This window comes from Vicia villosa, linkage group LG4, assembly GCF_029867415.1.
Source record: "Vicia villosa cultivar HV-30 ecotype Madison, WI linkage group LG4, Vvil1.0, whole genome shotgun sequence".
Classification (NCBI taxonomy): Eukaryota; Viridiplantae; Streptophyta; class Magnoliopsida; order Fabales; family Fabaceae; genus Vicia; species Vicia villosa.
The window spans coordinates 188,828,323-188,972,501 of record NC_081183.1 but is presented as its reverse complement, the minus strand read 5'-3'; the positions used below and the strand labels follow the sequence as shown (position 1 = coordinate 188,972,501).

General features: G+C 33.6%; 4 protein-coding genes and 2 long non-coding RNA genes across 11 annotated transcripts; 3 read left to right on the top strand and 3 right to left on the bottom strand.

Annotated features, from left to right (window-relative positions):
* The first annotated feature begins 20,734 nt into the window (after positions 1-20,734).
* LOC131600581 (homeobox-leucine zipper protein HAT14-like) lies at positions 20,735-23,088 on the top strand. Its single transcript, XM_058872720.1, has 3 exons — positions 20,735-21,262; positions 21,418-21,497; positions 22,641-23,088. The coding sequence occupies exons 1-3, from the start codon at positions 20,894-20,896 to the stop codon at positions 22,852-22,854; spliced, it is 663 nt and encodes a 220-aa protein (XP_058728703.1). The 5' UTR covers positions 20,735-20,893; the 3' UTR covers positions 22,855-23,088.
* Positions 23,089-26,669: 3,581 nt separating this feature from the next.
* LOC131600580 (uncharacterized) lies at positions 26,670-29,327 on the bottom strand. The gene is made up of 2 exons (XR_009283206.1): positions 29,161-29,327; positions 26,670-26,943 (listed from the first exon to the last, which is right to left on the bottom strand). It is a non-coding gene; the product is annotated as an uncharacterized LOC131600580 (long non-coding RNA).
* Positions 29,328-33,748: 4,421 nt separating this feature from the next.
* On the bottom strand, positions 33,749-38,627 carry LOC131596448 (homeotic protein knotted-1-like). The gene is made up of 5 exons (XM_058869097.1): positions 37,876-38,627; positions 37,601-37,723; positions 37,381-37,513; positions 34,414-34,670; positions 33,749-34,238 (listed from the first exon to the last, which is right to left on the bottom strand). Exons 1-5 carry the CDS (start codon positions 38,287-38,289, stop codon positions 34,035-34,037), a joined length of 1,131 nt encoding a protein of 376 aa, XP_058725080.1. The 5' UTR covers positions 38,290-38,627; the 3' UTR covers positions 33,749-34,034.
* A 9,571-nt stretch (positions 38,628-48,198) lies between these two features.
* On the top strand, positions 48,199-51,496 carry LOC131596447 (uncharacterized). Of its 6 annotated transcripts, none has more exons than XR_009282310.1 (4): positions 48,199-48,590; positions 48,700-50,324; positions 51,082-51,136; positions 51,275-51,496. It is a non-coding gene; the product is annotated as an uncharacterized LOC131596447 (long non-coding RNA). The 6 variants fall into 6 exon arrangements; XR_009282306.1 differs by having other exon boundaries at positions 48,199-48,596; XR_009282309.1 differs by having other exon boundaries at positions 48,199-49,587; positions 49,731-50,324.
* Positions 51,497-83,636: 32,140 nt separating this feature from the next.
* LOC131596446 (endo-1,4-beta-xylanase 1-like) lies at positions 83,637-88,540 on the bottom strand. Its single transcript, XM_058869096.1, has 7 exons — positions 88,088-88,540; positions 87,366-87,739; positions 87,118-87,274; positions 86,631-86,986; positions 86,176-86,353; positions 85,141-85,677; positions 83,637-85,064 (listed from the first exon to the last, which is right to left on the bottom strand). The coding sequence occupies exons 1-7, from the start codon at positions 88,157-88,159 to the stop codon at positions 83,949-83,951; spliced, it is 2,790 nt and encodes a 929-aa protein (XP_058725079.1). The 5' UTR covers positions 88,160-88,540; the 3' UTR covers positions 83,637-83,948.
* A 22,350-nt stretch (positions 88,541-110,890) lies between these two features.
* On the top strand, positions 110,891-112,953 carry LOC131600579 (transcription factor MYB36-like). The gene is made up of 3 exons (XM_058872718.1): positions 110,891-111,148; positions 111,285-111,414; positions 112,370-112,953. Exons 1-3 carry the CDS (start codon positions 111,013-111,015, stop codon positions 112,920-112,922), a joined length of 819 nt encoding a protein of 272 aa, XP_058728701.1. The 5' UTR covers positions 110,891-111,012; the 3' UTR covers positions 112,923-112,953.
* Positions 112,954-144,179: the final 31,226 nt, after the last annotated feature.

The window sequence follows — 144,179 nt, the reverse complement described above, 5'->3', positions numbered from 1 at the left end:
CTCTCCACATAGAGTTGCGCGCCACTCCCTCTCTCTCTCTTTCCGGATTTCGTTCGAGTTCGTGTCGCGTTCGTGTCGTGTTCGCGTTCGTATCGTGTTCGTGTTCGCGCTTCGGTTAGATCTTCATTCGGTAAGCTTTCGGATCTTGAATTAAGTGCTTAATTGTTGATTATTATGTGAATTCGAATCCCGATCCACCTCTTGTTCTTGATTAATGGATGATTGATGATGATTGATCGGTGAATTTGCTCATCTTTTGCTCGAATTAGTCGTGTTCATGTGAATCGCGTTTGAATTTGATGTTTGATTGCATGTAATTGATATCCGTTGATGATGAATTGTGATATTTGTGTATGGATCCATGATTCGTTGTTGATTTTGTGTGCATAATTGTTAATATTCATGTGTTACTTGTGTCGCACTCAAAGTGTTTGTATAAATGCATGTGGTGCACTTTTGCTTGGCTCGATGCGTCGCACTTTGCATAATTAAGATAATTTTACTTGTGGACTCGTGCTTAATTCATAGTTTGATGTTTGCTTGTGATAATTGCCTATGGAATGATTTTGGATTGAGTGCGAATGGCTCCGAGATCTTAAAAATACATAAAAACATGTTTTGCTATGCCAGGAACCGGGTTGTCCCAGGCGGGAACCGGTTCCCACTCAATCCAAAATTTTGGTCCCTGCGTTTTAGTACCAGGAACCGGGTTGTCCCTAGATGGGAACCGGTTCCTGCTTTGTTTTTGCCCTCTGGTTTGTGTGCCAGGAACCGGGTTGTCCCTAGGTGGGAACCGGTTCCCAGTTTTTCTGTTTCTGTGATTTAGTACCAGGAACCGGGTTGTCCCTAGGTGGGAACCGGTTCCCAGTTTTCTGTCTCTGGTTTTTAGTACTAGGAACCGGGTTGTCCTATGCAGGAACCGGTTCCTGTGTGTAATTTTTGTGTTTCCCTTTTCTAAATTCTATCTTGCATAACTTTTTACTCGTAACTCCGATTTGCACGTTCTTTATATCGACGGAAAGCTCATGAGACGTACTATCTTGCTAGATGCTTAATTTTCATTAATTTGTAGGTCATTCATGTTTGATTTCTCTTTGATGTTTCATTATCCATTTCATGTTTATGTTACTTACCCGTTTCTTTTGGTTTATAGTAATAACGCAATTCCGATTGCGATGTTTGTTATCTCTAACTTGTGTGCTAGTGTGCAAGGCCTTTGGATAGTCACCGATCGACGACTATTACCCGAGTGTTCCGCTTCACTCGCGGACACAATCCTATCCATCTGTATCGTGTTCTCATCCGGGAGACACGATCCTTTTACTTTATACTTGTTTGTTTGGTTTGCTTGTCCATCTTGCAGGTGTATTGTGATTGTGCTCGACGTGCGTGTCGATCTTTGCGTGCTTTCATGGCTAATCGGTGTGCTGACCATTTGCTTTTGCTTTGCTAGCTCGCTCGCGGGATTCTTAGTTTCTTCGCTTTGCTTCGCTGTAGTTTACGGATCATCATCCGTTTGGTATTGATCCCGTTTCATTTTATTTCTATTGCACTTTATCGCTTTCTCGCATCATTCTTTAACATGAGAAGTAGGACCTAGACATGCATCTGGCCAAGTCCTCGAAAGAGACTCTGTTTTTGTTGGTGTGTTTATATTTGTGCTTTGCGGCAGGGAGTCACGGTGTAATAAGTCCTATATGGCACTCCGTTAAGTCCTCATGGAAGGCATGCGGAAAGGGTTAGCAATCAACCCCCGCCTAGTCTCATCGAGTCTGTTCAGTATGCGCACGCTACGCGTTGCTCGCTTCTGAACCTGCACAAGATCTTGTTATCGAGTATGTCAGGAAAAGGGTTCATGCAGCCGGACCCCCGCCTTTCTTATAGCTCGCGTCGCTCGACGTTGATGCTCGGTGTACGCGCGCACTGTTTTCCTTTCCGATCCGTGACGGCTTGGTTGCTGAGAGGGATCCGCTCCTCTTGTCTATGGCCCGATCATTTTCGCGAGGTCTAATGCTTGGTTGACTCGGGTGATTCGCTCCCCTTGGCTATGGAGGGACCGCTTTTCTACCACTCGGTCAGTACCGTTGGTTTGTTTGCTTTACGAGCGGACGCTCGTTTGTGTGATATTATTGTTTGGTTCCCTTATCCCTCGTAGGTTGCTAGTTCAGTTTAGACTTGTACCCTTTGTATGATAACATTAGGTAGCAAGCTTTCCCTTTTAGCTTAGGTCTTCCTCATGCATTCTTTAAAACACAAACCACACTCTTTGATTTTCTTTTCTTAAGAGCTTGTTATTTCCGCTCCATTCCCAAGCATAAGTCTCCAAAGGTCGAGCAGCGGAGTGTGAATGTAACTTGTTCACCTAAAAAACACAAAACAAACAGAAATTAGTTAGCCGAGCTACGGTAGCTTTGATTCTACAAAACAGATACGTAGGCAGCGGGGTAGGGCCCGTGCGAGCATAATCCTTTCTTTTCCCTACATTCTGCATTCATTTTAGTCTAGATTAGCGTAGATTTGTTACACACCCATAGATTTAGACACAAGCGTGGATACCATCGAGTACGATGGGCGCGAGGGGTGCTAATACCTTCCCCTCGCGCAACCGACTCCCTTACCCTTTTTCGCTGGTCGTGAGACCGTTGTTTTGTTTTGTGGTTTGCTGGCATTCCCTTCCTTTTCAGGATAAATATGTTAGTGGCGACTCTATTAATTTTTGCGGTAGCGACAATAAACAAACAAGTCTGATAGTCCATGGGCTTCTAAACTTCTACCCAAATATTACTTGATGCATATGTTGAGAATTGCAACAAGTCTTTAGAGAATTCTCTTCTAATCTTGGAACAAATCTTCAAGTTTTCTAGATTGTCCACTCAACCAATTTTAGAAACTTAAATTCTAACTTAATTTGATTCTCTAGTTCCAAATTGAATCTTCTTTACCTGCAAATATTAGTGAGATATATCTGAAATAAATATCACAAAATGAAATCAAATCTATCAAGATTTAAAATAGCATGTACTGATGTTCTGGTTCAGAATGTCATGACATATGTTATAACATATGTCTTCAATATAAGCTCAAACTTTGTTGTATCATTTTAATCAAGATGTTGCGACATCTTACTCAGCATCTGTCAAGAACCATGTTTTAGAAAAAATTGAAAAACCCTAAAACCATGGAACTAACAATCTCTCCTTTTGGCAACTTTTGGCTAAAACAACCAAAGCACAATTAAACCTGGAGATAGGAATAAAACCACAATCAAACCAACACAAGATTTCATGAAAATATGTGAACTTTGCAAATTAGCACCAAGAACCTCCATTTCCAAATATCTCCTTGTTGGTGACCCTCTACACATCTTGCATTTTATTTACTTTATCTTTTGTGTGTCCTTTATTGCAATATTTTTTTTTATGTTTTTGTACACTTAGAATATGGTGTTGTTGTTGTTTGTGTTAGTTGTTTATATTAAGTTCTTAAGCATACCACATCTACATGTTTAAGTTTAGAACTGATGGCATTGGATAACCCTAACATCTAGGGTTCACTCGATTTTTTATAGTATTCTTTTGGCTTAAACTTAAAAAATGTTTATTCGTCAGCATACACCACTTTTGAACCGCGTTTGGTTTTAGTTTTTTTCTTTAATCATTCATCGTATTTATACTTAAGGTCACCCAAACACTTAAAGAAGAATAAATTATCAAGATCAAAACCTGTCACAATCAATATTATAGGATTCCTATATTATTGAAGGCTAAATACCCTTTTTGGTCCCTTAAGTTTACCTCGGGGTACATTCTGGTCCCTTATCTTTAAAAAGTTCCAAAGTGGTCCTTTAATTGTTCAAAAAGGTCCACGTTAGTCCTTTCCGTCCAATTTTTACTAACGGCGTCAAGTTTTGCTTGTGTGGCATCTGATGTGGCGCTGATGTGGCGTATGATAATTATACTATTAATTAAAACTCAATAAAAACTCAAAAAAATTGTCTTAAACCTGGATTCAAACCTAGTACATTGTGGTCACCATAGATATTACTTTACCATTGAGGCAATTTTCTTTTTGTGATCAAATTTACTAACAAAATTTATTAATTCTTTTTTTTTTTGGGTTTCTTCAAAGTTCTTCATCCTGTTCCTAAATCTTGCTTTCAAGATCAACTCAGTTTCCAGTTTCTTGTATTTTAAGATTTTCCAATTAGTGAGTATTGTACCATTTTCTGTTATTGCACCATTCTGGTAATCGTTTGCTACATTTTCATAGTAAATCTTGATTGAAATAAATTTACACAGACTGTTATTAGCATCTTCACCATTAGTTTTATAACATAAGCTTCCTCAATAGATTTAGATTCTCTCAATAAACATTCATTACAATAATCCAAATTGACATTATAATAAGGCAAATCTAAATTATAACCAAGAGTAGAAGACATACAAGAATTAAGGAACCAAAATAATAAGGCAAAATCATGGTGAACATGACGGAATGGAGGCAGTGGCTTTAAATTTAGGGTTTGTGATTTTTAATTGAAGAAACCCAGTAAATTTGAAGAAATCCAAGAACGAGACTGTTTCCTTAAATCTTTGTCTTCTTCAACTGAATCATCTTCATCATCATTCCCTAATTAACGAAACCTTCAAAATAATGGAGAAACTGAAACCCAGAAACTAAAACCGACATTAAATCTGAAATCGAAAAACGAAACTGAAATCAAAATTGAAAAACTATAATAAAAAATCGAAATTATTTTGGATCTGAAATCAAAATCAAAAAACTAAAATAAAAAATAGTACACGTATTATTTTGGATCTGGAAACCCTTAACCCTTTGCATCCATATTCATCCTCCATGAAGCTTTCATCTTTCTACTTCAAACCAATGTGAACGAATTATCCACTTTCATCTTTCTGTATATCCATAATACTTTTTACCCAATTAAAGAAAACTTAGATGCAGGTTTCTGCAGATTTATGGACTGAATAAAAAAAGAGAAGAAAAAATAGATCTAGAAATAAAATTGGGAATTTTATTTCTTATTTGAGAATCAGAATTAAATTTAATCCAACTTAATAAAATATTTGAGAATCTGAAATTAAAGCATTAATGAATACCATAAAGAAGGTGAAGATGGTGATGGGTCTTTGAGAAAGAAGAAGACGATAAGTAAAAAGATTTTTTCATATTTTCTAACTTTTATTATTTTGTATTCTTTTTTAATTATTTTTTTTTAAAAAACGAATTTATATTAAATGAGTAATGAAAAATATAAATGTGCCACGTCAATGCCAATGTGCTAACTAAGTGACACATATATGCCATCTGGACCATAATTTTGACTTTGACTAACGGATGTGACGGAAAGGACTAACGTGGACCTTTTTGAATAATTAAAGGACCACTTTGGAACTTTTTAAAGATAAGGGACCAAAATGGACCCCGAGGTAAACTTAAGGGACCAAAAAGGGTATTTAGCCATTATTGAATTACGACCATAATATTGTTTCAAGATATTACGGGCGTACTAATTTATTATGGCTGTAAGATTATTTTGAGATGATATCATTACCTTAATATTATACTAGGATGATATTACGCCCCCAATTCTCCTAGAATCCCAAAATCTTCATTTTTGCTCATTTTTCATCCATGGGCAGTTGATATTACAACCAACCCGTAATTTCGTCCTAATTTTGGTGATTTTCACCCACACGTTCCTCAATTTAACCAAACATCATTCATGTTCAATCCAACACATTCCATGTTTCTTATGCAAAACATTTGGACACCAAAACTCAATAGAATCGATTTATTTTTCTTTTCAATCAAAAGTGAAAATAAAACCACTTTGAAAAATTGGTTTAATAGATGCACATCTATCTTAATTGTCGAGCTTTTAAGACGCAAGTTGTACAACTTTGATTTTTTTGAATCTCATCTTTCATAAACAAAATTGGATTAAAAAGTGAGTAATCAAATGTAAATACTTTTTCTCTTACAATTTTCTTCCATTAAAGATTACAACTTGATCGTTTTTGAATTTCACCAACTTATTGAATTAAAAAGGGAATAAACGGGTGAGCATTATTTTTATCCTCGAGTGTTCGGACACAAGTTGTACAACTTGTTTGTTCTTACACTTGCCTTCACTTAAAGATTGCAACTAGAATTGTTTTATGTCTTTTATTTTATAAGCAAGATTGAATTAAAAAGAGGATTAATTGGATGAACGTACTTTTGATCATCGAGTGTTCAGACACAGGTTGCATGACTTGCTTGTTCTTACACTTATCTTCCTTTAATGATTAAAACTTGGTCGTTTTTGAGTTTCATCCTTTTATGAGATTAAAATGGATTAACAGAATGAACGTCCTTTTTATCCTCAAGTGTTTGGATACAAATTGCACAATTTATTTTCTATAACACTTGTCTTCATTTAAATAATTACAATTTGATTCGTTTCAAGCTTTCTATTTAATAAATAAATTTAGAATAAAAATTAATTAATCGGATGAACATCCTTTTTATCCTCAAGTGTTCAGATACAACTTGTTTTTTCTCACACTTATACTCCTTCCCAAAATGGCTATAATCAATCAACATACAACATTTCTGCTTCAACACGATCAGATCCTTTTCTTTTAAAATCAACCAACACACAAACATTTTCATTACCGTAAAACACCACCAAAACGGGTTTCTCACAACCATCAGCAAAGCCTAACCCGCAGAAAAATATTAAAGCCTCTAGAAACCCCTACCAGCATAGGGGTGTCACACATTATGTTCTTTTTTCAAGTACAAAGACAAAAATGGTTGGGCTCGAATGTGAATTGTAGTCTTACATAAATTATATACGGGGACTAAATATTGAATATATAAGTGGGATAAATCATATATTTTATGCGTTAAAATTTGAGTAAAGACATGATGTCCAACTCACTAGTAAGGTTGCTCTTAGCCCAATGTTATGATCTCTCATCCTCACCGTGTGATCTAATAGGTGTATCAAATAATAATGCAACTCGCGTACATGTTAAGAGTTGTCATCTTTGAATAGAACGAAAACCTCTAATTCCATTTGTTGGGGAGTCTAGGAGAGCACTAGGAGTAATAATTAATAGTGTCATCGATTTTAATTTAATCAAGACATATAAATTATTAGGATGCATCGATACTACTTTTAAGTCATAAAAAGTGTACGAGATATCATTACGTTGAATTAAGAGAAACCCTAAGTGACTTGGACATCATGTATTCTAGTGAAACTGCACAACTATAGTCATTAAATAATTGTTAAACTAATATAGTATTTAATAATACAAATTATTTTTCTCTATTCAGAATTTTCTAATGATTATTCCTCCTCTTCAGCTTGAAGAGCTTTAGTCTTTTCAGACTTTCTGGCACACTTAAGAGCAACAGATTTCCCTCTTTTGTAAGGTTTATCTTGTTCTAGCTCTATCTCATAACTTCTTAAAGAACTAACAAGTTCTTCAAGAGACGTGATGTGAAGTAGAATACCCTTTTTTTAGACCCTTAAGTCCTGCACCAAGGGTTTGAAACCTTGAGAACATGTTTTCAACAGTTTCATCATCTTCCATCTTGAAATCATATTTTTGAATCAAGGAAAGAGCCTGGGTATCCTTTACTTGAGCATTGCCTTTGTGCGACATTCTCAAAGAATCAAATATAGACTTAGCAGAGTCTCTATTTTTTATCTTTTCATACTCCGCATAAGAAATCACATTCAACATAATGGTTCTAGTTTTGTGATGATTCTTATACTCTTTCTTTTCTTAGTCATTCATACTTCTTCTTTAGACCTTGTTTCCACTTGCATAAACAGGATATTCGTAGCCATTAACTACCATATCCCATTGATCAACATCATATCCAAGAAAGAAACTTTATATTATATCCCTCCAGTAATTAAATTTTTCTCCATCAAAGATTGGAGGTTTAACGTTGTAGTATTCTCTTTCATTGACGACTGGTCATGCAGGCGGTGGTTGAATGGCCATAGTGTTTTACAGAAAAATTCTCGATCTTTATCTGACACGGTTAAGTGTTTAATAACAATCAATACCATAACTGAAGCTCTGATGCTAATTAAAGGTGCGTGAAACACAACAAAATTGAGGGTTTGAATTGGGTTTCAAGGTTTAAAATCAATTTCTTCCCCAATCAAAATGCAAGAGCACAAGAACAAAAATAAATAACACAATTATTTTTATCTTGGTTCACTACTAATGAAGTTAATCCAGTCCACCCACCAGGTGGTTTCACCTAATCAACAAGAACTTAGACCACTATAATTAAACTAATTACGGAACCAAAATAAAGACTACCTGTCAATAATGCAAACTACAACAAAGACTAACTATCACTTATTGCAAACCACAAAGACTAACTTTCAACGTCTTCTTGATAATTCTAACTAAAGCCCTAGTCTCTCATGGAACTTTGAACTTCACTTGTTGAATACAAAGATTTGTGTCTACAGAGTTGCTTCTTAAAAGCATATTACACAGATTTGAAATACAATCAAATAATGAACAAAATATCACTTGTTGCAAGTTAACAAACAAAAGTTCACTTGCTTACAAAACTTATACAAAGAAATGATCAGAGCGATTTTAGCAGCGTTTCAACATAAATTTTGTAATGCATATAAATGTTCTACTTCGTCAGCTTATTCAAGCTTACAAGTCTTCATTTTATAGCTTAAGAAAAGACGTCTGTTGAAGGGTAGAATTGGAATACTTAATTCCAGCTGTATTGTTCCAACGGTCAGTGAGAGAGTGGTAGACGATAACGCACAGTAATACTGACCTAGCGCCACCCTATCTGGGTAGTGGAAGAGTAGATACCACTTATTGTTTCCTCACGTGAATCCAAATTTGAACTTTATCTTCTAATCTTCAAAGGCTTTAGATAATAGATGTTGAAGCATTTTTAGAAGGATCAAAATATTGAGTTACCAGAACCTAAGTCTTCAGAGTCTTTGAAACTTGTTCAAACAAAACCTTGTGCTCAGAGTCTTCAACACTTGGTCTTTTGAGACACTTTAGAACCTAAGTCTTCAGAGTTTTCAGAACTTGTTCATCCAGAACCTTGTCTTCAAAACTTTCGCATTTGGTCTTCAAATCTTCATAGTCTAAGTCTTTAGAGTCTTCAGAACTTTTTCATCTAGAACCTTGTCTTCAGAACTTCAGCACTAGGTCTTTAGAAGCTGTGTATTCAGAATCTTCAGAACTTGTTCTTCCAGAACCTTGTCTTTCAAACTTGGACTATAGAATCTCAGAGCTAGAGGAGGCCCCAAAAGCTATTTCATGAGAGTCTCGTTCAAAATCTCGATCAATAACTTTCATCAGAATCATTATTGTAGAAGCATTTTAGAACTTGACTAAATCTGTGAACACACTGATTTCTTCCAGTGTCAGAGTGTGTTGAGTTCATAGCCTGATGACGCCACACACATTTTCTTCAGAGTTTAAACCCGTTAGCAAAAGCTACACACTATACATAAACTGTTACATTACTAAACTTGTTTCTACAATATCATGTTATGTTATCATCAAAATATAAGGCCAGATGCAGAATCAAATCTTGTTCTTACATATTTTGGTTTTGATGACTTGTATGTAAAAAAATCGATCTAATTATTTTAGACATTTAAATTTAAATTATATAAATATATTAATAGGGTTTAATACGTTTGTGGTACTCCTAAATGTCTCATATTTTACTGAGTCCTTCAAAAAATTTCCTTCAAAGAATGATTCTCCAAAAAAATTTCATCCACATATTTAGTCTCTCCTGCAACTTAGTGACAATTTTTACAACATAGCGACATAATTAGTAACAATTTTAGCCACGAATTTTACTTTGCGACTAAATTAGCGATGATTTTAACCGGAAGGACCAAAAATGTGGATGAAAATTTTTAAAAGAGGACCATTATTTGAAGAAAATATTTATAGAGATTAAAACCGAATTTAAAATATTTATGAGGATAAAAAATATATTTAACCCATATTAATAGTATAAAATGATAGTTTTTATATAAAATAAGACATATAATCTACTCATCATTTTTACAAAATGAGAATGATCTATTATATTTAAAATATATTAAGTAATATATTAACTTAAACTAATAAGTATCATTAAAATTAAATGATAATAAATTCATAATATATATATATATATATATATATATATATATATATATATATATATATATATATAATTGAAGATGAAGAAAAATATATAATTAAAATTCGTATTCACATATTATTTTTATTTTTTTATTAACTTGTGCGTTGTTGTAGTAAGTTTTAGAAAATTTCTTTTTAATAATCAAGTTTTAAAAAATATATATATAACTAACCTATATTTTAAGAAAATTACCTATTACACAATGCTTTGAGTCATTGTGCAGAGTGAAAAACGGCGGAAAAGAAAAAAGACGAAGATCAAAATTGAATTGTATATTATGTGTATATTACATACTGGGCTATATTCCTTAGATAGGATATATAGGGTATGGACCTAAGAAGGTTGGGCCCATGAACTGAATGCTGAATATATGAGGCCCAATACAGTGTAACACGGTTAAAAGCCCCCCATAAGCTAGGTGTAAATACAATGTAAGCCTAGCTTAGTGATATTTTCTACAAAAGGATAGTTGTCCAACGGTTTTGTGAGTATGTCGGCAAGTTGTTGCTTAGACGGAACGGGTAGGAGATGGAATAAGTTTTGCTGCAGTTTCTCGCGAACTAAATGACAGTCGAGTTCAATATGTTTGGTTCTTTCGTGGAATGACGAATTGCTAGCAATGTGGATAGCTGAGGCATTGTCACAGTATAAATTGGCCGGTGTTTGGAAGGATATATTGATGTCGTTGAGTAGATTTGTAATCCATTGAATTTCGCATACGGTTGTCGCCATGGCACGGTATTCAGCTTCTGTTGAGCTTCGAGAAACAGTTGGCTGTTTCTTTGATTTCCATGAAACGAGGGAATTGCCTAGAAATATGCAGTAGCCGGTAATAGATCTTCGAGTGTCAGGGCACGTGGCCCAGTCAGAATCCGAAAAAGCCTTAATTTGCAGTTGTTGGTTGCTTGGGAAGAAGAGTCCTTGGGCAGGTGCAGATTTCAGATAACGCAGGACACGTAGAGCAGCTTCATAATGAGTGTCTGTTGGAGCCTGCATATGTTGGCTCAACTGTTGGACGGCATATGCAATGTCTGGACGAGTGTTGAGGAGGTAAATGAGCTGTCCTACTAGTCTTCTGTTCTTTGTTGGATCTGCCATTGGAATTCCTGTGTTTTCAGTCAAGCGTGTATCTCTTGCCATTGGAGTTTTTGCTGGTTTGCAAGCAAGGAGTCCTGTTGTGGAGAGAAGATCTAAGGTGTATTTTCTCTGATTGATGTTGATGCCCTTGCTGTTTCTTGCTATCTCCAGTCCTAGAAAATATTTTAGAGGTCCAAGATCCTTTAGATTGAAGTGTGTATGCAGGAGCTGTTTGGTTTGAGTAATAATCTCAAGATTATTTCCTGCAAGCAGCAAATCGTCAACATAAATTAGGATCATAGTATAGGAATTGGCAGATTTGTGTATGAACAAGGAATGGTCACATGAACATTGTCTGTAATTGTTTGTGAGAAGCACTTGAGATAGCTTGTCAAACCATTGCCTGCTGAACTGTTTTAAGCCATACAATGATTTGAGAAGTCTGCATACTTGATTTGGAGCTGAAGCATGCATACCCTTGGGTAGTGACATGTAAACTTCTTCATCCAAATCACCATGTAAGAAGGCATTATGCACATCTAATTGAAACAGATAAAAATTAAAAGTAGCAGCTAGGGCAAGGAGAATTCTTACTGTGGTTAGTTTTGCAACAGGTGAAAAAGTATTAAAGAAATCAATACCTTCTATTTGCTTGAATCCTTGTGCAACAAGTCTTGCTTTATGTCTTTCTAAGGTGCCATCTGAGTTGTATTTTGTTTTATATACCCATTTAGAACCAATAGTTTTCTTACCTGGAGGAAGAGTTGTGATGATCCATGTTTTGTTCAAAGTGAGGGCTTCAATCTCATTGTTCATGGCTTGAATCCAATGATTGTGAGCACTGGCCTCTTTGTATGTTAATGGATCAGATGTGGTTGTTATAGCTGTTATGTATGCATGATGTGCAGGTGAAATGCCGTTGTATGATATGTATTTGGATATGTCATATATGGGAGATGAAAGGGAAGTAGTGCATATAAAATCTTTCAAGTAGGCAGGGGTGGATTTAATCCTAGCAGAATGTCTAATGGTATTGTCCTGATTATTAACAATTTGTACTTCATTGGAGTTATCAGTAGGCTGATGCTGATTTGTTTCAGTGTTATCCTCAGTATTGTGTATAGAATCTTGGGGCATAGGTGATTGGTTAGGAGTTTGCTGAGTGTTGGTATGGGTAGGTTGATCATCAAGGTCAAATATAAAGGGTATAGTGTTGCTGTCCAATTGGTTTGGTGATTGGTTTTCAGGATTGCTGGTAGTGTCAATAGGAGTTGGGTATGGGAATTGGTTTTCATAGAACATTGTGTTTCTAGATGTGAATAAAGCTCTAGTTTTGAGGTCATATAACAGATAGCCTTTGATACCTAAAGTAAATCCTAAGAAAATACAGGGAGTGGCTCTAGAATCTAGTTTATCCCTGTTTCTAGTGAGTGTAGAAGCATAAGCCAAACAGCCAAAGACTTTAAGTTTGTCAAATGAAGGTGGTGAATTAAATAACAATTCATGTGGTGTTTTATTTTGTATGGTGTGGCTGCTAAGTCTATTTATGAGGTATGTGGTGTGGCATAGTGCAAATGACCAGAAAATTTTGGGCAGATTAGAGTGGAAGAGTAATGATCTAGTGACTTGTAATAAATGCCTATGTTTTCTTTCAACAACAGAATTCTGTTGGGGTGTTTCTACACAGCTCTTTTGATGTAAAATGCCATGTGATGCATAAAAAGAGGGCATAATGAATTCAGGTCCATTGTCAGACCTTATGGTTTTAATTGTGCATGAAAATTGTGTTTTGCAATATGCTATGAAGTTTTGAACAAGAAGTCGAGTTTCAGATTTACTATGCATAAGAAAAGTCCAAGTATATCTTGAATAGTCATCTACAATAGTTAAAAAATATTTGTAGCCATCTAAAGAAGTAATAGCAATGGGACCCCAAATGTCCATATGTATTAAGTCAAAACACTTAGTAGTGATACTATTACTAGTAGGAAATGTAAGTTTACATTGTTTGCTTAAATGACAAGTATGGCATGGTTGTATTTTCTTAACAGATATAATAGGGAAATCTTTAGACATTTGAGAGAGAACATCATGGGATGGATGTCCCAATCTATGATGCCAAAGGGAATTCTTATTGTTAACAGAATCTGAAATGATGTTATTACATGTTGTATTTGTGTTATCAACAGAAATAGGTATCCTATGTAAGATGTAAAGACTATTGAGAGGGGTGACTTGGCCAATCTTCTGCTTGGTAGACACATCCTGTATATAACAGGAGTTGTGTAAGAATGTTACACTATAAGCAGAGTTGTGACATAATTTGGAAATGGATATGAGGCTAAATTTGAAATTAGGGATGTAAAAAACATTTTGTAAGCTAAGTGACTCAGTGATATGCACTGTTCTAGAGAAATGTGCAATGAGATGTGTGCCATTAGGTAAATTGATGATAACTAGATTTATGTACTGAATATCAGCAAAACAGGATATATGAGGGCAAACACGGTGAGATGCACCTGAGTCTAAAATCCAGATTGAAGGGTTAGAGAGTGTACTACCTGTATGATTCATACCTGATATTGCAGTTTTGTCATCCTTAGGAGTGTCTTTTCGTGTTTGTTGAAGAAATTGCAATAGATGTTGGTAATCTTCCTTAGAGATGCTTGGGAGTGCTTCAGGTGTGGCCTGTGGTTTGTGTTCAGATTTGTCCTTTGGATTCTTGTTGCGATACCCAGGTGGGAAGCCATGTTTGAAGTAGCACGTTTCAATAGTGTGGTTTGTCTTGCTGCAATTGGTGCACACCATTGTAGGTTTTCCGGTACCGCGCCCTTTGCCTTTGTTAGCATAAAGAATGGTTGAGTTAGGCGTGTTTTGAATTTGTTGCTGGGCAAGAAGCGAGTACACGCGGCTGATGGATGGAAGGGGATCTTGGAGCAAGATTTGCGTGCGAATGTTGTGGTATGAGTCGTTCAATCCTTTCAGGAAGCAAGTCACATACTCCATGTGTTTGTAATGGCGAACAGCTTTAGATAGGCCACAAGAACAAGGTGTAGGGCAAGAGCAAGATGGTGTTGGTCGCAGATCTTCTAACTCGTCCCATAAAATCTTCAAATCAGTGAAATAGGTTGATAAGGATCTTTCACCTTGTTGTATTGAATGGATTTCTCGAAGGAGATCAGAGAACCTGAAGTGATTGCCTTTGGTGAACCTCTCACGCAGATCTTCCCAAAGATCGAATGCAGAATCAAAACAGATTGTGCTTTGTGCTATATGCGGTGAAAGTGTGCGATTTAGCCAAGATAACACCATGCTGTTTGCGCGATCCCATAGCTCACAATTCTTGTCTGAATCTGGTGGTCTGGGAAGAGATCCATTGATGAAAGAAACCTTGTTCTTGGATGTTAAAGCGCGTTTCATTGATTTGCTCCAGTTGTGGTAGTTGTTGTCATCTAGGGGAGGTGCAACGATGGTAGCTCCTGGGTTTTCCCCAGGATGAAGGTAGTAAGGGTTTCTGGGATTCATAGATGGATCTTGGGGTGGTATAACAGTTTCAGTGGTGGGGATGGATTCGGCGTCGCTTTCGTCCGATGCCATGAAAAGTAAGAGAGAAAAAGAACTAGATGCAAGAATGAAGGGATGGGGATGAGGATGAAGATGAGTATGAAATGTTGTTGTATTCTTCTGATACCATGGAAGGTGGCCCACCGGATCTTAAACGAGGCTCTGATACCATATTACACAATGCTTTGAGTCATTGTGCAGAGTGAAAAACGGCGGAAAAGAAAAAAGACGAAGATCAAAATTGAATTGTATATTATGTGTATATTACATACTGGGCTATATTCCTTAGATAGGATATATAGGGTATGGACCTAAGAAGGTTGGGCCCATGAACTGAATACTGAATATATGAGGCCCAATACAGTGTAACACGGTTAAAATTACCCTAATAATCATGATTGGGGAAGTTACACACGTAGGCGGCATTTTATATGGCGCCTCCTAATTTTTTTAAATTTTTTTCGGTTACCTGCGGATTTACCTGCGTGTTTGGTGTTACCTGCGGACTTACCTGCGAATCTATCAGCAGAATATTTTAATATTTTGTCTGGAGGTAAATTCGCAAGTAAATCCGCAGATAACGCTAAATCTACAGGTAAATCCGCAGGTAACTGGAATTTTTTTAAAAAAAAAGCGCCATATAAAATTGCGCCTACTTGTGAAACACTCCAAATATGGTTATTGAGATAATTTTCTTGGATTAGTTATGTATATTTTTTTTAAAACTTGATTATTAAAAAAAAATTCCCTAAGTTTTACGTAGAAGTTGTTTTAATAAAATAATTTGTAAATACATTTAGTAATATTTAATTGTTTAAAATAAGTTTACTATTTTTAATTTAAACATCTCTAGTCACTAATCACTATGGACACATCCAAATATAGTCAAAAGTTGATGAGACTAAACTAAATAAACTAATTGGTGAAGCACCGGCCTTAGTCATGTGTCATGGACAGGGACATCCTTCAATCTTTATTGATGATGTAAAGGACATCCTTCAATTTTAATCTTTCTTTTTGTTAATTAATTAATATGCGTTTTTCTTATTTAATTTAGTTGTTCATTTCAACCAAGTGACTACTGTTTGTGCAGTCGAATCCTAATTATTTCCAATCATCAGTGGGTTTAACAAGTGAAACAAACAAACAAAGAATATTTAGAAGGAAAAAAAAAAAGCAGGGAAACATAAAGAAACGAAAAAGGATTTTTGTGTGTTCTCTAAGTCACTATGGAGCCTTCAAACTTCTCACTCATCAACAATTATTAGAGTTAATTGTTAGTAGGAGTATTTTTAAAAGGAGAAATATGAGAAACAAATATTTACTATTAAGAGAGAAAAATTAATATCTATATTAATATTTTAATAACTATTTTAATTATTTTATTGGTAAATATTTGTTCATCTCATCTCTTATTTAAAAATTCTCGACTACGGTTTGATCATCCACAACTACGATCGAAAGGAGGTAGAGACCATTTGATCACTACAATATTGTTGAGTAGTTGGGTGAATTTGTCAGGTGACAAACACCTCGCAAATTATTGCAGTTGCGGGATGCAAACCACCTCACAACCCAGATTTCTTAAAAAAAATATAAATATTTTTCCATTTCGCAATGGAGGAAGGAAAGTTTGAAATTTTAGACAAAAAAAATTGTAGAGTGTTAAACACCCTACAATAATATTTTAAAAAAGTTATTGGAAAAATAAATATTACATTTACGGAAAAGTTAGGATAGAAAAATAAATAACTGACTCTGAACCAGACTAAGATAAAAAAAAAAAAAAAACTCCTATTTGATATGTTTTCTACATGCATGTTGCTAGAATCAACATACCCTACATTTTTATAATTATTAATTCCTTCTTAAACACTAGACAAGACATGATCAAAGGAAACACTAGACATAATCAAAGGAAAGAAAACTTTATTTTTGAAATAAGTTTAGTTCTCTAAATCCCAAACAAGTGAAAATATTTCACAAAACTCAGGGGTAAAGTACACTCCTAAAAGGAGGGAATGCAAGTTTGACCCTTTAAATATATGCATGAAGATGCAATAATGATATTTAAATAATAAGGGTGCGTTTGATTTGTAAAATATGACGTACCGAACAGAATAATATAAGACAATTTTTTATATTGTACTGTGTTTAATGGTTAATGCACTAGACAATTTTTTTTTTTGATTTTGCTTGATATATGTATGCATTATACAAAGTAATATAATTTTTACTATAATATTATTTATTAATATATAAAATATAATATTTATGAATTAAAATATTAAATAATAAGGAGGAAAAAGATGAAGAAATATTTTTTTTTACTCTACATTGTTTAAATGTTTAATAATATAATTTTTTATATAATATTTTTATAGATATACAAATATTGTTGTTTATGAATCAAAATATTAAATAATAAGAAGAGAAGAAAAATAATAAATAGAGGTTTTTTTTACTACTTTGTTTAATATGTCAATGAACTGAATAAAATAATAATTTTTTATTATAATATTTATAATTATATATAAAATATTAATATTATATTTATGAATTAAAATATTAAATAATGAGAAATAGAGTAAAAAAAATGATATTTTAATATTTTTTTGATAATTTGTGTTTGGGACAAAAAGTTGTCCCTTGGTTTAGTGGGAGACAAGAATTTATGGTTTTGTCCAGTCCCTTGCTATATTTTTTGTCTAGTACCATGATTAGTTTTAGCATCAAACAGGGTACAAAAAAAGTTGTTCTGTCCAATACCTCATTTTTTAAGCAAATTATACACACCCTAAATAATCCTCCTAAACACCAAAGTATTGACCAGAAGGTTTTGAAATAAAAAAGGAACCACATTACTCTCTTCAATTCAAACTGGCGCCCTTGAACGCTGATTTAATTAAACAATCAGCGCTCTTGTAAAAAAATGTAGGCGGGTCACATAAACACCACGTCCTCATTAAGTACATCAAAGAGGAAAGTCGTAATGTCAACAAAATGACATTTGAAATGAATTCCATTGACAACACTTCAGCAAACATGCCTTTCTAAAATTTTCAAATTTGATCAAACAGGCACGTTTCCATCAAAAAAACTTCTCACATATTGTTTACGGTGATTTCCGGTAAACAACCGCTAGTCTTCCAAACTATAATAAATATGATTTGGTTACTTGCAGGATCGACTAGATTGATCCTAGGACACATAGTCAAGAAGATTGTTATCAATGTTTATTCGAATCATATTCATTATTTGTCTTCTTCCATAGGCGTTGTTCGATTAACAGAACAAATAGTCTTGACAATCACTTTGTTACATATAAATGTGACTTCAACGAAAAGATAAGTGACATGACATAGAAAATTAAAAGGACAATTGAAACGTAAAGAATCTTAAACTGCAGAAATGTAAAAGACTTTGAAAGTAAATAGCATGAAAGTAATTCGAAAGTAAATGACGTTAAAGTAAAGATACAGAAATGTAAATGGCAAGAAGTAAACGAAATGCAGTAATTCTGGAAGATAAAAACAAAAGATAATACACATGTATTAAAATGGTGGTGTCATACGTACATTTTCTCAGCGAACTCTTTCTCTTAACGCTTGATACTTGAGTAAATATGTGAGTGATTTGTACAAAATGAACACACAGAATCCTAACATTAAGACTCCTATTTATACTAGTTTCGACCTTAACGGTTCTATACTAATCTGCTGCCACGTTTCTCATAAGGACTTCTAGCGATGCCATCTGTTACTGGACAGTTACGAAACCGTCTTCGAATTTCAAATCTTCCCGCCTGAGTCCGTCTTCGACGCGTGGCAGTGTATTAAAAACACTACGAAAAACACGCTAAGTAGTAATACTTGAATATATTTACAAATTCGTCTAAGTCCCCGAAGACACATACTTTTCACTAGCTTTCAGTATTCATTATCTTCATAGTGAACTTAGAAATATTTACTCTCGAAGCATGACCATCAGTAGTCATTCTTTTATTTTTAAGGGATGGCCATCAGTAACCATCTTTCCTTCGATTTTCTACCTCTTCGAAGGATAAATACTTAAAACGAAATCTTCAGCTAACACATATTTAGTTTTTAATTTAATTGTAAGTATGCAACACTCATCACCGATAACTTTGAAACATGGTTATGGGTTAACTAGAAATCCCCACATCTATTGTACAAGTCTTCACTTCAAATTATGAGATGAAGAATTTGGGGAAACTATTCCAAACTAAAATCCTAGAAATGAACTTATTATACGTTAACTAAGTAAAATATCAAATGATTAATGTAGACCCTTTAACATGCATTTGACATAGATATGTGATTTGTGTTGCCGCGACAACATATTTCAAACTATTTTTTAGATTTTGGACCTTATCCTTGGCAAATATATAATGAGTGACTCTCTAAATAAAAGGTACACTCTCATTCAGTTGAGCCTTTTGACTTCCCAAAACTCTCACTAACTTGAGCTTTGAAGTTCTTAGAGGTTCCTCACCTCCTTAGATGGATCAATATCATCTTCTACCATATCTAAGAAGTTGTGATTGACATCAACAAGTCTTCTCAATATCACTTTCCTAATTATAATATAGCGGAAAATAATTTAACGCGTCTCTCTCTCTCTCTCTCTCTCTCTCACTAGAGGTGGAAATAGGTCAGGCCAATAACAGGGGCCTACAGGCTAGCCTATACAGGCTCAGGCCAGGTCACACATTTTCTTTAAATAGAAAAGGCTTAAGCTTTTTTATAAGCCTATTTATTTAAAAAGGCTAAGCCTCAGACCCTAAAAAAAACCTTTTAAGCCTATCAGGCCGGCCTATTTAAATAAATATGAATAATTTTTTATTATCATTATGTTATGTTTTATAATTTGAATTAAAATACATAAATAAAATTTGGTTATCTTGAATAACTTGTGAAAATAAGATGAAAACACCTGATGAACATTGTTTTCATAAGTTCTCTTAAACAAATAGTCTCTGAGAACTTATGCTAATAGGTAAGTTTAAATAAGTTATTGCAAATAAATTTTTAGTCTCTTGGTCTTTTAGTTAGTTAGTCTATTTAAACATTATTTTAATTTTTACATATGTCTAAAATAAATAGGCTTTTATGTAGGCTAACAAGCTAATCAGACCTTTAAAAAATGTCAGACTCAGGCCTAAAAATAAACTTACGACAGACTACAGACTTAGGCTTGACAAAAGTTAACTCGACCCAATCTATTTTCACTCCAATCTCACACATTTGGGGTGACATTACACTATTTAATGAATTTAGGTCTAAGTACATGAATTTAGACATTGAATTACTTATCACTTTTTCCACTTCACAAATTAGTTTTTGAAATTGCGCGCCTATTTAAAAAGTTCTTACCACTTAAATTAAACTATAGGTTTTTTTTTCTTTCTTGAAATGCATAAAGAGTAAGTTACTACATTAATCATATAATAAAAAAATATAATAAAGACGACTAAAATTCACAAGAGAGAAAATAAAAATGATGAAGAAAAGTGAAAAAGAGAAAGGTTAAAAGGTCTTGAGATATATGTGCTACCCACTTTTCACGTGATTCCACGTATCCCATATACCATATACACTTCATCATTCTTTGTTATTTTGCACAACTTGTTCTACCTCAAAAAAGGGATGACTCATTAACTTTCACTTAGTCAAACCCATCAACCAAAAACAAAGGAGAAATAGAAATTTCACTTCTTTCACAACACTTAACCTAATTTAGATTCTATTTATTCTTTTACTTCTCTCCTAATAATAACAAAAATAAGCCAATCAATTAGTCCCCACTAAATCCTAATAATCATAAACCTTTTCTTTTCCAATTCACACATTCACACCATTCTACAAATCTCTTCATTCCAATCATTTCCTATTTCATATCCTCTCTTTTTCATATTATAATATAAATGTAACATTCTCAAAAGAATATTGCAACTTATAAAGTACAAACCTCTTCAATAATTTTGATCAAGTTATATATTATGAATTTTGATCTTGATCTTGATCTAGGTCTAGCCCTTCATGACTATGAAAAGAGAGAAAACAAGAAGAAAATGGAGAGTAAGAATTATCTATCACTTTCATTAGGACCATCAAAGGATGATGATGAAGAAAATGCTATAACTCAAAATTCACTTACTTCTCCAAGTTTAGAGTCTTCGATTTCGAACTCCATGAACATGATGAAGAAGGAGATTGGTGATGAATTTGAGGTAGAGATTGAGAAGGTTCCAATTACAAGGGTTGGAAATGTTGATGAAGATGGTAATTCAAGGAAGAAACTTAGGCTCACAAAACAACAATCAGAAGTGTTGGAAGAAAATTTCAAAGAGCATTCTACTCTTAATCAGGTACCTTAATTCATCACTATCCTTAGAATTTTCAATTTACTTTATTATAAATTATTATTAAAAAGCAGCACAATTTAAATAAATGAACATATTCAAATTAAATTTAAGAATATCAGAATATTATTGTGTTAATAAAAAAAATCTCATATCTTCAGAAGCAAAAGCAAGCATTAGCAGAAAGGCTGAAACTACAAGCTAGGCAAGTAGAAGTGTGGTTTCAAAATCGGAGAGCCAGGTAATTTACATCTCTTTTTTTTTTTTTTGAAAAATAAATATAGTTTAATTTTTTTTCCATATATTTTTAGAAACAAATTAGCTAACGAATAAAAAGATATAAGTTTTATAAATGTGTTATAAAGCAAATCTTATTTCAATTGATCAAATTTGATATTAATAAGTTCGACATCACCTTCGGATACCTTGTTACTCACTGTTGTGTATAAGGTTTTAATAATTATTTTTAGAAAAAGGTCCGACTCTGGCGCCGGACTCTGCCGGAGTTGCAGGTTCCAATCAAAGCCTCAAATTTTAGAAGGTTTAAAATTTAAAAAGTCTAATTTTTTTCATTAAAATTAATAAATATAAAAAATTTAATAAATTAAAAAATATTTGATAAAAATTCAATAAATTAAAAAAATAAGATAGATCAAAGTTAAAATAATTATAATTATATATTTTTTATTAATATATAATTATATTTTTAGGTGTTATTTTAAATAATTATAATGTTTTTTAAAAAAAAATTGGACCCATTTTTTTGATTAGATGGGGCCTCCAGTTTAATCGTGTCGGGTTGGTCCTATGTAGAAAGATGTATAATTATTTGAAATTAAGTACACAATAATAATTTGTGACAAAATTAAAATAATCTAATTAATTTAACATGAGAAAAAAATTTAAAAAGTATTACTTTGAAATATTTTTATTATTCTTAAAAAAAAATATTTTTTTCTAAATTTTAAATTAATATTAAGTTAGATTTATATAATTTTGTAAAAACCTAGTAAACTAAGCTGCCATAACAGGTCTAATATTTAATTCTTATAAAACATTCCTTCTCAAACATAGTCGTGACATCTAAAGCGATAACGAAAAATTTAATCGATCTTAAATAAGTTATAATTGGCCCGTTTATTTTGACATTTTTAAAAAATAATTTTATAGTCTTATAAAATTTTGTGTAAATTTTTTTTTATAAAAGTTTCAAATAAAACGGACCCAATATGCTCTTATAATTTCGATCGAGTATAACTCAATTTTATAATTCAACCGATCTTAAATAAGCTATAAAATCTTTTTATAATAGTGAATACTTTTTCTTATTCCTCACCTTTTGTGAAAGCTTATATTAGTTTTTCTTTGATAATAACATGTTCAGGACAAAAGTGAAACAAACTGAATCAGATTTTGAAGTACTAAAGAAGTGTTGCGAAACTCTAACAGAAGAGAACAAGAAATTGAAGAGAGAGCTGCAAGAACTGAAGTCAGTGCAAACAGTGGTAGCAACACCCTTTTATATGCAGATTCCAACAGCAACACTAACTATGTGTCCTTTGTGTGGTAACAACAAGAATGGCTCAAAGGCTCGATAATTGTAAATTTCTCACTAGTTAGCTTGCAAGTGGGAGGATATAGAATCTTGTTCTCCTTTGGTATCTTAGGAAAACTTTGGTGTTTGATGCATTTTGTATGATAGATTATTTGCAGTTACTTAGTTTTTTTTTTTTGGTTAGGCTTCTACATGTAATTAAGATATAAATCAATATATTAAAACCACAAATAATTTGATATAAAAATATTGTAATAAATGAAGGTTCGAGAAACACAAAAAAAAAGGATTTAAATTGGATTTTCTGGTATGACAATTTTTTTGCTTTGCGCAGTCCAAAAACAATAACACCAATGACAAGAGATATTCAATAATTTATATCTTAGTTCGTTGTTAACTAAACTAATCTAGTCCATTCGTTAGAGTGATTTCACCTTCTCACAAGGACTTAATTCATCTTCACTCACATCGCACGTCTTCAAAAAAATTTATCTTCTTTAAATAGATGATGAATAATATCGTTAGAAGATGGAATTTGAAACTGATGAATAGTACCGTTGGAGGATGGAATTGAAAACTTCATCAATTTCATCGCTTTAAGAGTTATACGAGGTTGAGCCGAGAATTATGGAGATTTGTTGGTAATACAGTTCATAAGAATCTTTCTCTTTATCTCTCAAAATATCTTTGTAGATAATCACTCTCATCTCGAAAAATGGCAGAAAATGATTTAAATTTGACACAATGTTTGAGACACATGCATCACGCTCCTTCCAACCACTTCACATGTCTCCGATGCAAAATTCACCCACCTTATGTGTATCTTCACCTGCCTTGTGGAAAAAATTAGAAAAATGTTAAAAAATATTGTTTATCCGCGTCGCGACTTCTACTAGATGCCCTGTAGGTGTGGCAGAACTAAAATGATGAATTAAATATGAAATTTTTTTAAGTCCATATTACAAATCTCCATTTTTTATTAAACTCAACGGTCATACCAATTTACCCATCAATCATCTTGTTTCTTTCTCTAAGCTGGAATTACTCTTAAAAAAATTGATCAAGTTCAAACCTCTTTTGATCCAATTTACCCATCAATCATCTTGTTTCTCTCTAAGCTGGAATTACTCTTAAAAAAATTGATAAGTTCAAACCTCTTTTGATCCAACCTTTGACTATATTGAAGTGCAAATAGATCTTAATGTATTTTTCCTTCTCAATGTGCACTACTTGACTAGGAAAATAAATTACATGTTGATGATCACAATGTATGATTTTGATTCTTTCAAATTTTTTGTTTTGTTTTCTATTTTGATTCTTTCAAATGTACCTTTTGTTTTAGTACATGTAAAATTGATGTAAAATAGAATTGATCCATATAATTTATAAAATATTTGATTTTAGTTCTTCCAATATTTCACATAAGGCCTACAATCAAATACTTTACATATTACTGGATCAATTCCAATCTAAATCAATTGTTTAAGGATTAAAGCAAAAGAACAAAGACCAAAAATAAAAGGAAAAATATTTGCAAAGATCAAAATCAAACAAAAATATTTGATAGGACAAAAACAAAAACAAAAATTTGTTAAGACTACTTACATATTTAAATCTATCAAAAAAAATGTGATGTGTGAGACAAAGAACAATGTCGGTCAATACTAAATAGTCTATAATAATATTCAATTTATCAACTAAGAATATGTAAACCACGAACTAACAAGAATAAGATGAAAGTAGACAATCAACAAATAAAAATAGTTATTTAATTTTATCTACTATGAGAGAGAGAGAAATTATGTGATCGAGATTACAATTGAGTTATAGAAAATTTGTTTAATAAGTTCAAATGAATACTTTCTAATTTTTATCCGTTTAAAATTTAAATCTATTGTCCTCTAGATGCATAAATCACACAATCACAGAGAGTTTAGAAGGTTTTCCACCCACATAATAATAAAAGCTACATGGCTTTTAATGGCAATGGATCAGAAACTCCCACTCCATCTCTTTCAAAGGGACAAAATAGCAAGGTTGCACAATATAATAATTACTTTTTAAAACAAAATTTAGGCACAATCTAACTCTAGAAAATTTTCAACATTTTGAAAATATATTTTTTTAATCATTTAATTTTATTAAAATTCATATAATATTAAATAGTGAAAAAAATAAAAATAGGACTATATTTTTGTTTTAAAAAAGTGTGGTATGAGAATCTGGTGTATGGTGCATAAGGAAGAGTTTTCTAACCAATATAGCATTGCGTTTCTTTTTGGGCCTAGAAGAATATGATTAGGATTTTTTCATGACAATTTCTTTATCACTTCCTGGGGTGAGAACCCCGGCTAGAAACCCCATAATATTCTTGATTTCGGAGATGTATCTCCGAAGTTATCTTTTTTCATATTTTCTTAAAAATTGGAGATACATTTTCGAAAATATCCATTTTTGGGTGTTTTCGAAAATGCATATCCGAAAACACCCATTTTCACATTTTCCATTATTTCGGAGATGCATCTCCGAAATATGCTATGAGTTTTTTTTCTTCAAAACAATGATTAATCTCATATTTTACATTAATCGATAAAATATAATAAAATCGAAAAAATATAACACGTAAATTAGAATAAAATACCAATATTATAAATACGAAAATAGTTGTACGGGTAAGTGCTCAGTGTCAAAATAATACAACACAAACACAAAAAAGTCAAGAATAAAACATAAATAGGCAACTGCTATTGAGTATGCCTAATCCTAACTCCCTGAGTACGCCATCGCACCGGCCGCGTCACTGACCATCCTCTCCACAATGGCAACTGCCTCTGGACTGCTCTGCTCAATGATACCTCTGTCAAATGCATCCTGCCCAAGCATCTGTATCCGCTGGCAAACCGACATGAGATCAGTGGCATGGTCATCCTCGGCCTGCTGATTCTCCAAGATCTCCTCGTATGCTGGCCTAGGTGGATCTTTGGGAGCGTCGGGTGTCATTAAAGGATGTGACACACGATAAAACCATGTGACGTACCCATCTACACAGTGCCAGGCTTGGGTGGCCACCATACGCCGATACTCCTCAGACACCAAATGATGCACCCAATCCTCAAATATAACAGTGAGGCCCACTCGGGTAACGGTGTAGGGAGCAGCCTCAAACGGTGACCTCGGTATCATCTGCACGCGTCCAAACTGTCTCATGCATCGCTCTGGCAGATACTTGACCATGGTGTTGGTCCCACATGTTAACCATCCAGAATATAATGCGATAGCAATCGAATGGACAACTTTTTCGAAAATGTATTTAAACTTTCAATAATAATACACTATTGTAAAAAAATCATTCTGAATATATTTTAATAGAATTAAACATTAGAAATAAAGTTAGTCCAAAAGGACCGAATATAATTTTGATAACTTTTCTTAGCTTCAGAATATTTAACGAAACATACAAAACTTAACAAGATTACAAAATTCAGATAAATACAATACTTCCTTTTATACATTTGAATTTTACAATTGGAACAAATTAATTCTTTAAATAAAATGTTGGAGATGCATAGAGATATTTTATCTGATTTTTTACTATTTCAAAAGTGTTTTGAACATATCAAAGGCTCAATAAAATTAGTCTATTTTCAAAGACTCAATCCAATCAAATCGCTCCATTAATTAGTAAAATGGTATACCTTTCCAGCAAAGCGTCGTACAAAAGCAGGGTTTCGTCTTTATCTCAAAATTGATGCTTATCAAATTACTTTCTATATTCTATAGTTGTAACACCCCAAATTCTACCCGAAATTATAATGCGGAAAATATCAGAGTATTTAAACAACAGATTAGAGTATCACCTATCAACTTAAAACTTCAACTTGTATGTAATTTAACAATGATACATAGCATTCGAATAACGTTCAACTATCAGCTTTATCTCAACTCAAACAGCTTGGAAGTATAATAAGTATTTCATATTATTCAACTTGGATTCAACGGTTATAATAAGAACGACTAAAAACATCGACAACATAGATATAACGATATAAACGACCCCCGAGTGCTACGTATCAGAGCGACACACCAACAGGACTCGATGAAGAAGCAAACTTCCACAGCTATACTTGAGTACCTGCCCATTTCCCATGGTAGGGGAAACATCAGCAGCAAGGGTGAGATATCAAACTATATAAATAGGATCATGATAAATCATATATTAGGTGAAGGATATAAATGAATCACCGTCTCACACCACATCAACATAAACAACACAAAGAACATCATCAATGAATAGTCATGATATCAACATATAATCATATTCAACAAGTCATCATTTAAGCATCATCAACAAGTTAACACATAGGCATCTTTATTATATATCAGAAATTAGGCATATTCGGTTAATCGCATTCACAAGTAATAATATCATCATTCTATTCATTAAATCACAAATTCACATCTTCACATAATCCCATCATTTAATAAGTCACAAAAATACAATCACTATATAGTCACAAAATATCACAACTATGAATCACATAAGACACATGGGACATGACTCATGTATATGCATGTGGTACCAATCGGAGCTTCAGCCTCTGTAGCCAATTGCCCAATTCAGAGGCACAAGGCATAAGCCTTCGTCACTAATTTTGCCAATTCAGGCCATCACTGAGTATGCATATGAAATGTGACTCGACAAACAAGACATACACAACATACTCATCACAATCACACGTCATCACTAGGCATACGCCTACGTCACTGATAATTAACAATTATTAGAGGTAATTCAACGTCACAATTAATCATTCATCTTCACATAGAAATAAACTCATCACGACATCATCATCATCATGTTTCGGTATATCACGGTAAACATATAACTTCACATATTAACAAAATCATCACAACAATCATCATTTATCATTTACTTCACAAAATATTCGTCACAAGACACACGCCCATATCATAATTATCACCGATCATAAAAGGTAATAACACTTCACACATAATATAACAACTTCATATAACAACGGAACAATTCCGACAATTCACCTAATCAACGGTCGATGCCATTAGCAAAATAATCACAAAGATATTCACAACAAATCACAATTTTCGGTCAATTCTCAAAATAATCCTAGTGTGCCAATTTATCAAGTAAACTGAATCAACCTCCAATTAACATTTAACTAAATTAGATATCATGTTAATTATCAAAACGATATCATTGGCACATCAATATATTATTTTCAACATAAATAGTCAATCAAAAACACAATTATGGTCAAATTCTCAAGATACCGTTATTTATCGATAAACCGAATAATTTATCCAAGTCTAAGTATTTTCCAATCAATTAGACTTACTGAAATTAACTCAACTATTAATTAAATCAACCAATTAACAATCCTATCATCTGAAGTTTCAATTCAATATTCTATTTCCAATCCAATTTCCAATTTACTACTTCATTTTCTATTCCAAAACCAACATTTTAATATAAAGGATACTCAAATCCACACTATTTTGGTCGGTTAGTAAAATAGCACAATTTCAACAAAATATCACCACCACATTAACCTACTAATTAAACTTAGCTACCACGTAAATTTTCATCAAATTCCGGACAACTAATTATACCGCTTACTTAAGCTATTTCGTTCAAACGAAACTGTTCTGAATTACATAGTTCTATTTAATGTGGTGTAGAAAACTAGTTCTGTTAATAGTATAATAAAGTAATATTGTATGTTTGGAGAACAAATGACTAACTAAGAACAAAATAAGGATTAAGAGAGATTAAGCAAGTGGGTGACACGACCAAGCATGCCTACCGTCCCCTTAGAACCGTGTCGGTCGTCCCAAGCACATGAGATGAGGCACTTGTTACTGTTCATTATTTGTTTCCAGATTTCTATCTATTCATACTCCATTATCACTATACTAACCTTCGTGTGTATATATATATATATATATATATATATATATATATATATATATATATATATATATATATATATATATATATATATATATATATATATATATATATATATATATATATATATATATATATACACATGAAGTGATGGAACACAAAAAACAAAGACCAAGTAGTAATCAATATCAGATGAAAATATAGAATGAATCAAGTGAGTAGCTGCAGGACACCATCTAACTAGTACACCGGCGTGGCACCTCCAAGAACAGCATTATTGCCGGAAAAAATTTCATTTGCAATATCAAACAGAAAATAAAATTAACACACCCCACTGACAAATTTATACCTTAAACCCACATAAAATTCATCATATTCTCATTTAGGTAGTAAGAACCCCCTTACCTTGGATTGAGTGCAGCTTTAAGGAATTTGAATGGAGATTTTGAGAAAAATGACACTTAAAAGCAACATTTTGGGTCTCCTTCTTCTCCTCTTCACAACCCTACCCCCTTTCTATTCTTTCTTTTTCTCCTTCCTCGATTACTCCAATGCTCTATGCTTCCACTTTACCAAAATGACAAAAGGATATTACCACTTGGTTACCACCACATAGTAATGGGCCTAATAAAATATACCCTTAATACATAGTAACACCATTATTTAAGCCCAATATCATTTATACACTTCATGTAAAAATAATACTTCCACTTAAATTCTATTAAAATAAAATCCGATTATGTTAATATACCGAATTATTACTCAATGCCTCATATTTCCGGTCTAATCTTAATTACTCGGAAAATTCCCAAAACGCTAAACATTAACTCATTAATATTTTTAATACTAAAAATATTAAAATCTTCGATTAAATATCGATCCGCTATACCGAACTAATACCGACTAAGTCGTCCTAAAACGCGGAAATTTCAATAAACATCTCAATAAATAAATAATATTATTCTTAATATTATTCTTCCGACTATCCGACTAAAATCCGATTAATTAAATTCGGGGCGTTACAACTCTCCCCCACTTAAAATATTTTCGTCCTCGAAAATTCGCCCAACACAATCATCCCTAACATCACGTCCTCATCTGACTTTCTTATTCTCAAGTTGCGCTTGACAACACTCCGACTATTACTATTCCGATATATATGTATCTCAACTGGACTTGAATCCAAAACTCCTACGCCAATCTCACAGTTATCCTTGCAACATAATCGTTTCTAACTTGCTAACCATTTCAGCAATATCTTGGAACAACATCTTACGACGTAGCAACAATCTTCACTCGCTCATACTTGAGGATACAACATTTCCTCATCATCTCAACAACATACTCAACACCGATACACATATACGATTTTTATTTTACATACTCGGGTGTCATTCACTAACGAAGCATCAACAACAGCATTAATGCAACAACGACAAAATTATCATAATACCAATCAGATCACATAAATCGACTAATAACCACACAACTCATCCTTAACCAACGACTTACAAGAACATCCTATTACAATCAGCACTATTCACAAGAAAACACAATACATCTGGCACATCATGCTCCAACTGCGCAACTCTAATCATCCATCTTAATTAATCGTCCTTCATTAGAGTTTTTATCGACTTATATGATTCACAAGCTTCAACTAATTTTCAGACTTTCCTCAACATTCACCCATTAATGCACCATCGAGATAGTAAGATAAGTCTATAACATCCAATACAATTCAGTCTACAAGAGATTAAAGATGATCAAGTCCTCAATTAGTCAATAGAGACCCGACAATCATAATGGAGTATAACCATCATTACCAACTATAATAGTGTTCCTTTAGAAATTGAACTTATGTACCCAAAATACCATACTTCAACAACTTGCAAAACTATCCGAACCTGCTAACACTGACGTCTTGCAGCTACTTACTGAAACACCTCTGAAGATACATTAGAACAAAATTTCTTCACACCAATATCAACACTTCTTATCATTGAAATCATACTCATCTCTTTGCATTTCCGACTCTTACTCGCGATCCATAAGGTTTCAACAACTTTGACAGCTTCTACCACAGTTCCAATCACCTATCAATAATCCTACATCAAGGCCTACAACAATACTTCACTTAATTGTTGTTCCTTCGCCAACAGCTTACACAGGACTCTTACACAACAACATGCTCGGCTTAACTTTTTTTCGGACAATTGCGGCAATAACCGTTTATATACAACAGGCTTCACTTCTACTATATCCATAACACTTCTATAAGGTAGAGTATAGTCTGACCTCTTCGTAGGCTCAAACGGTACGCCAATCCGATACTCGAAGCTCAAGATACAATTCTCCGACGTTATCCGAAATACAAACATCAACATCATACTGCGATAATCCATATCTCTCAAACTCTTCAAATGACACACTTGATCTTAAAATTACTTCTCAACAAACTTTCGAATTGCTTCTTAAATTCACTCATCTCTGACGCTGACGTCCTGCGCGATACCAACGCACAAGTCCGTTTTCCAAGGACAAGCATAACCGTTAACTTCACCTCTTTCCAATACCATCTTGTCACAAATAAATCTACTTACAGTTGCGGCATCCATTCTTGTAGTAAAATTCACCTCGTTAATTATCTTTCCGACGCTTCAAATCGGATATCCGACAATCACTTATGCGAGTCCAACATAAAGTCCACCGCAACTTCATCATTCTATCACTTTTCCAACACCGGTACCTTTCACAAGGCTAATCGCACTGAAAACTTCACAGTTCATCCACAATGCTGAACACAACAACTTTCTAGATTCCATCTTCCAGGATTTATTCTTGGTACTTAACGGTTACCTCCCGAAACATCATGAGTTTGCACCATACTTGCGGATCAACAACTGCTACATTGTTCCTCATCCTTCGAAGAGTAAACGTCAACAATTCTTGATCATTCTCCTTCTACAGACGCTCCAAGCTTGTTAAACAACCAAAACCTTAAATCCATGTTAACAAGCTCCAACAGTACTTGCACTATCTCGTTAAGCACTACATTGCACCAACAACTTACGACTGAAACATATCGGAGGAGCAAAGCTTCTCCTCCACCTCGCTCAAACTACTTCCTGCAACAACAAAATAAGTACCAACAGTATTTCACACATGTGTCGCGTACTACAACATAAAACACTGACAGCATTCAACTGTCGCACAACTCAACTGACTCGACAACTTGGGCGGATGGACCGACCTGCTCTGATACCACTTATGTAACACCCCAAATTCTACCCGGAATTATAATGTAGAAAATATCAGAGTATTTAAAATTTCAAACAACAAATTGAAGTATCACATATCAACTTAAAACTTCAACTTGGAGGAGGCGAGGAAAGTTTATCTTCCATCCAAGAATTAGATGAGATTCAAGTTGAGAGACTGGTTCATAAGCGTCTTCTGCTTAAGTCCACAAGGAGAAAACTTCCATTCATGTGGATTCAAACCATGTGTTGCTAGCTTCCTAGCCCGAAGACAGACATGGAATTTTGGTCTTCAGTTTTTGATAGATATTACACTTATTTGTTGGGTCTATATGAAAAATGTCGATAGAGGGAGTCGTCGGAATTGCCCTATCATACTCGTAGAGCATCAACTTTTTTAAAATTCACTTAACCGACTCCCAAACTCATATTCATTTGCAATGACCACCTTATCCTTTCCTTTAAGGTTCATCATTATTAATTACCCCTTTTCTTAGAAATGAATAAAATACAGTGGCGACTTTGTGACTTTTTCAGCCGCAACTTGTGCCACATTTTTAAGTAAAGGCTCGTCCTATAGTTGGACGACCATCTGGAGCTTTTTTTTCTAGTTGCGGTGCGGCCAACCCTTGGCCGACTAGGTGAATATTGTTTTTTTTTTTCATTTTTTATTTATTTTGAATTAATAAATAATATTTTTATATTATAAATATTAATAATTAATAATTTTAAAAATTGGACCAAACCGGTCGATTGGACCGATGAGATCGGAAACTGGAAGTGGATCAGATATGTTATTGAACCGGTGAGAACCGACTAAAAACCGGGTGTATATTTATCGGGTGAAAAATATCTAACAAATTTATATCTGTTCACAAACGGGTGTAAATACATGTTATATTACACCCTTTTTAAATAAAAAACGAGTGTAAAATTAAAAAAAAATTGTTTATACTTTTATTATATTATTAAAATAATAAATAAATATTATATTAAAATGAATTAATTATTAATATTTATAATTTAATAATTAATTAAGTGTGCTACTCTCAAAGTCTCAGGTTCGAATCCTGCTAAATTCAAATTGCGTATTAAAAAAACATATATTTATATTTATATTTAATCGGTTTTAGTCGGTTCTCACCGGTTCAATATCACATCAATTCTAACAATCACACCAGACCAATGACCCGTCTAGTTTCCGATCTCATCGGTCCAATTGACCGGTTCAGTCCAACTTCTAAAACACTAATTAAAATAATTAATTATTAATATTTATAATATAAAAATATTATTTATTAATTCAAAATAAATAAAAAATAAAAAAAAAAACACTCTTCACAGGGTCGGCCAAGGGTTGGCCGAACCGCAACTAGAAAAATAAATGCTTCAAATGATCGTCCAACTATTGGACGAACCTTTACTGAAAATGGTATATTGGTATTTTATTTCCAGCTTGTGGCATATTAGTGCATTCTTTCCATATATGTGGCATATTAGTAAAAAAATTAGAAAAAAACATAGCTCAAATATACAAGTTATCATAATGAACTTGGTATCATTGACAACCTTTAGGAAATATATACTTAGATTTTTTCATCTACAACATTCTCTTAAAAGTCTTCATTTTCCCTCTCTTCTAAATGGGCAAACAAAAAAAGAAAACTGTAAGATAACCTTCTAGAATGACCTCAACATGGCAACACAAATATTGAATCATAATCACAAGAACTTTCTTTTCATATACATTTAAATAACCTCCAAATTGAAATTTCCATCTTCTGTTTACTTCAAACACCACAAATTAAAATTACTCATATTGCCTCATAAAATAAAGATATAGAATTAACAAATCTTAGGAAGAAAAAAACTGCAACAACAGCTACAAACATATAACATTTAAAATCCAACAATATTGAACATCATAAGATTGTTTTACATACCCTCTTAAACTATAACAAAATATAACATAATATAATAAATAAAGTGATGAGGATGATGATGATGAAGCATGATTAATTATGGCCCTAAACGATAGGGTCCATCAGCCATGTAATGACCATCCATATAAAGAGCTGCACTCTGTGGATGCAGTCCATCCATCACCATAAACTGCATGTCTTCAGATGGTTTCCAGTGCCTCTTTCTTTGATTTATAAACCAGTTATTTATTTGCTTCTGATCCAAACCTGTTGATTCAGCCAATGCCACCTTCTCCGATTCCTAATAATCACAAATGCAACAAGAACCGATGTGTCTGATCACTATAAGCAAATATTCTATTTTTAGACTTACTGAAGAACTGATGTATCTGATCATGACGAGATACATTGGTTCTTCAGTGAGTCTGAAAAGGATAGTTATTAGAGGAGTAAGGGTTTGGACATTTGGAACTTACGGAAGGGTATGGCCATTTGTAGTGCAATTCCCACCAGTTGAGTAGTTTTTGTCTAGCTTCTTTAGGGAGTTTTCCTTTCTTTTTCTTCTTGGAAAGTTCTTGTTTAAGGCTACTTAAGTAACCACTGTATTTCTTCAGGAGATGGTTTTTCAGTTCACGGTCTTCGGCGCGAGGATCGATCTCGGGAACTTGATCGGTTTCTCCGCCACTGTTCTCTTGTTCTTCTTCTGATGAACCAACTCCTTCATTTTTATCATCTGCCTCAACAATAATCAATAGGTCAGGCAACTTTTTTTTTCTCAAAACAGAATTAAATTATATTGTAAGCAATCCTAAACTAATTAATTCACTCTCATAGAACACTTTTTGAGGAACTAAATATAAAAACTTCGTAATAGAAATTATGTATTTAAATCTTTGAGTTTTGAAAATTACTTTTCAAAATAAAAACTCTAAAATTTTATCTTTAGTTTTGTTCAAGTACACCAGAAAAATCTTATATTACGTGAAAATTGAAACTAAAAGTAATTTATATATAAGATTTATATTTTTCATTTCAAAATATATATATATATATATATATATATATATATATATATATATATATATATATATATATATATATATATATATATATATATATATATTTTTCAAATGACAAAATTGTGACAGATACCTATACAACAATATTTGACTTGAGGTCGATTTAACAAACATCCATAGAAGATACTCTTTCTTGTACAATGGAAGAAGAAAAATATAAAAGAGTAAAAAAAGATAGCAATAGAAAGAAATATAGAAAAAATTAAACCAAATATATAGCCTCATTTTTTAAAGTAAAAAATGTAATGTTTATATTAAGTATAAACAAAAACTCATTTAATAAGTCTCCTTAAGCCTCCTGAGTTAGTAGCTGACAAGCCACCTGAATTACTAGTTATATATAAACATTAGATATTAGATGTAAGAGTACCCCGAAATTTCACTCATTCATCTTTTAAAATATAATAGTTAAACTATTTGATTTATGTTAGAATTTTTTATTTAATAAATGAATATGCATAATTTCACCATTTATAAATAAACAATATTATATCCGATTGCTCTTACACAACTATCAATCAAGATAGTTTAACAATAATTTTTGTAAAAATTATTATACTTTCTTATAATAAAAATTTACTTTTTAAATACATTAAATAAACAATGTGTTTCGGGCTATTCACAAGGCCTGAAAAAGTAACAAGTTACTACACGAGGGACAAGTAGACTTTCTTTTTCCACGTCACGGGTCATAAAATATCTCTCACATGCTTATCCCCACTTCAATCCAACAACTAAATCTCACGCCGTTTCACACGCGTGTAGTTATTGGGCATTCCCCCAAATTAAAGAGAAAACTCGACACTTCACATATATTCTAATCATTTCTCTTTCAAACTTCACTTTTCACTCTTTACGTTGAAGTATTAACTTTACACATCAGTCTCCTCTCCACCATATCGAAAATCGTGAATTATCGTATCAGACTTAAAAATACACTTGTTTTGATTTAACTCTAGTTCCAATACAAAACACAATACATCTTAACTATATATGAAATATACATCAAAACACAATTCTAACCAGTGCCCTCATGGCAATGGTTAAGACTTTAAAATAGTAAATTTATCTCGGTAATCTGCGTATTTAATACCTTGAAAATTGAAATATTAAAATTTCTATAAAATATTTTCTTTTTTAGGAATGCTTAACCATTGCCCTGAGGGCACTGGTTAGCAAGACCCCAAGCCTCAAAGTCTAAACCTAACTTAACATTTATACTATAAAATAGAATTTCCATTAAGTTTCTCGGATGGTGAATAACTTTAATCTAAAAAACATAAATGAAAATTCTATTTTATAGTCCAAATGTTGAATCACATTCGGACATTGATCCTTGTTGTACAACCACGTCACTATAACTTAATTTTTTTTTACAGAAATTTAACCGAAAAGACCAAATAAAATAATATAAGTAAAATTAAAGAACTAATTTATAATATTTTTTTGTTAAAAAGCTAAAGCGAAACATAAAATAAAATTAAGAGTGAATTATAAACTAAATATGCTTAAAGATAAAAACCAATGAAATATTTAAGACCGATTAACTCTAGTTTCAGTACAAAACACAGTATATTTGAATTATATATGAATTAAATAGATTGAATATTCAATTTATGTAAAAAAGTTTCTTATAATAAAGATAAAAACCAGAGTGATATTTAAGACTGAAAGGACTACAACTATGTGTGTTTGTCTTTGCAGCACAAAACCCAATGAATCCTTTGAAACTGTTAAACACATACTTAGAATCGGTTTTAGTCAGTAAAATATTGATTAACAAACAAACCCTAGGAGAATAATTTTGTCAGAAACTCAGTCAGTTCCTAGCTTGGGAAAAATAAGCCCAGCAGCATAAAAACACCAACGTGTGTATTTCGATTTTACCAAACAATAAAAAATGAATTTAACTATAAAAAATTCATCTACAATCGTGAAGAATGAACAGTGTAACCTCTAAAAGGACACTTACCAAAAAAGAAAAGAAAAACCTATTTTTTTTAAAAACATTTTCTTCAAAAATAAAATAAAATAAAATAAAGATAAGAATCTAGGATAGTAGAGATTAGGGTTCTGTAGATGAAGAAAGAAATATCATAAATTTTCTCTCTGGGTCCCTTTTTCTGCTCCCACGATTTGAAAGCATGTGAGATTTTTGGTCAAAATTTTCTGCATCTCTTCAGAAACACTTGAGTTTACGAATTTCAAGAACTTCACAACCCCTCACTCACACATTTATTCATACCTAGAAGCTAGTACTCCATAATCCACAATTAATTAATTAATCACTTAATTTCAGTGAAGTTAATTAATTAATTAATTAATTACTATAATATTAATATTAATAATAAAAAGATTACTCACCTGGGAAGATCCTAAGGGGTCCATTACAAAGCATATTTAGCTGAGTTTCAATTCTTCTCATGAAATCCATAGCTTCTTGTATTGGCCTTGTTAATTCTTCTCTATACTTCACAAGCATATCATAATATGCTTCCTATTAAAAAAACACACACACACAAAATATTTTTATAAATCTATATATTTTATTTTATATATAAAAAAATATTATCAAAATAATTACCATGAATTGGTCTAGTTCTGGATCTTTTGAAGATTCTCTTGAGTTAACTGAAGATCTTTGTCTTGCTTCAAACTCTTGCCTTGCTTCCACCATACGAGCCACCACTTCAGGTGGTGCTCCAATCTACACATATTAAAAAATAATTAATATATATCTATATATATAAAAAATAAAAAATTAGGTATATATATGTTTGATTAAATTATTATGATGATGAGAATCTTAGATTAAATTATTTTAAAAAATAATAATAATGATTGATAATAGTGAGTGACCTTTTGACAATCCATGTAAGCTTGTAAGAGACTAGAGTATTGAGGATGAGCAATGATTTTTGCTTTTATAGCTTCAGCTTCATTAGAGCTACTAGGACTTCCTCCTCCTCCACCACTTTGTTGATGATGATTCATAATTGTTTGTGGAATAATATTTGTTCTCATTAAATTAGGGTAATGAAAAATTGGAGTATGAAGTTGTGAAGTACTATTAGATTCAGTTTTCACAGCACTTTGTTGATGATGTTGATGTTGATGATGATGTACTTGTTCTGACTGAAAACAATTTTCTGATCCTCTTGATTGAAGATGAAAGGAGTTGTTGTTCATTGGAATCTGGTTATACAAGAAATTTGGCCTAGAAGATTGATTTTGATTTGGATTTGGATTTGGATTATTAATGTATTCTTCCATTTAACAAGTCTATAAATAAATACTCAAACCCTAATTTGGAAAGGTTAAGAAATTGATTGAAACCCTAGAGAGAAAACATGGTTGAGTTGAGATTGTTTATATATAATGAATACTATGAATGTTAAGGACAAGAAAACATAACACAAGTGTGGTTTTGTGTGTGTTGAAAGGGATCAAGAGGTTGGGAAAGTTTTAGGATGGTGAAGGTGTAGATTTTGGGGCATTGACAGGGTGGAGAAGATAGAAACCAGCAAAACCTTCACATGATGTGTTGTACGGAGAGAGAAAGAGAGAGATGGCTTTGTTCAAACCGGCAATGTCTTGGAGATAGGGGTGGTTGACAAGACTATGTTTTGTTGATGGAAATAAATGAATATATATATTTAAATATTATAAAAAGTTAAGTGTAACACCTAAAAATATTCGAGATGATAAGTGATTTCTATGAATTTAATCAGATGTTTTAGGTTTGAATTCAATTGTATCAATGTAGTAATTTAACTTCTTTTACTAGTATTAGTTTTACTCTCTAAAACATAGATATTTCAAATACATCCACGACATTGACACGACAATTCAGTGTAGATATCTGAGACAAACACAAATATATGTAAGTTTTTTCTTTTTTTCTAAAATATGAATCGTACATAAATTTTATTGTCTATCGTGATCTTATACAGTTCTTTATACAGTTGCGCGAAAAATATTTATAATTTTTAAAATAAAAAGTTAAGTGTAGTGTAGGTTTATTTTTTATATTTTTGCTTTATTTGTTAAAGTTAATTTTCTTTGCTTTTAAATTTCTGTAGTTTGTCCCCCTAATTGATTTCCCTTTTTGGGTTCTTGATCAATTGTTTATTACATGGTTCAAACGAAAAACTGTTGAGTGGTGTCATGTGTAGATTTGTATATTATTAATTGTGATTATAATATGTATTGAATTTAATTATACAAACAAGCTCTCACTTTCCAATAAGATTTATTATTTTTAATGTCAACAATCAAGTATTTTGTCTTTAACAACAATTATTTTAGTTTTTCTTTAGTGAAGTGCAAAGTACTTTTTTAATGGCCAATTTTATCATACAATAGGATTTGATGGGTGGTTCATGACATTTATTTACCATTTAATGAAATGATCCATTAAATTTAATCGTGAAATGTAAGTTTATAGGTCAATAAGAAGCGTTCAAGAAGAAGTGTTCAAGAAGACAAAATAGATTGCTTGTGTTCAAGACTTGAGATTGAATATTTCATCAAGGTATCTCGAGTATCAATTAACTTGTCTATATAATTAGATGCTCAAAGAAATTTCATCTCATTTGTTCTTAAGGTTCACAAACTTTCCTTTTGCATACTCTTTCATTTCATGGTTTTTCAAAGTGAAAAAAAAAAAACAAATTTTCCACTTTAATAATCAGTTAGCATAATAAGCCAACTAGTTGCATTTTAGTTATGTTTTGAATGTTTTTGAAATTTCAACATAGTATAATCGGTTGACAAAATATGCAAATCAAATACACCAGTTCATTTTTGAAATTTTTTTAACGTAGCAAAGAGTATAATCAGTTGACATAACTATGCAATCAATTACACCCGTAGAACTTTTGAAAAATTATGAATTTTTACATACCTCTTTATTACATTGATTCCATACATTTTTCAGAATCATTGCCACTTGAATCATGTTATTTCTAAACATTGCCATTGCTTTGGAGAGGTATCATCAACACTATCTAATTGTATTATATTTGAATTGTTTATTAGAAGAGAAGATCAATCTTTGTAGAGACATTGATTCAAAGTGCAACAACTTACTTCAAATATCTATTAAAAAGTATGTATTGATCACAAAGTGTTAGTGATCATTTGTATCAAATTAAAAGAGATATGCTTCCTTTTGTGTGTTGTAAAATCAGAAGGTAGTGTGTCTTCTTGATTGTAATAGAAAGTTAAAAGAGTTTTAGTGGTAGACTGTAATGGTTTCTAACATAATGAAATCTCACATGGAGTGTGAGGGGACTGGAGTACTCTTGTTTGGAAAGAGGAACTAGGATATATTGTTGTGTTCTTTATTTTATTTTATTGCTTTTTATAATTATGCACTTTATCATCAGAACTGTTCCAGAAAAATAAGAACAAGGTGTCATCACTCAAAATTGAGAAAAGGCTAAAATACTAAAATATCTGGTTCACTCCCTCTTAGATTACACTCTAAACTTACATTTGGCATCAGAGGATGTTATAGGTAACTTTCTCCTTAAATCCAAAGAATGGCTTCTGTAAATCTGGTTTTTAGAGATGATGGTAGTAACAACAAAACCTCATTTATTCTGTGGTGAATATTATGATTTTTGAAAGATATATATGCAAGCACATCTTGAAGCACAAGGAGAAGAAGTGTGCGATGCAGCAGAAAATGATATGTTCGTTCCTATGAGTGTTATAAATGGGGATGGTACACCCAAGACCAAAAGTTCTTGGGATGAAGATGATAAGAAAAAACTTATCTATGACAAGAAAGCGAAGAAATTGCTCCAAGCATCCCTAAGCATTGATGAATTCTTCCTTGTCTCTCAATGCAAAACAACGAAGGAAATATGGGGCTACGTTAGAAGTCACTCTTGGAGGAACTGTGAAAAGGTCAAAATTGAACATGCTATCTCAAGAGTATGAAATGTTTAAGATGTCATGCAAAGAGTCAATTGTTAACTTGCGGAAAAGATTTTTGCACTTGACAAACTACTTATCGGCGCTTGGTAAGAGTTTATATAATGATGTACTTAATCTTAAAATTCTTAGATATTTAAACAGGAGATGGTAACTGAAAGTGACATTGATATCTAAAAAAAAGCCTATCCAAAATGACGTCTACGACATTGTTCGAAAAATTTCAAGAGCACTCTTCTTGTAAAAAGACTTAGCGAACTTCTCCGAAATGATAAAAAAAATTAAGTTTCGGTTAAAGGAGGAAATTTCTCAAGAATAAGAAGACATATACTTCAAACCATAATTTTACATGATTTGAATGTGGAAATAAAGGACATGTGTGTGAGTAAAATAACCTCTCTTATATATTTTGAATGTGTGATTGTAATACCCTTTGTTAGATGTTTGGAAGGAACTTGGTCTTCGGAACTTATGCCAAAAGTCAGATCTTGAGAGTCTTCAGAAGATCCTTTATCAGAGTCACAATCAGAAGCAATGACTTGTATTATGTTAGAAGTACAATCAAAAGAGCGTTATAGATCTTGATTAATCTTTGTAAAGCACGATTCGTATCTTCCTATGGTCAAAGTGTGTTGATTTCAGAAACTGATGACTTCACATGCCATACTATCAGAGTCATAACCTGGAATCAAAAGCTACACACTAGACAAAAACCATAAGGGAAAAAAATTGTCCCCTAAGATATCATGAATTTTTATCATCAAAACTAAAGGCCAAATGCAGATTCAAATCTAGTTCTTACATGGATGTCATATTTTGAGAAGCATAGCTTATTCTTAGGTTTAAATTAGGTTTTCTAATAGGCTTGAGGGAACAATTGCGTTAGAATACATAGCCATATCATTTTAATATATGTATGTTGATAGATTTTTGAGACAATTTGTATGATAAGTAAGTCGGCTAGATTAATACTAATTACAAACTCCTTCAATATAAATATTAAGTTTAAGCTTTCAAATATTTAGCACTCATCAAGACTAATATCAAATAATCTAGTTCCCCCCGGTAAGGTGCATGTTCTATATTAGTAAGATTTGATGGGATACATGTAATATAAAATTGCTAACTTATTGGTTTTAACTAAACTAAACTAATTATAATAAAATTAGATACGTATAGAAGCGAAAATTGGGAACACTTTATATAATGGACTTGAATAAGAAGTTATTCACCCCACTAATAATAATCTATATTTATATTAGATACAATTGGAAGGAGTTCCTACATAAATAACTGAGTTTTGTATAATCATCCTACCACTAACTTAAAACTAAGTGAAGTACAAATCTCAATCCACTAGAAAATCTTCCAACGAGATTTCCGGAATCAAATGGTGAGGTATATTTGATTTGAGTAAAACAATGAGAGCATATTTAATTAAAGACCTAATTGAATAAGTTTTATTAATGATGCTTATATCTTCACTATTTTTCAAATGTAGATTACCATGTCAAAAAAAACATCAAACAACATTTTGCAATCTACCTTGACAAGGAAAAAATGTCAAGGACCAATTAGTGAACAAAAGACTCCAAGTTGTGCTCGTAATACTGAAAGAGATGCTTATAAGAAGCATATTAATTACTCCTTAGAAACTTCCTAAATCATGCTGGCTACCATGAACTCTCAATTTCAAAAGCAACATGAGAATTTGACAATGCTCGATATGATCTAACACCTAAATATGCTACATTAAAAGCAACCTAGGCATGACAGATTTGAAGTTTCTAAATCTATTTTCAAGGCAAGTTAGGTGAGGGAGCCCTGTAGATCCTTATGTACTCAAGATGATTGGGTAAGTAGAGAACCTCGAAAGATTGAGTTTTCCCCTCAAGAAAAAGCTCGTGAATGATTTGATCTTGCAGCTGATTATAGAGAACTTCATTCATTTTCATTAATTTAAATATGAATGAATTAGTCAAATTCGGAAGTTGCTGTGAACGTTTGAAGATGTTAGCTTGTGTCATTTTTACAATGAGGTGAATATATGTGCACACATGTTAGTCAATATTGGTTGAAGTCTTAGGCCTGATTTTGCTTCTTTTTCTTCGGCCCCTAATAGTTTATTGAGTCTTTTAAAGGATGACAATAGAGGTCTAAAGATCGTAAGATTGGTGTCTGTGTGTGTGTGTAACTTTAATTTGTTGTTTGGGCTTAACAAGAATGGTAGTAAATGGAATGGAAAGGAAGTTTCAAGGCCTAAACTTGATGCTTGTACTTTGAAGACTAAAAGATGTATAACTAAGGAGAGAACTTTCTTCTACTGCGATAAGATCAAACATTGGAAGAGAAACTACTGAAAATACTTGGTAGATAAAAATAATGAAGTAGAGACTTCAAATTCAGGTTTTTTCATTATAAAAATAAATTTATCTACTTCTGCGTCATGGGCATTGGTTAATGGATGTGTTTCTAACATTTGTACTAATGTGTAAGGGTTAAAAACGAGTTGATAATTGGCAAAAGGTAAAGTTGATCTACGAGTTGACAATGGATAAAATGTTGATGTTTTAGCCATAGGAACTTATGTATTGAATTTACCTAGTGGTTTATTAGTTCACTTAAAGAGCCTTATTATGTACCTGCAATTAACAGGAATATTATTTTTGTTTCTTGTTTGTATAAGTTTGGTTTTTAATTTATGATAACAAACAATTGTTGCTCTATTTACTTAATTGATATATTCTATAATACTCCACAAATAAAAAATAGATTGTATGTCCTTGATCTTGAAATGTCAATTTATAACATTAATACAAAAAGGATGAAACCTAATAGGTTATATATGACTTACCTTTAGCATTATCACTTAGGGGACATAAATGAGAAACTCATTTCAAAACTCCATAAATATGGATTCTTGGACTTTTTAAATTATGAATCATATGAGACATGCAAATCTTGTTTACTTGGAAAGATGACAAAAATCACAATTCACAAGAAAAGGTGAAAGGACTAATGATCTTTTAACATCCATACATACTGATGTATGTGGACCACTCAACACACCATTCAGATGAGGTTTTCAATAAATTATCACATTTACTGATGAGTACAATAAATATGGATATGTGTATTTAGTGAAACTCAAATCTGAATCCTTAGAAAGTTCAAGGAGTTCAAAAAAGAAGTATAAAATCAATTAGGCATTAACATTAAAAACTTTCCAATACTTGATCACATTTACTGATGAGTACAATAAATATGGTTATGCGTATTTAGTGAAACTCAAATCTGAATCCTTAGAAAAGTTTAAGGAGTTCAAAAATGAAGTATAAAACCAATTAGCCAATAATATTAAAAACTTTTGATTATATCAAGGGGTGAATATTATAATATGGTTATGTCTCTCACGGTGTTGTTAAAGTCTTGGTTCTGTTTGGCCCACTTTGGCCTTGTCTGGTTGATGATGATGCTCGAGAGGAGCGGTTTTGCTTTGGACCCATTGCCTGAAACAACAACAACACTAGAAAGTGCCAAGAGATTAGAAAAAATAGGATTAGATAGATTTTTTAATCTCTCTTTCTTATTTTAATGCCTTGTTCACGTCTTTATCCTCTTGCTCCTTAATACAACATGCTATAAAATAAAAATGACTAATTGGTATAAAATGAAATTTAAAATTACAAATGAAATAAAACTTATCTGATGGGTTGCCTCCATTAAGCGCTTCTTTAAGGTCCTAAGTTTAACCTTTCGATTTTTATGTCAGGGGGGCATATATGACACGAAAAACACATCATCCTTCTTCTTCCTTTTGTTTGATAGGAATATCAATACTTTAAGGAATTGAAAGTTTTTCTTCCATATTCTCTTAGGATTATAGTATCGAACAAGACATACATCTTAACCAATACACCATCTATTTCTTCTTTCTCATCAGCCTTGTTGTTAGAATTAGGGATATTCTTTTTTTAAAGATCTTGTTGTTGGATATCTACGTCTACATAAATTATTGAATTTGGTGCTTCATCCAAAATTATACAATCTTCATCTTGGATTCTCGCTCTATTCCTTAATATCTTTTTCACCTTTTCTTCTTCTATTCTTGCTTCTATTTCTTTATTAGGTGTTGTTCATTTTTCTTTGTCTTTCTCTTTTTCAACTTCTACTTCATCGACTACCTAACATTCCTGTTTGAATTCTCTTTCAATTTTCTTATCTATAGGACTATTTAAAATTTTCCCATCGAACTCCCCACTAGAGCTCAATATTAATGCTAATTGGCTAGATACTTGACTAAGTTGCATATCTAAGTTCTCAAGGATGCTTCTGTGTCCCTTTGCAAGGTTTCTTGCTATCCTTTGATTTTCTGGAAATTAATTTGATACTCTTTATGAACTGGGTCAAGATTTTTTCAAGTTGAGATGATGAATCCTTCTCCGCAAGTTCCTTTGTATAAGCTTTCAACTTTGCTAAGTTAGCAGATATTTCATCTTGCACGATTGTCTTGACCTTGTATACAAACAAAAAGAAAAATACCTTAGTAGCACTGCATTAGATAAAAATTTAAACACGAATAAAACTAAAAAGAGAAAGAATAGGAAAGAAAAATTAAGAAGAAACAAAAAGAACTTATTACAAAAAAATATTTACAAATGAAAACCAAAAATAAAAAAACTAAATTAAATGTTGCACAAGCGTTGCCTTGTTGAAATTATCAAGGGCGCTAAAAACTTGTTGACCTCTCAGCCAGTGTACCGATAGTGTCGAAGTAATAAAAAGATATTGTATCCACATGGACGACTATTTAACCAGACAATGTTATGCAATGTTAAGAAAGTAATAAATAAGGGGGAATTAGAGCCTTAATTACGAAAAAGGTAAAAGTTTGTTGTGTCAATAATACGATAGCGGTCAGGTTTTTGTATAGAATTCCCTTTTGCTCTCCGGTTGATGTTCAATGTAGTACGTGAATGATATTGTTGCTATAATTTCACAGAGAATTAACAAAACTACTATACCCAATCCCTTGGTGTATAACTCACTATTCTCTACTAGAAGTCTCATATCCCTAGTTAACCGACGTAAGTGAGATTAGGCAATGCAATAGCACATTAATTCATAAGCCACTACTCGAGGTCTCCTAACCATATTCAACCACTATAAGTATAATAATTGCTCTAGATCCAACACATAGATTAATGGTCATTATTCTCTATGATTCCAAAATTAGATTAAAAGAGTATCTCACATAAAAAGTATTACAAACAAGGAGCAATTGAATAGAATTATAACTCAAATTATTCAAGCAATAACAAATCAAACATATGTCCAAACAGTGTTAAAATTGGTTCATCATACAAAACCTAACCTAGAGAAACTTAGCTACTCGTAATGATTAAATTACAATACCAAATAAAAATAATAATAAGAACTTTCAATAAGTTAATCCTTGAAGAACTGGCCTCCAGTGGCTTAAATGCGCTCCAAATCTTCCTTCTCATATTTGTAAATCATCACTTGTAGTGTAAAATCGCAGAACCTTTGAAAAGATGCCAAAAATCCCTATTTAAAGCCATTAGAAAATAGTCAGAATTCGTCAGAATTTGATAAAAAAAAGGCCCATCGCGCGATTCAGGGATTGCATCGCGCATGCGATGCATCTTTAATAGGTTCATCACACACGCAATTGCGCGCAATGGCTAGTGCAATTATTCCAATGAGTTGCTCGGTTTTTCTTCTTTTTCAGCCAAATTTCCCCAAGTCCTTATTTCTTCAAATTTGGTCATCTTCGACTTGTTTATCCCATTTTCTTCAACAAAATATATGCAATGACAGAGCTTCATCACACACGTGTCAGAAAAAAGTAGTGCAACATTTCAATGATGGAAAGGCATTTAATTCGTTTATTTAGACAACATCTTTGGAGGTCGGCCAAAATCATTTAAGGTTTCCCCAACATTCTCAATTCCCAACAAAGCCTTGTGGGCAACTGTTATGGGCCGGACAAAGGCTCAAATGGCTGAAGCCCAACTCATCTTAAATTCACTCCACTTGACCCAAGGTATAAAGTTAGTTCACACGGAAAGCAATATACATTCTCTAATATCCAATTTTCACTATACTTGTCTTGAATCTTAAACTGACTTGGATGTTAAAGTGTTAATCTGGTAGGTTCATCTCTGCACCACCGTATCGGAGATCAACACCAATGATTCAAGATCCCTAATTCATCAACTACATTCAATTCAGGTTTTAGAACGGAATAATACTTAATAATATATTATGTTTAAAATAATATATTTTTATAGTGTATTTTTAATAAATATTATGAGATTTTCTTATTTTATTTTTTGTAAATTAACAATAAAGAAATGACCGCTTGGGGTCGAGTAGCCCGCAACACGTCAAAGACTGCACTCAAATAACATATTGTGTGCTCATATTATTATAGTTTTTAACCTGGCCGTATAAAACTGAGGCCCGACAAGGAGGACATGTTTAGGGTCAGATAACCCATTATGACAACGACACTAGTACATATTTTAGCACACAAATCAATTAAACAATCTATTTACACTTTTGTCTTCATTTAAATTTTTCTTTTCTTTATTATATTTATTACGAGTGAGAATAAGATGACCGAGTTAGGTTTTGTCGAGCCTAAGGCCGACTTTGCTAAATATTTCAAAGTTCAAGTTTGTCTTGTTGCTTGTCATTAGCTTATTTATAGGTCTGAGTCAGACATTTTTGAAATTTTGGTTTAACTATTAGCTTACTTTAAAGTCTATTTTATTTGAGTATATCTAAATAAACAATTTATATATTTACACTACAAGAAAAAAATAGTTTTACGACACTTGAGTTGCGACAGTTCCCATAAAACTGTCTTTATTTCTTGATAGCGACAGTTGTCATGACAGTTAGAGGCAACCGTCGCAGATTTTTAGACATATTGAGTAACATAATTGCGACAGTTGCCAAAGAACTGCCCTCTTTCCACACTCGCGACCGTTAGGACAAACTGTCGCGACTACTTTAGCCAATCATATATAATTGTTACATTTTTTTATTCTTTTATTTTCTCACTTTTTTTCTTTCATTATTTTCCCACCTTTTCACTTTTATAAGTTAATTATAATAATAGTAATTAATTAATTATTAATTATAATAATATTATTACAATATTATTAACTAATTATTAATTATAATAATATTACAATATCACTTCATATTCCACGACGGTTGCAAGAATCGACCTCGTTCAAGTTTCACGACCGTTCTCCACCTGCCGCCATGTTCTTTCAATTCACGCAGCTAAGAATCCCAAATTCTAACGCAATTTAATTTTCTTTTCAGAATCATAAACCCCTTTTACATGATGACGACTGTGTGTTAGATCTGAGAGCTCTAATCGAAAGCATCAAACATCCTCTGGTGATCTTCGTACTAGCCTCCTTCGATTGCTACGCCAAGGGGAAGATCTCTCTTTGAAATCGCACAAATCAGGTTGGTGTTGTTGTTGGCATTGATATTGATTCTCTTCCCCCTTCCTCTCTTATCTCTCTGTTTCCGCGCCACACAAATATGAAGCAATGTTTGGAGAATCCGACACCGCTATTCACAAGGTTCAAGTAAGATTCAAACTCTATCATTGACTATCATCATTTCCATGATGTTTATCTTATTCGATTTAGGGTACAAAATTTCTTACATAGTTCCTAATATCTTAATTAGCTTGACCTCTCAGGCTTCATAGATTGGATTGGTGTTGAATGTCTTAATCAAAGCACCAGTCACTCTCATCCCAATGCTATTAAACATGTTATGTTCTTTTTTGTATGATTCAATTCAGAAGCAAAAACCCTTATTCTGTTAGCTATGATTTTATCTTACTGTAATTTTGATTGAAGAAAATTAGGGTTATAGTGAATATGAAGGTATGCATCTAGAAAGTGATGCAGGTTAGCTGCTCTTGCTTTATATTGCTGTCACCCAAGTTACTAAACTTTATTACATAGTTATCAAAGGTTTTGTGAAAACTCAATTGTTACTGAATTTGTGTCATCGGAGCTGTCTCTTGAGATGCAAAAGATTACACGGATTAAATCGACTTGTGCGTCTCGAGCCCCATAATGATGCTTAAATTGTGGTTCGTCTAAAATTAAGCAATTGACTAAACATTTATGGAATTATAACTTGTTAATTGTTTTATTTTACACCAATTGTTACTTCCTGTTAGCAAAATATCAAATGAGTTCCTAAAGTTGAATACTTGAATAAAATCTATCTTTGAAAACTTACTTATGAATGTCACTTTTGACTAATTTTACATGTTGAATTTATGATATTGTTGCTTGCTCGGGCAACATAGGTTGTTGATGATGCAACTTATACATCTATATCTTTTGTTAGATATATCTTGCTCTTCCTTTTTCGTGATTTAATCTAACTTAATTTGTCCTCTCCATTTCTTATGCAACTTTTGTATTGGTTGCCATCATCAACACAATATGGAATGTTTTTTTCGCCACCGTATTTTCTGGCTCAGTTTTACATCAGCTCTTAATCATCCTTGATCTGAGGGAAAATACTGGACAACTAGCTGTTGCAGTCCCGACGCAGGTATACACGATATTCAAATCTAAAACTGCATATTAAATGAACAACTAAATATGATACAATATTCTATTTCCATGTCTTTTTAATTCAATTTATATTGATTTTACTATAGGCATCGTTTTTCATTACTTACGTTGCCACTACAGGATGGACAAGCGTTTCATCGAAACTATTTCAGATAATTCCTTTCATTCTCAGTTTGATAAAAAGTCCCTTCACAAAACATGAAAGTGAATTCGAAGCTCCGTATATGCCTTACCACAGAGATCTTCCAAGGATCATTTTCTTTGGAATTCTTGATATTTCATATTTCTTCTTAGCTTCGCTAATTTTACCATTTCTCTTGGTCTATCTTTGTATCGCATACATCATTTACCGAAACCAGTTCAGATTTCTTTGTATGCTTATCTTGCAAAGTCATTTTATCGACGTGAATAATGTATGTGAGACTCGAAGAAACTGATTTTTACATGGCTTGCACTGATGTGATGATTTTTTGTTACGCAGTTCATAAATGTATATACATCAAAGTATGAAACTGCGTGAAGATTCTGGCCTATCGTACACAATTCAATGATATTTTCTCTAGTTCTTATGCAACTGATTACAGTGGGAAGTTTTGCTTAAAAAAACTTTCTCCAGCTCCGACTTGGACGCGTTCTGTACCAGTACTCACTCTTATCTTTAATTATTACTGCTGATGGTGATTCTTGCCTATATTTACTGCATACTCAATAGAGGTAATGTCTCTTGTAACTAGTATTGTCTTAAAAGTTGTTAAAATACTCCTGCTATTAAATATCTTGGTGTTGATTTGACTTGTTTGTGTCTGTAAAGTTTAATAAAGAAGGATAGGGAAGACAAAAATTATACTGCAATGACTGAATTTTACAATAAATTGTTATCTGTATATAAAGATCCTGCTTTGTTTCCAATTCAACACTCATCAAGTTATGGTAGTCTTGTTAGTCCACTTTTATCTTAAGCTCAATACCAAGTGATCACAGTATTCTATCCTGTATGTGATGAGATATTCTTCTATTTGTATATATATGTTTTGAATGTGATAAGTGAGAGTATATTGGTCATAGAGATTAGAGAGATTAGAGGGCTTAATTGCCATGTTTAGTTAAAATACTATTAGATTTGAAAGAAACTAAAATCCTAACAAAAATAAAATAAAGATATTAAAAATCCAAATTTTAAAATAATGTATTAAAATTGAAACATATGATAAATAGAGGGACACAAATTACAACTAAATCTAAATAATTAAATATAATAAAATTAAATATTATTAAGTGATTATTAAAGGTACACTACGCGATGTATTGAAAAGTTGTCTTGAAATTAATTAACATTCCTTTTAGTATTATAGTGTTAAATATATTTACTTTGATTTTACTCCTGTTTGTTTTGGTATAAAGATGAAAAATAAGTATTAAAAAATGTGGCTTTTACTTAGACTTTACATAGTGTTGCTTTGATTTAATTCAGGGTACAGCAAATGTGGTATTAGCAGGATTGCCTGATTCCCTTAAGTTAATCATTGGTAATCTCCACGATCTTCGAACAACCAAATATTATGTGTATTAAGAAGTATAGTTAAGCTCAATTAATAGTTAGATTATAGGGCTTAAATATTGTATTGTATAAAAAGTTCATCCATTTTTCTTTTTGACATATGCAGGGTCTAGTTTGAAGGATGAAGACAAAGAAAATGGATTAAGTGGTAGAAGCAAAGCCATGAAACTTTAAATTTTTTATTTTTGTTGTAGTACAGGATTTTGTTTGGAATGAAATTTTAGAATTTTCATAGAAATTGTTGCTTAACTGTTTTTCGTTCAATTATATGTCAAAAACTAATGTTACCAAGGAATGAAAAAATGAAGGTGGTTGATATATGGCAAAAGATGTGAATTTTTTTATTTTTTTTAAATTAATAAATTTAGCGGGGGTTATGAACCTCCGTAGTTTGTTATAAACCGTCGCAATCCGGATTGATAATGAAACACCAAATAAAATCCACGACGGTTTCAAACCGTCCCAAATATCTTTCTAAGGCAGTTGCCCACCCGTCGCAATTTGGATAATAATGTTACACCAAATAAAATCCACGACGGTTTAGAACTGTCGCAAATAACTTTCTAAGGCAGTTGCATTCCCGTCGCAATGTATAACGACAGTAGGAGTGACGGTTTTAGCAACTGTCGCGATACAGCCCGGCGACACACATTTCTGCGACAGTACATTAACTGTCGTAGATTCTAAATTGCGACGGTTTTAACCGTCGTAAGCAGCGAAATTAACCGTCGCAATCTGTCAATTTTCTTGTAGTGTTAGATTGATTAGAAAATAAAAAAAAAAAAATCAATGTGACTAAATATTTGTTTGCATTAACTTATCTGAACATACATAATAACATAAAATTTTTATACTAATTGTTGAAGAGAAATCATAAAAACAATTTATGACATTGTTATGAAAGTTTTTTTTTAGTTTATTTTCATAAGTTTTTGAATATATATATATATATATATATATATATATATATATATATATATATATATATATATATATATATATATATATACTTTTCTTATTCAACATATAAAATGTAATATAATAATAGAATTATTTATATTTATTTAAATAGGTAAGTCTAATATGTTCAAAAGACTTTTCTAATCGAATGTGATTTAATTTTTTTTAACTAAAGAAATTTATAAAAAGTCGAGACATTATTTAAAGAAAAAAATATGACGAGTCTGTGTAGACAAAGTTGTAGATTCTATTAAGTGCTTAGACATATTCTCATCTATATTTTATGTATTTCATAGTTCAAAAACGATTATTATTTAATATTAAAATAACTATTAAGATGACATATGAGTATGGTTATCATCATACAAACTTTAAACTTTAAGTTTATTAAGATTAAAATTCCTTAAGAAGTTAAGAAATATATGAAAGACAAATGTAGTTTTTTTTTTAAACAGAAAGAGAGACTAGTAAGTTATTATTTTAACTAATATTTAACAATTTTTTGACATAATAACATAATAAACATTCAATATTCAATAAAAGTCTTTTGAAAAAAAAAACATAATAAATAGAATTACTTTTGAATGGTATGATTTGGCAATTCAAAGAGGGACAGTCTGAATTTTGAAAGACCCCACCAAACTCACAAAAAGCCTCCATTCTCAAACAACTCCCCCGAAAGTCTCGCGCTCCAACTTGTGGGGGCCATACTTTGCATTTTTATTTTTTACTTCTAACTGTTTCTACTTTCTCTCACGTTCTCGTATCTTTTTCTTTTCGGATTGTACTATACACTGCCATGAAAGACAAATTCAAGAATATATACCAAATTTGAACTAGGAATTTTATTTCATCAAATTAAAATTTTTATTTTAGTTCCCTTCATTTGTCATTCAACTTCACTATTTATCACCAGTATCTCATGTACTACCTTTTCATTTCAAACCTTTCTTCTTTAGAACAGAAAACTAATAAAACAAACATGCAACGGTAGTTGTATTAGCTAAAAAGTGAAAGGATTCTTTATAAAGTTCAGAGGATCAAGTTAATATCAATTCAAAATTGCTCTCTCATTTATATAATAGTTTTTTTACTACTCTTTGTTTGGATGTGAGAAGAGATTGTGAAAAGAAGAAGAAAAAAATGAGAGGGCCTCTAAATAAGAAAGTGAAATGGATAACAAAATATGGCAGTTCAAAATAAGAAAGTGAAATGGATAAAAAGAAATGGCACGTTCAAAGTAATATTTTGTGTGAAAAAAGATAAAATTATAACCCAAAAAAAAAGATAAAGTAAAAAAGAAGTAGAATAATTATTGAATTGACAACAAAACTCCCTAGCTCTGAACATCTTATTATCTTCATGGAAAAATTATAGTTAATTATTTAAAAAAGTTTATATTCTTTTAACGAAATATTTAAATTTGTAGACTTGAAAATAACTAGAGGGATGAGAGTGAATATACTATATGATTTTTTTTAATATATGTGGTATTCAATTAGTCAAGAGTTTTCACCCCTGCGTAAATCCAAATTTTCACCCCGTGTAGCTTTTGAGGGTTTGAATTTTTTTTGATTCCGAGCACCATCGAATTCGAGACTCCGAGGGGAGCAAACCCTTGGGGCCCGAGCTCCCTTCCGCTGGGTCAACCCTCTCAGGTTTATATATACTATATGATGAAACACATTTATAATATCGTCTCTGCCAATCTTGTTGATTTGTGGAATAAAGTCTATATAATGTCATGAAATGTGTTTACAAATGTTAAAGTAATTTGCTATTATTATTTAAGAGACGTGATATTAATTTTTTCTACTTTTTTATATAGATGTTCAACGACAAGACATCTTTCTCTCTCGATGACTTAAAAGAAGTCCGTAAACATTGAGTGTTTATGTTCAACGCGTTGATTAAAAGGGGGGGTGGATTTATCATGACTTTGTCTTTGATGGTTGTATATATATAACATTTTTGTAAATATTTAACTAATATATGTATAGTATATAAGTTATTTATTTTGTGCATAGGTTATAATATATCTGATAATTTTTGTACATGTTAAGTATAAAACAAATACAAGTTGGTAATATATGAAAACAAAACTAAAATAAAAAAAAACAAATTATTTAACCATGATTATTATTGTAACCGTTGTTGTAGAAAGAATAGAAAAACATATATAGAGGTTTTTTTGGTGTACCATTTTAAATATGTATAATTGGTTTTGTAATCAATGTAATTTGGTATTATGTGTATATTTAGTCTTGTCCTGTATGTGATAAAATGTTACGATTCTGTCAAAAAATTTAAAGTTTTTGTATAAAAAAAATACAGGCCAGACAAATTGTGATTTAAAAAAAATTATAAATAAGACATAAATAGGTTTTACTCCTCGGTTAATATCTATAATCGGCGTAAATATAATCTTTTTCCCTAGGATATTTACAAAAGCTAAGAGGTATGTGGCGCACACTTTATAGTTTTGAAAATAAAAATTGTTGTTCATGGAGATCGAACTAATGTACTTTACAACTTTCTCCTCGGTGGAACAAAAATCGAGGGGTAAGGTGACAAGTTTTCATGACGCACTTTGTTACCTCGCATGTGAATCTGAGGTAAAATTCCTTTCATCACCGAGATAAAATGTGTTTTTTGTAGTAATGAAAAGAAAGCGTGGTAAATGAATTCAATATCACATGTTTCTTATCATAGAGACAAGAGATGAAACAAGATCATTAACTCAAGTATACTTGAAGTTGGTTTAACAAACTATTTAGGTTTTTTCTTTACCCACCTCCCTATGGGGGTCACCCCCAGCGAAAATCCCATTTTACCCCTGCTTCGGAAATGCATTTCCGAAATATTTTTTTTTTAAATTTTTTAAGACTTCGGAAGTGCATTTCCAAAAAAATCCCAAAAACTGGGATTTTGATTAATTCGGAGATGCATCTCCGAAAAAACAAAAAAAATCTAAAAATTCCAAAAATTAATTTTAGGATATGAATTAATTTATATATTATAAATTTGATATAATTTATGAGTAATAAATAATAATAATTATATATTTTGATATAATTTATTAGTTATAAATAATAATTATAATATATTTTTATTCTGATTCATATTTTAAAATTTAAAATAATTTTAATTAAAAAAATTAAAATAATTTCACTTACAAAATGAGTTATAATTTTTTATTTATATATTTATATATTTATAATAATCATTATGTATTTACAAAAAAAATTAAAAAAATGAGTGTTTTAATTTATATATTTATATAATAATTATAATTATTATTATATATTTATAAAAATTATTATATATTTATATAATAATTATTATATATTAATTATAAATATATTTATATATTTATATAATAATTATAAAAATTAAAAAAATGAGTGTTTTAATTTATAATAATTATTATATATTTATATATTTATATATTAATTATTATATATTTATATATTATATATTTATATATTTCACTTTCAAAATTAATAATTATTATTATATATTTATATATTTCTATTCTGATTCATAATTAAAAATGAGATAATTTTTTATTTAGTTTAAAAAAATTAAAAAAAGATTTTGTCTTAATTTTATTTAATGAATAAATTTTATATTTAATTTTATATAATTCAAAATTTACTTATGAAATTAAAATGTTTTTGATTTATATAAGTTAGTAAAATAATTTTTAACTTTCAAATAGTTTAGGATGTTTTGATTCACCTTGATTTTATTGATTCACCTTGATTTTATTGATTCACCTTGATTTTATACCTATTAATTGTATTGATTCACCTTGATTTTAATTTTTTTAATAATTATTAATTATTTTGGAAGTGTATATCCGAAACATTCCAAGACCAATTTGGTCTTGGAATATTTCGTAAGTTCATTTCCGAATTCCTCCAAGGGGGGTGCGTTCGGAGATGAACTTCCGAAAACACCACATTTTCTGAAAAGTAACTTTATTTCGGAGATGCATCTCCGAAATCAATATTTTATATTAAAAAAAACACGTTAGGAGGTGGGTGAAGAAATTTTCTGAAAAGCACGTTAGGTATATTTTCTGAAAAGTACCTTTTCGGAAATGAACTTCCGAAACAAGAGGTAGTGTGGTAAATTCACCAGGGGTGGGCAAGAAGGTTAGGAGGTGGGTGAAGAAATTTTCACTATTTAAATCTATACACTTAGAGTTAACACACTCTTGATTTAAGAGACAGATATTCATCAAATAAAATGCATCACATACCCACATTTTTATCATTATACAGTATAATCAAGATCTAACTCTAGATAACATTATGATGATGAATTATACTTCACACACGAGATAATGCGGAAAATTAAAGAGATAGGGATAAATGATTCAACATAAGATATATAGTAGTTTTACAATCACTCTTCAATGATGTTAATCAAGGAACAGTAATGTCTTTCACTATAATAAAATTTAAAGGTACAAGTATTTTGTTATAACAAATTATTATCAAACCAAATACTAACAACTCAATGCTTTAGCAAACACAAATCTAAAACACTAATTATTCTCGTTGAAGCAGATTACTCAACTGCTAACATTCAAACTTTTCAATGATCTTGATTCATTAAATTTGATATACCCAACGACCTGCTCCAAGCTTCAATTCGGTACCATTCTTTACTTAAATCTGACGAAGTCGTGTAAAAAAACGGACACATCAACCTCTCAAACTCAAAAAAAAAAATTAAAAATGAAAACGTTTTTTACCTTTCATTTTCCATTTCCCCACTATAGAAACAACTAGTATTTCTTGTTTTTCATCTTTTATGTTTATTTTCATCTTCTTTATTTGTTTTCATCTTTGTCGCATGCCGCTTCGCCGCACGCTGATATTCCACTGTCGGTAGTCCACTCTTTCTCTTCCGATACTCATTCTTTTTCTTTCTTAATTGAAAGTACTCAATTTAAGTCTTTTTTTTGGTTGATTGAGAATACTAAGTTTAAATATACATAAATTATGGTTCTCATTTTAGACTAGTTATAAGTTGTGCTCATAAATTACATTATTGTATTATTTTATAAAATATATATAGTTGTGTCCATGTCCTATATTTTTTTATATTAGAGGTGTCCTAGTATCCGAGTCTGTGTCATGTACCGTGTCTGTATCCGAGTTCGGACTTCATAGTATATAAATCATTATTTTATCACCGAATAAGGACTACGACCAACTTTTTTATGCGAAAGACGAGATATCTAATAAAAAGGCGACACATTTATTAAATAAACACTTAATCTGATAAATGGTGAATGAGAATCCCATGTCGCCTTCAAAGATCTTTATATAAATATACCAATAAATATAGGAAGTCATATCGTAAGAGAGTGGATAAAATTGCTCGTTTATCAAAGGGATGTGAAACTCCTGACATTGTCCTTAACATTATATTTTTTTTTCTTTTCAAAACATGGTAATTAAACACTAGAGCCCAAACCAAATCAAACCGTATACCTTATAATAACACTAAAACACACCACTCACAAGAATAATCGACTAATTTTCAAGTTGGACAACATAAGTAGTGCACACATTTTCTCCCCTAAGTTTCACTTCCTTTGCTCTCCCATTGACTTAAGCAAAGACCTAAAACAACCACCATCACTCGTGATTCAACATCACCTGTCATCATTTGAGATCTAATCGTATCAAAGGGTGTTACAAAGTCATACTAGAAAAAAAATATGTTTAACTTTAGAGAAATCAATTTAGATTTCAGAAAGAGATAGAAGTTATTGTGCTTTATTATTCTTTTCATCATGTACTTTGTTTGGTAGGGGGATTAAATACCCTTCTTTTGTGCCTGCCACTATCAATTATAGTAAATCTTAATAGTAAAGTTATTAAAATGTTTCAAGAATATAAACTAAACAAGAAACTATCCTTTAGAGGACCCATGTCTGCCATTAAATCACATCAAATGTGTTTAGCAACTATTTTTTCTATGTATATTCACATATAATTTTCTATATCAAATGTCTCTATACATTATTTATCATATGAATTGTATTTATATGACTATAGAATATTATCTTTAACTACTTGTTAAGCAAACCAAATTACCTTTATAGTAAGAAAGAATCCAAGGTGATAATGTTTAACTTTTGATTCACAAATTTATCATCCACGTTTCTTGCTAGATTGGAATAAAATCAGCACATAATATATATAATAAAGATTAGTTTTTCGTAATTATTGCTTTATTAGGTCAATTATTATTCTGCTTTGCTGTAAAACAATGAACATAAAAGGATAACTAAGAGTGATTAGTCAACAAAAATATGTCATTTTTAAATTAATTTCTATTAATTTAATGTGAGTATAGTAACAAGCACTATCTATTTGACTATTAGAATGAAAAGACAGAAGATGTCAATTTAGTGTGGAGATCAGCAGATTGATTAGTGGGAAAGAGACAGATCAATTTGCATATATCATCATTGTAGAATTTGTTAAAAATGGAAAGAAAAGATGTTAATTTATTGGAAGTTTTTTTGTTATTTATTTAACAAAGTCAATTTTAGTTAACCCTAATAAATAAATGTTGAAATGTGTGTCTCATACAAGATGACAATAAACAAAATGAGATGGTTCATGAAACTGAAACTAACATGTTATGATTGAGCATGAGATACAGAGAATCCATCCATGCTAATGCACCAAGATATCATGCATGTCAAGCTGGATAATGAGGAGGACATAGACACCATACTTGCTAATGCAGTTGATTGAATCACCCAAGTTGTTAAAGTTGGTTTAAACCATTTAGATAGTTCGATTTAGATGCATATATAGTTCGGTTTGAATATTGCTTGTCTTTTAAAATACGATTTTTATACCCCACAACACTATTTTTTTTTAGTACGCGAACTCAAGTATGCACTAATCCATTTTTTTTACAAAAGTTTTCAAAATGATAGGTTCATAAACTCACTATATGATCACTTCTCAAAAATATATTTTTCAAAGAAAATTAGTTTTGGACAAGCTTAATAAATTTAATAAAAGCTGTAAAGTTATTTCCTTATAAGGTAAGAATAGGGTCCAAATGAATCTAGTAAAATCGTCTACAATAATAAAGTCGTTGTAGTTATCTCCTAGAATAATTTTTTCTTAAAGGGGCCAAAGAGGTCTAGATGGAAAAACTTAAGGGGTTTATTTATAGAAACAAATTTGTTCGGTTTAAAACATATTCTTGTTTGCTTTCGCATTTGAAAATAATCACATAATTTTTTTTTTTTTAAATTCAATTTGTGGTAGACCAATTATGATTCCCTTGGAAACTATCTTATTAATTAAGTCAAAGTGCACATGGCTCACACTCCTATGCCACGACTAAGTATCTTTGTTCTTGGTGACAATACATTTTATGCCACTATTTGAAACATCATCTAGACTAAGCATATAAATATTTTCAACTCGAGAACCCTTAAACACTAACTTCTTATCCGATTTATGCTCAATTGAGAAACTCAAGATACCAAAAGTAATCAAATATCCTTTGTCACATAACTGAGTAACACTTAAGATGTTAAGTTTAAGCTTTTTAACTAAAAGAACTCCATCTACGATGATTGTGGAGGGATTTGTCTCAATACCTTCATCGAATGTTTTACCTCAGTTGTCGTCTCCCAAAGTGAAGTGACTACGTTCTTTGTGATCATAATCGATGAACATCAAAATTCCCCCGTCATATATCTTGAGTGTCCACTATCTAGAAACCACATTCAATTTGCGACAGCAAGACATTTCTACAAAAAAGATCAACAAAGTAATTTAGGTCCCCCAACTCTGATTGGGTCTTAAAGGGTTAATATTAGGACACTTAGGAGTCCATGTATAAGACCATAAGGTAAGTTTACGTTCCTAATGTGACATAGAGGCGTAATGTGACCTTTATTCTCACAAGACTAGTCCCAGATGAAGTGTTGAATGATTGAAGAATCAAGAAAGGGATCTTGAAGTTTCAAAGTTTGTGAAAAAAAGTAAGTTTGAAATCTCGCCTAGTCCATGTGTGAATGATCAAAGTCTAAATGATATTAAAGTGTTTTGACATACTTTCTCACTCTCTACTCCTTTCCTTCTCATTTCTTTCATTTTATTAAATTACCTTAGTACTTTAAGAGTGAAAAATAACAGTGAAGTGTTTATTGTTTGTTCAAGTGTTTAGGGCATTATTGTAATTTTCAAAAGAAGAATTTATCTCGTGTGCAAAATCTTTTGTAAGAAGTCGTTATTTGGTTTGTAAGTTTATCTAGTAAAAGCTTCTATTTGGTTCATGACATTGTCTGTGAAAATATCTATTTGGTTCGTGAGCTTTGCAAGGTGTAAAAGCTCTCATTTGATTTGTAAGACTGCCCATCAAAATCTCTATTTCGTTCGTGAACTTTGCCTAGTGTAAAAGCTCTGATTTAGTTTGTGAAATTGTCTATCAAAATCTCTGTTTGGTTCGTGAGTTACGCCTAGTGTAAAAGCTCTCTTTTAGTTCTAAGATTAGCCTGGTGTAAAATATCGTGTGTGATTTGGAGGATAGTTAGTATAGAACTCCAATCTATTTGTAAGAAGTTACTTGGGTATAACTTGTGAAAAACACATATATAGTGGAAACTCTTAAGAAGATTTTTTATAGGAGATGAGTCAGGCAAGTGGTTACACCGAATCTCTATAAATCTATGATACAGTTCTATTATCCATTATCTCTTTTTAGTTCCTCTAATTATCTATTTCTTAATATGCTTAATATTTTAGTTACTCTGATTTTGTTTTACTTACTTATTATGCTACTTACTCTATGTTTAAACTACAAAATCATTTTAAACAATTCTTTTTATCAAAGATTTTTTTATTTGGATATTTTTTTCAAATCCGCACAATTCACCTCATCCCACTCTCCTGTTTGGAGTCACTTGACCAACAATTATTACTAGGAGATCTAGTTATATGTGTAAATTGCCTTTTTAATTTTTCAACTTCTAATTTTAAAATTAGACTAGTACCACATTCCACTATATCACCTTTTTATTCAAAAGAACTAGAAATACAAAAACACAAATTCTCATTTACTAGATATACAAGTTCCTATTTCGAAGACTCTAAAGCACTATTAAGATTAAAAAAAATTCTCTAAATTTTTAATTCCAAAGATAAATATTCTCTACGACCTTTGAAACTTTTTACCTTTGTCATGCAAAACTCTAGCTTATTCTTGGTTTTATCAAACTTGGACAATTGATTTTGTAATGACCATATTTACCACATTCGTAATAGGTCACGTGCTTGTAATTCTTATTTTTGTCTTCCATCTTTTTTGGTAGATGAGTTTATAATTATATTTATCTAATTCTTTTTTGAATGTTTGATACAACTTCTTTTGATGAACTTATTGTAGCATTTCATGAACAAACTCATTTATTCTTCTTAAGAAGAATCGTCATCAATACTCTCATCATCTTCTTCTACATTGACATTGAAAGTGGAGGCCTTCAAGAAGATGCTTCTCTTAACTTTATTTGATTTTTTTCCGTGTTAGCTTGGCTTACTTATAGCCTTTTTAATTCACGCTCGTGCTTAGTAAGTATTCCAAAAAATGTTGTTATATCCAAAGTCTTCAAGTCATGTGACTCTTTTACGGCTATTATTTTTTGTTGTCATTCTTTGCACATGGATTTTAATAATTTTTTAGCACAATCTTAGTGAGACAATTTTTCCCTGGATTATCTAATATGTTGATTAAATGAATAAAGCGCATCTTTATGGATTCAATGGTTTCATTGAGTTCCATGCAAAATAACTCATATTCTTCTGTCAACATGTTAATCTTAGATTATTTCACACCTTAAGTATCCTAATTAAGTATTTAAAGTGTGTTCCACATTAATAGATCAATCTTAGAATGTGAAATTGAGTAATATACATTTGCTTTTAAGACAAAAATCAATATATTCCTAGTTTTTGGATTGATATCGCGAGTTACACAATGTTCATACGACATAATGAAATATGAAGCAGTAAAAACTTAAATAGTCAATGAATTAATTAATGCAAATTCAATTTGAACGAGGTGTTTAAATTGAATTTTATTAATCAATGTACGGATCTAATATTAGAGGTTACAAATAGATTTAATCACGAGAAAGATGAATTCGATTACTTAATCTATTCCAGACTTACACGTATACAAAAAAAATTACTATAAGCAAATAACACCTAACAAAATTTGATTATACAAAAGTGAAACAAAAATAATCATGCAAGTTATGCACAAAATTAAAAGGACAATGATAGAGAATATTGCACTAGTGTTAATACTTGTTCAATACGTTCGTCCTTATTTTGCATCTATTTAATCTAGTCTCTTATGGCAACCATTGAAATATTGCAGTCTTTCACTATTTCGACAATTTTTACAACATACGTTTAATAAAATCAAGAAACTAGATAATGCTGAAATTAAAATACAATTAAAACAAAACCAATATAAATATTTCCTTCTTATGTTGTATAAAACCTACGAAGATTATCTCTGCAAGACCTTTACTCGGTTTTGAATGCCCACCTACTCAGATCCAAGATCCACTCAAAGCATCTATTCGCATCAGTCTTTACTCGACCATATATATATATATATATATATATATATATATATATATATATATATATATATATATATATATATATATATATATATATATATATCCCTTTTACGAGCTCTTGGTATATTTGAAGGAACAAAAACTCTCAACTTAGTTTTTTTGCAACCTTCACTTATTTTTACTGAAGTCTTCAATGGAGAATAAATACTCTCTTTTTGTTCTTGCTGGATTGTAAATCCTAGCCACACCACATAATTTGAATCTTGATATGTAGCTTAAAAAATTCACAAACATAAACAGTGAATGAACCTCCTCTCTGAAAGATCTCACACTCCCGAAAAATTGAGAAGCAACAAAAACATGGTAATATTTCTAGAGATTAAAGATGAATTCAGATGCAGTCGAAAATCGTGAAGGTGTACTCTGAAGGCTAGTTTCAAGTTTTTGAAAATCTTTAAAAGTTATGTTTCTATGATCATGTTGTGTGAGGGTGATATACACACACACACACAGAGAATGATTTATATACGTATGAGATTTGAGTCAAGACCAATGAGTATTGTTTGAGACCAGCCAAATGGCCTTCGCCCGACCACTCAAAGGGAGTTGCAATTCATATGAATTGCTCGTGGCACAAGAGAGCTATCATATAAAAGAGTACAGGCGATATCACACGCCTAAAAAAAATAGAGGATTGTTATAAATGCCATACTATATAAAGGATACACAAAGAGAATTGAGGTATACAATTTCAAATTCAAATTTTATTCACTCTCCTCCTTCACATATTGACTTCAGCGATGGATTGCTAGCCTTACAGGTCATTCCCTTCTCCACCACATCGAAAGCTAAGATCCACTGTTATCTATTGCAACCACCGATTCTACTACCAATTTTGGTCTAGTAATGAAACAGTGGCGCCATCTATGGGAATCGAGTTCTAATACCCACGTTTCCCATAATTACATATTCTCTCTTAGATCCATCCATTCGAAACCTTTTCAATTTATCAGATAAGAGTTCTCAAAATCAAACACCAAATCCACTGTGTTTAATATACTCAAATAGATAATCAACCTTGATTTACCAAATATCTAGATTTTTACTTCCAAATCTTTTAGAAATGGGTGAATCTAAAGCTAATGTTTCCTTAGATTGTAGAATCTACTCGGGTGCCTCCGATTAGACCTTTGTTATCACCACCAGCATCTCAACCTAAAATATGATCTGGTTACCAATTATTCCGAGCCAATCTCGAAATATAAGGAACTAATGAATTTCCTCTATGCGTCCGCATTTTGGACAGTAGAATACTAAAGTCATTGGAGACGCCTTTTACATTGGGAAAATACAACATGAATGAATATCTCGATGAACATATGCAATTTTTCAACATCCAAATAAACTACGTCCATGCTGAAGAAGCTTCCAAATGTAAAGTTTTTGTGTTAACCATGATTGGATGAGCAAGATTACCATCCAATGCTCTTCCAGAAGGGAGCATCGAATTATGAACCTACGTGTGTGAGCGCTTCCCCGTTCATATCACGGCCCGAAAAAGGAAGCCATTAATGGTGGCTGCCTTAAGCTGATTAGGCAAGAAAGGAAGGATATTCTACGGTCTTACATTGACTTATTCACGCAAGTGGCCGTGGAAGTAGAAGGAGCCAAAGATGATCTCAAATGATGGATATTCGAGAATGGCCTAATACATGATATCCCCTTATGACAGAAGTTGGGAAGAAGATAAGTGTGTATTGGGAAGGAATTGTTGAATAAGGATCAATATTTAATCAACCTTAAGGAAAAGTTGAACACCCAGTTCGACAACCCGGTCGATACTGCCACCAATTCTAGCTGACCTGCGGGAAGGATTCTCACGGATGAAAAGATGAATTTGACTGGGGAACGCTTTGTCGGCACGAAAATTACACTCATTTGAATATATTACAGAATAAGATTTATCAAGAGTGTGCTAACATGTCAACCTTAGACTAATTTTTCACTTAGGAGGAGAAAGAGGAATCGAACTTTGATAGAGAACGACCCCAGAGACGTCCAATAAACTTCGAAGGAAGACCTCGTAACTTCGCATAAAATTTGAGGCTCTATACTTGAGATAAAAAAATACATAAAATTAGTACTAGTCCCCAAGGGAGATAATATTCCCATCTTTGAGCATCTGATCCAGTCAAATTTAATCCCTCGAAATACATAGAGGATGATGGAAATGCTCCACTTGTTGCAAGGAATTCTCAAAGGACTTGGAAACTACTACGACACTAGCATTGAAGCACTCAATTAAATGTTGAGCCAGATAAATATTCTAAGGATACAGAGCCTATAGGTCTCTTTGAAAAATGGAAAGTGATGCTTGAGTAGACGATAAAGTAGCTCGGGTAGAAGCCAAAGATTTGTCCTTCATCGAGACGCTTCTCACTAAAAGAGTCACCTGGTCGAAAAGAAACCCAGGGAGATTAAGGGAGCACAAATCATCACTTACCCTGTTAAGAGAAGTAGAAGTTTTTTGTATTTCTTGCGCGAACGTGTCCCATTGGAGGATTAGGCTATAAACATTTTTCTCTAACCGTTGTTTCTCTTTGCATTGCTTTTTGGACCAGAGAACATCCTAACTACCAGCCCCACCAATGGCCAAAGTAGAGGATGCGTTCCTTTTGTGTCAAACTCACCAATTCTTCCTTAAGAGCATGATCGGTTAGGTTGGCTAAATAGGAACAATCTTCTTCTAAGGGAGACGACCTATGTTCTTTAAGAGGGTGGGGTCCTCTCCCCGTCAACCGCATGAAAGCTGGAGAACCTAACACACACAACAACCGATGAGGAGCATTCAAAATAGAAACATTCCCATGGGACTCCGAGGGTGAAGAAATACCGATTTGCCTGGAAGCAGTTTAAGGGCCAACTGCGGTGGAAGATGGTAAGGTCCCTCGTCTTAAAATATAGAGTGCCTCCCCATCCTTCATTGGATCTGTAGATAATTATCACCAAAATTAAAACATTACAATTAACTAAGTCAACGACGAGTAAGCCAAGTGCCTCCCAGGAATGTACCAAAAGTAACATTTCTTTCTTCCTTGGAATGTGAATCCATCAGTAGGTGGGTGTTGATGAGCCGTTTTGAGCACTTCAAAAAATCTTTGTTCAGAGGAATAATGCTCCCAGAGTATCCCAATTCTTTGACAAAGCCCATTAGCCTCTTCTTCTGATACATGTCTTCCTAAGATAGGTTGTCACATTTGAAGACATTAAATTCATTCCCCGTCAAAAAATGACCCTCATTCTAGTACGTGGGAAACGAGCTAGTGCATTTACCTTCCACTGCGTCCCTTAGAGCATATACAATTGCATGATCCTCTAGGAAAAAGGGGATGGCCAGGAAGAAACAAATTTCGAAATTCTTCAAACCCTTAAAAATGACCCAAAACCATATATTATTGGCACTAAGTGGATCAAACCATGGCCTTGCACCTGAGTCACAAAACCATCGCGTTAAACTTTGAATAGATGGAAGAAAAGGGTTTAAGAGGGTTTCCCATTAAAATATTGACACCAATATTGAAATACTTTTACATATGTCTGACTCGCAGGGTGCAGCTACAACAGAGCAATCATTAAATGGTTTATAACTTCTATTTCAGAGCCATTAAAAGGCAGTCTAAGGCCCATAATCGAGAAAATACACATGTTGAAAGGAATGACACTGTCACATACTCATATAGATTCTACCATTTTCACTAAGAGTCAAGACACCTCAATCTGAAGATGAACCAGCATCCAAAAAGAATCCATGAATACTACCCTCTCAAGCAAAGACAAAAATGGTTGAAGAAGAAACATAGTTGACCCAAGAAGTAAAAGTATCTTATTCTGATTTTTGATTCAGGATGAGCATTATTTCTTAACGTACAGGAAGAAAAACGTTATAGAAAGGTAGACAAAAATGAAGCAGAAATAACATCTCAAAGAAGTGTGAAAGTAACCCCTCAAGAATCGTATGATGACTTACTAGAGAAAGTAAACCATAGCAATGTTTCAAATCCCTCCTGCAAAACACTCAATGTTTTGGTTCCCAAAATTCATTATGAGAGTACCTTCAAAAAAACATCTAAGGAATAGGGTGCATTAAAGGCGTGAATCCCCAAGAAATAGTAACGTCTTTTCTTGACCTTCGACATTAGCTAAAAGGAGGGTTGGCAGACTAGAGAAATACGAAAAATACTTGCACTATCATACAAAAGCAAGGGCTTGGGGGAAAATATTTTGGGTTGGTCAGAATGGCCATCGACCAACAGGGTCGGCATAATTTTTTGGAGGCCCTGTGTAGGTTAGTCATGGTTCAACCATGACAATATAATCAGAGGCCCTATTTAACCTCATTTTAATAGTAGCAAAGATTTATGAGGCCCTATTTAATTATAGTTTAAACGTAAAAATGTTGAGGCCCTGTGCAGTAGTCCGCCTTACACACCATCAAAGATGGCCCTGTCGACCAACTACTCAAAGGGAGTTATAATTCATCTCTATTGTTGGCAGCAAAGGATAACTATCATATAGAAGAGTACAGGCAATCCAGAGGCAAGATGCATCTAACGGCTCCCCACATCACACACCTAGCAAATAACAGTTTCTTATAACCGCTATAATATATAATTAAAGGATACACGTGAGGTATTCGGGTACACAATTTCAAATTAAAATTTTATCCACTCTTCTCCTTCATATACCTCGAGTGTTGAAGTGCTAACCTTGCAGATCAGCCATTTCTTCATCGCATTAGAATCTTATATCAACCGTTATCCATCATATATAACATCTGAATCTCCAACCAATTCTTATTCCGTAACAGAACAGGTATGATTCAGTTTAGTGAGGAAATAATTTTTGAATCAAGAACTTAAAACTCGGATTTTTTCCATTTGATTCTAATCAATTATTTGAGTTCGTGATTCAAGTCAACGAATCATGAGATTCAAATCACTTTTGCAATACCAAAATCCTGATTTTGAAAAGAATTATTTATTCAAATTAGTGTGATTCGAATAAAGGTTACTCTTGATTTGAATTAGGAAAGCTTGTGATTCGAATCACTCCGACAAAGACAACCCTAATTTTCACATTCATTATTGATTCAAATCATCTATAACCTTGATTGGAATCACACGTCTAAAAATTAAAATTTTTAAGTAAATTGAAGTGTATGATCAAATCAAAAACAGGTATAATAGGAATTATACATTCATGTGTTTCTTTACTCAAATATTCAATTAATTTACTTGAACCATTTTGCATCGACTTTTATCTAAAAGTTCAATTTTATATACAAAAATACGATTTAATAAATTGCACTCGGTTCAAAGACTTACACAATGTTCTAACTTAAAGATACTGAATTACTAAGAAGATAAACTATAATAAACAAATAAAGTGCAAAACCAAAATCCTAGAATGACATAAGGTTGGTGTTATATTTAAATTTTTTAAAGGTTGAATAGCTACAAACGAATCACTTTAAATTCAAATATAAGACCAATCTTTAGAAAATTAATAAACAAAATAATTGTGTTGTGCTCAACAAACAACACGCCCCATATTATTACCCATACTATTAGAGAAACCACCCACCAAGGTGGCGTTATAGTCACAAAATAAATAACCAGATGCATTATGAGAGATATGAACCAACGCACCATCTATATTTAGTATTCATACATCATTGTATATATCTATTGAATTATTGATTAATTTTAAGACTCATAAATTTTGCAGTTCTAAATTATTTAATAAAAAACATACAAGTAAATCTAGGTTTTAAATAGTAATAAAACTACTAAATGGAAAAACATGAAGGTTATTCCGACAGAGAGAAGGTAAAACACAAGGTTATTGATGAAGAAACCGTACACGTTGAATCTTAAAGACTGTGTTTGAAAAACATGGAGACTGAAACAGTGACTGAATGAACTGAGAGTTGTTATTTCTATATATTAACTTTTCCATATGAGGGCGATTACTCAATATAACCGTCAGTAAATGTATCAGAGAAGATTAGAAAACACATCTGAAACAGATATACTTTACTGTTGTTCACTTTCAGTTTGAGTTGAGTCTTTCTCTCTCAGACTGAGAGACTGCCTTTATTTTCACTGTCAACATCACTAGGTCCAGTCACATGACCCATGTTATTACACATCCCCTTTACTCCATGTTTATTGCTTATACTATTACTATGATTAATAAGAGAATAATTTTCATGCAAGTTCATTATAAATTACTATCATTATAAAACAATACTGTCAATATATATATATATATATATATATATATATATATATATATATATATATATAGTACTATAAATTATCATGGAAAAAGTGTGAGTGTGCATTTGATTGGCTAACAAGGGTTGGGCCTCAAAAATTGTCATCTTTTTGATTTAAAGTTTGTTCTCTTGACAAAAAAAATTGTATTTATATTTTTCAGTAATATCACGAGACAAGTTTCTTTCATAATAAAAATTAATTAAAATTATAATATTTTATTTTATTTTCTATTCAAATGTATATATATTTCTATCCTTTATTTATTTTCTTGCAATTTTTTCTCAACTCATGATTTTATTCCTTACGTTTACATTTAGGAGATGGCTCTTCATGTCATCAATTTTTGGCTGTTTTTTTGCTGTTAGAGAATAACTTGACTCCATTTTTTCTCTCAAGAGTTTTTGAGTTTATAGAGTATCTCTACTCAGACTTAGTTTATGGCTTAATGCTTAACTTTAGATTGGTGTTTTGGTGGTTGCTGAAGTAGTAAAACAACAAAAGAAAGTAAATACTCATTTGTTTGTATTGTCTTTATAGAAATTTGTGGGGTAATTAAAAATGGTTCAACAATTTTTATCATTTTAAACAAACTATTTGAAAAGTTTTGTTGTTTGATAACTAAACTAAAAATAACAGTCGATGAAAATAAGGTTAAATAGATGAAGTTGTGATTATTGAGGTTATATTTCATTATCGTATTTTCTTAATCAGTTATGTACATTTTTATCAATCAATTAATAATGTCACCTATCACTGTGAGTTTGTTGTTTATGTCTAAACAACAACGTGAAATCTCTCGTATTGCCTAACAAAGGATTTCTTAGACGGTTAACAAAGACGACAACATTAAGATTCAACAATGTATGTGAATATTAAATCTAAATCCGTTTTTGGAGTTTAGCATCTAACAAATAAAAATCTTTGATCTAATTGATAAAATTATTTCTCTATTTATGTTCTGGTGTCCTTGTCCAACATGGTATTTGGCTCGCTAGCGAGTTTTGCTTTTCTTCACCACTAAATCTTGTCCAGTTGTGGATTGACCACCTTTTCTCTTTTGGCAAACCTCCTTGCTTTCCAAGTGATAAACCCCTTTCTTTACATGATTAGTGATTTTATCACCTCACCCAACGAGTTATCTTGCTTCAGCATGAAGTAAATTGGATTGGAAAATATCTAACCGCATGTGATTTCCTAACAAACTTATCTTTTCTCCCGGTGAGATTGATTCAGCAATGTTGCTCTAATTTTTCTTGTCCGTGTATTGTCTTTGGCTGGGAGAATCTCTGCCTCGCCTAGCAAGTTTTCTGCTACCAACTTGTGTAATTTGTAACTTTTTTGAGTGATTTCACATGTACTTATAAATATCACAGTTAAAAATGTTCATCCAGATGCTTTATCTTATTTTTATGATAAATTGAAATGTTTTCATGTATTTTTCGTGTTTTAAGTTAATAAGTGCTCATGAAAATAAGTAAATTTAGTACTTATCAGTTGTTTGATACCCTATCATCTTAAGGAAAATTCAATGTTTAATATTACTTTGATATATATGTATCATTCGCCACTAGGTTTCTCTTAAGGTTAGCCGTGGAAAAATCACTAGGTTAGTGATAACATGTGGTGAAAGTACATGTTGTACATGACTCAAATTGACTTGAGAGACATATATTATCGTGTAGATTAGTTGGTTTAGATGTAAGTATTATGTACCTTAGCTTTCTTGACATCCTTGTGTGTTGAAGTGATAGTCATATCACTTAAATTGGCGTGTTTAGCATCTAACTTCTTGTCCTGTAGGACCTCGTCAAGAACCATAGGTCGCACAATTTCAACACATTGTTGAGAGACATGATATATGTTGTCATGTATACCTACGTCCAACTATTGTCTAATAAAATATATAGTCATTATCATGTTTTTCTCAAGGGGAGAAACTATAACCCCAGTAGAGTGGAGACACACATGGTCGTTCACATGCCAACTAGTTGTGAAGGCTCAACAGATCGGCTTTGGCCTCACCTCCTTATGGATGATAGTCTGTGACTTTTTCCTCCATTTGTGAGATACATAACACCCCACATTTGGCCGTTGATTCTTAATCCTTGATAAGTTCCATTAAACTTTTTTAACTCGTGACTCCTACATTTTCACTTTCTTTTGTTAAAGGTGTTTTAAATATATTGAACACGGTTATAAAGCATAGTCTTTCAATCTTATTGTGCATTTGACTAAATCCACAAATTTGACGACCACGCTAGACCTTAGTATACTTGATTAGGGTGTCTTTCCCTCGATTGTGTTTGTACTCGTCTATTTGTGCCTCGATCAGAGGATTATCGATTACGTCTAAAATTATTTGTGTGTCAACCCTGACTAATATTTAATTTATTTTTAACTATAAACAAAATAAAACCAGAAATTTTGCTTTGAAGATTTAAATTGGGTATCACTCAAACTGAAAATGAATAAACGAGTTGAGTCTGACGGGTCTGCTCGTTTAACACGTCGCAATAAGTCAGGAAATTCAATCTAACTCGACAAAAAATTGAAGCGGGGAAGTAGGACATCGTTGGCCATTCACGTGAAAAAAAATCAAAAATTAATATTTTTTTCACTTGTTTTTGTATAAGTTACAACTCTTTTTACACTTTCTTATATATATATTAAAAATAAATTCTAAATATTTAAAAGAGAATTTCAAATATTTTTATAATTGCTTTTATTAACAAATGTGAGACCTATATTGACAAGATCATACTACATGTTAGAAACTCAATACCCTTTGAAATACTAATAGCAAAAACCAATTATATATGTTAGATTCTGAGTAGAGGGCCCCCTCCAAGTATATAAATTGAGAAGGTCGCGCGGGAACAGCGCGGGAGCTGTTTCCCAATGCACTGTCTGTCACTGCATTTCATATCATCATCATCATAACTCTGCTTACTCCATGCACCTATCTATCATTACACATGTCTTTACAAAATAACATATCATCATCTATTACTTGTCCATTCATTTCCAGGTACATAGTACTCTTTCTTCCGACAAATATTGTTTCTTTCTTTCCACTTTTATTTTATTTCTATCTACTATCACACTCAAATTACAACAATAATTCTAAAATACTTGTGGTCCTATTTACATTTTATGTACCATTACATGTTATTTTACTCGAGATTTACTCTTCTTTTGTATTTGATATTCTTGCATAGATATCAACTGAGTTATTTTATCGATAGTCACCAACATTACAACTTAGTGATATTTGACAATCTTGATATATGGAAAACCAACAAGGCAATCTTAAACCTTGATTTTGATTCAAAGAAAACGTTTAAAGTGAAAAGTAAAATTCTTATATGCTTAGTGAACATGTTTGAGGAAGTGTTAAGTTAATGAGGCATAAAGGACCCAATAGAAATCTTATCAAACTTTAACTCCAATCTGATAGTGACTCATTTCTGATTGAGGAAAACTATGGATTTGAAAGGGAAGTCCGGCAAGGTCACTATATGACCATGTGGGAGGTGGGCTCCATCAAAGAACCTTCTAGCAAACAAGAGATGGGATGCAATGGAATAGGACTTGTAGCCCAATCATAAACCTTCTTATATTCATTCACATTTTAGTATTTTATGAGAATTTTTAGATGCACTTCATGCTATATTTAAAAATCTCAAAACGAAGAATAGTTTTCACATATTTTGATAGAAAATATACCTTTTAAGGGGTTGAAAAACTCTATATTTTGTTTGAAAACAGATTTGATCGGTCACAATTTTTCCGCAATCACAATCATCAACCACCGTTTGATATTGATCTAACGGTTTAAAAAACACATGTTTTATTTATATTTAATGTTATTGATAACATCAGTCTTAAATCAAAGTGGTATGATTGTGATAAATGGTTGTTCATGTCTCAGTAAAAAAAATTGCATAAGTAATTCAAATTATTGTTGAATGTGTATTCAATCTCTTATTTTCTGTTGATTTTTATATTCATGGATGGAAGGTTCTTATTTTTCGTCTCACTCCATTTTTTAGTGTGCATGCTAGTAACGCTTAAAGAAATACTCGCTCCGATCATTATTATATATAAATATTTTTTTATTAGGTTCATTAAATAATAAATATATTTAACTTTTATGTAGATCAGATATATTTATTATTTAATAAATCTATAAAAAAAATGTTTGCTTATAATAATGATCTAAGAGAATAAGTTGCAAATTAAAATAGTCTGAGAGTCTTTCTCCCAAATTCACAGGTCAAAGTTGTTTTAAAATAAATTATTAAATTAAAACAATATGTTTATCCCTTGATTATAAAAAAAAAAAAACGTTTCCTAACATGCATACTTTTTACAAGAATATTTTTAAATGGTATTCTTATGAAAATTAATACTTTCTATATTTTTATTTATAAAAATTATTTTTAAATTTATTAAATAACTAATGCATATAATTTATATATAATTAAATATGAAAAATGAATTAAATATGGAAAATGAATTGATCTTATATAATAAATTTAAAAACTAATTTTTTTTATTATTAGAACGAGAGATGAATTAAGTATGAAAAATAGTAGGTTATATATGTAAACAATACATTATTTTGATCTTATAAAAAGAAAACTTTTATTACAAAAGAAAAAACTAAAATAACATTATATAATTAGATATATTAATTCATTCACTCTAGTCATAGTAGTCATTAATCAGTGTAGTACATAGTTAGTGGAAGCTGTCAAATTGATGTGAGTGGCTGTCTGATTGTGTCTTCTTCTCTATCTGGATCTGACCCATCCTCACTATTCGATTTGATGCCTACTTAATTAATAATTGACCTTTCTCTTTTCATGAATTAAACAAATAATATAAAAAAATTCACATTTCACTTTCCTTTTCCTTTTCACATTTAACTCATCATCAAACTTTCTTGATTCTAAATAAATGGGCCTTCTAATCAATAATATATTTATTTTAATCAATAATGCAAATTGCAATGGATGGATCACGAGATTAATATGAAGTTTCATGATATATTTTGAGTTTTATATTATAAAATATTATATCATTATTGATATTTGATAGATAAGATATATATGTACAAGAAGTGTACGTAATGTGAGAGATCTACTATATTCTCTTGTTAGATCTCTTTCAATAATTTATATTATAGTGATTCTTCTGAGAGGTCCAAAAAGATCACTTAAATATCAAATCCATGCTTTAATTCAATTTTAATTAATTATTACCAACTTAGCCTTAAAAAAACTTCATTTCAATGGTTTGTTCTTGTCCTCTAAAACATAATATATAGTTATGTTTTTCTTTTTATGGCAACCTTGATATTTTGGGGTAAGGGTCTTGTTATTCTTCTTTTCTTGATTATTTTTTTTTCCTATTGCTTTCGTTATCACTTGAGAATAGATGAATTTCTAAGCTGGACTTTTTGGTTTGAAGTAATTAGAAAGAAAGAGAATATATGCGACAAGAAGAAAAAACAAAAAAAATGTAGGGTTTGGTGAAAATGTGAAATATGAGTTAGAAACAAAACAAAGAACAAAAAATGTATCCACAGTTTTCATGTGTGACAAAATTAAAGTAATACTATAATTTAACTTTTTTGTAAATTTTTACATGGAATTACAATACTAACAGATAACATAATGAATACTCAAGTTTGTTTGTACATGACAAAAAAAACATAGAAAGCTCATTGGGGCCTTAAAAACAAGGTAATTGGAATCGTATCATGCACTGAACTAGGGGGTAGGATCCTTTTCAATTAGTAATGTTTAGTGATCATCATGATGAACTAAGAATCGGATTGTATAATTACTAAATTATAAATGCTATACTTACACTATATTTTAACATCTTAGCTTGAAGTAGTCTTTTGAAAGTGGCTCAAAATTTCAATACATAGGGTAATGATAAAATAAGAGGAAAAGTGGAGTATATCATATACAAGTACGGTGTAGATATCAAAATGTGTCATTTTAGCATTTCTGTTATTAAATATATCAATGTTATTATCGGTGGATTGAAGAAAATAGGAAACATCCAAAATCTCAAGGTTTTGCGTATATTACTAAATTTTATTATATATATTTAGTATTTTAAAAATCTTTATAAATGTGGGTCTCATATCTTTTGACATGATTCATTTTTCAATCTTTCCTTAAACTGAATCAAAAGACTTTGATACTATTTGTTAATGAGTACAAGATAGGGAAATGTTACATCTCCACCCAAAATCTTAATGTATTAAATCTATGAGTTATATCTCTTATATATTTTACGTTTGACTCATTCATAATTTACGTTTGACTCATTCATATTTGATGTAACACTTAACCACTCACACTTGAATCCAATAATTTACTTAATAAGTGTAAGTCTTATATCTTATAGTTGTATATATGTAACACGTAACCACTCACACTTGAATCCAATAATTTACTTAATAAGTGTAAGTCTTATATCTTATAGTTGTATATAACTCATATTCCACATCAATCCAACACTGGACTTCATACCACTTGTTAGGGAGTCTGAGAAATTCAAAAGCAACAACGAGATTAATGCTCCAAGAACATAAGAGACAAAAAGATGTTACATCTCCATCAAAAACTTTAAAGTATTCGTATATGAGTCATTTTTCTTATATATCCAACATTTTTTTAAATCATACTAGATGTGGAACTTAATCGTCCGCGCTAGAACCTCGCAATATCCTCCACAAGTGTGAGCCTCCTATATCCTCTAACATGATTCAAAACAAAATTCATCGCCCCGTCCCTTACAAAGATGAATCAGGACTCTAATATCAATTGATAGGGTGTTTAGAAAAGTGGACATCGTGTAACATTCCCCTACTTTTTATGTCTTTCTTTCTCATCAAATCTCCACAATTTTTTTTTAAGGAATTAGGCATATGGACCTCGTGTCTTATATATATCCATGAAGTTACCAATTCATAGTCGGTGTGAAGTTTAATTAGTCACAAATGAATATAACAATATCTCTTATAAAGATATAAAGAGGATCTGACTCTCACTCATTCACCAAACCGAACTAAGGTTTTTATATATCACTTATTGAAAAATTCGCCAATGTTGAGAGCAACAACGAGTACAATACTCTATAGTCGCTTATATTTCACATTTTTTTCGGTCAATGTAAAATCGATCTAACAATTCACATTTAAATCCAACAATAATAGAGCACACAATTATAGGTATTGTTAGATGGGGTTTATAAAAAAAAAAAAAAGACTATTAAGTATCTATGGGACCAACTCATGGATTTGAATTTGAAATTTCTTGAGTAGAAAACTCTGCTTAAAGATTTCTTCGAATTTCATCACTTTAGCAAATGACAGAGAGTTGAAGTTTCAATCTACCGAAACTGAAGCAAGTAATGGGAGAGACTTGGGATAATCAAGCGCATATGTGCTGCAATCAAATTTGTAATAATGCTTAATCTACCAACTCATAGAAAAATGTGTATGTTGCAACACTTAATCATAAGAAAGAGACTTACTCATAACATAAAATCTAATAAAATCACTTGTAAAGGCTGTATTTGAAAAAGAAAAGATGTGGATACTAGATGAGCTCATGGTTGACTTGCCCACCATAGTTTTAGAACATCATTCTCCATCAAAATTATTTGCATTCTTTAAATGAGTTTTACTGAGTTTTTTATTATTATTTTATACTTTTCAGATATATAAACAATTTAACTAACTTTTAAATAATCATAGAACTCTTCAAAAAATTTAAAAAATACTAGTTCAAAATATATAAAATTAATTTTTTTTTATATGTTAAATAAATTACTAGTTCAAAATACATGAAAAAATAAATTTAAGATAACTTTTAATTATGATTATTTTTTTTCTCAAAACATTCTATACATGTTCTATCAAGTCTTGTTGAAAGTGTCAGTGTAATAGTCTCTCTCTCTCTCTCTCTCTCTCTCTCTCTCTCTCTCTCTCTCTCTCTCTCTCTCTCTCTCTCTCTCTCTCTCTCTCTCTCAGTTGTTCGACTACATGAGGCACAAATTGTTGGCTCTGATTAATCGTATTTTTCTCAAGAGTTATTTCTTTGTTTTAAACAGGTCTGGTCACTTGGGGTTGTATGGTTGGTCGAACTTGCGTCTGAGGGGCGCCAAAGAAATCAGGAATTTGAGTTGCTAACTGTTGATAAATATGATTCGTATTTTGAATTAAAGGGTTTAATATCGTGGCCATTTGTCGAGTAATCAAGTTAACCATCTCATGGTTCCTTTCATCCATTTGTTGTCTTAGTACAGTTATAGAGTTTGTAGTGAAAGTTGGCATTGCTTGGGATGAGAATCTTATTCCTAAAGGCTGGAAGTTTCGGTCAGGGTAATTTATGGCCGATCGTGATTCCTGAAGTGGCGAATATATGTTCGCCGCATTTTCACCAAACCTCGATGCATTCGCATGCAGGTCTACCATCACAGATGTCGTATACCATATGATTGTTCTCGACCATTCATGGGCATTGTGAAACTTGGAATGAAGGGTTTGAAATCACTAGCCACAATCGGTCTATGATGGGGGGAAATATCACCCCACTTTGTGCAGTCGGCGATATGACCGTCGTGCTGGTTGTGGATGAGATTGCTTCAACTGAATTCGCAGCGACTGTGTTTTTCTCTGTAGTATTAAAATGTTGGTATCTATTGTTGTTGTTTCTTGAATTCACCATTCTAGTATATTTTCTTTTGGTTCTACTAGGATAATCTTTGGAAATCCTAGAACTTCTCAATCTCATGCACATTCTGATTCAGAAGTTTCATGCATGGAGAACTATGCATATTTTAAAAAAAAAATTGAAACTTTGACACAAACAGGTCCCACTAGGCGTGGCAATTTTTTTACTAAAAAATTTGGTAAACAAAGATAAGTTTCTATTCACTTAATCCATCAACCTCAAAAAATCCCGGACATGTTGTGTGAATGTTTATGTTTGAATAATTCTGACACTAAAGTCGAAAGCTATACAAAGTAATGGAAATGAAAACGTTGAATGCAATAAAGAACTTTAAATGCAGTAAATAATTGAAAATAAAGAACTTTAATTGATAAAATGGAACGCAATCACATACATTGTAGATCACCTGTTTCTCTTTCCCTCTGGTACTTTGAGTTTCTAAAGTTTGTGCCAAGTTGGGTACACTAAAAACATAAATAAATACTGCTTAAATACTAGTTATAAAATAACTATCCACAATGGCCAACTTAATAAATTTTTCCATGTTCCCAAAGTCATGCAAATTGACTTCTTCAAGCCTTACACGTATCTTCGAATAACCGTCTAATCTTATCCAATTCAGCCTTGTTCAACCATACAGACTCATTTTCCCCTTACAAACTTCCGGATTTTATCTAAGTCCCAAAACATATATCTTTGGTCTTTGTCATACCAGGATTTCGACCAAAATCATTTTGTTTTCGACGATTCCAATTACCATGAGTGGCCTATGTTGGCAATTTCGATTTGAAGACCGACTTACCTCTAACAATTGATTGTAATTCTCCAAACCTTGAAGCTCCGTGTCGAAAATATGGGATAACAATGGAGTAACAATTAGAGATATATTTTGGACTCATCTTTATTCCATAAAGTTGTTCAACATGTTTCCCACTATTCACATAATTGATTTAACGTATAAGACTAACAAGTAAACGTTTCCATTATTAAAAATTGTAGGTGTTACCTCTACTGAGAAGACTTATTTTGTCGGGTTTGCGTTTCTAGAGTGCGAAAAAGAGGACAACTTTGCTTGGGCTTTAGAGGTGTGTCGGGAAATGTTGATGGACCAATAATAAATGTCAAAAGGCATTGTTACCAATTGCGATACCACTTTAATGAATTCGGTTGCAAAAGTATTTTCTAATTCTTATGCATTACTTTGTAGGTATCACATTACAAAGAATGTGAGAAGTTGGGTTAAACCCGCGGTATGGACAAAACAGATATAGGTCGAAGATGGAAAAATGGTCAAGGCGGACGTTATAATGGAAAAAAGTATGAATGCATTGAATGTAATAATAAATGCTTTTACAAAAGAGTTATATGCTGATGATGTTATACATTTCAGGAAGGTGTGAAAGAAATATCCCACTTTATAAAAATATGTTGAAAGTACAATTTTGGGCTAGGTTAAGGAGAAGATTGTCTTTGCTTCGATCGATCAGGTTAGACACCTTGGAAATATAACAACAAACTGAGTTGAGTCTGCTTATGCTTCTTTGAAGAATTGGTTGGGAAATAGACAGGGTGATTTGTGAACAAATTGGGATTATGTGAACCAAATGATACAAAACCAACATAATGAGATACAAACATCATTTGGTTGTAGTATTACAGTGTTGGAACACAGGTTCAAAGACAACACTCTATATTCTCAGTTGGTCGGCAACATATCTCGATCAGTTATAAATTATATTTTTCACGTAGTCAAAAGAGATGATAATGTAGGTTCCGATAGCTCACAGTGTGGTTGCACACTTGTAAAACCTATACGAATGGACGAAGTCTGAACTCATTAGAAAAGGCTCAGTTTTGATGATGATGATGTCATAAAAGACGGTAAATTGAATATCTCTATCTTGATTGAATGGGAAGCGATACAAGAAAGGTTTTTGAAAGTCGATGACAACATGAAACTCCACATCAAAGAACAATTAAGGAAGATTGATTTCCGGAGACCACATACTTGAAATCACCATCTTGGCCGGTAAAAACAAAAGAAACGCCTAAAAAGGTTAAACCTACACCGAGTGACAATTCAATGATGCGGAGTTTGTCATATTTTGAACACATTGGCAAACTTTTTCCCGATTCACCAACTCCGAAATCTCATAAAGGTGTTTTCAAAGGAGCTCGCATTAGCAAATCATGTCTTCACCGCCTCCCCTAAACAACCCATTCATTAAGAAGATGTTGATTTTAATGCACAAATACATTGAATGAATCTTCAATGTAGCAACTATAACTGCGATTTTCGAGTTATTCTGCTTTGTTCAGTAAAGGAGATGATGATTGCACACTTGTCCACCATACTCTTATCCAAGAGTAGGGGGACAATAAAGAACCATACACACAATTATACGGGAATAAAGAAAATCTTGAAGCAATTTATCACTCTCTTGTTCCTTGCGTTAGTGGACCTGCACCGAATGATAAATGGACGCGCTTCCCTGAAATGGCCATCTCATAGCAAGTGCGTATGAAAGGGTGTGTATTGATCTTACAAGATACGATTTCTCAGAAACTTTTTTTCAATGCGCACTGCTCCACCTCCAAATCCAAATGATCGTATTATCTGTGTTGGGTGCGTTTCAAAACTGCGGCATTTTGTTCAACTTTATTTGAAACTGTGATGCCCTATACCATTTACATCACTGGAGTGAATAGCTCATTATACAACCAAAGCTAAGACTTGGTCGGGCCAATTTATTAAAAGGATGCAAGAGTTCACCAAAATGAACAAGAGTGAAAGATAAATAAATAAATAAAAGTCAAAGGAGTACTACCAATCAGGGCCGACCCTATGGGTGTGCGAGGAGTACCACCGCACAGGGCCTCCAAATGTTAAGGGCCTAAAAATTAGTTGGTTGGATTAATATAAATATAAAGTTAAATAATATATTAGGCTTGTGCCGATTTATATCATTATTTTCTATATGGCCGCGCAGTTAAGAGTATTATATTTGTTCTGCCACCTTGCGGGTTCGAATCTTGGCTTCAAAATTGTATATATTTTTTCATTTTTCATCTATTTTGAAATATATTATAGACAGACAATCCACTTGATCAATTCATTTCCTTTATTATATAAATAAATATGAATATAAATTATTGAAGTAAATCTCTTATAACTTAAAAATCTTTTAAAATTTATTTTATTTAAATTTCTTTATTTTTAAATAATAAAATTTTAGAAAATGTTATAATTAAAAAATGGGTTAATAGTAATTCACCCCTGTAATATTAGCGAATTTTGCTTTTCCCCCCTCCCCACCTTTTGGCAACGGTTTTTTCAAAAAAACCGTTGCCAAAACCTGCCTTTGGCAACGGTAGGGGGGTAAACCGAAACACGCTCATATTACAGGGGGTAAACAACTATTAACCCTTAAAAAATTAAAGATTTATTATTATTTGTTTATGATGAAATGTTGTATAATATTATTTGTAGCTATTGTTTTCCTTCGTAATAATGTTTTAAATTTTAGTAAATTTAGTATTATTTTTTTACTTAAAATATTTTTAAATAAAATAAAGGGTTAAATATGTTTAGTCCCTATAAAATTATCCAAAATGACTTTTAGTCCCTATAAAAAAATATTGACTTTTAGTCCTTATAAAATTACTTTTGCACTCAGTTTTAGTCCCTGTAGAGAGACCAAAACTGAGTGCAAAAGTAATTTTATAGGGACTAAAAGTTTATATATTTTTTTTAGGGACTAAAAGCCAAAATTGCGATATTTATAGAGACCAAAAACATATTTAACCCTAAAATAAATTAGAAAATTAAGTAATTTGATTTAAAATATTTTTAAACACATTCTAGCATAACTTTCTTACAAAGCTTTTTCACTAATATAGATTTTCATTGTGAATTGGCACGATAAATAAATTTGTCACCTTGAAAAATCAAGTAATACTCTTTTATTATATAATTTCATATTGTTCATTATTTATTAATTAAAACACATTGTTATTAACATTGTTGAAAATTTTCAAAGAATTATTAAATTTCATTGAAAATGATATGATTTTTTTATAAATCCAAGATTGTAGAAGAAGAAAAATGCGAAAATTTAATCTTCAATGAACCAAATTTCTATACAGTATTTATATCAATTTTTTACATATGTAATTTTATTTACAATTTAAATAAAATATGATTTATTTATCTATTGTGTTTTTATCTATTTGGAGCCTAATTTTAAAATAGATATGGCCTCTAAATTATTTGGGTCGGTCCTGCCACCAATAGTTGTTGATTTGGACTACGATAAGTGTTTCGGTTCATTTTAATAGTTATTTATCAACTTTTTGTAAGTGACATTGTATTAATGTGTTATGATTAATGTGTTATGATGTCTAATATATACATTTGGAAGTTTGTCAAAAAAAATTATGTATTGATTACATGTTTTTGTCCTTTTCTATTTCTATTATGTTCTATTTCATACTAAAACATAATACACTAGAATGAACATCATTTGACATGTTAGAAATGTTTACATTATTGGCATTCACTATCAAGAGATTTTAAGATCACTGAGTACAAATCTTTTGAAGATCTGTAATAAACACTGGAGGAACTTCTACCATATGGAGACAATCGCAAAATTGTGAAGATCGAGTACCGCTCCGTTGACAAAGAAAGGAAGCTTGAGTTCAGCAACTATGAGCTGAAGAAGGCTGCTGATTTAAGGACTATGTGAAGAACCTTTTTCCGTTTAGAATCAAAAGTTTCAATCGAGTTGGATGTGACTGTTTAGAGATTTGTTGATGATATTATCAAGATGTTACAACGTCCACCTAGATATTGAAGTGTAATGTTTGATATATGTTAAAATCCATTATGTATTGTTGATTTTATGATATCAATGTTAAATTTATTTTATCAACATGTTTTTTGTTTTTGTTTTTTTGCTTCTGCTTCGTAATATTCTAGAAATATACTTTTGAAATTTTTACGAATATATATCTCCGGAATAATTATCTCATCAATAACTTTTTGGCACGTCTGAAAATACATCTCTAGAATCTGAGAGCATAATAGTATTTTTCGCATCTGGGAACAGGGCCGGCCCTGTGCATGTGCATGAAGTGCTACAGCACAGGGCCTCAAATTTTGGGAGGCCCCAAATTTTTGAAAGGTCCTATTTTTCCCAAAAATATTAGTCAAAATAAATAAAATGTTATAATAAAAATTTAATAAATAAAAAAATGCTATGATAAAAACACAATACATACAAAAATTGAGATAAATCAAAACTTAAAAAGTTATAATTAACTTTATCATTGATTAATACATAATTATTTTTTTTGTGTCTTTTAATTATTTTAATTATATTTATATTTAAAATTTGAACCTATTTTTAAAATTAGAACGGGGACATATACGTTGATTGGACTGACTCTGTCTGAAAACATAATAATGTTTTTGCGGTGTGTTAGAGACTTATGGAGTGCGTTAAGAAATTCCGTTAGTCATGTATAGCCCAAATGACACTAGCTTTCTTCTATATTATAGCCCAAATGACACTAGCCCACTTCTGTTGTATAGCTTTTCAGTAATGAATGTAAAGATATTCAAATAACTTTGTTTTATATTACAATTTACGACATCAATTAAAATGAAAAAAAAAATTATTAAGTGATATAGCTCAAGTAGACACTAGTAAACTCCAATTAAAAACGAATAAACAACCTGAATTCAAATCCTGGCATAAATAATACTTAGCACCAACAAGTAAATATTCATCACTTTGGCAATTTAATATTTATCCTATTTAATATTTAATTTCCAAAGTTTTAATTAGAGTGACCATCAAATAAATATTTAGAACACTAATTAAAATTACAAAGAAGTTAAAGTAAAACCATTTTATTTATTTGCCGAAGTGGCAAAACACCGGAAACATGACAACATTGCAATATCCAACACCATTGTGTTTCATCCAACCCAATGATAAAACCACACACATATATTAATTATTTTATATCAAGATACTTTCTTAATCATAACATGATACTTGCTTATAAATCAATGGATACCATCATTGGGTTGTCACCTTTATCAAGCACAAATGTCTTAGAAATTTTCTTTGATGGTGTCACAATATCCACATTATATGTTCCATAAAACCCTCTAAAGTTGAATTGACCTAGCTCATCAACATGACCATGACTATGAGATAGCCACTCTTGTTTCAAAGCTAGAAACCTTTTACCAGCTTCATTAATATCACCTTCTGCATTAACCAAATGTGCATTATCTCTACTCATAAACAACTCCCAGAATCCCCACAACATTATCCCTTCAACAGCAGGGTGAGCCAAAGCTTCTCGTAGCATAACTTCAAGATCATCACCTCTCACATATTCATTCGCAGAAGACACGTCAAGTTCAGTAAACCATATCGGTAATCCAAGAATACCTAATTTATCAAGCGAAGAGCAAACAATAGGCCCAACTGGGTTATCAATATGACCTTGAATTCCAATTCCGCCAACTGGCGCACCTTGGTCTTGCAAATCAAGAATGTGTTGAGTGTATTTATTTGGACACGATTTTGTGTCGCATCCGTCTTCAATATGATAATCATTCACAAACAATGTAGCTGATGAATCGAGTTGGTTTGCAGTTTTGAACATGTTTGCCCTTATATCTTTGCCTAATCTATCTTGGTAAAATGAACCATGCAGCATTTCATTGTTAACATCGTAGTGGCTGAACTTACCCTTGTAACGAGTTAAAAGACTGGTTAAACGGTTTTGAACTGCCGTCATCAAATCATTATTATTCAGTGACTTAATCCATGGTTGAACGGTTTGTTCTACTTCCCAGAAGATGCAGTGTCCACGAGTTTCTATCTTGTACTTTTCACACAAGCTTAAAAGATCATCAGCGTCTTTGTAATTTAAATTCCCTTGTTGTGCCTCAGTCCAATACCACTTCAGCTCATTCGCAAACACAGCCCAGTTGAAATGTTTCACAAGGAAGTTGACAAAATCTTCATTGTCTATGTTTGATCGGCTAATACATGTTCCAATCGGGAAATCATTTCGTGTTTGCCTAACTTGCACCGTGGTGTTAACGTAACTGCTAGCATCTAGCCCAGAGAATTTTAGGACCACATCACGCTTCCGGATCTGCAGTTTGGGGAAATAGATATTAATAATAATGGAAATTATCACATATAAAAATAGAATAAAAACTAGAAATCACCTTGTCTGTCTGCATCTTTAAATATCTAAACCTTGCACGTCGATCAACGGCGAAAATTTGAAGTCCAGCAACCATTAAATCTACACCAGAAGCAGGACCTTGGATATAAACCATAAGCTTTGATGGTTGCTTTTCAATTCTAAAGGATCCACCAATTTCATGCCACTGCTTATCCGAAACCTCGGTCTGTCCTCCATTGATCCACTGGTCGTCAGCACCAAGGGCAACATTCACATTCTGCGGCCCACTTGAACCAGAACCAATCCGGACCCAAGCAGATACTTGGTAAGTCAAAAAGAGCTTCACTTTGTCAGTGATAACCTGAGCAGGACCATTCCAAGTTTGTGTTCTATTCGTTACATGTATGTAGCGACCACTTAGGAGTTCGTGAGGTCCAAGAGAATCTCTTGCCATTGGTGGAACTATATGAGGAGAACCGGTTTTAACATTTAAAGTGCAGCTACCAAGGGGAAACCAACCTTTGGTGTCATCAGATAGATTGCTGTTCTCAATTATATTAAGCCCAAAAATAACATTCTGCAGAATAAAATAAATTATTAGCTGCTTAAAAAACTTACAAATCAACGTTACATCCAAAGCTTACTAAAGATTTGTTTGAGTCGACTTATTTGAACTTATCTATCGGGAACAACTTATGACATGTCCATAAGTTGTTTTTAGCATATTTTCATATAAGCTCTCCATGATAACTTATGAAAACAAACTATAGCTTAAATGAAAACAGTTTTATCCTTTGTTATAGAAATAGCATATAAGTAAGCACTTATATGATAAACGCTTATGCTGCAAGCGCTTAAATAAGCTGTTTATCCAATAAGAGTTTACAGCAAAAGCTATATTCTTAAGCAATGGATATGCAAATCAAAATTTTCAGGAATAACATTAATTGTAACAAACAAGATTGATTTGTGCATAAAGGCTCCGCTATATTTTCCGTTGGTTGGTGACTGCTTACAAAAATCTTTACAGCAATTTTACTAATGTGATTTACAGAAAATACATCGAAAGTCAAACCTTTGCATTTGGTGGTATAGAAGGAGGTGTTTTAGCAGCATGCTTTACAACCAAACTATTAACAAGAATGTCAGTGCCAGAAGGAGGGCCCTCTAAATAAAGGACCACTTTTGATGGAGAACCATTTAGAAGAAATTTTCCCTGCAGTGTCACCCAATCTGTATCTGTTGCCTGTACACTTTAGAACACACCAGCATTGTTCAGAAACTACCATAAATGTTAAGGAAGGTTTCGATTATCTCTAATGCATAAAGTTCATGGCTGAATCATACTATATCAAGTGACTTTTTGTTATGTACTAATGTTTATCAAAATTTCAAGAATAATAAACAGGAAAATTACACGCTCGGGAGCCTATCTAAAATTCACGGCTGAATCAGACGATTTATTGGTAAAAAATATTTGGCATTGGCAGTGTTTATGAATTAAATCTAAAGATTTTTGTAAAGACTTACTTTGCAATGCCTATATACTGTTCTCGGTAATCTGGTGTTTGAACCCACAAAGTAGCTCGAACATCGGCACTAGTGACATTGTTGCCATATATCCGAACCAAAGCAGTGATTTCATAGGCCAATTTGCGCTGCACGCGTCCAGTTATCTCCTGCTGAATTCCGTTCCAGGCTTGTGTTCGTTCTGTTGCGCGTGCAAACAATTTCCCAGACTTTGGAACAATTCTACCATCTGCCATGGAATCATTCAACACAATCTTGCAGCCTCTTCCAGACCAATTATTCAGGCCATCCTCAAATTGAGGATTTATTATGATGTTTTCATCTCCAGTAGAAACACATCCTACTGTGCTTAAGGTCTTTCGAAATAAGAGAAAACGGTACACAAGTTAGTGTGAAACCATCATAGACTAGTAACCAATGCACAAGAATGTAGAATTGCGTAAATAAATAACAGTATTCGAAATGCGTAATTTCATGCATGATATACATTGTTATTTGGACTGGAGCAATTGATGTCTACTGATCTTATAAGCAGGTCAACTCCAGGAGCCGGTCCTTCCAAATAAAATATAACCCGGTCAGGTTTAGTAGACAGTGAAAATGTTCCTTCCAACTTTTCCCAGCTACCCTTTACAACAGAAGTACTGTAGAAAACAATGGTAAACATGTAAGTGGATTTTCCTTAATATCCAAAAAACAAAATGTAGTTAAAGTAAACAACAAATTCTTTTATACCTTCCAATGAACAAATATTGTGTATCCGAACCATGATATTCTAGTTTCAGTGTAGCTTTTACATCAGCAGATTCCTGAGAAATGCCAGGGCCAGACACTCCAACAAAAGCCGAAACCGTGTAAGCGGAACCAACCGAAATTCTGTCTGTGATATTTTGCTCAAGACCTTGCCAGCATTCGTTCCGGTCAGTGATAACAGCATAATTACGATCCGACTCCATCGAAATTCCAGCTTGATCGCCTGCTTTGGCTGAAATTACATAGCCTTTGCAAGAATTGGGATGCCAAGAGTTGAGCCCATCAGAGAAGTCATGATTCAGCAAAATATTAGCAGCATTGCTCCCACTTGGATTAGAAATGTTTCCTGCCATTACCTGTCCAACAAAACAAAATCACAAATAATAAAAAAAAACATTGCCAAAAATGACATATAGCTTGTCTCGTACTAAAGGCGATTTATGAAGCCCTGATACAAACACTAACATTGCAGTTATTGAATGTAACCGCACGTGTCAGACACGTGTTAGTAACACTTTCAATTCAAAATGTCAGTGCTATAATGTATCTGATCTATATATAGTCTAACGATCAGAGGAAGCATTTAGCAAACATATTAATTTATAAATAATGTTCAATCTTCCTAACAAGCATTTCAACAAACAACTTAGCTACAACTATAAAAGAAAGAAAAAATAACTGACAAGGGTAAATAAGTAACAAACCTGAGACTGAGATTTCTTAAGCTTCGAGTGAGAGTGAAATTTGGAAACACAACATGTGAAGAACCTCTTCATCAATCATATATATACACCACTCTCTCGCCTAGCAAATTTGCGAGTAAAGCCTACGGAAAATTGAGGGACCAACCAGAAAATTTTCTTCCAATTTCATAATCAAAATTTGGAATTAAGTTAATTTTATAATCGATTATCATTCAAAACTTAGGGATCATTGATTTTTCTTGTATACTTTTTTTAGGGTTTGTTTCTGTTCTTTTTTGCTTTACCTTGCAGATTAGTGATGCTTGAATTGAAATGAAAGGTTAAGGAATGATTCTTTGGTTCCTTGATTTAAAGAATTGATTAACTTTGAAATTGGATTGATTTTGTGTGAGACTTAGAGTGCAAGATTTTGAAATGTTAGGTGGAAATGACTTTTCAATCTGTATATAATATATTATCATTGTGGGATTTGAAAAATATACACTACATTTTCAATTTCCTACGTATTGGAATGGAATGGAATTGAATTTCAGACATTGGAGCTATGAGAGTGCAACTAGTCAAAGAAACAAACTCTTGAGTGCTTTTGTAAATTCAGAGGAAAATAATAATAATAATAATAATAATAATAATAATAATAATAATAATAATAATAATAATAATAATAATAATAATAATAATAATAATAATAATAATAATAATAATAATATTAATAATAATAATAATAAGTGTTTTTTTCTCTAAATAATAATAATAAATTTCGAATTTGGGATTCACTTTTTCTTACTAGGCTTTTGTAGTTCCTGACAAATGTTTTTGAAGACCCTTTTTCTATGATAAAATCACCAGAAAATGTTGTACGCAAGTAGCTAGTTGGTTACTGTCTCAAGTATTCCCGTATGAGTAAAAATTACACCGAATAATCGATCATCCGTTAGGGATAGTGATCATCAATATTTTTATTTTTAAAAGTAGTTTTCTTTCCATGTTTTTTGTATGTTTTATTTGCATTTTACTGCCAAAAATGGGTATTTTCACTATGCTTCAATTATAGAGCATTTGGCACTGACTGTTGAAGAGAAGAAAAAGTATAAGAGGAGCGACAGAGGAATGACAGTTGACCCATCATGACAAGGAAGAACAATTGTTATGGGAACAAGGAAAAACAAGAACTCGACACGTGAAGCCATGAAAGGCATCCAGTCACCATTTATGACGTCTGTCATGGATCCATACTCTGTGATTTTCACTTTCATTTCATGTGTTAGTTAACTTTTTCTATAGATCTAGCACGTTAAAGCCAAGACATGCAACCCGTCAACAACCATGACGCCCGTCATGGCTCTTAAATTCCATGTTTTAGTTGGTTTTCCTTGGTTGTTTCTTGCAATTTTACACGTCCATTATCGCACTCAACTACCGATTAGTGCCAAAATAAGCATATAAAATGTACTATAACATAGGGAAATGGGCCCAAGTATCTTTAGATAAGAATTGCTCTTTTTTTCATAGTTTTATGCAAGTTTGAAGCTTTCTTTGAATTTCGTTGTTGTCATCTTTGTCTCCTATTCTATGGAAACAAGGTCTCACTTGAAGCACTCTTATTATTATTATTATTATTGATATTCATTGCATTGTCAGATTATTTTCTTGCTTTTACCATGTATGTTCATATATCTATACCATGTTATCATTAGCAATGTTTGAGTAAATTCTTTAGCGTCTGAAACATGAGGACTGTTGTACCGACAGGCCTCGTGCGAATTATATGAGTATTAATTGTAACAAGAATACAAATTTTGTTTTATAATTTCTCTTTTAAAAGGAAATATGTTCGCTATGAAATTAGAAACGCAAGAATATCGTTTATGCGTCGAAATGGCGTAAATGATATGTGATTTAGAAAATCAAGGAATTAGTTTTGAGATTATGAAAGCAACTCTAAGCTAATTGAGAGATAACTTTTATTTTGTAAAAGATCTCTAAGCTTGCAAATCATGCTGAAAAAGTTGACGATTGGCAGTTTTAGAATTCGGAGACACGGCAACGAAAGTGGGCGTTACCACTAGTTTTAGTATCTTCTACTAAAATCATAATGCTTGTTACGATCAATACGACAATTAGTATCAATGAATTTGGGGGACAAGAATCATAGTCTTGGAATCTCATTTTTATTATCAAGAAAATCAAATATTTTACATATTCTGCACAAGCAAATTTCTTATCTCATACCCTTACATAAACATATATATGATAGACAACAGTAATTGATCTGGGGACGGTAACTCTTTTTTACAACTTCGATATTGTTATATACTTCCCACGTATCACCTAGTCAATAATATAATTTGTAATGTCTCATAATCGATTATTAGGGTTGACAATTGATTAGTAACAATATAATATGTAAACTTTCCATATTTACACTAGATAATTGATAATACATATGGCATAATTGATTATGAACATTAAAAATCTCAATGATCATTTTACTTTTTGAGCTATATTTTATCCTATATAAATAATGAGCATTAAAAATCCCAATGATCGTTTTACTTTTGAGCTATATTTTCTCTTATATAAGGAGGGCGCCTCCTCACTATTTCTCACACCAGAATTTAATTTATAATCTCTCTCTCTCTCTCATTCATTTTTTTCACTAAAAGTTGACTTAGAGGAGAGGATCAGGCCAAGAGATCGTTCGAACCTCTATAAATCCTTGTGCAATCTCTCTTAACTATCTCTTTTTACTTTTAGTCATTTACTTTTCTTTATTTTTGCATCCTTCCCTTTTTTGCTGCTTTTATCTCTATTTTTAACTATAATAACACAAACTATTGTTTTAAGTAAATGGATTTTAATTTAATCAAGATATTTAAATACCACAATTTAACCTCCTTCTTGTGCTTGAAGTCACTTGTTCAACAATAATCCATTATACCTTAGGGTTAATCGATTATGAAGTGCAAAATTTGAAACTTAGATTTCAAGCAACTTCTAATCGATTAGACCTATATGTTATTCGATTATGTGGTCTATTTTCAACCTTCTTGCTCTTTTTGGGACTTAGCATGTGTTCTGGGCCGGCCAAAGGCCCAAATAGATGAGTCCTAAGGTATAAAAGTCATTTCACACGGAAAGCAAGATACATTTTCTTATCTCCATTTTCTACTACACTCATATTGAATCTTGAACTGACTTGGGTATTGGGAGTGCTAACCTTGCAGAGCCACTCCCGCACCGCCGTATAGGAGATCAATACCACAAGGTCAAGATTCCAAATTCACTAATCACATTCAATCCTGGTTCTAAAATTGAACATTGGCACCATCTATGGGAATCGACTTTTTATTCCTACGTTATTCATGATTTCATGTCTACTCTTCAGTTCTCCATTTTGTAACCTTTTCAGGTCACCAAATTGAGAGCATTAAGAATCGAACATGAACATTCATCGTGTTTGATCCGATCGAGCATCGTTTCAGCTTCAATTCATGTGAAACTTCCATGAATGGATCATCTTAGATCCAAATTCAAATCTCTATCAAAATTTTCGAAGAATGAAGGTAATTACTTCTAATATCCTATCAAAGGTTTGTAATCAACCTCCTAATCGTGTTTATCTTTAATTATCTATCATCGACTCGATCTTTTCCATAGAGACTTCTGGCGTATATCTGTGACGAACGTACCTTTTCTAGAAGATGAAGAACATCTAAGCGAGTGGCGAAGATTGTATCGCACTGGAATTACTAGATCACAAAGGAAGAAACTTAACTCCAAACACAAAGTTATTTATAGTCTAAGTAGTTATCATCATGAATTGTATTGTACACCGTTGCAGCATAAAATACAAGATATTCCAGTTTTATTCTATCACACTTTATTGTAATCACTAAGATCCACTATGCTCATGTACTCGGTGGAAATCATTTGCTAAAACACTTATTCCTTCTAGTGCGTTGATAAGTCACTAAAATTGGAAATCCAAGTGCACGAAGATGTTTTAAGGACGGGGAAATTTCACAAATCGTAGGTACAGACCTACCAGTGAGCATGGAAGTTTCTACCTTTGCAAAAATCATTCCAAAATATTTCGTAGATTGTAAGAGAGAATACACAAGGTTATGATACTCATAATTGGATATCATTTGGATACAGGATATCGGAGAGAATACATAAGGTTATGATACTCATAATTGACCTTAGGCATCCATCTAAAACTAACTTTGAGATACTTCTGCAAAGGACCTCATCAGCCAAACTAAAAAGCATATGTGAAAGAGGGTCACCTTGATTGACACCTCTCCCACACTTGAAGTTTCTATGAGAGGCTCCATTGATGTTACTGATAGGTGGGATGAAGATAATATAGAGTGGATCCACTAATAAAACTGTGCCAAAACCAAACCACTTCAGCACTTTGAGATGAAAGTCCTAGTTCAGGGTATCAAAGGCCTTATTCACATCCACTTTAATTGCTAAATTACCACCAAAACACTTTTTGTCCAAGATATTAAATGCTTCAGAAGTCAAACATATATAGTCTTTGATGTTTCTCCCTCTTATGAATCTCTTCTACTATTTAGAAAGTAGGATGCGCTAGAGACTAACAAATATGTCGGCCAAGATCTTAGTGATTATTTTAAACTTGAAGTTACACATAGAAATTGGTCTAAATTTATCAATTATAAATGCATATTTTATTTTGGGCAGGAGGATGACAAAGATAATATTGAAGTTCGGAAGTATCCATCATGATGCGAAGAATTGTAACATTGCATTACAAACATCATATTTGATAATTCTCCAATAAATTTGGTAAAGTAATCCTCCAAAGTCATCAGTGTCAAGTAAATTGTCCTTATTTAGGTTAAACACTACGTCATGAATCTCTTTTATGGAAAGGATTGTTAGAACAAGATTTGTTCTGATCAATATTCTTAGTTTTGATGATAACAAGGATATGAATTTTGTGTGAGGTAATGTGGTACTCTAATACATTGCAAATTCCCTTTCAGGAAATATATAAAGAGTATGCACAAATCAGCGCTCAGAAGCTTTGTCTCAGAAGGTTCAGCATGCAACATCAGAACATGGTCTGGCAAGACATCAGAAGATGGTCAAGGCAGAATCAGAACATGGGTCTATGGAAGCATCAGAAGAACTTGAGCTCAGAAGCAGAAGCACTGAAGCTCTCATGGTATCACGCTCAGAAGCACTTCAAGGTCAGAAGACAAGAAGATGCTATGCACCAAGCTGTTTGACTCTGATGATATTCAAACGTTTTATTCACAAACATCAGATCAGAAGAAAGTACAGGTGGCATGCTACGCTGACTGACAAAAGGAACGTTGGAAGCTATTAAAGGCAACGTCAGTAGACACAGCGTGAACAAGGCTCGAGGTAGTTGACAAAAGCGTGAAACATTAAATGCAATGCTGTACGGAACACGCAAAGCATGAAATGCTCCCAACGGTCATCTTCTCAAGTGCCTATAAATATGAAGTTCTGATGAGAAGCAATGTTGACGATTTTGAAAAGAACCAATTCTGAAAAACTTGCTGAAACGCTGTTCAAACTCAAAGCTCAGAAACTTCATCTTCATCAAAGCTCACTACATTGCTGTTGTAATATATTAGTGAGATTAAGCTTAAACGTTAAGAGAAATATCACTGTTGTGATTATAGCTTTTCAGAAGCATTGTAAAACTCTTATTTGATTACATTAATTTGTAAGTAACTAGAGTGATCAAGTGTTGATCAGGATAATCTAGGAAGTCTTAGCTTGTGTCTAAGCAGTTGTAATTAGAGTGATCACGTGGTGGTCAGGATACTCTAAGAAAGTCTTAGCTTGTGTCTAAGCATTTGTTCCTAGAGTGATCAGGTTGTGATCAGGATACTCTAGAAGACTTAGTCGTGGGCTAAGTGGAAAACCATTGTAATCTGTTGCGATTAGTGGATTAAATCCTCAGGTGAGGTAAATCACTCCGTGGGGGTGGACTGGAGTAGTTTAGTTAACAACGAACCAGGATAAAAATAACTGTGCAAATTGTTTTTATCATTCAAGTTTTTAAACTACACTTATTCAACCCCCCCCCCCCTTTCTAAGTGTTTTTCTATCCTTCAATTGGCATCAGAGCGCCGGTTCTAAGGTGCAAGCACTTAACCGTGTTTAGAAAAGATTCAGGAAGAGAAAAACGCTTAAGTAAAAGATGGTTGGTGAATCTCAATCAAATCCAACTGCATCTACATCTGGCTCTGCTGAGCAATACAAAGGTAACAATGGTTATACTAGACCACCAATATTCGATGGTGAAAACTTTGAATATTGGAAAGATAAACTGGAAAGTTACTTTCTTGGTCTGGATGCTGATCTATGGGGTCTTCTGCTGGATGGTTACAAACATCCTGTTAAAGCTACTGGTGTAAGGCTCACAAGAAGCGAAATGACTGATGATCAAAAGAAAGATTTCAAGAATCATCATAAATGTAGGACTATTTTGCTGAATGTTATCTCTCATGCTGAGTATGAGAAGATATCTAACAGGGAAACTGCCCATGATATATATGAGTCAGTGAAAATGACCCATGAGGGAAATGCTCAAGTCAAGGAGACTAAAGCTCTTGCTCTAATCCAGAAATATGAAGCCTTCAAGATGGAGGATGATGAAGACATTGAGAAGATGTTTTCAAGATTTCAAACTCTGACTGCTGGATTAAGAGTTCTGGACAAAAGCTACACCAAGGCTGATCATGTAAAGAAGATCATCAGAAGCTTACCCAGAAGATGGGGTCCAATGGTGACTGCATTCAAGATTGCGAAGAATCTGAATGAAGTTTCTTTGGAAGAGCTTATCAGTGCCTTGAGAAGCCATGAAATAGAGCTGGATGCAAACGAGCCTCAGAAGAAAGGTAAGTCTATTGCATTAAAATCTAATGTTAAAAAATGCACTAACGCTTTTCAGGCTAGAGAAGAAGATCCTGAAGAATCAGAATCTGAAGAAGAAGATGAACTGTCCATGATCTCCAGAAGGGTGAACCAACTCTGGAAGAGCAAGCAAAGGAAGTTCAGAGGCTTCAGAAGTTCAAAGGATTTGAACGTGGAGAATCTTCTGGTGACAGAAGATCTGACAAGAAGAAGGCTGTCTGCTATGAGTGCAATGAGCCTGGACATTACAAGAACGAGTGTCCAAAACTTCAGAAGGAGAATCCCAAGAAGAAGTTTCATAAGAAGAAAGGTCTTATGGCAACATGGGATGATTCTGAATCAGAATCAGACTCTGAAGGAGAGTAGGCCAACTTCGCGCTGATGGCTACAGAAGATGATGGATCAGAATCTACATAAGAATCAGATTTTGAAGAGATATCCTTGGCGGCAAATAGGACAAAAAGCAAAATGTCATGGTACCTGGACTTTGGGTGCTCGCGACACATGACAGGAAGAAGGTCTACATTCCAAGACCTGGTGCTTAAACCAGGTGGAGAAGTCAAGTTTGGAGGAGATCAGAAGGGCAAAATCATTGGCTCTGGAACCATTAGTCTTGGTAACTCTCCTTCAATAACTAATGTACTTCTTGTTGAAGGATTAACGCATAACTTATTGTCCATAAGTCAATTAAGTGACAATGGTTATGATATAATCTTCAATCAAAAGTCTTGCAAGGCTGTAAGTAAGAAGGATGGCTCAATCCTATTTACAGGCAAGAGGAAGAACAACATTTATAAGATTGATCTTTCTGATCTTGAGAAGGAGAAGGTGACTTGTCTTATGTCTGTTTATGAGGAGCAATGGGTCTGGCACAGAAGATTAGGTCATGCTAGTTTGAGAAAGATTTCTCAGATTAACAAACTAAATCTGGTCAGAGGTCTCCCAAATCTGAAATTCAAATCAGATGCTCTTTGTGAAGCATGTCAGAAGGGCAAGTTCTCCAGACTTGCATTCAAGTCTAAGAATGTTGTTTCTACCTCAAGGCCATTAGAACTCTTGCACATTGATCTGTTTGGCTCAGTCAAAACAGCATCTGTCAGAGGGAAGAAATATGGATTAGTCATCGTTGATGATTATAGCCGTTGGACATGGGTAAAGTTCTTGAAACACAAGGATGAGTCTCATTCAGTGTTCTTTGAATTCTGCACTCAGATCCAATCTGAGAAAGAGTGTAAAATCATAAAGGTCAGAAGTGATCATGGTGGTGAATTTGAGAACAAATTCTTTGAGGAGTTCTTCAAAGAAAATGGTATTGCCCATGATTTCTCTTGTCCTAGAACTCCACAGCAAAATGGAGTTGTAGAGCGAAAGAATAGGACTCTACAAGAAATGGCCAGAACCATGATCAATGAAACCAATATGGCTAAGCATTTCTGGGTAGAAACAATAAACACTGCGTGTTATATTCAGAATAGAATCTCTATAAGACCTATTCTAAATAAGACTCCTTATGAATTGTGGAAGAACAGAAAGCCCAACATTTCATATTTCCATCCTTTTGGATGTGTATGTTTTATTCTGAATACTAAAGATCATCTTGGTAAGTTTGATTCTAAAGCTCAAAAGTGTTTCCTTCTTGGATATTCTGAACGCTCTAAAGGCTACAGAGTATACAATACTGAAACATTGATTGTAGAAGAATCAATCAATATCAGGTTTGATGATAAGCTTGGTCTTGAAAAACCAAAGCAGTTTGAGAAGTTTGCAGATTTTGATATTGATATATCAGAAGCAGTAGAACCAAGAAGCAAAGCTGCAGAAGCTGGCAGTCTCAGAAGCAATGAATCAAAAGATCAAGTTGCTGCATCTTTAGAGAATCCCAGGATTTCTGAAGAACCAACAATCAGAAGATCACCTAGACTTGCTTCAGCTCATTCAGAAGATGTGATCCTTGGAAAGAAAGATGATCCCATCAGAACAAGGGCATTCCTTAAGAACAATGCAGAATGTCAATTAGGTCTTGTTTCTTTGATCGAGCCAACTTCTGTTGATCAAGCTCTAGAAGATCCAGACTGGATAATTGCCATGCACGAAGAACTAAATCAGTTTACAAGGAATGATGTATGGGACTTGGTTCCTAGACCAAAAGGATTTAACATCATCGGCACTAAGTGGGTGTTCAGAAACAAGCTAAGCGAGAAGGGAGAAGTGGTAAGAAACAAAGCCAGACTGGTTGCTCAAGGTTATAGTCAGCAAGAAGGAATTGACTACACAGAAACCTTTGCATGATTTTTGTACTTAAGATTCGTTTCATTTATATGTTGTCGTTGTAGGATAGTGGTAAGTATTTACTTTGTTTATACGTTTTTGTATTGAGCCATACATTTGTTTTTGGTTTTCAAAACTTGTTGATTCACAATTCTTTGGTTTATTACTTTTGATTCTTTGATTTATTTGACATTGTTTGAGGACAAACAAAGTTTTAAGTTGGGGAGAGTTTGATCAGTGCCAAAATGTTGTTATTTTGGGTATATAATTGTGGCACTTATCGATTCTATTCCTTCCGTTTTTGTAATAAAATCCCCACTTTTGTGTATATATTCACATTATTTAGTTTTCATATGTTTTATATACCGTTTAATAGTTTTTCCTTTGTTTTTATAGGTATTCATACTTATTGGAGCCTCGAGGAATAAAGTGTCGAAGGCACGGCTCCGATTGCGCGATTTTGGATCAAATAAGCAAGTTTTGTGCAGAGAGCGCCGCTGAGCGGCGTGTAAGCGCGCTTTCCAGGGGCGAACCAAATTTCCCTGGCCGCTAAGCGGCGGTTCTGGCCGCTAAGCGGAGGCCTGTTTACTGTTCTTGATATTTTTGTAATACGTGTAGTCCGCTAAGCGAGATTTGGCCGCTAAGCGGCCGTAGCAGAAATTGTCTTTATATTCTTTCATTTGAACCATTTTAGGGTTATGGTTTTGGAGAGTTTTTGATTCCAACTCCATCATTTTCATTCTTAGATTAGGATTAGCTTAGAAAACAACACCGGGTCATGCACTTGGAAGATCGGAGGTGGATTTCTCATCAACCGGAGCTGACAACCCGCGAGGTGTTTGGTTTATCTTCTCTATTCTTTGTGTATTTCTTTGTGTTGGGTTTGTTTGTATAGTTACTCGAATCTTATGTATATTTACCGATTATAATGTTATATTTAACTTGCTTTACGAATCTGTGTTGATATTGTTCTGGATTTTTGCTCTATGCTGGGGATTTGGGTTGCTTTAGAGATAAACTTCTTAAATCCTTATCTAGGATGATTATCTGTTGGTTCTGAACTCTAGAGATAGATTTAGAGCTAGCATTCACTATTTGTATCTGTTCTTAATGCTTTCGTGTTTGAGCGGCGCGCGAGAGATCGCCGACGCGAGAATATGGATGTTCTCGCGACTTCGCGTTAGAGATAACCTTAGTTGTGAGATGATCTCATTTGTGCTCCAGAGATGGACGCTTATGTGAGAGATACGTGATGACATAGACGAGTATCGTAGGTTGAATATAATGGGTTGGTAAGTGTATGTTTGTGAAGAGTGAATATATTTACATTCCTGATAAGTTCTTTCTCTTCTAAGAATGTGTTTGTTATTCTTTCCTGTCTATATCTTTGTTTACTTTTTGCTCATTCAAACCCGAGCTCGAAACCATAGAAACTGTTGAATGGCATCTCTCCATCTCTGAGGACAATAATTCCCGGATCAATATTTCCAAATCTTTTTTCGTTGCTTGCCCTATACTGCAATTCAACAAAATGGCGCCGTTGCCGGGGATGGTTGTGATTGCATCGCAATAGTTTTCGTGGTTTTGAGCTTTGTATATATCGTATATATTGTATATGCTTACTTGTATAATCTCACTTGCATATATACTTACTTGTACATGTTTACTTGTTTATATTCACCAACTTTTCTCTTTTTGTATAATAATACATGTATATGTTCATACTTGTATATATGTGTTTGTTTGTGTACATATTTTTATACTTGTGTTTTCTTTATGTTTGTGAAATTGTTATATATTTGTACTGTAACGTTTGTTGAGTGGTTGGTTAGGACACTTTCTTTAGGCTTGTGCGGTGAGACATCACCAAGGCATGATTGGAGGAAGCTACTTTCCAAACACCGAAACAATAAAGGCGTCGAGCTAACGACGTAAAACAAGCGCTTGTTGGGAGGCACCCCAACGGTTGTAAATATTGTTTATATTTATATTTATGAGGTATTTAGGTGAAGTGGAGGAAAATTGGAACAGCTATTTCTGTTCTGATTTTTCTGGTTTTTTCTGTCATCGCTAAGCGAGCCTAGCTCCGCTAAGCGATGACAGTAAAATTCTGTTTTTCTTGCTTTGTACCAGTGGGTTCCCATTCCACTTGGTTCACTCATTTTTCCCACTTTCACCAAGGCTATTTAGTAGTAGATACTAGTTTTATTTGTCTAATTCTTTTGTTGGTTGTTTGTACTCGAATTTTGTCCGTTATTCGAAGATTTTTGAGGTGATTTTCCAAAGCTTGAGTGTTTCAACTTGCGGATGTATGGTAGGATATTGTTTTTGAAGTCGTATCATTCAAGGTACTCATTTATCGCTTTCTACAGCATAACATGTTTAGGAAACTTTTCATTTGTACAATTACCATACCATTCATTCTTTTGCATTACTTGCTTATTGATTGAATCACTTTAGTTCCCAAACCATAAATGTGAGGAAGCTTTCCATTATTCACATATGCTGGAGGCCACAATCTTTGTTTTAACTGGATTTTATTATGCTTAATCTTTTGTTTATGTTGATTTTATGAAAGTATGAAAAGGATCAAGGCATTTTATTTCATTTTGAGCACAACCACCATAACCAAATAGTCAATTCACCTTGTGAGTGTGTGATCATTTGTTACCCCTTTTGAGCTTTTTGTCAATGTCCACGTTGTTTTTGCTAAATGCTTATCTTTGAGTGTTTAGTTGTCATTTTTGCATGGATGATTGATTCTTTGTTTTCTTGAACCCTCAACCATGATTTTTGGTATGATTTTTTACCTTGCATTAGAAAGTAGGGAGTATTCATATGATGGTGTGGTTGAAATCAAGTTGGGGAGAGAAATGGTTGCTACTTATTTGGTTGTTGCTATGAGGTTGAAAAGAAAGAAAAAAAATGTGAAAAGAAAAGAAAAGAAAAAGAAAGAAAAAAATAAAAAAAGTTTTGAAAAACAAAAAGAAAAGAGAAGTGAATAACTGTGCTAATAAGTATTGTGATTGGTTTGAGAAACTTGTGGTTAAGGAAGAAGTTTAATCGAGATTTTGTTGCTTAGGACTTTGGTGGATTGATCACTCCCTTAGGTTTAGGCAAGTTTTTGTTTCGATTAGCCTTAGGACTTATCCCTTGTTTGTTTACCAAGCCACATTACAACCTTGAAAAGTCCTTGTGATTCTTGCTTTTGTATCTTCAATGTGATTTTTGGATGAATGCATAATTTAATCTTTTGTTTGCAAGATTTTTGGATGAGTGTTAAAAGTCCTTCACCTTTGTGTGTTCTTCATCCATTGATGAAATTTTGCTAGGTGTGATTCATGAGATAGCATGTATTGGTTTAGAATGTTTTGCATGATTTTTGTACTTAAGATTCGTTTCATTTATATGTTGTCGTTGTAGGATAGTGGTAAGTATTTACTTTGTTTATACGTTTTTGTATTGAGCCATACATTTGTTTTTGGTTTTCAAAACTTGTTGATTCACAATTCTTTGGTTTATTACTTTTGATTCTTTGATTTATTTGACATTGTTTGAGGACAAACAAAGTTTTAAGTTGGGGAGAGTTTGATAAGTGCCAAAATGTTGTTATTTTGAGTATATAATTGTGGCACTTATCGATTCTATTCATTCCGTTTTTGTAATAAAATCCCCACTCTTGTGTATATATTCACATTATTTAGTTTTCATATGTTTTATATACCGTTTAATAGTTTTTCCTTTGTTTTTATAGGTATTCATGCTTATTGGAGCCTCGAGGAATAAAGTGTCGAAGGCACAGCTCCGATTGCGCGATTTTGGATCAAATAAGCAAGTTTTGTGCAGAGAGCGCCGCTGAGAGGCGTGTAAGCGCGCTTTCCAGGGGCGAACCAAATTTCCCTGGCCGCTAAGCGGCGGTTCTGGCCGCTAAGCGGAGGCCTGTTTACTGTTCTTGATATTTTTGTAATACGTGTAGTCCGCTAAGCGAGATTTGGCCGCTAAGCGGCCGTAGCAGAAATTGTCTTTATATTCTTTCATTTGAACCATTTTAGGGTTATGGTTTTGGAGAGTTTTTGATTCCAACTCCATCATTTTCATTCTTAGATTAGGATTAGCTTAAAAAACAACACCGGGTCATGCACTTGGAAGATCGGAGGTGGATTTCTCATCAACCGGAGCTGACAACCCGCGAGGTGTTTGGTTTATCTTCTCTATTCTTTGTGTATTTCTTTGTGTTGGGTTTGTTTGTATAGTTACTCGAATCTTATGTATATTTACCGATTATAATGTTATATTTAACTTGCTTTACGAATCTGTGTTGATATTGTTTTGGATTTTTGCTCTGTGCTGGGGATTTGGGTTGCTTTAGAGATAAACTTCTTAAATCCTTATCTAGGATGATTATCTGTTGGTTCTGAACTCTAGAGATAGATTTAGAGCTAGCATTCACTGCTTGTATCTGTTCTTAATGCTTTCGTGTTTGAGCGGCGCGCGAGAGATCGCCGACGCGAGAATATGGATGTTCTCGCGACTTCGCGTTAGAGATAACCTTAGTTGTGAGATGATCTCATTTGTGCTCCAGAGATGGACGCTTATGTGAGAGATACGTGATGACATAGACGAGTATCGTAGGTTGAATATAATGGGTTGGTAAGTGTATGTTTGTGAAGAGTGAATATATTTACATTCCTGATAAGTTCTTTCTCTTCTAAGAATGTGTTTGTTATTCTTTCCTGTCTATATCTTTGTTTACTTTTTGCTCATTCAAACCCGAGCTCGAAACCATAGAAACTGTTGAATGGCATCTCTCCATCTCTGAGGACGATAATTCCCGGATCAATATTTCCAAATCTTTTTTCGTTGCTTGCCCTATACTGCAATTCAACACCAGGTTAGAATCTATTCGTCTATTAATTTCTTTTGCCACTCAACATAACATCACTCTTTATCAGATGGATGTCAAGAGTGCCTTCTTAAATGGTTATATAGATGAAGAAGTTTATGTCCATCAACCTCCTGGTTTTGAAGACTCCATGTCTCCAAATCATGTTTTTAAATTAAAGAAATCATTATACGGATTGAAACAAGCTCCTAGAGCTTGGTATGAACGTTTGAGTTCTTTCCTTCTGGAAAATGGTTTCACTAGAGGAAAAGTGGACACTACTCTCTTTTGTAAAACATTTAAAAAGGATATTTTAATTTGTCAAATATCTGTTGATGATATTATCTTTGGAACATCTAATGCTACACTTGGAAAGGAGTTTGCTAAGTCTATGCAGGCTGAATTTGAAATGAGCATGATGGGAGAACTCAAGTATTTCCTTGGGATTCAAATCAACCAAACTTCTGATGGAACATATGTTCATCAAACGAAGTATGTGAAAGTACTTCTGAAGAAGTTTAATCTTTCAGAAAGCAAAGAAGCCAAAACTCCTATGCATCCAACATGTGTCCTAGGTAAGGATGAGGTAAGTAAGAAGGTAGATCAGAAGTTGTACAGAGGTATGATTGGATCTCTTCTATACCTAACTGCTTCTAGACCTGACATTCTCTTTAGTGTTTGTTTGTGTGGTAGATTCCAATCAGATCCGAGAGAATCTCATTTAACTGCGGTTAAGAGAATTCTGAGGTATCTGAAAGGTACTACTAATGTTGGTTTGGTTTACAGAAGATCCAAAGAATATAACTTAGTAGGATTCTGTGATGCGACTATGCTGGAGATAGAATTGAAAGGAAAAGTACTTCTGGAAGTTGTCAATTTCTTGGAAGTCATCTGATCTCATGGTACAGCAAGAAGCAAGCTACAATTGCCCTCTCAACAACAGAAGCAAAATGTGTTGCTGCTGCTGGATGTAGCACACAAATGCTCTGGATGAGAAGTCAGTTAGAAGATTATCAGATATATGAGAGTAACATTCCTATTTTCTGTGATAATACTTCTGCTATATGTTTATCTAAGAATCCTATCTTACATTCAAAAGCTAAACATATTGAGATTAAACATCATTTCATAAGGGACTATGTTCAGAAGGGTGTTATATTTTTAAACTTTGTGGATACAGACCATCAATGGGCTGATATCTTTACAAAACCCCTTGCTGAAGATAGGTTTAAGTTCATTCTGAAGAATATCAGTATGGATTTATGCCCATAATGAGAAGATGAGAAGATCTTATGTATGAGTATCTTCTGAAATGAGATTGGATTAGTCTTTTATAAGAAGTTCTGTTTGTAATCAATTAGAAGTAGTGATTCAGTTATTACTAACGTTTCATTGTCTAAGTTGATTCAGAATCTCTTTAAAAGTAAAACAGCTGTAACTGGCTATCCAGATGGTAAACACATGTTCATTTTTTTCTGGACAAACGTGCGTGCAGTTGAGGGGACGTCTACTTAGGTAACTGTGCTAATCACTTCTTTTGTCATTATTATCTCTCCTCACGTCAAATAACATTAAATGCCATTCATCATTTCTTTTATTGTCCTTTTTCGTTTTTTCATACCCGTCAAACGTTTCCTTTCCCTAGAACGTTTCCTTCCCCACATTCCCTCTATTTATTTCTCCATTCCCTTGCATTCTTCAATCAATCTTTGCGCTCTCTCTCTCCTTCTCTCACTTTTCTATGAATATTTTTTTTCATAAACCTTAGTTTATTCATCTTCATCCTAGCATTCATCATGAATCCGCCTTCAAGTTTCTCTCAAGAGGTTTCTCCACTGAAAACTTGCTTCAGTCCTTCATCTATAATGGAAGTTTTGTGCAAATCTCATGTGGACGCTGATGATTTGGGTGCTTATGGTTTCAACCAAGATGCAAAGGCGAAGGCTCAAGGGTGGTCGTTCTATATGTATAGAACTGTTGGAAGGGTTTTCTGGTTCAAGGTTGAGAAACAAATCTCGGGGATCACTGACATTGATTTCAAGACGGATCTCTCAGGATTCCAAGAAGTCTCAAGTCAGATCTCTTCTGTGATGCTGTTATCAACATTTATCCAAAGGAAGAAGACTTTCTTGAGATATTGTATGATGTTAAGGATCATGTTCTTAACTTCTATGTTAAGGGAAAGCCCCGTTTGAGACATTAGCTCTCTTCCTGTGAACTGTCTCTCACTTCCTCCTTGAATTCATGCATCTCTCCTACAGTGGAGGTTCTAGTCTGGACAGGCATGCAGAGTTTCAAGCTTTCATGGCTGAACAAACTGAGAAGACCGTAGGGATTCATGATATGTTAGCTAAGATTGTCTAAGCTAGGGTTGTAGTCCTTAAGTCTTTGTAGTTTTCCTTCCTTGTTGCATCTGTTTTCTGCATACATCTTTTGTAATCCTGTTTGTTTAATCAATGAAAAGTTAAATTTTGTTTCTTTCCTTTGTCGTTTTCTACATCTGAATCTTTTATATTCTTTTTGATGTTATGACAAAAAGGGGGAGAGAATATATGATAAATGATTTGATTAATATTATCAGTTACTGGGTAAAAATGCCCCACATTACTAACAGAACTTGTAAAGTTCTACTCTTTAAGTTGTGTTGTTGTAGGAATTGAAGATTCTCTTTCAAGATCAACATAAGAAGCAACGAGATGATGAAGCAACTCTTTAGAGAATCAAGCTCTTGGATTCTTGAAGCAAGCTGCGTACTATGAAGCTTCAGAATCAGAAGCAAGAAGGAAGAATGTTCAGATATTCTGATGATAGAATATGTTCTGATTCTGAATGTCTATATGGATCTGATACATTCTATATGGCTTATATGGCTCTGATACATATTATGTGTTCTGAAACATAATTTATGTTCTGATTCATTCATACTGACTTTTGTCGTTTAGTTTTGTTCTGTAACATTTCAGGATGTAGAGATGCTCTGATGATGCTCTGGTACATTCAACAATGTTCTGATACAATCTAGCATGAAGTGATGTAAAAAGAAATTCAAGCTCTGAAGCTGTCCGATGGAAGCAAAAGTCAGAAGCTGTGAATGTTCTGAAGATCAAAGAAATTCAAGTTCTGAAGCTGTCCGATGGAAGCAAGAGTCAGAAGCTGTGAATGTTCTGAGGATCTAAAGAAATTCAAAGTTCTGAAGCTGTCCTATGGAAGCAGAAATCAGAAGTCATGAATGTTCTGAAGATCAAGCACTGTGAACGTCTCTACCGAAATAATCAGGGAAGTCTTTTATTATTAAAATTCTTCTAGTATTAATTTCAGGGGGAGATTATTCATCTCAGGGGGAGATTGTTAATCTCAGGGGGAGACATATTCACATGCTTATGCTATAGCTGTGTAATTGTTTTTAGCCGTCTGCTCTTTCTGATCGCAAACTCATATCATTTATATATGTTTTTGTCATCATCAAAAAGGGGGAGATTGTTAGAACAAGATTTGTTCTGATCAATATTCTTAGTTTTGATGATAACAAGGATATGAATTTTGTGTGAGATAATGTGGTACTCTAATACATTGCAAATTCCCTTTCAGGAAATATAAAGAGTATGCACAAATCAGCGCTCAGAAGCTTTGTCTCAGAAGGTTCAGCATGCAACATCAGAACATGGTCTGGCAAGACATCAGAAGATGGTCAAGGCAGAATCAGAACATGGGTCTATGGAAGCATCTGAAGAACTTGAGATCAGAAGCAGAAGCACTGAAGCTCTCATGGTATCACGCTCAGAAGCACTTCAAGGTCAGAAGACAAGAAGATGCTATGCACCAAGCTGTTTGACTCTGATGATATTCAAATGTTTTATTCACAAACATCAGATCAGAAGAAAGTACAGGTGGCATGCTACGCTGACTGACAAAAGGAACGTTGGAAGCTATTAAAGGCAACGTCAGTAGACACAGCGTGAACAAGGCTCGAGGTAGTTGACAAAAGCGTGAAACATTAAATGCAATGCTGTACGGAACACGCAAAGCATTAAATGCTCCCAACGGTCATCTTCTCAAGTGCCTATAAATATGAAGTTCTGATGAGAAGCAATGTTGACGATTTTGAAAAGAACCAATTCTGAAAAACTTGCTGAAACGCTGTTCAAACTCAAAGCTCAGAAACTTCATCTTCATCAAAGCTCACTACATTGCTGTTGTAATATATTAGTGAGATTAAGCTTAAACGTTAAGAGAAATATCACTGTTGTGATTATAGCTTTTCAGAAGCATTGTAAAACTCTTATTTGATTACATTAATTTGTAAGTAACTAGAGTGATCAAGTGTTGATCAGGATACTCTAGGAAGTCTTAGCTTGTGTCTAAGCAGTTGTAATTAGAGTGATCACGTGGTGGTCAGGATACTCTAAGAAAGTCTTAGCTTGTGTCTAAGCATGTGTTCCTAGAGTGACCAGGTTGTGATCAGGATACTCTAGAAGACTTAGTCATGGGCTAAGTGGAAAACCATTGTAATCTATTGCGATTAGTGGATTAAATCCTCAGGTGAGGTAAATCACTCCGTGGGGGTGGACTGGAGTAGTTTAGTTAACAACGAACCAGGATAAAAATAACTGTGCAAATTGTTTTTATCATTCAAGTTTTTAAACTACACTTATTCAAACCCCCCCTTTCTAAGTGTTTTTCTATCCTTCAAGGATGACTATTAACAAACTTTTCATATTGCCAGTCATCAAAATAGGAATTACCTCCTCATTTATAGATGAATCTTGACCTGCAACTGGTTCTATCTAGTGTGTAGCTTTTACTAACAGGTTTTGACACTAAAGAAAAGGCGTGTGACATAATTAGGTTCTGAATTCAACACAGTATGACTTTGGAAGAAACCAATGTGTTTATAAAGACTCAGTCAAGTTCTAGAATGCTTCTATAACAACGGTTCTGACGAACGTTACTGATAGAGCTTCTGTTCGTGACTCCGATGAAAGAGATTTTGGGGCCTCCTCTAGCTCTGAGATTTTTTTGTCCAAGTTCTGAAGATTCTCAAGACAAGGTTCTGGAAGAACAAGTTCTGAAAATTCTGAAGACAAAACTTTTAAAGACCAAGTGCTGAAGTTTTGAAAGCAAGGTTCATTTAATTTTGTAAGCAAGTGAACTTTTGTTCATTAACTTGCAGCAAGTGTGCTTTTGTTCGATACTTGTTTAACACTTTTGCATTATTTGACTGTATTTCAAACTTGTGTAATCTGCTTTCAAGAAGTAACTCTGTAAACACAAACCTTTGTATTCATCGAGTGAAGTTGATAGTTCCTTGAGAGACTAGGGCTTTAGTCAGAATTTTCAAGATTAGTCTTTATGGTTTGCAACAAGTGACACTTAGTCTTTGTTATGGTGTCTGTAATCAGTTCGGGTATAGTGGATTAAGTCTTTGTTGATAAGGCAAAATCACCTTGGCGGGTGGACTGGAGTAACTTCGTTAGCAATGAACCGGGATAAAAATAATTGTGTTATTTATTTTTGTTCTTGTATTTTGATTTGGGAAGAAATTGATTTTAAACCTTGAAACTCAATTGAAACCCCTCATTTCTTGTGTTTCACGCACCTTCAAATACATATTTTGTCATCGTCAAATTGTCCATTTTTTAAAAACTCCCAGTAAAAAACACAAACTCAGTCACCAAATTTTCTTTTGGAAATAAAGCATATCTATTATAACCAAAAACAAATAGTTATAAGTTGATCCCAATGATCCAGGAAAAACCAAACTACTAGCTTATACTACTAGAACTCACATGAATATGAGTACTTAAGTGTTTATTTGAATTACATCTCCACATAATACTATCTATAATTTTATCAAAGATATTATGCTCTAAACTCCTTTGGGAGAAAATGATTTCATTCCTTCCCCTCCAAATCTCATAGACGGTTTCGGCAATAGCAACCTTCAAGATTTGCCTTCTCCAACCTTTTTTCCTAGTTTTCATGATCAACCAATCTTTCTCCTCATTCCACTCCAAAGGCCTTCTAATGATGCCCAACCAATTTAACACCTTACTCCAATTTTCATTGAGGACACGACATTGAAAGAATAAATGGTTCGTGCTTTCAACCTGATCACACACACTACACTTAGGGTCTAATTACATTCCAAAACGAATGAGTCTATCCTTCGTAAGAAGTTTACCAATAAGGGTCATCCAAAGCGTGGAGAGAGCTCTCAGTCTTGCCAAATTATTAAGCATGATTTTGTGCCAAATATACTTCTCTTTCTCCCCTCGAAGGGCTTGGTACATAACTCCCGTCTGATACTTGTTTTCTTGTTCAACCTCTTTCTAATATGGGATGTCCCTAACAAAATCCTTGCATTTCATAATTTTCTTCATGATCCATAAACAGTTGCTCTTCAGTCACCAAATTTAGTGAGTTGGAATTGCCACATGACTTATATATAATATACAAACACATTTAAATATTTTTTTTTTACTTTTTAAATTTTTTTCACCAAAAAACAAAAAACACTAATACAAGTTCTTGAACTCAATATTTGAAGGTTAAAAAAATTATAAACTTACCACTGATGTTTTTTTAATAATTTAATTAAATAAATTTAAATATATATTCTATAAATTTTAAGTCCCACAATCCGTCAAAAAAAAAAATTCCCACAAAAAAATTAAAATTTGTTTGTTTTTATACTACTATTACATATATTTGTTAACAAAATATTTTTTAAATAAAAAACCTTCAAAATAAGAGAAACTAAAAAATATTTAATTGTGTTTCAATATAAAAAAGTCTAATATTTTAATTTTTTTAATTTTATTTAAAAAAATATTGATATGTGTTTGAATATTATTTTAGTTCACATGATTTTAAATATGTTTGAAAATTGAATATTATTAAAAATTAAATATTTTTAGTTTGAATATCATTTAAATGTAATTTTAATTTGTATTAACTTTAAATAACAATAAAAAATTGTATATTAATAATTAAATAATTTTTTATTTACATAAAATATTAATAAATATATAAAATGATGAAGTTTTACTTAAAAAAATTGTAACTTTAAGCGGTAAGGCAACCAGGGGCGGATGCACTTGAAGCAGGTTGGGGGCTCAAGCCCCCACAAGAAAATCAAAATTTTCTTTATATTAATGTTTTATTTTGTTCTATTTTATTTTTTTCCTCATCTATTTACTAGCCACATCAAAGTATACTTATTCCACTCACCACACACCTTCATATTAATTTCATTTTATCTTTTTAACTCTTACTTATTCCAATTTAATTTTTCTATCAAATCAAATCTTAACTTTATTCTGTTTGACTCTAAGTCATACTTTTCTTCCAACTTTAGTATCAACAACCATTTATTTGATCTCTTCTTCTTGTTATTGCTTCTCTACTATTTAAAATTTAATTTTTTTTATTTAATATTAATTATTTTGTGTCTACTTGTAGATTCACTCAACTATTATTTATTTATTTATTTTATTATGTATTTTATAAATTTCATAAATTGTATAGTTAAAATATAGACTATTTATCTAAGCCCCACCAAAGAAAAATTCTGGATCCGCCACTGAAGGCAACACGATTATATGCCCATTGTCCATGGCTCAAATTCTCGCAATTCAGAAAATGAAAGAATAATATATTATAAAAAATACTTTTATTTTGATACATTGTTAATATAAATTTTTTAATTAAAGAGTAACTTTTAAATTAATTATGAGTAGAGTCAAACATTATAAAAGATATTATAATTATGCTGTTGTAAAATATATATATATATATAAATTTTTTTTTATTGTGTAAATGAATAAAATATTAAAAACAATTTTTACATAATTGTATATGTTTATATACAGGGTTAAGCAAATAGTTAGTTATTTGAATTAAAAAAAATGGTTGGTTTTATACAATTAAAATTTCTTTTTTAATCATAATAAAACCTTTATCCAACTTTTAGTCCATGCAATATTTCTCTCAAGAGTTTTAGTCCATTTAAAATCAAAATATATTGAGAGTTTATCAAATCACTATTAGACTTTACAAATATATATATATATATATATATATATATATATATATATATATATATATATATATATATATATATGGTTTTGCACAAAATGAGGTTAAATTTTGATTTAAAGGTCTAGATTTTGGTTATTTTCTTTTCTGAAATTTTCAGCACTTAAAATTTCATATTTATTTCATTAGTTAATTAAAATTTTAACTTTTTTGAATAAATTTTTATAATATTCTAAATACTCATATACAAAATAAATAAAAAAATTCAAAGGTTCAGATCGGTTAATTTAGAATCAAAAAATAAAAGTACTAACATAAAATTTTACTGACAAGTCAAGACAAAATTTATAGGAATTTGATATATATGTTATAAATTTTATAATAAAGAGTAATATGATATTTGACCATTATATATATATTTTTCCTGAGTCAACATTTGACCATGAGATACAAATAGAAAAGTGACAATCATACATTAAAGACATGTTTGTCTATGAAGTTTTTAATGACAAAAATATTAAAGCTTTCTTTTCTTTTCTTTTTTTTTGGCAAAATTTTACTTAATTTATCATGAATATACATTTTTAAAAAATCATAAAATAGTATTAAAACTTTAGACCAAATATAATATATATAATATTGCTAACTTATTTGGATAGATTCATACTTGACTACTATAAATTGTCACAAGGTAACATACATTGTTTTGTCTTGTAGTTGACTAGGTTCTTCTTCTATAATGTAACCATTCATCAAAGTTGGTTCAAAATCATTGTTCTGAAATTTTTTGTTGAGTGAGAAAGTAGACATGGGAAGAACTCCTTGTTGTGACAAAGAGCAGGTCAAGAGAGGACCATGGTCTCCTGATGAAGATGCAAAACTCAAGAGTTATATTGAAATTCATGGCACTGTTGAAAATTGGATTTCATTGCCCAAAAAAGCTGGTATTATTTTCTCTTTTCACATTGTTGCATTCTTTTTTTGGTTTTTCATTTTCATGAGAAATTTATTTATTTATTTATTTATTTATTAGTAAATCAATAATGAAATAATTAACTATGATTAATTTATAATATGCAGATCTTAAGAGGTGTGGGAAGAGTTGTCGTCTAAGGTGGCTGAATTATCTTAGGCCAAACATCAAACATGGAGGCTTTACTGAAGAAGAGGACACCATCATTTGCACACTCTATTCTCAAATTGGTAGCAGGCAAGTATTTTCAAATCATTTAATTTAATGCTACTATTATATTATCATTTTATAATTTCCAAATTATTATTACTATAAACTTAGATGAATTTATCTGTTATACATGATTTATTTAATATGATTTTATATATTATAATTGCAACAAATTGTTATTTCCTCCTATTTTATATATAATAAATAAGAGTATTGATTCAAATTCAAACTGAATAAAATAAAAAACTGCAAATCAATTTTAAAAATTAAAATTTTAAAAAATCTACTAATTTTTTAGGTGTTTGTATTTTCTTTTATGAAAACTGCTTACCAAATTGAATTTGAGATTGATATTTTAAAATAGATGCAAAGTTAACTGATCCACATTCATGTATTTTAATATTTATTTGTTTTTTTATTAATATGATAGATTATTAATTTACTATTCATTGATATTTAAATTATTTTAGAATTATTTATTAGTTTAATATTTCATTTATTTAAATATAAACTATTGTTTCTTTTCATTTTATAATTTTAATTTTTAATAGACTATATGTTGTATATTATTTCAAATGTATTATTTTATAGTATTTCTATAATATTATTGATGAAAAAATTATAATTTGTAATTTAAATATCCAAAAACTTATTCATATTAAATGTTATAAAATTGAATTTAATCGGATCAGATTTTTTTAAACTAGTTATTCAATACTGAATCAAACCGTGCGTAAATAATTTTATTTTTAAATCAAATAAAATTTCCTTTTAAAACCAATTCAAACCTCACAGCAACCAACTCTGAAAGTAAATATATTTTTTAGATTTATTGAATAGTTTGTATATCTATTCTATATGCTATAAGTTTTTAATTTTTTAAATTATTTTTCTTTATAGTACTAAGTTAGTTTTGTACTTTACAGGATTGTACAATATGCCTAAAAGTTTGAATACTCATGAAATTTTTGATTTGGTGCAGATGGTCTGTCATAGCATCAAAACTACATGGCAGAACAGACAATGATGTGAAAAACTATTGGAACACAAAACTGAAGAAAAAATTTATGGCAGGAAAAATTAACCTCAAATCATTATCAGGAAATGACAATACTACCCCTCCAATTGCATCACTACCTCAAAATTCCAACCTCCAAAATTCACAATATTCTCTACTTTCACCATTGCCAATTATGTTAGGAAACAATTTTGATGCTAGTTATGAATTCAACAATGATGAAATAAACAATGGTTTCAACCAAGTTCTTGAAAAAAGCATTGTTGCCTCCGAAATTGGTACGAGTAACAACAATGTTGTTAATTCTATGGTATCCGTGTGTGAAGACTCTTCGAGCATTGCAATGAACAACGACTGTGTATCTATTCAAGATCAAGCTGCTAATGAATCAATGGATCCATTGCTCGATTTCGACTTCGGACTTCATCATGATCATGAGAGAGTTGGTGATCTTGCTTTAACTTGTGGTTTTTTGGATTGGATTGATTTTAATCATTCTGACATAAAATCAAATTGATTCAATACAACATATTTCATTGTTTAGTGCTAGTAATCATTCATGAGATAATGAGATGGCAAAATCACTGAGTGTTCTTTTAAGCGAATCGAAGCGAGAAGCAATAAGGACGGAATCTTAATAAGATAATAATCTATACTTTGTTTTAGAAAATGATAAGATAATTTATTAGACCAAAGTTTGTTATTAAACAATTTAAAAAGTTGATTATTAAAGATTACAAGATTGATGTTTTTTTTTTACAAGTCTTTGTTTAAGGTTAATGTGTTGCATGAATAATGTTGTTGTGTGGTCCATGAGATTGGGTTTTTTGTTTTTTTGTTTGGGAATAAGGATTTTTATATGACATAAGCATTTTTTATGGTTTATTTTTTATGAGTGGGTCACGAAATTTGCATGGAGATGTGTCCAATTCAAAACTTGGAGTTGAATATTTTGTCCTTCTTATCATTCAATAACCATAAAAGATTCTGTCTTTTTTTCTCTCACTTCACGCTTCTTGTGCTGCATTTGTAGTACTCAGTAAATGATTGTTTTTTAGCTCTGAAATAATGAGTTAAAATTCATGGATTATAAATGTTGTACCTCAATGAAAAAGCAAATATATATTAAAATAACAAAAAAACACAATGATGAAATGATTAACACAATTATGCCTCAGTCAATATTAGTTTTAATTGAATAGTGTTTATTTTAATGTGATTCGTTTTCTTAATAGTAATAAAATAAGAAAAGGAAAATTATTATTAAATAAAGTGGTATCAAGGGAGAGAATTTGAACTTGGTACGCTGAAGTTATAAAGTTAATCTCTCGGTATTGAACTAGCATCTTAAATGTGATTCAAATGTTTCAATTTCATACTCCTCTTGATTATATATAAATTAGAGTTTTCCTGCGTTGTATTTTGTTTAAACCTTTGAATATATATAAAGTGTAATTATCTAAATATCATTATCATTTATCTGCTAAATGGATTCTAGGAAGTCTCTTACGTGCGTGCTTGAGCATTTAGAAGTCTCTTGTGTGCTTAAGCATTAAAGTCTTTTTCTTGTGTGTTTGGGCAATTAAAAGTCTCTTGCTTGCGTGTTTGAGCATTGAAATCCCTTACTTTTGTGTTTGGGCATTGGAATTCTCTTGCTTGTATGCTTGAACAATTTGTAATCAGATTTTATTATAGTGGAAATCTCTTGGAAGTGCAAGGGGACTGGACTACTCTTGATTTGCAGGAGGAACCAGGATAATTGCTTGTGTGTTTTCTTACTCTCTTAATTATTTCTGATCAATTTTATCCGCTGCTATCACTATCAAGCTCTAACTTAGATTCTATCCTTGTAAGATAAAAAGTTAAGACAATTTAACCCCTTATTGTGTTTTTCTCACCTTCAGTTGGCATCAGAGCACGGTCTGTGCACAACACTTAACAGTGGTACATAAAAGATCATGAGAGAAAAACAACATGCCTGAATCTAAAGTAGTTAACAATGCTGATCAAAGTACATCTGAAAAGAACAATTATATTTCTAAACCTCCAATATTCAGTGGTAATATTAGTGAGTTTGAGTGGTGAAAAAGCAAAATATATACTCACATAATAGGTCTTGATGATCAGTTATGAGATATTCTTGAAGATGAAACTGATTTATGGTTGATGGAGTAGGTATGATGGCTGATAGAAAGAGCCTCACACCTGCTTAGAAAAAGATATATAGAAAGCACCATAGAGTTAGAGGAATCTTGGTAGATGCTCTAAGTCATTATGAGTATCTCAAGATTCTTGACAAATCTACTGCCAAAACCATCTTTAATTCTTTTTGTGCTACCTATGAAGGAAATCAACATGTTAAAGAGGCCAAGGCAAACATTTTAGTCCACAGTATGAGCTATTCAAAATGAAAGAGGATGAAGGCATTGAGACCATGTTCTCAAGGTTTCAAGTTCTTGTATCTAGTCTTCAAGTTTTGAACAAAAGTTATATAATTTTTGATCATGTTAAGAAGATTCTTAGAAGTCTTCCTGCTAAATATATACCTAAGGTGATAGTTATACAAGAAGCTATAGAGTTTATGCAGATAAATCTAGAAAGCTTAATAAGCAATCTCCAGAGTCATGAGATAGAGTTGATTAGAGATTAACATGTTCAGAAGTCAAAGTTTCTTGCTTTGAAGTTTGTTGATCATTATGCCAAATTCTTTCAAGTTTGGAAATCTGAAGAACCTACTCATGAATAAGATTATGAAGAAGAATCAGAAGATGGAGAAATGGTATCCATAATCAAGAAATTTCAGTATATGGCCAATAAGAAGAACATGAAATTATGAGGCAGAGGTAATGGCTTCAAAGAGATAAGCTCCAGAATCAACAAAGATGATCAGAAAGGATGCTTTTACTGCAAGAAGCCTGGTCCTTTTATTGCTGAATGTCCATAGTTGTAGAAGGACCGGCCAAAGAAAGAAAGCTTTCATAAGAACAACTTTAGAAACAAGGTCAAGAAAGTTTTCATGGTAACATGGGATGAACTTGACAAAGAAGAAGAATTTGAAAAAGATGAAGAAGAAGTCAATCTAGCTCTGATAGATTCAACGTGTTCAGACACAAAATTTGATTCAGGTTCTGGCTTAGATTCTGAAGAAGAAGAAGATGAGGTATTTTATAAACTATCTCGTTTAGATTTAATTTCTTTCATTCAATACCTTATGGGTCGTTGTCAAGATAAAGCCAGACAATGAAAAGTTTAAAAATGGAGTATGATCTCATGAAATTTGAATTAGAATCTTCCAAAAATAAGATTGACAAATTAGAAAGAGATCGCATTACCTTAATAAACTATATATGTTGCAAACCCCTTAGTGAGTATGAAATGACTCTTCAAGAGTTTGTCAATTCTGGATTTAACAGTAATGTTATTAGTTAAAGACTTTAATAAAACCTAAGTATTGTTTATTGAAAATGTAATCTTCTGTTTTGGTTCTTGTCATAGGTTTGTGACTGGTTTTATCATTGAGGTGATTGTGGGAAGTGAGAGGGAGTTTTCACATCTAGAAGGTTCCTAGGTAGAAATTGCATAGGATAGTGATTAGGTGATAAGTTGTAAACTGAGATTGTTTAAGCGTTGAACTAATACTATATAGTGGATTTCCTTCCTAGCTTGGTATCCTCCAAAGTAAGTGAGTTGCATCTACGGAAGTATTTTAAACTAGTAAATGTTAGGAAAAAGTCAAATTAATTCAGTTCAGGTAAATTTTTAAATCTACATATATGAAACGTCTTAGCGCAAGAATTTTCCGTAGATATAGCTCTGGAATTTTCTGCTATATTTTAAACCTGTAATATTTCACTCCAAAACTCCAACTTTTTCGTGCAACAAAATAATACATCAAAATATAGTACATTAAAATAGTGATATGTCTACTCAATCTTATATAGTACGTCAAAATAGTCATGTGTCATAAACATCATAAAAAAAATAGTACATCAATGTCATCAAAATATAGTACATAAAGATAATCATCACAGTCACTATTGTGTGTCAAACAATATCTTCATCCTCTCCTTTGTCTCTGCCGCCTCCTCTGCCTCTACCATCTCCTTTTCCGCCTCCTCTGCCTCTACCGCCTACTCTCCCACCCATCCTAGCGCGATGTCTGCGGTACACAAGTTCCCCATATGCCACCACAATTATGTCATCCCCTATACGCCTGTCACCAGACCCCTAAGGAAATAAACCTTCCTCAATGCCTGCCTGTCATATCTCAACTATCTGGTGACAACGATGCAACACATCCTGAGTGTAGTCCAACTGAGACTGGTGCCCCTATAATATCTCATGATGAGCTGGTTTGGATGGTGATCCTTCTGCAGTGGGCACCATGTAGGGGTGTGAGACAGTGAAAAACTACATGATGTAGCCATGAACGCAACTCCAGTCTCTCTCTACTCTGGTCGCCCGAGCCTCGTCCAGTATAAAATGGTTATGATAGTCAACAAAGATCTCATATATCTACCTACGGGTCAAGCCGAGAGGAGTGGAAGCAGCAGGGTGTCGGGGTATCGTCTGAATGTAGCCGAACTGCCGTATGACACGCTCCGGCAGATATGGAACAGTGATGGTCGAACTGCATACCAACCATTCAGAGAATAATGAGATGTCATCAAACAGGCGCGTCGCACGGTGAGTAGTATAAACGTCGTAACAGTGTGTTACCTTGGGTTTTCGACTTACTAACAAATGGGCAACTGGGGCTCAAAATTGGTAATTGGGCCTCAATTTGGTAAAAAGACCCTAAATTGGTAATTGGGCCTCAATTAAATAATTACATTGCCATTTGGGTCGAAGTGGTTCGACTAAGTAATGCTTAGTAGTCGAAGCTGTTCGACTAGAAAGATGATCAGAGGCTTCAGCGTTCGACCAGACCAAAAGGATGCGAAGACTTAAGGATTTTTGGCTGCAGAAACTGAAGTGGAAGTCGAGAGGCAGTAGAAGTTAAGGAGCAGTTCCAGGCGGTTTTTCTGGTAGTTCTCACAAGACGCGTGGAAGTCTCACAATTGAAGATCTTGCATGTCGAAGACACGTGTTGACTGATAATCAGTCGACCATTAGTAGTAGTTATTTTTATTCTCTATTTAAGCAAGTTTTATAGGAATAGTTAGGGGTCCGCATTTTCTACATAAACACAAGTAAACTCAAATCTCTGCGCAATGTGTAACGAGTGCAACTTTGGAATGTACGTATGCGTACCAGTTTAATTAAATGCAATCATTTTACATTACATTTTATCTTTCAGTGCACATTTACTGCCTTTTTATTGCTTTGATTTACTTTAAAGCCTTTAATTTTAGTGCTTACTTTTACGTTAAAGTCACTATTTACATTTAATACAAATCAGATACACATAATATAACAAAATAAAGCAATTAGTCCTGGAGTATTGTAGTTGATTCCGCAAAAGTAACCTTTAAAAATGAAACTAGCGCTTGTTTACCATTTTTCTGGGTAAACAAATTGGCACGCCCAGTGGGACCCGTCAATTGCTGTTTGTTTTATATTTGTTAGTACAATAGTTATGTATGATATTAAGAAGTGGTCGGAAATTAACTAACATGGCTGAAGTTAATACAAATAATTCTGATCTTTCTGGAAATCAAGGAGGTGTTCTAACCGGAGCAACACCGCAAAATGCCGCAGATTCATCCCCAGTGGGAACAACAAATACTGGTGGATCGACGGCAGCAATAATGGTATCATCACCAACGAATGTACGGTCACCGTTGAATTCATTACGACCGCCGTTTCATGGAATGATGCCTCCACCAGGTTTTAACCCTCAGTTTGGAATGCCCACGTCTATGATGCAAGGTTGGCACACAAATCCTTCATTATATTCTGACAGCATGATGGCTACAAGCACATCAAATACAGGGGGTCGACCTATAGGCATAAGATATAATCACCAGGTTTTGCCATCTTTAAGTACTACGTCAATGCTGTCAATTCGACAACAAATGGACGAAAGTAATCATGAAATGGTGAATGCCCTTACTCAACAAATGGGAACTATTTTTACTCCCATGATAAATAACACGAATCAAAGTTATGAAATATTGGCGGGACAAATGGCCAGAATTGCAGATTTCTTTGGAGCGCCCCCACAACCAAACCTTTCGACTACTCAAGGGTCGAATGTGAGAGGGGTCGAACCTATAGGACAAGGAGATCAAATTGAGCAAGAGATCCCTAGAATAGTACAAAGGCATCAAGATGCTGACCAGGTTCTTAGGAACATCCAGCAAGATGTCAATATTGGTGTCATACCCCAAAATTTGCCCGTCTTATTTCATCTTCAAGGGTTCAAGGCTCAACGGTTAAAATTCAAGAAACTCATAAAAAAAAAAGTGATGAATTTTAAGTTTGTGATTAAATGGGTCTAAGATATGGATTTCCAACTGGACAATGAGCCTTATAATGATTTTTTAAATGATTATTCTTATTTTTTTAATATTTACTTTTATTTATTTGAATTTTAATTCAATTAAATATTAATAATTCATATAAAAATATGAGATAATTTGTTAAAAAAAAATCAAGGATTGATCTTCCAATTAATCAAATATGTCAAATATATGGTGCAAATTCATGGGCAAAGAGATTTGGAGAGAAATATGTAAATTGAGATAATTTTGGAAAGTTGTTATTCAAGAATCAATCAAACACCAATTTGACAAATTAACAAGATTCAGCCCAAGGATTGTGACCTAATTCAGTCCTATATAAACAGAACAATTGCAGATGCATAGGGGTTTTTTTTTTGCCGCAAGAAAACTGGGTTCAGAACTGAAAAATTCGGAGGTTGATGGCCATGGCAGCAGCGCTTTGAAGCAAATTGGAGCCCTTCCAAGGATCAAAACGGTCTCTTCGATCCTTCCTGAGGCTAACCCGATCGTCAGAAACCAAAGCATCCGAATTCGTTTCCGTACACTCACGGTTTAAGAATTTTTGTTTTAATTCCGATTTCATATATTTAGGCAATTTAAACCGTGTTTGATTATATATTCTGTATCGTTAAGAAGTTTAGAAGCTTTCCATTCCATTTAATTTGAGTTTGGGTGCAGGTATAGTGTTCTGCCATTATTAGGTTATGGAAGCTCTGAATTGGGGGCGCTGAGGTTCAGAAGAAATTAGCCAAAATTAACAGTTCTATTGAATTCGGGGGATGATTTGCAGTTGAACCATGCCTTTAAATTTGATTTTATCGTCGTATTGGTTGGGTTTTGAAATTTACAGGTCTATGGCCATGCGCAGAAAAACGTTGCCAAAGGGGTGTTTTTTCAGAAAATCTCGTCGAGGAAGAAGGACCAGCAGGGGCGCGCGTTTCGTTTTTAAAAGCTTCGCATCTTTTGTTTTATTATATATTGCTTTAGGTGTTAAAATGACAACTGAAATGCGCAGCTGGAATGGCAGGGAAGATATGATGATAACCATGAAGACCCCAGCTCGATCCCCAGCTCCAGCGGATTATTTTTATGAGTTAACAAACTTATTAATTCCATGCGTACATCTCCAGAAGGCCTACGGTGCATCTCAGATCTGAACCCCAGGATCTCACAAGACATAGATCCAGCGCTCCACAGCGTGAAGCTCTACCATGGGCATTCAAGGGGAAACCATACAGGATTGCTGCCAGGTTCCTATTGCATTTTTATTTATTTATTTTATTGTTTATTTAGACTAATGATAATTATATATTGTTTATTTCAATTAATTTGTTTTAAATATGATTAGGATAATATAACTAGGGTTAGGCTAATGATTAGGATTAGAATATTTTCCCGATTATTTCGACTGTATCGATTTAATTAATTTAATTATTTTAATTAATATTAAATCATAAAAACCCTAGGAGTGTGTAAGCAAAATATTAGGATTTGCCCGACCCCATTACCGTTTGGCAAAACATTAATCTTAATATTAATTTTCTCCCCGAACCGACTATACCTATTAGTCGCAGTAGACGAGAAATAATTTTGATTAATTTAATTTATTAATAATAATTTAATTAATCCTTAATCAATTCTCTCCTCGACCCGACTAAAGCTATTAGTCGCATTAGACGAGGGATAAAATAATAAAACATTAATTAATTCTCTCCTCGACCCGACTAAATCTATTAGTTGCATTAGACGAGAGATAAAAATACATAAAATTAAAATACACTTTAATTTGCTGCCCGCGACGATCAATCCATCGATCTGAGTAACCAGCAATGCCCCTTAATCCGTTAGCTATACTGACCAAATTTATTGGTCATCGCATCTAACGGTGACATATCAAATCAGGGTTGTACGCCCAAATCTAAAACACACTAAACCACGACACTACGGATTTTCATCCCTTCAACTGCGATTTTCAAATCACAACTTCTGAAACTACGACATGCCATTCAAAAAGCCTTCAAAACAACTTCAAACACTTTCATAATCAATTCAAAGGCGTACAACCCTGTGCCCGAACTACGTTGACTCTGATTCTCCCTAAGGAGATACGTAGGCACTTGGATAACCAAGGCGAGTCCCCCACCCTAAAACCTCAATTCACTTTCAAATCTCAATTTTAGCTCTTTTCACTTCCTTAGCTATTGAATCTAAATTTTAGCCATAAAACCTTTGCCTCAACATTAAACCTTAGGAAAGGGTTGAGGGTGCCTAACACCTTCCCTCGACCTGATTATAATAACTAACCCCGATCTCTAAACTGCGTAGGGTTTCCTATTCGCCCTTCAGAATAGGTGGCGACTCTAAACCTTTAAATTTTAGGCAGGTTGCTACAGCTGGCGACTCTGCTGGGGATTAGTGATAACAAAACTGTAAATTATTATGCTCCTTTAGGTTTTGACAGGGTTTAGGTTTTGGCGAATCAATTAGGGTTTGGCGAATTATTTTTAGGGTTTGGCTAATTTGCCAAAACTAGGGTTGTGAATTAGGATTTGGGTTTTTTTTCTCTCTTTATGCAAATATTTAATTTAATTTATTTATTTTATTTATTTATGGTTTTATTTACAGTAATTATCTTTTATAGTAATTTTTAAATGTTTATTTAATTATTACCTGTTTTACTGTATTTTCTGGGATATATATTGCTGGTAAGCCTATGCGTGGGAATTATAATAATGACCAGAGGGGAATTACATCGCCTACAAGTCTTATTATAATTCCACTCAGAGTGGGTTGAATATCCGGAAAGGTCTGATACGAGGCTTGACCTTGTTGAGGGCTGGACTTGGTATTTGGCTGATCTCTCTGGAAACCTACCCCTAAAACTCGAACCTCATGGATAAATGAGTTGTTCTAAAATCCAAAGAGACAAAAAGTTCTCGGCGGCTACGAACGACCCCATGAGACCTTCTAGAACACACCAATGGGAAGGGTAGGCACCCTAAGCCGTTACGTCGAACCTATGAACCTATGGCTTATGTGCTTACGTGCTTATTATATATGTGCAATTTATATACTGCAAATGTCTTGCATTCTAATTTTTTGCAGGTATACATACGCGTTCCCTGTCCTGCAGGGACCCCATTTCTAAGACCATGTCCTTACCACGAAGGACACCTCCTTTTACGCACGTCAATTGGCTTCTCGATGGCCATGCGATTTAGTGACCGTCATGAACGGTCACCCTGTGCTTACATCCACGCATTCCCTAGCCTGTAGGGATTCTAATTCCAAAACTGTGCCCTTCATACGAAGGACCTCTTCGGTGGCATACGTCAACTGGCCTCTCGATGGCCATGTGATTCAGTGACTGTCTTGAACGGTCACCCCGTGCTTACTTCTATGTACTCCCTAGCCTGTAGGGATTTTTCTTTTACGTCCATGTGTTTTTACAACGACGTGTCCTTCCCATGAAGGACGTCCTCATTAATGCACGTTGATTGGCCTCGCGATGGCCATGAGAGCTGGTAACTGTCTTGAACGGTCAACCCGTGTTTGCTCCCGCACCCTCTAGCTTGTAGGGTCTTGGATTTCCATCTATACATCTTCAATCCCTAGACTGTAGGGATTTCTCTTCGTTCAATATCGTCCTTAGATAGGTTGCGTTCCGCATAGAGAACCTTCCCACGAGTGACAACTTCATTGGTACACGTTGATCGGCCTCTCGATGGCCATGAGACTTGGCGACTGCCTTGAACGGTCACCAGCCGCTACCTTCTGCATACTCTCGAATTTAAGGGATTTCCATTGGCGTGTCATAACACCTATCTTGCAAGGATTTCACTAGGGTCAAATGTCATCCCTAAATCCACACAGGCTATCCTTAAGGTTATATCTGTCACGCGTTTACATTGCATACAAGGAGTTATAATACAAGGAGTCTCTCGCATACGCATACGCATGCATTTGCATTTTCATTCATTCATTTACATTTACATTTTCATATCTATCTTCGCCCGCATCCACCCATTCCGTGCTAGCCGATTTCCTGAGACTCGCAAAGGAAAATCAAAAGGGTCGTAAACTACGGAGAAAGGAGGATAAATCATCGAGAACGAACTTGGTCACACAAGAAGAAAAAGGATGTCTTTTACCATGTCTGCCACATGTCCATGCCCTGTCGTAACAGGATCGTAAATACAACTGGGGTCATCGTCGAGCAAGGATTAGTTCAACAAAAGAGTTCCCTCATAGATACACACAAGGGGTATCTAGTCATAAGGGGGTTCATCTATGAACATATCAAATTTACAAGGATGCTCTACGATAACCTGGGGGCAAGGATTAGTCCAACTGGGGCAAAATCCTAAACAAAGATGCCTATGGAGGAAAGACCTGTGTTGACTCCACATCAAGGGACAAAAGGGTCATAGGTGCTCCCTATGAATCCCCAAATTCTGAAGGTTACGAATGGTGTGATACTATCCTTATGAAAAGCAAAAGAGGTTCAGTCAAAGGAAACTCATGAAGTTCCGATACGACGAAAACCCACCGCTAACAGTTCATTCTCGACAGGTTTGACATGTCCAAGGAGAAGTCAAGATTACCCTCACTTCTACAAGTTCATTAACTAAGGAGTAAAACAAGGTCGATGGATCTACAAAGGAGGTTGTCCCTAAGATCAATAGGTGTTTACCATGCTCAGAATTTCAACCCCCACGATCGCTAAGTGTTTCTTAAGATAAAAGTTGTACCTTCGGATTAGCAATTCTAAAGGGATGACCATGCAGGTTTTGGAGTCGATTCATTCGCTCACTACTACGACTTTCTAGTCGCACACTTCTATTTTCAGAATTATTAACAAACTTGAGGGAGAATGACGAATACAAATGACTAAGTCCAGCTAAACATATGCTTTCAAGGCAAGACCGAGCCGAGGATGTACAGGCATTGCTTCAATTCCTAAACAGTGGAGATATAAGGATGTTAATCCCTCGTTACCCCCGTCGAGCCAGGAGTTGGAGTTTGTTTACACTTTTCAAATAAACCTTGATTTTAACCAGGGGCAGGGTAGATTTTGATTAATTCAATGGTGTATTTTGGTTGTCAAGAGAATCAGTCAATCCAAGCACGAGGGTCAAACAAAGGATCAAGCAAAGCAAAGGTTCAAGCACATCTTCTTCCTCGCATTCATCTAAGATTGAGGAGGCAATGGAGAATAACAATATCTTCTTCCTCAATACATCAATTAAGATCGAGGAAGTATCAAAATCGAAACTTACAAATCAAAGTCAACATGGCAGTCATAATATTCAAAATCCAAAGATCAAAAGGAGCATTCAAAAAAAAAAAGAGGAAAACGCCCGCTAGGTCAAAATGAAAATTTCATAAAAGAAAACAAAAATGACTTAGGCAAAAATTAAGGCATCCCGATGAACCAAACTCAAAGAAATTGGTTCATGCAAAAATAAGGAATAAAAACAAAGGCGAAATAAAAGGATAATCTTGTGACTGCTAAAACATCAAAGCTTCACATCAATGCTTGGATCTTTACAACACTTTTCCCAGTGCTTAGATCTCTACTAAGGCTTCTGCTCAACATCAGGACTGAAACAATTCTCTTGCAAACAAAGCACATCTATTGGATTAGGCGAATTTTTAGGATCTGGAGAACATCAAGGAGAAAGGGGTGGGTTAAATAAACTTTGAGCCTTATATCCATTGTTTCTTAAAACATGAACCAGGCCAAGTTACAACATTCAAAAGTCCTAATTGAGGCAAGGTTAACTATGAAAGCATATTACGCAGGATTTGTTATACTGACTCCTATGTTTGTTAAAACTACTTCTAATCACTACGCTTCTTCAAGCATTCTTTTCTAATCATCCAGACCTAATTCATAACGGACTTCGATTTCAAAACTTGCATACACATCGCATTGGAGTTACTTCTCAAAGGATACAACGTCATCTACAAGTATACACTTAGCATCGAGGAGACCTCGAAATTGGTTTTAATTAAAGGCGATCTTTCTAATAAAGACTCTGGAATGGGGGGAATCACATCTAGGGGGTTCCCCTTAACAGGGGCAAAAACTCGAGGATCGCAGGGGCATACGAGCAAAAATCCTATTAACTGGGGGCATTCTTCCTAAGGTTCAAATGACCTGGGGCACATCTCGAAGCAACAGCAATCAGGGGCATGTCAAATATGGGAAGAATTCAAATTCAAAGGATAGAACACCATGGTTAACCCTCCATATCCTGGAGATCAAGAGCATACCCTGCAATCTAAACCGTCGAAGCATATGACAAGGTTATTGCTCAGGGCACTTCCTTCATGGCTTGGAGATCATAGGCATCTGTTGCCACTAAACATTGGGGCATTGGACATCAAATCCATAAAGTAAACAATTCAAAAGGTTAAAGGCGTGGAGTAATTCAAAGGGGCAAACTGGGGCAAGGCGCACAACAAAAGAAAAAAGGTGTTCCCACACTTTACAAATCTTTCTCCTAACTACGATCTTCAAATGCAAAAACAAGGATCGGGGAATCGCGCTAGCATCACACCCCATCTTATCAAACAAACCTGCAACTCCAGCAAGCTATATAGGCTTTGGTTATCAACAACCTATCATCGGAGTATCATGCAAATACATATCATGCATATCATGCACTGGTTAACACATTGCACCATACCTTTTAGGTGGTCTTCTTTAAGACAAATTTCTACCCTTGCTAAGAACCTTTTCAGGTAGTCGTCTTTAAAGACATTCTTCGTTCCTTGCTAAGAACTTTTGTCAGGTGGTCTCCTTTAAGACAAATTTCTATCTACTCTCAGAACCTTTTCAGGTAGTCCTTCGTAAGACATCTTTTAGCCTTTTCAGGTAGTCATCTTTAAAGGCATTCCTCATTCTTTGCTAAGAACCTCTCCAGGTAATCTCCTTTAAGACAAATACTCTCATCCATTCCGGAGACCTTTTCAGGTAGTCTTATAGAAGACATTGCTTCGTTCCACTCATTATATTAATCAACATATGCATGAGCATGAGCATTATCCAAACATCTAATTCAAAACTCTGGTACTAAGCTACATTATCCACCTGCTTCCCGGTAACCTTACCGATGCCAGTAACCGGACTGAGATTTATTTTCCAATCACCTGATTGATGTTTTCCGGTAACCTCACCGATGATAGCAACCTTGCTGTTCATTTCACGCATCAGCATACATACATACGCATTAGCATACGCATATCATCCGGGGCATTCACATACTACATATCACAAAAAGCCCAATTTTTATTGGCAATCCAAATCATTACAAAGTCCAGTTCTCGTCCTGGCAAATCATTACAAAGTCCAGTTCTCGTCCTGGCAAATCATTATAAAGTCCAGTTCTCGTCCTGGAAAACCATCAAATCCAATTCTCGTTTGGTAGTTAGTTCCCGACTGACTGTTACATCAAAATTCAAATCATACTACAAAAGCATAGTTTCCAACCCTCTTGTTGTGATAGGTGTATTTCCCGACCCACGTGTCGTGAGTTTCCAACCCTCGTGTTGTGAAAGGTGTATTTCCCGACCCACGTGTCGTGAGTTTCCAACCCTCGTGTTATGAAAGGTGTATTTTTTCTGACCCTCGAGTCGTGAGTCTCCAAACAGGTGAATCTTTTTTCATGCAGGTAAGTTTGCTAGAACTATAGCAAATGATTACTCTTATGCAGGTACGCTTGTCAGAACCATGGCAGGTAATTCCTATGGTGCAGGTAAATTTTGCGATAACCCTTGCAAATAACCCTATTGGTGCAGGTAAATTTTGCGACAACCCTCGCAAATAACCCTATTGGTGCAGGTAAATTTTGCGACAACCCTCGCAAATAACCCTATTGGTGCAGGTAAATTTTGCGACAACCCTCGCAAATAACCCTATTGGTGCAGGTAAATTTTGCGATAACCCTCGCAAATAACCCTATTGGTGCAGGTAAATTTTGCGATAACCCTCGCAAATAACCCTATTGGTGCAGGTAAATTTTGCGACAACCCTCGCAAATAACCCTATTGGTGCAGGTAAATTTTGCGATAACCCTCGCAAATAACCCTATTGGTACAGGTAAATTTTGCGATAACCCTCGCAAATAACCCTATTGGTGCAGGTGAGTTTGCGATAACCCTCGCAAATGATCCTAATGGTGCAGGTGAGTTTGCGATAACCCTCGCGAATAACCCTATTGGTGCAGGTGAGCTTGTTAGAATCATAACAAGTGATCCCTCTTACAAGTCCTCGCTATGTAAGACTCAGGCTTTAGCAGGACGGTTCTCTTCTCTCATACTCGAGCACAAGGTTTTTTCAAACGATACTTCAATTGGATTTATCACGTTAGTCCCTCGGCAGTGAGGTTCCCCAAAATTTCATCAACAACAAGCAAAGGTTCTATCTTTCTTTTCAAAGTTACTAACACATCTCAACTAACAATCATGCATCATTCAACTAACATACCTCATTCATACATAATGCATATACATACATGGCTCTCATTCACTTTGAGAAGCCCGCTGCATCATGCATCGCATGCATCATAAACATTGCATAAAGTCAAAGTTGCCTTTTTAGGCCACGCTACGATCTAAATGCGTAGCTCCTTCAAAAAAAAGAGCGTCTGCTTCACAGTAAAAAAAAAGAGAAGAGAAAGAAAGAATGGTGTTTACCCTGGGTGGCATCTGTAAGCCCATCTCCTACGGAATTTCTTCCCACGCAAATTTCAGGGCATTTCAGTGTCCAATCATCTTCTACCTTTAGACTACGATAGGCAGACGTGCCTATCTAACTCTTCAGGTTTAAGAAGATTGAACAGGGGCAGCTGTCATACCCCAAAATTTGCCCGTCTTATTTCATCTTCAAGGGTTTAAGGCTCAACGGTTAAAATTCAAGAAACTCATAAAAAAAAACAAAGTGATGAATTTTAAGTGTGTGATTAAATGGGTCTAAGATATGGATTTCCAACTGGACTATGAGCCTTATAATGATTTTTTAAATGATTATTCTTATTTTTATAATATTTACTTTTATTTATTTGAATTTTAATTCAATTAAATATTAATAATTCATATAAAAATATGAGATAATTTGTTAAAAAAAAAATCAAGGATTGATCTTCCAATTAATCAAATATGTCAAATATATGGTGCAAATTCATGGGCAAAGAGATTTGGAGAGAAATATGTAAATTGAGATAATTTTGGAAAGTTGTTATTCAAGAATCAACCAAACACCAATTTGACAAATTAACAAGATTCAGCCCAAGGATTGTGACCTAATTCAGTCCTATATAAACAGAACAATTGTAGATGCATAGGGGTTTTTTTTTTTGCCGCAAGAAAACTGGGTTCAGAACTGAAAAATTCGGAGGTTGATGGCCATGGCAGCAGCGCTTTGAAGCAAATTGGAGCCCTTCCAAGGATCAAAACGGTCTCTTCGATCCTTCCTGAGGCTAACCCGATCGTCAGAAACCAAAGCATCCGAATTCGTTTCCGTACACTCACGGTTTAAGAATTTTTGTTTTAATTCCGATTTCATATATTTAGGCAATTTAAACCGTGTTTGATTATATATTCTGTATCGTTAAGAAGTTTAGAAGCTTTCCATTCCATTTAATTTGAGTTTGGGTGCAGGTATAGTGTTCTGCCATTATTAGGTTATGGAAGCTCTGAATTGGGGGCGCTGAGGTTCAGAAGAAATTAGCCAAAATTAACAGTTCTGTTGAATTCGGGGGATGATTTGCAGTTGAACCATGCCTTTAAATTTGATTTTATTGTCGTATTGGTTGGGTTTTGAAATTTACAGGTCTATGGCCATGCGCAGAAAAACGTTGCCAAAGGGGTGTTTTTTCAGAAAATCTCGTCGAGGAAGAAGGACCAGCAGGGGCGCGCGTTTCGTTTTTAAAAGCTTCGCATCTTTTGTTTTATTATATATTGCTTTGTGTGTTAAAATGACAACTGAAATGCGCAGCTGGAATGGCAGGGAAGATATGATGATAACCATGAAGACCCCAGCTCGATCCCTAGCTCCAGCGGATTATTTTTATGAGTTAACAAACTTATTAATTCCATGCGTACATCTCCAGAAGGCCTACGGTGCATCTCAGATCTGAACCCCAGGATCTCACAAGACATAGATCCAGCGCTCCACAGCGTGAAGCTCTACCATGGGCATTCAAGGGGAAACCATACAGGATTGCTGCCAGGTTCCTATTGCATTTTTATTTATTTATTTTATTGTTTATTTAGACTAATGATAATTATATATTGTTTATTTCAATTAATTTGTTTTAAATATGATTAGGATAATATAACTAGGGTTAGGCTAATGATTAGGATTAGAATATTTTCCCGATTATTTCGATTGTATCGATTTAATTAATTTAATTATTTTAATTAATATTAAATCATAAAAACTCTAGGAGCGTGTAAGCAAAATATTAGGATTTGCCCGGCCCCATTACCGTTTGGCAAAACATTAATCTTAATATTAATTTTCTCCCCGAACCGACTATACCTATTAGTCGCAGTAGACGAGAAATAATTTTGATTAATTTAATTTATTAATAATAATTTAATTAATCCTTAATCAATTCTCTCCTCGACCCGACTAAAGCTATTAGTCGCATTAGACGAGGGATAAAATAATAAAACATTAATTAATTCTCTCCTCGACCCGACTAAATCTATTAGTCGCATTAGACGAGAGATAAAAATACATAAAATTAAAATACACTTTAATTTGCTGCCCGCGACGATCAATCCATCGATCTGAGTAACCAGCAATGCCCCTTCATCTGTTAGCTATACTGACCAAATCTATTGGTCATCGCATCTAATGGTGACATATCAAATCAGGGTTGTACGCCCAAATCTAAAACACACTAAACCACGACACTACGGATTTTCATCCCTTCAACTGCGATTTTCAAATCACAACTTCTGAAACTACGACAGGCCATTCAAAAAGCCTTCAAAACAACTTCAAACACTTTCATTATCAATTCAAAGGCGTACAACCCTGTGCCCGAACTACGTTGACTCTGATTCTCCCTAAGGAGATACGTAGGCACTTGGATAACCAAGGCGAGTCCCCCACCCTAAAACCTCAATTCACTTTCAAATCTCAATTTTAGCTCTTTTCACTTCCTTAGCTATTGAATCTAAATTTTAGCCATAAAACCTTTGCCTCAACATTAAACCTTAGGAAAGGGTTGAGGGTGCCTAACACCTTCCCTCGACCTGATTATAATAACTTACCCCGATCTCTAAACTGCGTAGGGTTTCCTATTCGCCCTTCAGAATAGGTGGCGACTCTAAACCTTTAAATTTTAGGCAGGTTGCTACAATTGGACACAATAATATCTCTAATGTAGTTGAACAAATTTTAGTTCAGAATGGAATAAATGTAGGTTTGCATAGACCAAATTTCGTTTCCCCGTTGTCAGAATATGTAAGGCAAACAGAATTTCCTAGGGGGTGGAAAGTCCCAAAATTCACCAAATTTGCTGGTGAGACTGGCGAGTCGACGGTCGAACATATTGCTAGGTTCCAGACAGAGGCTAGAGAAATAGCAAACAATGAAAATCTAAAGATGAAGTATTTTCCAAGTTCTTTAACGAAAAACGCATTTACTTGGTTCACGACCTTATCTCCCCAATCTTTGTTCTCATGGAACCAATTAGAACGATTGTTTCATGAAAAATTTTATATGGGACAGTCGAAAATCAGCTTGAAAGAATTGGCTGGAGTTAGGCGAAAGGGTACAGAACCAGTCGATGACTATCTAAACCGTTTTAGGTTACTGAAAGCTAGATGTTTTACACAAATTCCTGAACATGAGTTAGTCGAAATGGCTGCAGGTGGGTTAGATTATTCCATAAGGAAGAAATTAGACACCCAGCATTTGAGAGACATGGCACAACTGGCAGATAGAGTACGCCAGGTCGAAAGGCTAAAAGCTGAAAAAGCCAGAGCTAGTAAATATCATAAGAAAGAAAAAATAGCTTATGTTACTACAAGTGAGTTCGACTCTAATAGCGACAGTGAATACGAAGAGGGAGAGGTCAACGTGGCTGAATTAAAGCCAGGACCACCATATATCTATAATTTGCTTAAACCTTTAAAAGATAAATATCTGGTTGAAAGTAAGAATGAAAAATTTTCTAGTAAAACGTATTCATTTGATATAACAAAATGTGATGAAATATTTGATTTGTTGGTTTCTGATGGGCAAATCATAGTACCCCCGAGACTTAAAAATCCTCCTCTTGAACAAAAGAAAAAAAGAGGATTTTGTAAATTTCATAATTTCTTGGGTCATAAAACTTCTCAATGTGTCCTTTTCAGGGATTTAGTGCAAAAAGCTTTGAAAGAAGGAAGGTTACAGTTTGGAGAAAAGCCAAAGTCATCAATGCAAGTTGATACTGATCCTTTTCAAGTCGAAGAGGCTCACTATACTGAGCTTGCTGACGTGATGATGGTCGAAACTAATGATGGTTTCGTCAGAAAGCAAAACGGTGCTACTGATGGCAAAGTTTTAAACATGGTTTATCCTGAACCAAAAGAGAGTCTTTTGAAATTCCTTGAGAGATGCCACAATAACAACTCTCAAGTTGGATTATGCCCAAGGTGTGATGCTGTTTTTAATGTCGATGCTGCAAACAAAGTGAGGTTCGATCCTCGTCGAGGCAAGAATCGTCAATTCATGTATACAGGAGAAAACAGTGGTCGAAGGGCTGGAGAATACAGGAAGATGTTTGAAAAGCCAAGGACTTTCCGTACCAAAACGGATGTCCCTGAAGACAAATGGGTGCGACCCATTAATGTCAGAGGTAAACGCCCAGAATGGCAGATTCAAGGCGATGGAACCAATGCTGAAGGTTCTTGGACTGATAGTGGATCTAAAAGAAAAGATTACATATCTCCAAACTACAAAGGAAAGAACCCCATGACTCGAACGTAGTGGAGACGTTACCAAAGAAGCCACAAGAATGGACAAGAAGGTTCGAAAATGGTGCAGGCAGGATTTTCTCACTATCAGTCAAAACCCTTTCATAGGAAGTTGACTGAGGAGCAGGCTAAAATAGCAAATGAAAGATTAGCTGCTGGGATGATCCTAGGAAAGAAATTGATCAAAGAATTGGTCGACGACGATGCTCCAATCCCCAATACAGAAAAAGAGCCTGAGTATTCTCCTTTGTCAGACGAAGAAGTCGATGATAACTTTGACATAGAGTCAGATGAATTGCTAATCGACTGTGGGATTGTTTCTGTACTCCCGGCTGAGTTCGACAGAATCTCTGAGGTATCTGAGAATGAAGATGATTTTCTTCCTGACGAGAATGTGGAAGAAACACCTGTTTGTTACTATGTGATGGGAAAAGGAGTAGTAGAAGAGCAAAAGGCTGTGTTTGAGAGGCCAGGTCTAGGAATGATGTATCATTTGAAGACTTTATTCATAAGGGCGAAAGTGGATGGTGTTCCAATAAACAAAGTGTTTGTCGATGGTGGGGTTGCTGTAAACTTAATGCCCTATTCTTCACTTGAGAAAGTGGGAAAGTCTGACAAAGACTTAAGACCCCATAATATGGTACTGTCAAATTATGAGGGCAAGACAAGTGGAATACTTGGAGTAATTCAAGTAAAACTAGTTGTTGGTTCGTCTGTCAGGTCAACCGTCTTCATGGTGATTGCATCGCAGACACATTTTAAACTGCTGTTGGGTCGAGAATGGATCCATGGTATTGGGGCAGTTCCTTCCACCTTACATCAGCGTGTGGCCATTTGGAGGTCAGATGGTATAGTGGAGAATATTGAAGCTGACCAAAGTTATTACAAAACTGAAAGTGGTCGCAGACATTTCGACCAACATTTGGCAAATGTAGCTCCTTGCTACAAAGCAGAAGATGTATATCCTTCTGATGAAAGTGTGTCTAAGTATCTGAACTTAGACCCAAATTATGGTTTCATTTGGAATAAAGAAGATCCTAATGAACCATTGAACCATGAAAGTCCTCCAGAGCAGAGGACAACAATCAAAGACGATGACCACTGAGTCAGAATACCTGGCTCGAATAACGGCCTATTTGGCCGAAAACAAAGAAAAAGCGGCTTTAGAAGCCGAACTAGAGAAAAATATGACGATTGAGGTCATGATAGTAAAAAATGAAAACGATCAAGAAGTCGATCACCAAGTCGAACGACTTGACGGGATATACGATGACGAACCTTTAGGTTTCGAAATGGATCCATCAGGATCGGTAAAAAGGATGCAAGCTCAAGATCCTCTTGAGGAAATTGACTTAGGTGATGGGGTCATTAAAAGGCCTACTTATGTAAGTACAAGGCTTACAAGTGACCTAAAGACCAAGTTGATTCGACTTTTGAAAGAATACAAAGATTGTTTTGCATGGGATTACAATGAAATGTCTGGTTTAAGTCGACATGTGGTGGAACATCGACTACCACTAAACCCAGGGAAGAAACCTATCAAGCAGCTTCCTAGAAGATTTGCGCCAGAGGTTATGGAAAAAATCAAAATAGAAATTGAGAGATTGCTGAAAAGCAAGTTTATTCGAACTGCGAGGTATGTCGAATGGTTAGCTAATATAGTGCCTGTCATAAAGAAAAATGGTAGCCTTCGTGTATGCATAGATTTCATAGATTTAAATAAGGCTACTCCTAAAGATGAATATCACATGCCAGTTGCTGAAATGTTAGTCGACTCTGCAGCCGGATTTGAATATCTCAGTTTATTGGATGGATATTCAGGTTATAACCAAATTTTTATAGCTGACGAAGATGTACCTAAGACGGCGTTTCGATGCCCAGGTGCTTTAGGAACTTATGAATGGGTGGTAATGCCTTTTGGTTTAAAAAATGCTGGAGCTACATACCAACGAGCCATGAATTCCATGTTTCATGATTTTATTGACAAGTTTATGCAGGTTTATATTGATGATATTGTAGTAAAATCTAACTCTGAAAATGGTCACTTAGACCATCTTCGACAATCTTTTGAACGTATGAGGAAATATGGACTCAAAATGAACCCTTTAAAATGTGCTTTTGGTGTACATGCAGGGGATTTCCTAGGCTTCGTGGTTCACAAGATAGGCATTGAGATAAACCAAAATAAGACGAAAGCAATCTTGGAGCTAAAGGCGCCAGAAACAAAGAAACAACTCCAGTCATTGTTGGGGAAGATTAATTTCTTGAGGAGATTCATCTCAAATCTAAGTGGCAAAATGAAGATATTTTCACCACTTGTGAAACTCAAGAACCAAGATCAATTCAAATGGGAACAAGAACATCAACAGGCATTCGACCAAATAAAAGCTTATTTAACTAAGCCTCCTATTTTGTTACCCCCCAATAGGACAGAAAGTATGAAGTTATACATAGCTGCATCAGGCTCGACAATTGGGAGTATGTTGGCCCAAGAAGATGATAATGGCGTCGAAAGAGCCATATATTATCTAAGTCGAACCCTAGTAGATGCTGAAACTAGGTATAATGATATTGAAAAATTATGCTTATGCTTGTATTTCTCATATAACAAACTTAAGCAATATATAAAGCCTGTTGATGTGTATGTGTCTTCTCATTTTGATATTATTAAACATATGTTGTCTAAACCAATTTTGCATAGTCGAATTGGTAAGTGGGCCTTAGCGCTAACTGAATTTTCCTTGACATATATCCCTTTAAAAGCTATGAAAGGACAAGTTGTGGCTGATTTTATAGTCGACCATGGGTTAGTCGAATTGTCTGTAAATCAAGTCGAGCAAACTAACTGGAAATTGTTTTTCGATGGTTCTAGTCACAAAAATGGTTCAGGCATTGGAGTCCTAATTATTTCCCCTAAGGGACTTCCAACTAAGTTTCATTACAAAATGAAAGAAGTATGCTCTAATAATGAAGTCGAATATGAAGCCTTGATTATTGGTTTGAAGGCCCTAATAGATTTAGGGGCAACCCGGGTTGAGATTCGAGGTGATTCTGAACTAGTGATTCGACAAATCAAAAAAGAGTATAAGTGCATTAAAGAAAATCTAATAATGTATTATGCAATCGTGATACGCTTATTAGAAAGCTTCGAACATGTTCAGATCGTGCATGTACCAAGATCCAACAATTACATTGCCGATGAATTGGCACAAATTGCTTCTGGGTATAGAGTTTCTAAAGACAAGTTGGAAGATATGGTCGAGATCAAGAATAAAGAAACTCATGAAGTATTAGACAAATTGGGTCAATTGTCGACGTCAAAATTCGAGGAGGTAGATGATGATGTTGAATCCTTGGAAATTTTTGCCATCGACAATATGACTGATGCTGATTGGAGGAACCCATTGGTCCAATACCTAAATAATCCAGTCGGAGGAACTGATCGAAAGATTAAATATAGAGCTCTAAACTATGTGATATTAGGAAATGATTTATACAAGAAAACAGCTGAGGGTGTGTTGTTGAAATGCTTAAGTGAAGCTGAAGCATATTTGGCTGTGTCAGAAGTTCATAGTGGTGTTTGTGGAGCTCATCAATCAGGCCATAAGATGAAATGGTTGTTGTTTAGACAAGGTTTATATTGGCCAACAATGCTAAAAGACTGTATTGAATATGCAAGAGGATGCCAAGAGTGCCAGAAATTTTCAGGCATTCAACATGTTCCAGCCAGTGAATTGCATGCGATTATCAAACCTTGGCCTTTTAGAGGATGGGCTTTGGATTTAATAGGAGAAATCAAACCTGCATCTTCTAAGCAACAGAGATTCATTTTAGTAGGAATAGATTATTTTACTAAATGGATAGAGGCAATCCCACTAGTTAATGCTGATCAAGAAGCAGTGATCAGTTTCATACAAAAACACATTATCTACAGATATGGGATTCCAGAAACTATTCCTACTGATCAAGGATCAGTTTTTGTTGGTCGAAAGATGCAAGCTTTTGCAGCAGAGACAGGATTTAAATTGCTAACATCCACTCCGTATTATGCTCAGGCAAATGGTCAGGTCGAAGCTGCTAATAAAGTTATCATAAATTTAATAAAGAAGCATGTGGGAAAAAAGCCAAGAAATTGGCATCAAACGCTCGACCAAATCCTTTGGACTTGTCAAACGTCACCAAAGGAAGCAATAAAAACTACCCCATTTCGTTTAACATTTGGGCATGATGATGTATTGCCTGCAGAGATTCATCTACAGTCGACAAGAATTCAAAGACAAAATAGTCTCTCGTCTGACGAATACTGGAATATGATGTTAGATGAATTAGTAGAATTAGACGAAGAAAGGCTAACAACGTTGGATAGGTTAATAAGACAAAAAGAAAAAGTGGCGAAGGCTTACAACAAGAAAGTCAAAGAGAAGACATTCATGGTAGGTAATTATGTATGGAAAGTTATTCTGCCCATGGATCAAAGGAATAAGTTATTGGGTAAATGGTCCCCAAGTTGGGAAGGACCGTTTAAAATTTTGCAAGTGTTTTCAAACAATGCATATGAAATTGAAGAATGATCGGAAAAATAACAAGTGTACTATTTTTACCGATGTAGTAATAAGAGGATTAATTTTCCCAAGTATCGAACTCGCGGACTGCGTAGGAATTATACGTTTTAGAATAGTGCAACGGAATAAAAAGTCATCGGGGGTTTGGTTTTTATATTTAATTTAAAATAACAACTTATGCAATGAAAGAGTTAAAATAATTTGCTTAATGAAAATATGCTGGAACAAGTCAGGACAGATGTATGAATCGCTCTGCAATGAAATAATCACCGATTAACAGATTAACTTTAGAAATTCTCACTACCGACACCAAACATTGATTTCCCCTAATTCCTTAGTGAAAACTTCTTGAGATTAAAACCCTCTTTTAATTCCTTAACAAGATGATTTTACCTCAAGATTCTACAAGACATAGCCTGGATAATATGGTCGCTACACATTAAACCCTTATTCCTAAGTGATTCTCAATTATAGCGTTATGATTAAAAAAGCGTTGAGGTAGTTTGTCCGACGAACCCTCAACCGTATATCAACACATATATTTTCCAATATAAAGAAGCAATAAGCACTTTTAATCATAAACTGAATTTCATAAAGATAATCCGAAAACTAACGGTAAATTATAGTCATTACATCACATGATTCAGGGACATCAATCCTAACAAGTAAAGAGTTTAGCTACTCATGACAATTATCACGATAACAATGAATAAAGATGAAGACATTACAATTGGTTGAATCGGAATTGATCTTCAATCGCGGATGCTTTTGAAGATTTCTTCGCTCCAAGCCCTAATGCTCTCAATCTCTATTTTCACGTTCTCCGACCGTCAAAAAAAGTCCTTTTCTTCTTTCCAAACAGTGACTAAATACCTCACAGCAAATATTCTCATACGAAAAGTCCATCATACCCTTACTTAAGTGACAGATTTCATAAGTTAAAAATCAGAATTTTTCTGCGCACATGTCTGACACGGCCGTGTCATGGGACACGGGTGGCCGTGTCAGACCCCTGACTTCTTGGTTCCAAGATTTCTCAACTTTTTCTCTTCAGCATGTCTGACACGGCCGTGTCATGGGACACGGGTGGCAGTGTCACAACTCTGTCTTCTTGGTTTTCATATTTTCAAGTTCTTCTCTTCAGCAAGTCTGACACGGCCGTGTCCCATGACACGGGTGGCCGTGTCACAGCTCTGTCTCACCAAAATTCACTTTTTCTTGCCTCGAATCGTGCCCTGTATCTGCATAACTTAAAACACTACCAACACAAGATCAAAAGCAATGGAAAAACGACAGAAACTAGAAAAGATAACACACCAGATTCAAATACAAAGATAAATAAAACTAGTCAAGAACTAGACTAAAACGACTTAAAATACCACCGAATGAAGTGCTTTTCCATTGATTCGAACATAGGAACAAGGTGAAATTGGTGGCCGATCACAACCCCAAACTTAGCTCATTACTTGTCCTCAAGTGATGGACGAGAAAACAAGAGGACACCCATGAATTTTTCTTATGCTCCACAACATAACTGATGCTTCCACACTTGATATATACTTTCGTGTCAAAGTGTTTGATTCCCCTCTCCGAAGTTTTCCGTTGTACTTCAATGTTGACTCATTCTTTCATCTGCAAGCTCAATCACACTCTCACAAATTCTCTCTGGGTTAAGTGTTTCACTCATTCATGAAGGCATACATATCTACTCCTAAATTTTGTACACATTCTAACACAATTCCACATAATCAATAAGACACACTTTTTGAGGACTTACGGGTTGTAACGGGGCTTAGGTTAGGTAGGATAAACAAAAAATTGGGTACGAGGGTTTATGGTTTGGTATCAACTAATTCGTCCGATATCTTTTTGCATATTACATAACATTTGGAGTGTTTAGCGATTTTTCTGCTTTCCGGACTCTTAGAACTCTTTACATGATGGCAAGTGTGTAAAACAAAATCAATTTTTCTCTTTTTGTTTTCTTTTACACAAATATTTTCTTTCTTGCATATGTTCTTTTTTTTTTCTTTTCACACTTGCCTCCTTCTTTTGCTACCGGACTCGGTTACCCCAAACTTAATTTTTGCTATCGGACTCAGACTTATAGTTCATACCAAATATAGAGAAAACAAGAGGGGCTATAAAAAAAAAATTTTTGTTTTGTTTTTTTTTTATTACTAAAAGAACAACAAGGATGATGGGTAAAGATTGGTTAACGAGGGTTAAAAGATAACAAGGTTGGGTAAGAAAGGCTCAGGGTTAAACAAACAATAGTGCCTCAGTGTGTGTGATCAATTTGTGTACTATATGAAGAACAAATGCAAAATTAGAGTGATGATGCCATACCTGATGCTCTCTCATGATGAAATGATGTGTTTGGCTTGTATATCCTCGCATGTTAGGTATTGCTTACAGGTTCAACAATGATCTCCATTTTGTACAACTTCATGTCCGGTTCGGGTTGCTCTAAACTCATTCACTTGGCACCATCAAGTTGCGTCTAGCATTTTCTTCAGTTGTGTCAACTTTCACAGGTGCCCAGGGAACCAATTTAGGATGTGTCTTTCCCCTTTTTCACCTTCATTCTCATGATCCTTTTCTCTGGAATTACACTCATCCTGGTGCACAAAATACTCAAAACACACATGCAAATAACAAAAACAGAAATAACATGAAATAACTTAAAATGAAAGAACCTCCCTCACACTTGGATTTAACATTGTCCTCAATGTGTAAGCAAGCATAAGGGAGACTTACAGTGCTCACTGAGGCGAAGGTGGAGGGTTGATAGGGGGCCCACCACTATGAAAACGAATTTGTCAAAAAAAATTGCGTTTCTGTCTGACACGGCCGTGTCACGGGACACGGGTGGCCGTGTCAGAACTCTGCCACTCTTCCAAAAATTGATTTCAAAAGAAAATCCTTCAGGGTCTGTGACACGGCCGTGTCACATGACACGGGTGCCCGTGTCACACCTCTGATTTCCCAAACTTGATTTTTTTTACGCCACTTCTTCAGGATCTGTGACACGGCCGTGTCACATGACACGGGTGCCCATGTCAGACCCCTGACTCTTCCATAATTTGAATTCTTTTCTCTAACCGCTTCTTGCCTCGCAAAAGACACACTGTTTGTACCTACAGAATAAAAAATGCAAAAACACATAAAACTATTAAAAAGAAATCCCGTGGGTTGCCTCCCACGAAGCGCTTCGTTTAACGTCGCATGGCTTGACGGTCCATTCCCTTCCGTTATGGGGGATACTTCCTCTTCCACACCATGTTGCTTGTCCTTTCCGCAACCCAGAACTCATCTAGATTTAAAGGATGGGCCACTTTATGCCTCAAGTCACTTTCAACTTCCATCTCCTCACCTTGATGTTCCTTTTTCTTTCTTTCCTTGATTTCTTTATTGGACTTTGGAGTTTTTATATGAGATGCCGCCACCTGAGAGATTATGCTTGAGACCTTTTTTGGGGTTGGTTTCGATCTTTTGCCTTCGCCTACTATGTAGATCATTCCAACTGAAGATTGATTATCTCCACTTTCACCTTGCTTCTTGGTGTTTAACACTTTCAGAGTTATTTCTTCATCAAAAGATTTCAAAGTCAGAGTACCTTTTTCAATATCGAAATTGCACCGACTAGTGCGCAAGAAAGGTCGACCCAGAATAATAGGGGTTTCTTCATCTTCAGGGATATCCATTATTTCAAAATCAACTGGAAAAACAAATTTGTCAATTTCTACCATTACATGTTCTGCCACCCCATATGACCTCTTCATGGTGTGATCTGCAAATTTCAACTCTGTTCCTCTTTCACTCACCTTTTCAATACCGAGCTTTTTGAAGGTAGATAACGGCATTAAGCTCACACTAGCACCCGAATCAATTAGAACCTTCATGAAAGTTCTGTTTTTTATCGTGCACGGTATTGCAACTGATCCAGGATCTTTTTGCTTGATTGGTATTCTCTTCTCTGGTGAGATTGCACAACATTTCTCCTTCTTAACTACCCCTTCACCCCTTGTTGGTTTCTTTTTAGATATCACTTCCTTCATGAACTTCCTGTACATTGGCATTTTCTCGAGTGCATCAAAGAATGGAATATTGCTCTCTAACTTTTTGAAGTATGTGGCAAACTTCTCAAAGTCTTGCTCTTTTTGGTCCTTCTTTGCTACTCGAGAAGGATACGGCAACTTAATCAATGGTGTCAGCTCTTTTTCTCTTTTCTCTTCAGTTGGCTTCACAGGTTGTATCACCTCCTCTGGCACTTTCTTATTTTCACGCACTTCAAGATCTACTTCGATGATATCATACTCGATTTCATTTTTTTCTTCTGGTTTTGATCTCCTCAGACTTCTTGTTGAGATGACATTCACATTCTGATGCTCCCTTGGGTTTGTAACAGTTCCATTAGGTAAGGCACCTTGTGGTTGAGCATTGGCGAGTTGTTGTGCTATTTGACTCATCTGAACCTCAAGATTTTTGATGGATGCACCCGTGTTTCGAAAATTACTCCTTGTTTCTTCTTGAAACTGAGAGCTTTGAGCTGCCATTTTTTCGATGGCAATCTCCCAATTTGCTTTTTTGGGGGCCTGTTGCTGAGGTTGTTGATAATGTTGTTGAGGAGTTCTATACTGTTGCTGCGACTGCTGACCTTGATATGGAATAACCTCTTGTTTAGGAGCATTCCCTGGTTGATCCTTCCATGAAAAATTTGGATGATTTTTCCACCCCGGATTGTAGGTATTTGAGTAGGGGTTGTTTTGCTTCAAGAACTTTATTTCCTCCACTTGCTGAGCTGTAGCAACACACTGAACAGTAAAATGAGGTCCTCCATATATTTCACACCCCACCGGTTGACTTGCTTGAGCCGGTTGAACTTGTGCTACTGTTTGTTTTTCAAGACCCATCTGTTTCAATCTCCGCTCAACTTCTGCAGCTACCTGATCTTCTATTTTCACAACTTGCGTTGACAATTTCATATCCACTAATCCTTCAGGTTGGCTAACACTACGGTCATATAACTCCAAGTGTTCATTGGCCGCAATAGCTTCTATGATTTTTTTAACACCAGTGGCTGTTGAAAAGTTGGATGAGCCACCAGCTGCTGTGTCAATCAATTGCTTAGTCTTCATTTTAAGACCATTCAGAAAATTCTGCATTTGTTCAGTGACATCCATGTTGTGAGTTGGGCATGCCACCAATAACCTCTTGAATCTCTTATACGCATCTCCGAGTGATTCTCCTTCCTTCTGTTTAAAGTTAACAATATCATATCTTTTACGAATATAAACAGCAGCCGGAAAATACTCATTTAGGAAGGTTGACTCCATTTGTTGCCATGTGGTAATACTCCCAACAGGTAATGAGTAGAACCACTCTTCAGCGTCATCCGCTAATGTGAACGGAAACATAACCAACTTCTTTGCTTCTTCAGAGTGTCCTTCTATCTTTAGAGAAGTTGTCATGGTGAGAAACCTTTGTAAATGCTTATTAGCATCTTCATTTATTCTTCCCGAAAATGGTTTCTTCTCCAGCTGTCGAATTGTTGCTGGGTGTAGCTGAAAGTGAGCAACATCGACCGGTTGATTTACAATTGTCATCCGGCCAGCTGGTGCATTTGCTCCACTATAATCACCTAATAGCCTTTCTACGGGAGCTGCCATCGTTTCAGCCTCCGAATCTGAATGCTCAGAATGAATAGAGAGAATTTCCTCGTTATCAGATTCCGAAGCTGTCAGAATGTCTTCTAACGCTTCCAGTTGTTCTTGCTTCGCTTTTCGAAGCCTAGCTCGCAATGATCGTTCTGGCTCTGCGTCAAAAATAAATTCTGCTGAGGCCTTACCTCGCATACAAAGGTTAGACGATTGTTAGTAATAAGCAAATGAATGACAAAAAAAATAAAATAACAGAAAAATAATTTTAGTTGCAAAGCAACAAAAATTCAATTGAACTATTCTTCAACTTATAATTTGGCAGTCCCCGGCAACGGCGCCAAAAACTTGATCGGAAAAATAGCAAGTGTACTATTTTTACCGATGTAGTAATAAGAGGATTAATTTTCCCAAGTATCGAACTCGCGGACTGCGTAGGAATTATACGTTTTAGAATAGTGCAACGGAATAAAAAGTCATCGGGGGTTTGGTTTTTATATTTAATTTAAAATAACAACTTATGCAATGAAAGAGTTAAAATAATTTGCTTAATGAAAATATGCTGGAACAAGTCAGGACAGATGTATGAATCGCTCTGCAATGAAATAATCACCGATTAACAGATTAATTTTAGAAATTCTCACTACCGACACCAAACATTGATTTCCCCTAATTCCTTAGTGAAAACTTCTTGAGATTAAAACCCTCTTTTAATTCCTTAACAAGATGATTTTACCTCAAGATTCTACAAGACATAGCCTGGATAATATGGTCGCTACACATTAAACCCTTATTCCTAAGTGATTCTCAATTATAGCGTTATGATTAAAAAAGCGTTGAGGTAGTTTGTCCGACGAACCCTCAACCGTATATCAACACATATATTTTCCAATATAAAGAAGCAATAAGCACTTTTAATCATAAGCTGAATTTCATAAAGATAATCCGAAAACTAACGGTAAATTATAGTCATTACATCACATGATTCAGGGACATCAATCCTAACAAGTAAAGAGTTTAGCTACTCATGACAATTATCACGATAACAATGAATAAAGATGAAGACATTACAATTGGTTGAATCGGAATTGATCTTCAATCGCGGATGCTTTTGAAGATTTCTTCGCTCCAAGCCCTAATGCTCTCAATCTCTATTTTCACATTCCCCGACCGTCAAAAAAAGTCCTTTTCTTCTTTCCAAACAGTGACTAAATACCTCACAGCAAATATTCTCATACGAAAAGTCCATCATACCCTTACTTAAGTGACAGATTTCATAAGTTAAAAATCAGAATTTTTCTGCGCACATGTCTGACACGGCCGTGTCATGGGACACGGGTGGCCGTGTCAGACCCCTGACTTCTTGGTTCCAAGATTTCTCAACTTTTTCTCTTCAGCATGTCTGACACGGCCGTGTCATGGGACACGGGTGGCAGTGTCACAACTCTGTCTTCTTGGTTTTCATATTTTCAAGTTCTTCTCTTCAGCAAGTCTGACACGGCCGTGTCCCATGACACGGGTGGCCGTGTCACAGTTCTGTCTCACCAAAATTCACTTTTTCTTGCCTCGAATCGTGCCCTGTATCTGCATAACTTAAAACACTACCAACACAAGATCAAAAGCAATGGAAAAACGACAGAAACTAGAAAAGATAACACACCAGATTCAAATACAAAGATAAATAAAACTAATCAAGAACTAGACTAAAACGACTTAAAATACCACCGAATGAAGTGCTTTTCCATTGATTCGAACATAGGAATAAGGTGAAATTGGTGGCCGATCAAAGAACTAAATTCAGATGGTCGAATCTTGAGGATAAATGGTAAATATTTGAAAAAATATAAACCTATACTTCAAGAAATTTGAATAAGAGAATAAAAACTAAGAGATTATATTAAAATGGCTAAAAGTCTTGGCCAGTCATTACAAAAAGTGCCTTCATAAAAGGCGCAGTCATTACAAAAAAGAAAAAAAAACTGGCAAACCCTAAAGCCACTAAAATTTCCAATATTAGTGAACTCTTCGGTCGATGTCCTCCAAGGATAATAGGGGTAGGCTTTCGGCTTCGAACATCTCTACGCGCCCGGCCTTGCGCATTTTCCTCACTACACCTTGCTTG

Bases quoted from the DNA above. Each gene is read 5' to 3' on its own strand.
- LOC131600581 (XM_058872720.1), top strand. From the start codon at position 20,894: ATGAATTTTGATCTTGATCTTGATCTAGGTCTAGCCCTTCATGACTAT. The intron at 21,263-21,417 runs GTACCTTAATTC...TCATATCTTCAG, and splicing joins AGCATTCTACTCTTAATCAG to AAGCAAAAGCAAGCATTAGC. The intron at 21,498-22,640 runs GTAATTTACATC...TAACATGTTCAG, and splicing joins TTTCAAAATCGGAGAGCCAG to GACAAAAGTGAAACAAACTG.
- LOC131596448 (XM_058869097.1), bottom strand. From the start codon at position 38,289: ATGGAAGAATACATTAATAATCCAAATCCAAATCCAAATCAAAATCAA. The intron at 37,514-37,600 runs GTAATTATTTTG...TTTTTTTAATAG, and splicing joins CAGAACTAGACCAATTCATG to GAAGCATATTATGATATGCT. The intron at 34,239-34,413 runs GTAAGTTCCAAA...TGTGATTATTAG, and splicing joins ACAAATGGCCATACCCTTCC to GAATCGGAGAAGGTGGCATT.
- LOC131596446 (XM_058869096.1), bottom strand. From the start codon at position 88,159: ATGAAGAGGTTCTTCACATGTTGTGTTTCCAAATTTCACTCTCACTCG. The intron at 86,354-86,630 runs GTAAGTCTTTAC...TGTGTTCTAAAG, and splicing joins CAGTATATAGGCATTGCAAA to TGTACAGGCAACAGATACAG. The intron at 85,065-85,140 runs GTGATTTCTAGT...CCCAAACTGCAG, and splicing joins TAAAGATGCAGACAGACAAG to ATCCGGAAGCGTGATGTGGT.
- LOC131600579 (XM_058872718.1), top strand. From the start codon at position 111,013: ATGGGAAGAACTCCTTGTTGTGACAAAGAGCAGGTCAAGAGAGGACCA. The intron at 111,149-111,284 runs GTATTATTTTCT...TATAATATGCAG, and splicing joins TTCATTGCCCAAAAAAGCTG to ATCTTAAGAGGTGTGGGAAG. The intron at 111,415-112,369 runs GCAAGTATTTTC...GATTTGGTGCAG, and splicing joins TATTCTCAAATTGGTAGCAG to ATGGTCTGTCATAGCATCAA.